At 38.0% G+C, this 124883-nt stretch overlaps 3 protein-coding genes and 1 pseudogene across 3 annotated transcripts; 1 reads left to right on the forward strand and 3 right to left on the reverse strand.

Moving 5' to 3' along the window:
- Positions 1-22399: 22399 nt before the first annotated feature.
- On the reverse strand, positions 22400-28210 carry LOC150081057 (xaa-Arg dipeptidase pseudogene; annotated as a pseudogene).
- A 2321-nt stretch (positions 28211-30531) lies between these two features.
- On the reverse strand, positions 30532-54223 carry LOC150081058 (U20-hexatoxin-Hi1a-like). Its single transcript, XM_090381114.1, has 6 exons — positions 54078-54223; positions 52846-52879; positions 51344-51574; positions 46247-46357; positions 35181-35312; positions 30532-30569 (listed from the first exon to the last, which is right to left on the reverse strand). The coding sequence occupies exons 1-6, from the start codon at positions 54099-54101 to the stop codon at positions 30547-30549; spliced, it is 555 nt and encodes a 184-aa protein (XP_090237240.1). The 5' UTR covers positions 54102-54223; the 3' UTR covers positions 30532-30546.
- A 15672-nt stretch (positions 54224-69895) lies between these two features.
- LOC150081059 (xaa-Arg dipeptidase-like) lies at positions 69896-87695 on the reverse strand. Its single transcript, XM_090381823.1, has 6 exons — positions 87472-87695; positions 85351-85499; positions 81072-81221; positions 78778-78919; positions 75985-76233; positions 69896-70325 (listed from the first exon to the last, which is right to left on the reverse strand). The coding sequence occupies exons 1-6, from the start codon at positions 87689-87691 to the stop codon at positions 70021-70023; spliced, it is 1215 nt and encodes a 404-aa protein (XP_090237949.1). The 5' UTR covers positions 87692-87695; the 3' UTR covers positions 69896-70020.
- Positions 87696-99341: 11646 nt separating this feature from the next.
- LOC150081060 (myosin regulatory light chain sqh-like) lies at positions 99342-121684 on the forward strand. Its single transcript, XM_090382002.1, has 4 exons — positions 99342-99473; positions 107855-108053; positions 118597-118826; positions 121483-121684. Exons 1-4 carry the CDS (start codon positions 99468-99470, stop codon positions 121588-121590), a joined length of 543 nt encoding a protein of 180 aa, XP_090238128.1. The 5' UTR covers positions 99342-99467; the 3' UTR covers positions 121591-121684.
- The last annotated feature ends 3199 nt before the right edge of the window (positions 121685-124883 follow it).

The following is a 124883-nucleotide window of genomic DNA, read 5'->3' on the forward strand; positions in this document are numbered from 1 at the left end:
AATGCATACGAAACCTATGGATCGAAACAGAGAGAAAAAAAAAAAGGACCTGATTCGAATCCTGTCAATGACACGAGAATTTTTATGGTCCTTTTTCATAACGTAGCTCAATTAGTCAGTCCCAGGCGAGGGTTTCCCGTTTTTTTCTCTAAAAAACTCGAGTTTTTCTTTCAGCAAATAGGCAAATCGACCACAGAACATATGCAGTTTACTGAAACCTCGTAGCCTTAGTTGCTTTGGTACTTAACACATAACAGACTTAACGCAATAGACTCATTGGCCAAAAAATTATCTAGTAGGCCCACTTTTCACCCGAATTACAGCCCGTAAAGGTCGTGGTATGAATTCCATTAGTCGTTTGAGGGAGTCTAGCTACAGATTTGACTATTCTTCCATCACGATATTTGTCAGCTGTTGTATTGTAGTCGGCAGAGAACTGTGAAGCCGAATTAACCTTTTCAGCATAACCCAGACATTCTTAATTTAACTGAAAGCTACAGAATTACACGGCAAGGACAGATGTTGGACATCTTGGGAATGTTCCTCGAACCATTCAGGTACATTTTTGCACGGTAGATTTTTCCGTTGTTGTTGCAGGATTTTATGCGTATCAGCAACTTAGGCCATATTGAGCCGTATATGATGTCTGTAAATTGCGTGTGTTGTGTGGTCGATTTCTCTGTCCATTCTATCCTTGCCTGAAAAGATCCATGAAAAGACCCTTGCTCGTGAAGAGACCCATAAAAATTCCTTTCGTCGTTGACGGAATTCTAATTCGTGTCTTTTCCACTCGATGTTGAGAAAACAGTGATTATTTTATTATACCAACAGTTTTTTGTACATACGAGGGTGTTGTCGTGAAAGAATCCCTCGAAATCCGAGTAAAAATGATGCATTTCAGGATGAAGTTAGTTCAATACAACAGAAAGAAATTTATTGTAAAACGACCCTCTAACAGACCAAGCCCATACCACATATACCATGATACTCGTACTGTCTTGCTGCTTGAGTGGTGGACACGAGACAGTCTGGATGTACGGCTTCATGAGATTCACGCCACGCTTTCATCCTAAGATTGATGCAAAAAAAGTGTAAATCGAGAACTCGTCAGATTGATGACGCCACTCCAGTAGAATCTTCCAATTTTTTCCCAAGAAGAAGTGGTTTTGTATAAGAACACGATTACAATTCCAGATTCTTCAACTCTCGCCGCATATTTCACATAAAAATTGGTCTTTCTTTGCCTAAAATGAAGTTTTCAGTCAGTTCCTTCACATTCGACATTCGAAATTTAGAGGGTATTGTGCGATGTGACGCACAATATCCTCTAAATTTTTGTGGTCACGTACTTGGTGTGAGTATTCTGCCGCATTTCTTCCCTCTAGAGCTGCAGTTTCCTTTCACTGCAGCTTCCAATGATTGTATACTTTTGAGATGGTTGCTTTCGACACACCAGTGATTTCCTTTGTTTTCTCAAGTATGATTCCTGCTAAACAATTCCTGCTCCAAAAATAACAGTAGCCGCATTCGGCCATGAGGAAGACAGATGACCTTTCTGAAAATCGGAAATATCAACTGTCTTTTCCATGAGTAGATCGATTACGAGCCCGAAGAAAGCGTACAGTATTTATCTTGACACCAAGGAACTTATGATCATGCCATGTGACAACCTACATTTGTATAATAGACGTTTAATTATCTGTTGACGCTAATTGCAAAATGTTTGGCTAATGATTGTAGTCAGCAATATACAAATCGATAACGTAACTACAAAAATTAAAGAAAATACGAAAGTATACAATTAAGATTAAATTAATATTACATTACAATCCTCTTCTTCATGTGCCATCTCCATCCTGAAGGTTGGAGGCCATCAAACACCTGTAATCTGTTTCTCTTTTCCTATGAATGATTCTTCTGTGGAAAGTCCCGTCCAATCTTTTATATCATCCAGCCAGTTTCTTCTTTTCTTTCCTTTTCGTCTTTTGCTGGGAATTTTCCCATATAAGTTCAATTTAGGTATTTCAAAATTTGAACCTCTTATGATGTGGCCACAGTAGCCTATTTTGAGTCTTCAGATATTGTTTAATAGTTTTATTTTGGTGCCATTCATTTGAAGAGCTCTTTTATTAGGTTTTTGTCTGTCCATTTGATTTTCATCATTCGTCTCAATTCCCACATTTCAAATGCTTTTATTTATTTCACTACATCTTTCTTGAGGGTCCACGTTTCACATCCATACACTAAAATGGACCAAATGCAATACTATACTTTAAAGTTCTTAGAATATTTTTAAAACAACTTTATATACTTTAAAGTTGTTTTAAGGCATAGTTTTCTTTCGCACAATAGGTTCATCATTTTGCTTAGCTTGCCTTGGCTAGTTCCATCCTAATTTTGATTTCTTTGTTCTGATCATTGTCCGAGACGATGTGTTTTCGAAGATAGCAGTAGTTATTTACTTGCTGTAAGCTGTTATTTTTATATTTTATTTGAATCGAAATTTCAGACATTACAATACAACATCGAAATTATCCATAAATGGTTTTGTCTCCATTCATATAGAGTCAGGAGGATTTTACAATTCAAAACTCCATAGATCAGTCCATGTAAATTTACGTGGCAGTGCAGAGGAGGTGTGCAAAAGCCCTTTACCACAACTACCCAATGAACTAATTACACGGTGTAATTAAAGTGTTTTGTGACGAGTGACGTCTGAGTTGGTAAAAGTAAGAGCGGAGTTTGAATTTCAGAAAAGGGGACTATGACAGTCTCTGATGCTACATGGCTGCTGTCAACGGGGAAGAGAGCGTGGGCAGGAATTGCACCATTCTCGTTGTGGTTGTTGGACCATTTATATAGTTTATTTACTACTACTTTTCTTACTTTATATAGTTTGTTACGAACACGCCATATTGTATCTGATGGAGCTCCAGTTAACAGTGGCTGAGCACGCTTTGTGGCTTTGCACTAAATGCGAAAAAGAAATCTTAAAAGACAAGTAAAACATAACGTTCTCTCCCAAGAAGACATTAAATACTTTACTGCAAGTTACGTATCCTTTGGAGCAGAGGTATCAAATTGAGAATTGATCGTGGGCCACAAACGTTTACTGGGGGCCCGCCTTCCACACCAGCACTATGTTGCTGCGCCCTTTAGAAAAGCAGGTTATATTTCCTTTGCTTGTTTAAGATTAAGGTTGTTAGTACGGAATTTTTGTTACAGAAAAAATGGGTTAAACATAAACTATTTTACTGTGATTCTCAAACTAGTTTTCAACTTAAGGTTTCTCTAACTTGCGAATCAAGGCTGCATCATCATTATTGACTCACAGCTGCAGTTCTGAGATAAGGATACGGTTTGTTCCTGTCTCACCCCCTCCTCCTCCCCCAATCGGCTGACTAATTCTAATTTTCGTGACACTGCAGTTTGAAGTGGAAATTAATCTGGACTGTAGCTTTAACTGATAAGTGGAGTACTCTGCTATCAAACTGTTATATAGACATCATGAAAACAGTTCGTGAATATATATTTGTTTATTATATGTGTCTCGGTTTTGTATATAAAAAGATAAATCATATATCATGAAAGTGTCGACAAGGAATAGAATATATGATATTAACTGGAATTAAATATTTAAATACGAAATTAAGTAATTGATACATTTGCGAACGTGACTAACTAATATTGTAAATCAGGATGTTATTAGATGGCGTATTTCAGCTGATGACCGATCCAGTTTCACTCCTGTCAGCAGAAAACAAAAAGAAACGGTTACAGTGGGCTCAGAAACATCAATATGTAAAGTAGGGCATTGTAAAAATGTTGCATCATCTAACGGGTCTCTGTTCCTGAATATTCTGTGAAGACCAGAATATGTCGAAATGTCGAAAATGAAACCACTCCCTACATCGCCACCACACTGGTGGTGGCGATGTAGGGAGTGGTTTCATTGGGCCCCTTGATACCAGTGAAGCAACATTTGGACTACATTTTTTTTATTGTATTAAGCGGTCCTGGTCGACTTTTAGCAACTTCCGTATATACAATATCGCACAGGCAAAAGCCAATAAAAAAGATGAGGTTAGTTACTGTGATGGCTATGTCCTCAGAGATAAAATATCGTATTCTACATTTTGAAAAAGGAACAGATGAGTGTTTGAGAAGCTTCTTATGACCACTATGTTCTCTTCATTTATATAATACTCAGAGATAAGATGCCAAATTCTAGAATTTGTTGTGCAGATAGAAGTGACATACCGTCTCCACCGGCAGTACAGCCAAAGGTTGTTGTGCAAGTGGACAAAAAGTTGTGTTGTGGAAGCCAGAAAAAGGAAACAGAGTACCTCATCCTGTCCAGTCGCCAGCAATCTAGAATTTTCTGATTAGCGATTTCTGGCTTTACAAGTCGAATATTTCACCCATGGTTTTGATTTGTGACATGTGCGATAGACATGTTCACGAATTGCGCAATGGTTTCTAGGCCTGACGTAGCCGAGTGGTCAGGAGCGAGAGTGTATAGCACGCGTTCAGTGATTGGACCGGGGTTCAATATTTGTATTGACGATTTATTGTAAACTCCACTGACTTGGTTGTCGTGCTGGAGTATAAACAGAAAATTTATTTACTACACGTTAGCTTTCCCATTCTGCACATTTTTGCAACATTACCAAAACATTCACAGTTATAGCATGTCGTCACTAGACAAAGTTCTTTGAATTTGTGCGACATCATACCAATAAATATCCTCTGTTTGGATTTTAAAAATTGTTCTTATCCGTCTTGTTATCTCCACTATTCAGTTTATCCTGTTCTTCCCTTACTTTCATTAGCAAATCGAATTAGCACCTCCGACACAACGTCATCCTTGCTTAACCCCATGAAAGCCAGGTTTTTGTCATATAAATAAAAAAGTTGTCCGTCTTTATCCACCTCCCTCTCCACATCATAGAGGATTATTTTAAGTCCTGGACACCTTGGCTTTGAGAACGTGACACCTAATCTCCCCATTTCGTCATTTTACATTGATTTCTTCCAATTGCTTTTCAGTCTGTCTCCAAAATGACAACGCCACTCTCAACTATCTTATTCTCACTGTGCCTTTCATTATCATCGTCACAGCAGCTTGAACTGCATCACTGGTTTTATGTATAGGTCCTATACATATCATACTATAGGATATTCATTTGCCTTTATGAGAAGGACATAAAGGTAAACCGCAGCCATTATCAACCCACTGCAGGATGGAAACCTCCTCAACAATTCATGCTGAGAGAAATGGACCATAATCTGCCACGCTGGTCCAGTGCGGGTTGGCAGATCGACCGTATTTAGCAGTCAGGGAGCTTGAAGCCCGGTCTACTCAACGCATTTTGGAGAAGGACATACTCGCCTTCATCTCTACCATTATTCCTCTTACTATCACCACTGCATCTATGACCTGCCTTGCCGATGGATATTTACTTCAAAGAAGATGATTTATCAACCAGTCCTTCTTTTAAAGATTCAGTATAAAGTTTCTTATTCAAGTTAGCCAATTGAAATTGCCCTCTATAGGTCAAAATCGTATCATCTTATCTTGCTATATAAGTCTACTCACGAATGTAGATACACCATAGTTTATCCATAAATTAAACTAGGTATGTTGTGTGAAAGGCATCGTTTTAATTGTATCTCATATTGTGGCTACCTTTCACACTGCGTACGTAGTTGATAATATCATAGGTTTCCAGAACTATCCAAATCAGATAGTTGACTTCTTCTATCGGATCTATATCTTTATCTCACTTAAACATATTTAATTCCTAATAAATTCATTCACATAACAGAGTATTACAAGTTTATCCGAAAATCGTTTCCACCCAGGCGCAGCCCTTAATTTCTGCAGTGCATCTTCAAAGTACATTTTCGCGTTGTTTCAGCAGAATAATGCGCCATGTCACAAGGCAAGGATTGAAGTACAAACTTGATTTGAATTGAATTGAGTACTGAGTATTGCGCATACAAAGATTTCAATACAGGACTGATTCAAAAACATGTTAGTGAATAAACAGTTAAGTCAACGTGGACCAGCTTTGGCACGCTTTGGACGTCTCGTGTTGTCAATGTTAGGATGAATCCATGCTATTTTGAGGGCTGGGAAGGAAAATCCTACTCACTATTAGGCAGCTAGGTATACCTAATAAAGTGGTCATTTAGTGTATAGGTGTAAGTTTAGTATTTTTTAAATACATATCAATATCTACTTTAATTATTACCTGACATAGGGTAAGATTTAAAGTGGATATGGACAAGTTGACTTTGACAGGTTACATCAACTTGTTTAAGTCTATTTCGTGGTCATCAAATCATATCCTTCTATTTTAATTTGTAACTGCATTCATAAATTACACTGTTCTCCCTCATTTGTCTTTCCCCCCCCCCCTCGTTTCTTATATGGGTTACATTCATCTCTTTGAGCGATTGCACTTGACATGTGGGCAACCCCTGGCTTGCAGCCATTACGGGTGCAATGCAGAATCATTTACGTATACATATTTTCTTATTGTTGAAATAAATATTGTCTCTCTCTAATTAATGTTGAATTCTGTGAGAGCCCTATGATGCCCTATTTCCTTCTATCTTGTTACAGTTTATTTAAGACCTTCGTGGACTGAAAAACCTTCGGAAAATAAAATACGATAAAGGTTTTTCCATGTACACTGAGTGGACAGAAATCACAGGATACCTATCTAGTAACGGGTAGTCCCACATTTCTCCCGGATAAGGGCAGTCACACGGCGTGGCATTGAGTCCACTAGTTCGCAAAAGCGTTCCACAGGTATTGCCATCCATGTTTGCTGCATCGCTATCCATAATTCCGTCACATTCCTGGGTGGAGGATCCAAAGCTTGAACGGACCTATCTACAGCATCCCAGAGATGCTCCACAGGGTTCATATATCCGTTGAAGAGGGAGGCCATTTCATGGTAGTAAAATCTGCGGAATGCTCTTCGAACTGTGTTCTAGTCACCACACGGCTCTGTGGGGAGGCGCGTTGTCCTGCTGGAAGAGTCCATTGCCTTGTGGGCGCACGATGACCATGAAGGGATACAGATGGTCTGCAAGGATCAACGCGTAACCTGGATCGTTCAGAGATGCGTCTAGACATACCTGAGGTCCCAACGTGTGCCAGTCGAACACGCCCCAGACCATTACCGACCGTCCACTTGCCTGAACAGTTCCTTGTTGACATGACGGGTGCATAGCTTTGTGTGGTTTCTGCCAGATACGCGCCCTCTCGTCCGCTCCAAATAAATGGAAAGGGACTGATCGGACCAGGCGACCGTCCTGTGTCGTGGTGTTAGCAATGGGACTCTGGTGGGTCTGCAGCTTCCATGACCTATTGCTGCTAATGATCGCCTGATGGTCTTGGTGGAGACGTTTCTGGCACCTCCCTCGTTGAAGTCGACGATGATTTATGCCACTGTCGCTCTTCGATTGGCTGAAAAAATGCGAGACAGTCGTCGACGGCCACGTTCATCCACCACCTTTCTCCGCCCACAGCGCTGTCCACGATGAGATGTTATTCCGGAAATGGCGTATTTCCGATGCACTAATGATACTGTCGAACGGGGATAGTGCAATTTCTGTACCACCTCCGCGGTAAAGTGACCCATGCGTCGGGCACCCACTATCATCCCTCTTTCAAAGTCAGTCAACTCACGACTTTTATCCATGCTGACATCGAATTATCGTCTACGTGAATGCAGTGTACCTATATAACTGCCAAGCGGTTGGTTTGTCCGCTAGCGAGAGAGGTGACAGCGCTGTGTTGCCCAGGAACCAGGTATCCAATGAATTCCGTCCTTTCAGTGTAATGATGCAAACAAAAATTCAGAAACGAGAAATTACCGTCCCCTATCAGATTTAAAAAGAAATCAGAAAGCGGCTGCACCAAAAGCCCACAGTGGAGAAAATAGGAACTTTTACAAAATTTCTTCCATTAAGATTCCTTTTTGTTATATTTGAAGCAGACTTTTACACTTATGCCCAAATTTCTTCCCTAATTAAACCTTTTCTGGACTTGATTTTTTATCTTTAGTGACGTATTCAAGTGGTGTTTGTCCTCTCAATTGCCTACGTTAATTTATCCTTACCCTTGGAATTTCGCCCTCGTGGGTGTAGCATAATTGGTGGGGAATACCACACCCAGTGTAAAAAACTTGCGTTCGAATCCCGTCAATGACGTAAGGGATTTGTTATGGGCCTTTTTCACAACGTGGCTGAGTTAGTTCGTCTCAGAGGAGAGTAGCATGGATTTTTGCCCTCAGAAAGTCGGGTTTTTTGTCCAACAAACAAAAAATTGACCACAGAAACGCAATTCACAGACATATTACAAAATTTGCAATATGGCGTAAGTTACTCATGCGCCTAAAACATACCCTTACTAAGAATTTCATTTAGGTTGTGGTGTAATATGTATAAGAACGTGGTATACAGTGCACGAAGTTTATTGCTAACATTCAGGGAATTCTCCTTTTCACTTTATAAGAACATGGGCGTTGTTGAGTGAAATCTGATGACACAGCTCAATAGAGGATGTGATAGTGGTGTTCCTGAGTCGTAAAATCTTAAAACAAAGTGCACCTTTTTATGACTTTTTCTTTTTAAATTAGGACAGTCACCACATTTCTTTGTTGCATTGCCCTGTGATCCGATTGGTGATCCCACCCATTAAGCAAATAGCTGAGAGGAAGCCACATGCCAACGTTAAAGTGTGTACGCAACATCAGTTCCAAGAGGTTATAAAGTTGACTTGTGTAGAGATTTAAAGGAACATTTCCAAGTCGTCAGCAATGTTCACTGATAAACGTTTTATTGATGTTTTTACAATGACTGTACTTCACTTGAGACTTGTGTTATCACTTTCAGTGGGTGTGAATTGTGTTAAAAGCAATTCTAATTATTATAACCACTCGCTACCCACGAGGACATATATGAAGTTAAATTATACAAACCAATTTTATTATTATCTGCAAGCCATTTTAAATAACGATAATTATGACTTTTGTTATGTTTAGTGTTATTGCACTTCCCAATTTTACCGGGATAACCCGGATTCGTACTCCTAACATTAAGATTGGGAGTACGAATTACCACTTACCATTACCATTTACTTTTTTGAAACTAAAAATTAGGCAATCTTGTCGCGAAGTAATTCTTATCAAACAAAGGTTTGAATTAGAAAAGAACAGTTTTGTTTTCTTAGTTTACAGCGATCTGCAAAGATACTTTAGTTTACATTTCCTATCCCTTAGCTGAAACAAAAGTAACAATTCTTGATAATTCACGATATTTATAACTTAAATATAAATAAAAATACTCTAGAACAAGTTTTAAGAATAGATTTGATGCGGTTATTACAAGAAGAGTTCAACACAGATTTGTATAACCCAGAAGTACACTGCTCGGCAAAATTAATAGAACACGTAGAAAACGAGTGTAACTTGTGCAGCTTGCGATGAAGCAGGACAAAGTTTAGTATGGTGGTGTACTATAGAATAATGACGAAATGAGGAGATAGCGAGAAACTTCGCACAGGTCACATTACAGAATTCGATACAGATGCTCGGAAATATGGTCACATGACATCAGTACGGCGCACGATCCCCTCCAACGGCTAAACAGTGTCGACAGCAGCGAACCATGCTCAATATAACGGTATATAAGATTCCGTGGTAAGAAATCCCATTCTTCCACCAACGCAGATCTTACCTCAAGCGACCAAAGCGAGCCACGAGTTGACTCTCGGCGTGCAAAGCGACGCCAAAGAGCATCACGCACTAGCATTAGCATTAGTTGAGGCATATAATGCAAGAAAGGAAGCATATACAGCATCAGCCAAAAAAATCCCCTTCCCATTTCACCCATCCGATCACTCCAAATGTTTCCCTAGTTCAGCCTTAAATTTAGCTAAGCTATCAATTTCCACAACAACACATGGAAGCAATCAACTACCCATTGGCTAAAGGCAAACTTCCGCATATCTATTCTACAACTGTCTTTCCTCAATTTGAATCTATGCCCCTCAAGTTCTTAATCTGAACAAACGGAAGTATCCTGCAACATTGTGTTTGCTCAAACCATTCAAAGCCTTATACATCTCGATCACATCACCTCGCAAGAGCCTAATCTCCAGATGCTGCAACTTACAGAACTAAACAGCCTTTCTTCGTAAGTGCACCCCTTTGTTCCTCTCACCAATCTTGTTGCCCTTCTCTATACTCGTTCTAGCAACTCTACATCCTTCATAAAGTGAGGCCTCCAGACCTGTTCTCAGTACTCAACGTGTGGCCTGATCATTGCCTTATAAAAAGGGATAATGACTTCCTTGTCTCTGCTAGCAAAATTCCTAGCAGTCCTAGCATTGAAAAAACTCCATGACCTGCTCTGGCAGCCCGTCTCTACTGCTCAGAGAACTTCATATCTGACTGCACAATTACCCCCAGGTCTTTTTCATTCTCCACCTCCTTGAGTGTAGTACCACACAGTTGGTACGTTTCTCTTGGGTTACTGCTACCCACATGCAGTACTTTGCATTTGTCAATGTTAAACTTCAGTTGCCACTTCTGAGCCCATCTGCATAACTTTTCTAGATCTTGTTGCAGTAGCACACTGCCATTACTGTCATTAACAACCCTGCCAATCTTTCTATAATCTGCAAGCTTGGACATTAAGCCTGATATACCTTCATTGCTAAATACACAAAACAACAATGGGCCCAGCACACCAAACCCTGGGGGACTCCGCTAATAGAATTAGTCCACATAGAGCAGTGTCCATTTATTACTACTCTCTGCTGTCTCCCGCTCAACCATCCATTTATTCATTGCAGTAACTTGCCCTTAATACCATACCGCTGCAATTTATACAGCAGTCTTCCATGTGCAACAGTATCAAAAGCTTTCCTGAAATCCAAGTATATGATATCAAAATTATTTTTTGCATCCAATTCATTTTTTTTTTTTTTCATTTGCGACCACATCCTAGTGTCCAATCAAATTGGTCAGACAAGACCTCCCCTTAACAAACCCATGCTGTGTCTGAATTACACTGGTGTGCAAAACTTAAGGACCAACACTATTTATAAAGGTTACAACCACGAAATATTTACTTAAGGTACTTTTTACTAATGAGTGTAGATTCAGTAAGCAGCGATTCCGGTCGTCAGCTATCTGGCGAGAGGTTGGCACACGGTATCACCCCGTAACATCACTGAAAGGGATCAATATGGCGGTCGAGGTATTCTCGTCTGGGGAGGCGTTATCTTGGATGGATCTACACAACTCCAGATACTGGAAGGTGGTTCTGTAACCGGTGCACGCTACTATACTGAGGTAATCCTTCCCCATGTGCGTCTGTTCCGAGATTCCATTGGCCCCGAATTCGTGTTTATGGATGATAACGCCACACCCCATTGCACTTCAGCTGTTGATATGCTTTTGGAAAGTGAGGACATTGTTCGTATGGATTGACCTGCTCGTTCCACGATCTAAATCCCATCGAACACATATGGGACGCTCTGGGCAGACGCTTAGCGGCACGCCCACACCTACCAGAAAATGTTCACCAGCTAAAGATGATGCTGACAGGAGAATGGACGATGCTACCGCAAGAACTTATCAACAACTTTGTTCTAAATATGGACAGGCGGTGCAAAGTGTGCATCGACATTAGGGGTGGCCATATCTCCTACTGAGGACCACCTCTTCCCTTTGTTCCATCTTTGGCAGGGATGCATCTGTATCATGGCAGCCAGTGCTATGTTGCCATTTTTGGATAAAGTCCCTCTGTACCGTTTTGTTTCCGTTGTTGTGTCGGTGTTGTTTCCTTCACCATTTCTCTACCTCACGAGGTTCCTTTGGTATGCTTTTCCCATATCCAGTCCAATCCTATGAGAAGCTACAGGTGAAAACTTGACTGGTCCTTAAATTTTGTACACCAGTATATTTACTTCTGGCTTGTCTGTGTGATCCGGGAAAAATAATGGAGTCAGTGGTTATCACCTACCGTAACCAGTGACTCCATTATTTTCCCCGGAATAGAAGTTAAACTAACAGGTCTATAATTATTTGTGTCACCCTTTGAACCCCCTTTGTGAATTAGGGATACACTTGTACATCTCCAGTCTATGAGGGATCTCCCCTGACTCTAAGGATGCTCTCATAATTATGGCTAAGGCTTTGCTTACATGTTCGATCAAATTTAAGTCTGTGATAATGCTGGCCACGGCAGTCGTTGGATATCTTCAGCTTCAAGAAATTCCTCCACTAATTTAGCTGTATGTGCAGTGGTGTTCTTGTGCATGAAAAGAAAATCTTTGCCAACTGTACCTCTAAAAATTCGCGCATTGGGCTCGAGGATCTATTCAAGGTATCTTTGCGCAGTTACAGAAGTAACGGAAGTTATCAAAAACATGAAGAGAGATGTGACCGTTGATCATTATTCTGCCCCACTGGAGAATACCACTTCCACCGTAAGTGTTCCTTTCTCTTATGTTGGAGGGATGGTACCACATTTCTCGTTGTCTACAGAAGAAATAACGTCGAGAATCCGATTGTAGGCTAAAACGGAGTTCATCAGAGAACAGAACTGTACCTCATTCGTCAGGGCTCCAAGTCATATGTCCATGGCACCAGTTTCGTAGAGCTCTGCAGTGGTTTCTGGTTAATGAGATACAAACCACTGGCTTCCTTGCTTAGAGTCCATTTCAATTGAGCCCTCTGACACAGTCCGGTAGGAAATGTTTTCATCTGTGGCCGCAGCAACCTTAAGAGAGAGTTCCGTCTTGCTGTTAGAGCCATATAGTGGTCTGTTCTGGTTGACGCAGCCATCGGGCGACCGTGGCCAGCTCCTCTTGTAATGGTTCCCACCTTCTGAAACTGCTTTCATAGTGCCTAGCGACACTGCTTAACACATTAAGCCAACGTGCCACCTCCGCCTGAGACTGCCCACCTTCAAGTCGTCCAACGGTTCCCAATATTAAAGAATCATCTAAACGACGATGACTTACCATTCTGATTACTGGAGATGTGGCTCTTCCACTGAGCAATCCAAAAAACGGAAATGAAGTGGTATGGTCGCAACCTCTCTTTCTATAGGCATGAGTAATTTGCTTATTGTGTGGCTCTGTAACGTGGTCAATCGATTTCTATTGGATACTCGAAATTTTCATGCCAGGATGCTTATTATATAAAATATTCGCCTTGGGCGACACTGTTCACCGTAAAATGTTTATGAAAAATATTTTGTTCTATTAATTTTGTCGAGCAGTGTAGTTGTGATAGAATGTTTAAACAAACAGCGTGTATTACACTTTTAAATTAATCACCAGACAAAATGACACGTTTCTACCTCCTCTCATACTTCCTCAAGTCAGTTTTATAGAAATCCTCTAATTGTACTTCAAGCACGACTCGGCAGCAGAAATTCCCTCATCATCTGCAGCAAAGTGTTTTCCACGAAGAAAGCACTTCAGGGCAGGAAAGAGGAAGAAATTGTGTGTGGGGGGGGGTTTAATAGTAGGTGTATTTATTATATTTTATTTATCTATTTTTTTATTTATGCTATATCTTTTGTTTAAACAACTCCCCTTTATAATACTCCCCACTTGCGCATCTGACTTTACTTCTCAGAAAACGGCCGACCGGGCTAGCCGAGTGGGTAAAGTACCTACCCGGCAACCCAAAGGTCGCGGGTTCGATTCCCGCCTCGGGCTTGGATCAAAGTACTGCAAAAACCTTGGGAGGTGCAATATGGCCACAGACGCCGATGCGCCAACAACTACCAAATCAATCAAATCAATCAAACTTCTCAGAAAATTCTAAGTTCATAGGGGAGAAACTCTTATATATGTTTAATTCCCATTGGTTAGGCTTGTGTCCAGTACAACAAATAATTACACAAATGTTATACAAAAAAATAAGTTTATTATGCATATTTACAGTTAAATCAAAACAAATCTCATTAAGAATAAAATTTCACTGTTTCAACACCAAGGTACTTACAACATATCCAGTCTCTTCCTATCTGACAGGCTCCTTTACAGACTTGACTTTTTTTTATCTCACCTTTCTCATTACGCATACACAGGTTAAATAGTTACACTCTTTATATGCTCACCTTATTTCTGCTCCTATTACAACACAATCAAATCATACCTCATAGGTGTCAATAACATTTTTTATCATTAAAGTTAAACATATCATTGATCATATTACTTTTATGTATCATCATAACTACCAATTTATTCTTTAATTCCCTATTCCTCTTTCTTATATATTTCTTTAACCATTATCAGTTACAGAACTTGATCACCAAAATACAATATTACATTCAAACACACCTTTAAGGGTTGGCAATTATACATAAATTTTATCTCCACACATTTAATATTTCTATTTTTTTCTACAATTCCTTCCGTTCACTTTCTCATCTACATTACTATCCTCCTTATTCCAAATTACTGCCTAAACCAACCATAATTGCCTTAGAGTAGAATTTACTCCTATTTGGTTCACCCATCTAATCTTATCTTTATCATTAAATTCCCCAATTATCGCACTACAGTCCTTTCTCTAGCTTTTAACTTACAGTATTCTCAAATTAACTTTCACTTACTAAATTTCTGTGATCGGGTGTCTTCACAAGGGCCTTCTATCCTATCCTTATCCAGAGCTGTTATCTTCTGCTATCCAGGGCAACATCTTACAGCTTCCAGGGCAACAGCTTCCAGGGCAACATCTTACAGCTTCCAGGGCATTATCATACGGCATTCGCAACTGCTACTCCGCTTTCAGGATCTGCTACCTTTCCTGTCAGGACGGCTACCTTCTGTTCCAGTTCATCTCCTAATTTCTCACTCACTACATTACTGATAACCCCACTTCGACTTTTTTCGTCGGCTATTTCTTCATCATCTTTCAAGCAACTCTACCCGACTCACCCTTCCACTAGCACCGCTCAAAAAAAAATTCTCTTCTCCCCTCTTCTTCTCCTCCTTTTTTCCACTCTCTCCTTGTGTCCATAGCCATCCACAATTTTCTCCAGGAGTTTTCCACGCCTTCCCACAGTGTTTTCTTCCAATCACTCTTTCTTTTTCATTTTTTTCTTTCTTTTCATTTGTTGGAAGGCCTAATTCAGCCTGCCCCATAGCACTAGCACATGATTCCCAATATCCCTCTCTTTTATTATTTTCAACTTGTTAACATGTGTTCTTTGATGTCGGCCGAATATTCCAAAACAACTCTTCCTGTCTCATAACAGCTTGTCTCTATTGCACTCAAAAAAAACCACAAATCGTGACACTGGCTACTATAGCGTCTATTTTTAGAAACTAGTGTGTGTTGTACAGAATACGTTTCCGGTGTGTGACCTCTCATAAACCTTAAGTTGTTTTTGTAGCGCCGGATCCCCTGCTGGGTTTGTCATAGTATCCTCCATCTGTTCCCTGGTTTAACGGAAGTAAAGCTAATGGCTCTGTTTTCGTTCCCGCCACTCTTTTAATTTTTATACCTCTTACCAGAATAATTCTTATTTCTGAAACTGCATATATTACCCATTTATCCTATTAATGGCAAGAATCAAAGGAAAACTAACTTTCAAAGTCTTAATAAAAAATATTTTATTTTTGTAAGATTTTCAAATCTTACAAAATCCGTGGGTATAAGCAGGATGTGGCAATATTTCACATGCTGCAGTAGGGATTGGGCAGGGGCATTTTCGTGAAGTCAGACCCACCCTTTGACATCATTCCCCGTCTTTTTCATTTATAGCGCGCGGAGCTTTATGAGGAGGTTGGTCAATACTTCGTCGTCACAGTACAGCCCTAAACCTTAACAACAGTCGGTTGCACTTTTCCTTTTTTTTGGGGGGGGAGGGGGGAGGGTTATAATTCTTCATGCTTCAATTGGTTGGACATTTGTTTAATTTCGGGATCATAGTGATGGATCCAAGCTTCATCTTGGCGACTAGCCGATAAAAACTCCTCCTGCTTTTCCTGGCATATCGACAACATTTCTTTCCACATAGTGTCCTTTCCTTCTGGTAAGGAATCAGAAGTCTGGGAACCCATCTAGCAAACACTTTATTCATATGCAACTATTGATGGATGATGTTCTCCACAAACCTTCACTAATTTGGAGCACTGAAGCTAGTCCTTTGACGCTACCAACAGTTACATGCGGCGATTTTCCAGGATAAATGCCTCAATTTTTGCAACATTCTCTTCTGTTACAGAAGTTGCTGGATATCCTAGGATTTCTTCATCATGCACTGAGGTTCTTCCACATTTGAATTCTTTATGTGTAACAACACTGTTACCTTGGCAGTCTTCTCCATAAACCGCCACCATTTCTTCGTGGATTGTTTAGGCTGTTTTCCTTGCAGAATGAGGAACCGAATCACTGAAAAAAAAAAAAAAAAAACTCATCTTTTTGTCACATCTACTTCTGGGTGAATACAAATCTTTTTTGAATCCTCCTCATAAAATTGAGGTTAGTGTCAAGTACGACACCTAGAAATGTGATATGATCACTGGGGCATTGTTGAGAGAGATATTTAAACATCACTGAAAGGGATCGATATGGCGGTCGAGGCATTCTCGCCTGGGGAGGCGTTATCTTGGATGGACGTACACAACTCCAGATACTGGAAGGCGGTACTGTAACCGGTGCCCGCTACTGTACTGAGGTAATCCTTCTCCATTTGCGTCTGTTCCGAGGTGCAATTTGCCCCGAGTTCGTGTTTATGGATGATAACGCCACACCCCATCTCAGTGCAGCTGTTGATATGCTTTTGGAAAGTGAGAACATTGTTCGTTTCGTATGGATTGACCTGCTCGTTCTACGATCCAAATCCCATCGAATACATATGGGACGCTCTGGGGAGACGTCTAGTTGCACGTCCACACCCAACATAAAATGTTCACTAGCTGAAGATGGCGCTGACAGAGGAATGGACGATGTTACCGCAAGAACTGATCAACAATATTGTTCAAAATATGGACAGGCAGTGCAAAGCCTTCATCGACATTAGGGGTGGCCATATGTCCTACTCAGGACCACCTCTTCCCTTTGTTCCATCTTTGGCAGTGATGCATCTGTATCATGGCGGCCAGTGCTATGTTGCCATTTTTGAATTAAGTCCCTCTGTACCGTTTTGTTTCCCTTGTTGTTTCCTTCTCATTTCTGTACCTCACGAGGTTCCTTTGGTATCCTTTTCCCATATCCAGGCCACTCCTATGAGATGCTACAGGTGAAAACCTGGCTGGTCCTTAAATTTTGCACACCAGTGTAGTTAGATTTGGCGTTTAAACAGTCTTGTTTTTCTAGCTACTCTTTGAGGACAATTAAAATTTATAGATTGTAATAAAACACTGTTATCGTAATATAAGTTTATAGCTTTATATAGAAAGCAAAAATCTAAAAGTTTTCTTCGGTCTTGTATGTTCATCAGGCATACAAGACCGAAGGCATACAAGACATCAAATTTATGGCAACTGATTTCAGTCAAATTTAATTTTTGTCTGTGGTACAAAGTTTGTTAGCAATGTAATCAGGAACTGTACTGCAATAGACATATCTATTAATTTTCCAAAACCACCTCAAATGAATTTTTTTTAAATTAATTTTTAAATCGCTTCTTATAGGAAGCCATCCTCCAAGGAAGGCTTCATTACCGACCATTTGGGAAATTATAGAGTGCATACAACCGAAGAGAATGCAGATGTGCACATGACTCTCGCAGATGGAAACTTCGATATTCTTCCAGCTTCGTTTGAATCCTGTAAGGATGGAATGAATTTTATAGACTTTTGTCATGCAGTGGTCAAGTTACTCTGCATTGAGGTTGCAGGCTTTCACCACCGGAAACTCAGGTTTTTTCGCGTGAAATTAGCTTTATTGTGAAAAAAAATGATCAGTAAATTTTAATAACTATATGGTAGATTTATTTGTTTTATCATGTGTTTTGGGAGTGCAGTAGCACACGCTCTTTGAGTAGACCGGGGTTCAAGCCCCTGACTGCTAAATACGGTCGATCTGCCAACCCGCACTGGACCAGCGTGGCAGATTATGGTCCATTTCCCTCAGCATGAATTGTTGAGGAGGCTTCCACCCTGCAGTGGGTTGATAATGGCTGCACTTTACTTTTTTTATGGAATATTAATTTTTTTAGAAAAAAATATAATGGGGTCTACAGGGTTTGGTTTGGATTGGTTGTTAAAGAACACAGTACTCCTTTCATGAATCTTGCTGGTGGAGCCACAATTTGTAGTTTCGCTTCTGCCAACGAGTATCGATCATTGTCATCTACATGCAAATGGCACTTGTGTGAGGCGTTTCGGCTCATCGGGCAATGACTACAGTTTTCTCTTTAAGAATAGGTAACCGAAAGCCATGTTACTGGTGATGTCTACACCAAACAGTGTTTAAAGTCCCTAATGGATCCGTTGTTCAAGTATATCTATTGAATCTGTGAAAGGACACCATGGAGCATGGCAATCCATGGACACCAAATCTATTTGCATATTTTTAGTTGGGACTCTGAGATCAGTCGCCAAGTGTATGCATGACTCAATCAGCACTTTCGAAGGATAAATAGGAGTCGGTGAATTGAAAATGATTAAACCTGTCTTAATCTGTGGAGGTCTACTTGTGGGAGAAATGTAAGGGGATTGCTGGTCAATTAAAAAAAAAAAAAGAAACTTCGTGTGCACAGTCTGCAAATATAATAGCGAATTGCTAGGGGCTCAATTTTTATTCTAGTGGAGTTTACAGAATAAATAATTGCCCCAAATGAGGTCTTCGTTTATATATTTATAAATTTACTTCCTATTATTCATACAGGACAGTTAGCATTAGCATTAGCATTAGCATTAGTAGAGGCATACGATGCAAGAAAGCAAGCTTATTCAGCATCAGCCCAAAAAAAAAAAAAAAAAAAAAAACCCTCTCCCATTTCACCCCTCCGTTCGTTCGAAATACCTGTCCAGTTGAGCTTTAAATTTGTTTAGGCTATCAACTTCAACAACAAGTGATGGAAGTCGGTTCCACCAACCAACCACCCGCTGGCCAAAGGCAAATTTCCGCACATCTATCCGACATCCGTCCTTCCTCAATTTGAATTTATGCCCTCTGAGGTGATTATTCTGAGAAAGATGAAGAATCCCATTGGCATTGAGCATGCTCAAACCATTCAAGGCCTTATACACCTCTATCAGATCACCTCGCCGGTGCCTAGTCTCCAGACTCTGTAATTTGCAAAACTTAAGCCTTTCTTCGTAAGAGCAACCCTTTGTTCCATTTACTAATCTTGTTGCCCTTCTCTGTACCCGTTCCAGCAGCTCTACATCCTTCTTGAAATGAGGCCTCCAGACCTGTATACAGTACTCAAGATGTGGCCTAACCATTGCCTTATACAAGGGAATAATCACCTCCTTATCCCTGCTAGAAAAATTCCTGTATATCATTGACAAGACACCATGAGCTACTCTTGCAGCTCGTCTGCACTGCTCAGAGAACTTCATATCTCCCTGCACAATTACCCCCAGGTCCTTTTCATTCTCCACCACTGTCAGTGTGGTACCGCAGAGTTGATACGTTGCTCTGGGGTTACTGTTTCCCATATGCAGTACTTTACATTTGTCAATGTTAAACTTCATTTGCCACCTCTCAGCCCATCTGTTCAACCTTTCCAGATCTTGTTGCAGCAGCATAGCGTCAGTAGTGTCCTTGACTACCCTGCCAACCTTTGTATCATCTGCAAACTTGGACATTAAACTTGATATCCCATCATCAATATCATTCATAAACACCGAAAACAACAACGGACCCAACACTGAACCTTGAGGAACTCCACTAATAACATTAGTCCACGTTGAGCAGTGTCCATTGATTACCACTCTCTGTCTTCTGCCACTCAACCATCCCCTTATCCATAGCAGCAATTTGCCTCCAATGCCACACTGCTCCAATTTGTGCAGCAGTCTTCCATGTGCAACAGTATCAAAAGCCTTTCTAAGATCCAAATATATAATATCAAAGTTATTCCCTGCATCCAGTTCTTTTGTGACTACATCATAGTATCCAATCAAATTGGTCAGGCAAGACCTGCCCTTAACAAAACCATGCTGCGTCTGAGCTATAACTGAATTCTTGTCTAGATGATCCTGCAGTGCTTCTTTAACCAGTGCCTCCATTAATTTACCTGGAACAGAAGTTAAACTAACAGGTCTATAATTACTTGTGTCAGCCTTTGATCCTCCTTTGTGAATTGGGGTTACATTTACACATCTCCAGTCTATGGGTACCTCCCCTGAGTCCAAAGAAGCTCTCATAATTATGGCTAGGGTTTGCATACTTCCTTTGCTGCCTCCTTTAATATAACTGGATAGATCCCATCCACCCCAGGTGCCTTTTTTATGTTTATCCTCAACAATCTCTCCTCCACTTTCCTCTCAGTTATTACAAAATCATCCAGCTCACTGCCAATGTTTACTTTACCTACATCATTCTCCTTCCTGAATAACTCCTCATGCGTGAATGTAGATGCAAAATACTCGTTTAGATTGTTAGCCACCTGAGCAGGATCCTCAACTGTTGAACCATCAATATCCAGTGGACCAATCTGATTCATCCCTTTCCTTCTCGAGTTCAAGTATGTAAAGAACTCTTTTCTGTTTTTCTTTGCATCCTTTGCCAAGGATTTTTCGTAGTCTGCCTTTGCCTGCCTAATCTCCTTTGTGACTTGGTTACAGACCAACTTATATCTATCATAGGCTTCCATGTCACCCATTAATTTATATGTATCCCATGCATTTTTCTTCTCTGCCACATGTCTCATTAGTTCATCTGACAACCATTTAGGCCTAAACCTTGAACAATATTTCTTAGTTGGTATGTAAAGCCTGGTAGCCTCCAAGATTAGTTCCTTGAATGCTTCCCATTTTGAGTTTGCTGTTGGTAACATCATCAGATGGTCCCACTGTATAGAATTTAAATACTGTCTCAGACCATCATAGTCGCCTTTACGAAAACAAAAACCCTTCCCTTTACCTCTGATGGTAGTTACCTCCTTGAGTAAGTCCCACTTCAACACACTGTGATCACTGCCACCTAGTGGTTCATTTATCTGCAGGTTCTTAATGCATGAAGAGTCACTACTGATAATCAGATCAAGAGTATTGCTCCCTCTTGTTGCCTCACGAACATGCTGGTGTAGAAAACAATCATCCAATAAATCCACAAAAGCCTTGCTAGTGTGCGAGTGACCAACCCACAAATTCCAGTCAATATCTGGGAAATTAAAATCCCCCATTATAAGACTCTCTGATTTACTGGCCCACTCTATTTCCCTGTACAATATCTTATTATACTCATCAGAGTCATTAGGCCTATAGCACACTCCTACTCTCAATTTTGATTTCCCTATGCTTATGTCACACCAAACTGATTCGGCACTGCCCTGTCCATCAATGTCGACTGGCTTCACTTCCTTGGACTTTATGTGTTTCTTAATTAATAGCATAACCCCTCCTCCCCTCCTGTCCTGTCTATCCTTTCTATACACATTGTATTCCCCAAATTCCAGTTCCGCATTACTTATATCTGTGTGACACCACGTCTCTGATATCCCAACAATATCTGCCTTTGATGTTTTGAGCAATACCTCAAATTCATCAAATTTATTTACCAAACTCCTAGCATTGGTGTACACGCAGGTATACATGCACCTGTTTCTATTCTTAGCTACCCTAACACAACCCATGTGTTTACTTGTAACGCAATGACTACCAGCAGTCTCTGAAATATCCTGCATCTTGTTTTTCAGACTTCTGCTCATTTCAATAGAAGCAGTGCAAGAATCACTTCCACCTCTGCCAGTGGCTACTGTTAATCTATTAGTCCTTGTATCCCCCCCAACTAGCAGTTTTCCGACCCACCTAACACTGCCTCGACAGCATCAGCAAAAATTCTTGCACCCTTTCTATTTAAGTGTATCCCATCCCTGTAGAAGCAATCTCTCCTGTTAACAAGTACAGTCCAGGCTGAAAAAAATTCTACCCCTTGAGCCTTGCACAATCCCTCCAGGGCCGAATTGATCGACAAGGCTCTCATCATATAAGTTTCCACCAAATGATAGATCACTATCATTTGGTGGAAACCAAATGATCCAAATGATAGATCACTATCAGTTTCCACCAAATGATAGATCACTGATTCCAATGTAATAAATCTGCCTGGAAACAAGTGGCCACATAAACTACAAACAATAACGCGCTCTTTAACCAATGTCGGGATGAAAATCAATTGTTACTCGTACATTGACGCAAGGAACATCGTTATAATTTCTTTCCACCTTACACCTTAACTTTTTCCATATTCTCGGCAGCCAGCTCTTTCTGAAATTCATCTTTAATGTCTTTAATGAGGGCTGGAGACCTTAGAATGTCCAGTAATGTTAAGGCCATAGCTTTCGCAGCAGTTAGAGTTGGTTCCTGGGCTATTTCCGAGCCTGCAGCCTCGGCAAATTTCTTTGTGTGAACACCTTCTTCGCATTTTATACGAAATATTGGCTGTATCGTTGGAACCACGTGAGAAACGTTTCCGGCATCTGTTGAAACAGTTGGCTCCTGACTGCTTAACTGATCCTCGAAGATACCTAAAAAAAAATAATAAATAAAAAAATAGCCCATATATAAATTGTTATGTTTGCAATTAAAAAAGGACCATCAACGTGTCTTCATGAACTCTGGATTCAGAAAGATGAGAAGTACATTGGAAAATAAGTTTCTTCACGACTTAACTGTACTTAGTAAAACAGTATTGATAAAATTTACATGTGAATTACTTCCTTACAGAGAGTAAAATGGTGTCCTTTCACAGATTCAATAGATATAACAGATCATACTTTTAAACTAAGGTGAGGTTTAAAGTCCAGATGAAAAGACAAAAAGTCTCTCAGCAGCAAAAGCACAATTCAGTTAGTTTTTTTTAAGATTCAAGGGGGAAAAATTATCTGGCCTGTGTCACTGTTTTTGGCTATAAGCCAAATGCCTGTGCTCCCTCCCCCACACTATTCATGGAGCAGGTGGGCGGTCCCTGCTACCTCTTATTTTCAAAGATGAAATGGAAGCTCAGAGGAGTTCATGACTTCTTGGAGAATCTGCAAAAGTCTCAAGAAATGCTCAATATTATTAAGACAAAAGAATTTCAAGCATGCCTTCATCTGTGGCAAAATCACTGGACTGGATGATTATGTCCTAAGGGACACAGCAAGTGGTTGTCTTCAAGGCAATACAACGTAAAATATTTATGACTGAAACGAATCTTTGTTTGCAGCACATTATAGTAAATTCAGGTTTGCAGCACCTACTTCTTTTTCCCAATGTTGTTGAGGTTTTGGTCTCAGGCGAGGGTAGAATGGTTTTTTCGCCCGGAAACTCGGGTTTTTAGTCCAGCAAACAGAAAATCGAACACAGAACACATGCAATTTACAGACAATATACACCAAGCAACATGGCTTTAGTCGCTAATGCTTCTAAAACCCTTCTACAACAACACTCGATGAAAACTGCTTAACAGTGAGTTTGTTCCTTTTACAACTGTTGATTAGATTGGCGCCGAAGGGAATTAAATCACACTGGTATCAACTGGTGATTACATTAGAAAAAAGAAAGGCACAGTTCTTTATGAAATAGAAACGTTTTAGAGGTGTCCAGCGTTCTGAATAAAGCAGGGATTGGTACTTCACTTTCTCTGTAATGGTTTCGGGATGTGAAGACAACTTTATATGCACAGCCGCAGTACTGGCTAATAATTCTTCAGTGTTTTCCAGACAAGTTATAACGAAAACCTTAAGGATGTTCAACTTGTTCCCAATTCTTCTAGAATCTTGGTGTAAATCCCAAGGAAGTCGCTATAATGAATACTTTTTTTTCCCCTATCAAACTATGGCACCATCCTTAGGAAGGTAAGGGAATTGTCGGATGAAGACTAACTAGGATGCTGGAGAGACTGACTTCTTGCTAGACAGTCAGTTGTCATGCACTTCTGTTTTTTTTTTTTTTTTTTTTTTTGTATGTTTGGAGCGAGTAGGATGATCAACGCAATTTGAATTCTTTGAGAAGTGTGGTCGCAATAAAGATCCTTTCGGCATGAGAGTACGTGTCTATACTTTTTCGCATGCAATCTTAAAGCAGAATAGTTTTCTTGTGACTAAAATTGAAAAGTCAAAATGGTTTTACACTTTCCATGGTTTCCTTGTGAGTACTGTTTTAATACGGAAAAATGCGCGCTTACACTTACAGAAAAGCAACCGCAAACTTACTTTATACTGGTCTTTGGGGGGAATGAATTAAAATCAGTAAAAGCAGAAAGGATCTGGGAGTTATAATATGAACGGACATGAAGTTCTCTGAGCAGTGTAAACAGGCGGCCAGGAAAGACCATGGTGCGCTATCGATAATTATCGAACAATAGCCTGTAGAGATAGAGAGGTATAATCCCACTGTAAAAGGCAATTGTAAGAACCCACTTGGAACGCTGTTTGTAAGTATGGAGACTCATCTAAAAAAAAAGACAGTGAGCGTCTTGAAAGAGTCCAAAGATGGGCAACTCGCTTGATGAGATCGGCAAAAAGGCGACCGCACGAGAAAAGACTTCGATTACGTGTATACAGAGCTTGGGAAGCACACACTTTAGAGAGGATCTGATTGAGGTCTATAAGACTCTGAGAAGGGTTATTAAAAATTACTGAAAGGGAAATTTTCACTGTTATAAAGAATTCCAGAACTACGGGCCATAAATTCAAATTACAGGGGGAGAGGTTTAAACTAGACTATAGGAAGCGTTCTTCTAACCAGCTAGTTGTTGATTACAGAAACAAGTTGGCTCCATTGGTGTTTGAGGCTGATAGATTGAAGAAATTCAAAGGTCTACTGGACAGTTATCTACATTAGGAGGGAAGTTTTTCGGGCATCCTTTGTTTATTTCCTTATCTACTTTTGCTATTTATTGACTTGTGCAGCAAAAGCCTGCGTCTTCCTTGAACTATATGGCTAAGACCTTGAACTAGAATGTCCAAATGGTTTTTAATGTTTTGTGAAATCTGCTCAGAGGTATTGCTTGGGACCAAGATACAAAGAAACGTTTTTTAGCTGATTACTTTAGGATCTGTCTGGAAACCACACGATATACTTATTTTTTGGCGATGTTGGAGACACGAACTGGATTTCTACGGAATGGAATTCCTGTACACCAAATTCCTACGTGCGTTGTGCCTCTTTGCTTTCATTCTGATCTATATTTTCTCCATTCCGTCTTAACACAAATCATATGTGATTGATTTGGTTTTTGTGTTTAAGTTAAGGCATCATTATACAACTCGTAGTGTCGTTTTGGAATGCCTCGTCTCTCCTTACAGATCTTACATGATCTGCAAGGAAGGGAATTGTTTTCTCTAGTACCTTGACACTGTGAGTGTCAGGTTGCTGTTTCGTTCTGCAAGGTTAGCTTTTGTGATAGTGATTTGGTTTCAGATGTTAGTTCAGAAGAAGAAACTGCAGGTGATGTCCTGTGTTTCTTTAAAAAAATTCTAAATAATCAATCAATTTGTTTTGATTAGTGGCGTTTTGTTTTCTAAGGAAAATCTCGGGGGCTGTTAAAAATAACTGAGAGAAGCTGTCAGTGGTGTAGCAAACTCTTGTGAGACCCAACTGCAAAACTCGATTTCGGTGCCTCTATCGTTTATTTTATCGATATCGTTGATTTTATCGAATGGTGCAATGCACCGGAACCCTTACCAGGGTTCCGGTGCATTGCACCATTGCACCATTTCGCTTACATCTTTCTCCACTGCGAACTGTCCCGATTCAAACAAATTTGATCGTCTTATGGGTAGGAAGAAGTAGTGCTTTTCTTATCAATGTTCTGGAGAAGGAACAATAGTGAGACACAGGTCCAAGTATTTGTAGTGAAATTTTTCTGTAATTATCTGTCTGAGCATCCTTTGTGCGTATTTTAAACGGCATCTTGTCTCTTGGGATTAAAAGGATTAGATAATGAAACTAGGGCGACCTATGGGTAACATATGGACTGTGTTTCAGCGTTTCTAAATTTTTGTGAAATATTTTTTCTTTTATTCTAGCTTCATTACTGTTAACGCGGCTGGTGCTCCACGTATTTTAGTTAAATATAATTCATTTAATGTCTTCGAATGATTTTGCTGGCTGGCATCGTTAAAATATTCCTAAGTTTAGGTTCTGTTGTTGAGGTAGGAACAGGTCCAGACTGTTGTTGTGATCGGATGAAATTACTGCATTTCAACAGGCAAAGAGTCTAAACTGTTTCTCATTCACAACAACAGCGGTTTTTCAACCTTCAAAAAACTGTTTTTTTATTGTGCAATTGTAAAATAAAATTGGTGCGTCTACGTTTTATTTGATCAGTTGGATATACGAGGCCTGTCAGAAAAGTAATGAGATTAATTTTGTAACAAGTGTAATGGCAACACTGGACTTGAATATGTGTCTTGAATTGCTAGAAAGATTAGAAATCGATCCAGATATGTTGAAACGAGTCGTTACTGGTGACGAAAGCTGGTTTTTTCCCAGTACGATCCGGAAACCAAAGCCAAAGTGAGGAGTGGCACACGAAAATAACTCCATTTCAGAAGAAATCTCAAATGACTAAATCAAAAGTGAAAACGATGATTGTGTGTTTTTTGATTATTGAGGCATCATTCACAAAGAGTTTCTGTCACAGGAACAAAAATGAACCAAATTACTACAGAGAAATTCTCGAGAGGATACGGAAAAGAATCCTTCGTGTGCGACCAGACATCAGTCAAAATTGGGTCCTCCGCTACGACAGTGCACCATCCCATTCTGCCTTCTCCATTACACAATTTTTGGTGCAGAAGAGCGTTCTAGTCTTCTCGCAACCGCCGTATTTACGGACCTCGCTCCATGTGATTACTTTTTGTTCCCGAAACTGAAAGGAAATCATTATGAATCGATAGAAACTGTTCAAAAGGCTGTAACCGCTATAAGGGAGCCGACAGATGAAGTCTACCAGTCTTGTTTTAACAACTAGAAATTTCGTTGGAGACATTGTGTGGCTGCAGGCAGAGGGAAGTTATTTCGAGGGTGACCATGGTTATTCTGCATAAAATTCAAAAATAACAATTTTAATCCATTTAATCTCATTACTTTTCTGACAAGCTTCGTATGACGAACACATCCTGGCTATTATCAAATTTTTCTCTGAGAATTTAAATGGGAGTTTGCGTATTTATTTTAGAAATATTTTGGCTAGGTTGTGCATTCCTTTGAAAAAACAACAACATTAGCTCAATAGTGACGAGGAATAGAACTTGTAGAAAAACAACGATCTTAGTTGCTAGCTTCGATCTTATTTCTTATAAAAAAACTCATTTCCGTAGAGTACTACGAGCTGTCGATTCCATCTAGATTTAACAGGCGAAGATCGTATTGGTACTAAACTACCGATTCTCTAATATTTTGATAGTCCAATACATTTTCAGCAACATCAGAAACCGAAAAAAGGTATGCTCGCACTAATGTCTGCTGGAATTATTGATTTGAAGGGAAAAAATTAAGCTACGTCAGATAACAATTCTACTTATTTAAACACCATTAAGAGTATAAGATTCTTACCCATCGATTCCCCATGAGTCTTGTATAGATTTTCCATGTGAGAATTCGCTATAAAGTTTTCATATCTGTTTTCGTTCTCTAATTCGATGCGTACATCACATCCAGTAGCTCTGGATGCTGCTTTAAAACATCCCTCAACTCTATGGAAAATATGTTCCAATTCAGGAATGGTACTTGCCCTGATGATGTACCAAAGTTCGGTAGAAGCTGGAATTATATTAGGTACAACACCTCCGTTTACGATGATCCCTGGAGTCGAAGAAAAATAAATTTAACCACTCATATCATGGATAAAGTTCTATTCAACCAGTTTCGTGCTGTTGATGTCCTTTGGATATTTTAATTTAACTGCAGATAACTTTAATATCTATAAGTATGCTAATTTGGATTCTCCAAATGTTTTTTCACAATTAAACAGTCTAAATAATGTATGGATTGCGTTACATTTCGATCATCAAATAACGTACCTGTGCAATTATAACTTTTTTCCATACCCGGTGAAAAAGATCTGAGTTCGAAACCTGTCAGTGACGTGAGGAACTTTGGTTTTTTTCACCTCGTGGCTGAGTTAATTTAGCCTCTAACGAGTGTTTCCCCCTACCAGCACACAAGCAAACCAACCACAAAACGCATTCAATATGCAGACCGAATATACTGTGGGTGTATGAACTGCTGCTCAACTAACCGTATTAAAAAAATGTTTGTTTATGCATAGTACTATGTAAATTAAGGTTTTGGTGTTCTGATATCTGCTGGCATATAATTAGACTTTCGTTATGAACAATTTATTAGATATTAAGTAAATAATACGAAGAAAATAAACATTTATTAGGTATCAATAAGAAGAATATAAGAAAGTAATAAGAAACTTTTATTCGTTCATTTACATGAATATTAATCCACACTCATCAGGGGCTTTGCATTTATCAATATTCAAAAGAACTTAATTAAAAAAATATGCATATATTCTGTTCTCCTTATCCTTATCAGTCATTATTAGAATTACTACTATTAATTATTATGAATTTAGATGTTTATTTTTGCAGTTACATATGGCCAATTTTTATAATCTATATAATTAAGTATGGAGTAAGGAAACAAAGCGCTACGTATTGCATATTACTCTAAATTATGACAGACTTACATTTAATGAACAGATATCTAATACAACTAGAACCACCAACCCAAGTTTTAACTCCAAAGTACAGGTGATACGAAGAACAATCTACAGTCCAAAATATCTGGATGTTTCCAGATGCGTTACAGCAGCATCTCTCATCCCATCTATGTCCTTGAATCCTACGACATCCTACTAGCAGTCGACCTGTTAGCTCAATGGATTATTACGGTAGCTCAATACGCTGCCTCAATGTGCAATATAGATTTATATTTACCCCATTTATCCAAAACCTCAGAAATTCTGAAATCTAATAGAAAACATGAAGTTCAAAATAACTGAGGCGTTTTTAATGGAAAAGCTAGAATTAAAATTAATGCTATTATTCTGACCGGACACTGGTATTACCTTTCTACAGCATAACAGCCCAAATGGTCAGGAATAATAGCTAATATGCGTTTTTACAACTGTTCAACCCAAGTGAATCAGCGGATATACAATTTAAATGTAAAAAGCATCTAAATAAGCTGTGTCATTCGGATGTTGATCCGTCGGAATCACGAACCCTAACCGGAGCTGAGTGCAAGTACAATTACATCGTGTGATAACACCAAATCCGGTAATGTTCTTGTCTCCATTTCGTAAATTCCCCCATGAGATCGTCTCAGAGTATAAACAGAAAGTTTAATTATTATTTATTTAATGTGCGCCACGATAATACTCCTGCACTAGCCTGCAGTGTTGGAATTCATGCTACTGTTGCCATACCTTAGTCCTACCGTCAACATGGAATTGGACCAGGCAACCTTTTTACATTCCTCAAATGTGTGGTGTCGGTGTTGCTGTGTCCATTGTACTCGTAGCGACTTGCTTTTAGCTGAGAAGGATGGAACCTGGTTAGGTCATCTGGTGCTATAACCAATCTGTAACAGGGTGCAACAAATTGTATGTTTTGAAGTTTCCCTTTGCACACCGCCGCTAATTCAAATTAAGGGATGGGCGTTGCAGGCGACTTGCTAAATGTGCCTTGAACCTGAAAGAAGTCGTAAAACATTTTGTTAGAGGAAAGACTGAAAAAAATTATATATAAATAAATATCTTTAAATATATTTTTAAGCATCATTTCTGTACGTAGCCAACTACTTAAGTAGCTATATATTGGCATCCTTAAGTGCACCTCATATTGTGAACAACTTCACAACCAGTTGCCATGATATTGCTCCACCTGGAATAAGTGACGCTTCACCATAGGAGAAGACTATCGTTACTTATTCTCAGTGGATACCATCACCCATACGGCACCGTTTCGGAGCTTATTGGCTCCACAGTGGGTGGGCAGGTATCCTGGTGTTGCAATGAGAAAACCCAGTTGCGAAGTATAACTGCACAATATGAGAGATGCCTGATGGTGTGGGGTAATTTAGATTACAGCGTAGTTTAAAGCTAATGCCTCAGGTTACGAAAGCGGGGGGGATTTACTGTTAGATTACAAATTGTTTACCACTCACGTGATACCGATTCGAAATTTAAAATGGTGCAGACTCTCAAATCAATCACCTACTTGTGTACTGGTCAAAATGTTGAGGCCTTACCAAGAATCCTGCAGGCTGATTTGATCTGTTGGCTTAAGAGAGAAATGTTGTTGTAGTCTGCTACAGCCACATCTAAGGCATTGAGTCCTGCCCAGGGTCTTGCCGATGCATGCGCTTCTTTACCTTGATAATATAATCGGACCTGCGTAAGAAAGAAAAACATAATTATGACAGCGCTGATTACGTTCTAACAAAATTTTTGACATTTGATTGTTTAATGGATCTGTTTATGTAGCTTGAGCCCCTTATCAAGCTCTAGATGTTTATAAATAGTATTCTTATGTGGTAACATCGATAGTGACAACACTTGATCTTTTCTTGCCTACTCTACCAAGACTTTCGGCAACAAATTAGTAATTTTCCGAATACGATTTAATTGCAAACAAGGAAACGTTTGAAATCTAGTAAGAATTTGCCAAAAGAAATGTTTAAGAGATGGCGCCACCCAACTGTCTTCTGTTAACTGTCAGAATATCTGCCTTAACTCAATGCAATATCTTATGATATAGTTACCTGCTTCGAACTGAACTTATAATTGATTAACGTTCATGGTTTTACTCTACTTCGTACAGAATCAATTATAATTGACTATACTCGTGTGTTTCCATTCTTTATGCGATTCTGCATCAACGCGACTAAGTCTTCTGTTTCGCCATGTGTCTCTCAATTTCTTCCTGGCTACGCCTCCTGATTTTATTTATTTATTGCTGGTACCACTGGTTTGAGCTCCCATTGGTACGGGATCTGCTGTTATCCACTGGAACTGATTTTTCCTTTACTATATGCAGGATTCTTGCTTGTCACTTCCTTTTGACAGTACGCGTATGGTTGTGGCCCTCCTCTTAGAGGCCAGACGGGCAGTAGTCTTCGTGGTGATCGCCGCTTTCTAGTAGCTGAATAGCCGGAAACAACAAAACACATGACATACTTCGCAGACTTAACACCATACACATTTCTGGATGTTTAGCAGAGGTCTGTATGTACGCATCACAGTGTACTATGGCGGAATTGAACTAAAGTTTAGGTGCCACCCTGAATAAGACAGAGCACATGGTCAGTTTATTCATTCGTTGCTGCTCCCACCATATCGATTTCATTGCTGTTTTTATGCATCAAAATGCTGACAGGATCGAAATTTTGGCAATTTATAATTGGTTAGGACGCCAGTCAATCACCATGTCATTACTTATAATGGGTACATTTATTATAACACTTCACACGGACACAAAAATATTTTTTTTGACCCTTCTGTAGCTGGAAAATCATGACGAAAACGTGGCAGTATTTCCAGTTTGGCATTACTGTCTCTTATTACTGTTAAATTAACATCGAAACCATGAAGAACAATCTCCAAGCTGTTTAAGTCACGAATTTTGTGATTCGGGTCCAGTGCCTGTACATTCGTGGCTCGTGCATTTATACCAGCAGGGAATTATTGGCTTAAAGTTAACGGACCAGCAGGACGCCGCAACCGAAGGTCAGAAATGATGGCAGGGTGCAAAAAATCTAAGGACTTGATGGTGATCGGGTCACGTGCATAAAGCAGACATTGCTTTGACTGTCACGGTGTATAGATCCTATATTAGGGTAACACCAAGCTGCACAGTTATTACCAGCATTATCAGTGAACCCTAGAATAACATTTTTGATTCATCCCCCAGTCCAAGGTCACGATCATTTCAAACCATTACGTAATTTGATTCAACATCTTTATCGTTTACCTAAACATGACTTTAAAAAAGTCGTTTCCTTTGCGGGCTATTTCCAGGAAGAGATAACCACAAATTAATACTGCATTTTTGTTAACAGCGTCACGTTCTGGAACTTTGCCAGTCTTTTCTTCACGTGCATAGTTCTTGTCTTAATTTTGATGCTTTAACAAAAGTAATAATTGCGGCGTAACAATATATTCATTTGTAGTTATATCGTAATCGTTGACCTTTTACTACAATTTTCCAAAGAGCTGCAATATCACATAAGCAACTACTGTGTACATTTACATTTACTACGTTTGCCCCTTCCCCACTACCGCTGCAATTTGTAGCCCAACTTGTTGCCAAAGAAATCTCAGAGATGATGAAAAAAAAAGGACACCGAAAAATTCTTAAAAATAGGGCGATGTATCATACATTGAAACTATTCAAATCATTGGAAAGTGAAGCATAGACGTTCACTTTTGCAACTTTTAATTAGTAAATCTTACATTATTGCAATTTTTATGCATTACTTTATTCTCCACTGTTAAGTTCTGCTTAAGTTTTAAGTTTCCAAATCGTACATCATCATCTAAAATGGCTAATACATTGTGCCTTTAACAACTTGACACCAATTTTGTAGCTTACTGACTTTTCGTACTGGAAACAACTGTTCTGGTCGTGATTCAGTTTATTAAATGCATAGCAGATTCGTATTTTTAACTGATTCTCTACAATTTAAAAGTGTTACCAGCTGATAAACAACTACAACAGTTTTTCCATGGTTATGCCTAATCCAAGGGTGTCAAATTCATTAGTATTATTTACTGTTAGTGCTGTTATTTTCATATAGGTTTAATATTTTGTATCCTGTGAAAGTTGATAAAACTTTATGGAGGGGACGCCCTACAAACGTCAGAGGATGATCAGTGTGACAAGCCTACTCTAATTTGGACATTAGGCCAACTAACTTATTGGAACACTATCACAACCTTAACGCCGATATCCCAGTCTACTGTACGATTAGAACGATCCTCAAGATCAAAAATTAAGCGCAGTAAAGTTTACGAATTTTATTTGATTTCGAATAAGAGTTGAAATAACCCGCCATTCCCCACTGCAATTGTATAATGTTCACTATAGATAATACTGAAGCTAAACTGATTGGGTTCTATATCAGCTCATTTGCTAGATTTCCTATGGTATACGAGATCAAAAACATTTCGTTATATTTTAAATTAGGAGTTAACAGCTAGTATGTTCCAGCAGCGAAGTTCCACGTCCTCTGGGATGATGGCATTAAATTCTCTAGTTCGCTACCGACTTTATCCAGTTACAATTAAGAAAATTAGAAACCTTTATTTAATATCTAACAGAGCAACCATTTTTCTGAATGCTCGTGATATGGATTGCAGTAAGTGTCTGGAGTCCAGCTCAAGATTCGACCATTGTTCTGTCACGATATTTGTCAGCTGTTGTATTGTGGTCGATAGAGAATTGCGAAACTGAATTGCCATTTCCAACGTATCCCACACTTTAAAATTCGATTCATATCTAGAGATAGACATAGAAAATCTTGCTTCCACCATTTAGATAGTTTTTGCATGATGGATAGTTGCGTTGTCATCTTGAAAGAATCCAACATAATCCGGGTAAAAACGAAGGATATCAGAGCGAAGTTGGTCCGATGCAACAAAGATATTGCAAGTAACATGCCCTAACGGTAGGAGCGTGCCCATCGTACCAACAGATTGTATCGTATATTATATCACCACCATGTGATTAAGTGGCAGACACGAGACAGCCTGGATGCATAGGTTCACGCCATACTCTCGCCCTACCATTGGTTCAAAAAAAAAAAAAAAGTGTAAATAGAGACTCGCCAGACCACCCTTTTTCCCCCCATAGTTCTACAGCTCAATCTAGGCGCTGGCAGCACCACTACATTCGAATCTTTCGATTTTTTTACAGAAAAAAACAAAGCGGCTTTCTGATAGGCACACGACTATTAAATTCAAATCCAGGAGTACGATTGGAAATGGGCCTTAATTTGCTAAATTAAATTTTACAGTTATTTTCTGCGACTGACGCATAAATTCACTCACAATTCGTGATTTCTAGTCCTTGGAGTACCAACTTTTTGCCGCATTCCATGCCTTCCTTCTCTTTTTCGTCTTCTACTGAATTGTATACTTTTCAGATGGTAACTTTACCTATCAAATATTTGTTTCTTTTTCTTAATTGTGGCTGCTGCCAATCGTGCTCCAACAATAACACACCTTTTTGAAAATTTGAAAGATCACATCCTTTTGCCATGATTTTACTAAGAAGCTCCCGGGAAATACAGCATTTCTCTGATATCAAAGAATTTGTGATCATATCATGTGATAACTTATATGTGCATATCGTACGATTACTATCTGCTAACGCAAATATCAAAAATGTTTAATTTTTTGGCTGGTGAGTGCAGTTCTGCTTAATGCGTGTATCAAGTGATCTTTCATCAGCCCACTAATATTCAGTACTCTTTATAAAGGTTTGATTTTTTGTTCTTAATCGCTTTTAATATAATAATTTTATTTCATGGTTAATTCTATAACGATATTAGAATTGCTGTTTATACCTTCACATGACAGTTGATTATTTTTACTTGAGTTAAAAATTGACTTTAGAGAAGTAGAAAAAATATAATAGAGGGGATTTAAATGTACATAATGGATGTACATCCCAGTAACTTTTAATTGGAGTTAATGTTAAAATTTAAACATTCATCTACACAAACTTTCTTTTTGTGTTTTAGTGTATATTGTCTTTATTCACGCTAGTCTTCCTGTTACCAGTGGAATGTCATTGTATATCAAAGCTCGTTGTGTGTAGTCTAGTAGGTGCTGTATAAACACAGCTTGTCAGTTTTAGAACAAAAAAACTAATTTTATACTTTTATTAACAGAGAATAAAAAGTTTCGTTATAAAAATCATAACGAAACATCGAGACGTACATAGGAGAAAATAAACTAACAATACCACAAATGTGGGTATTTAAGGACAGGACACATCACCTCGAGCAGGAGCAGTGGTATTCTGGCCTGTTACTTCGTCCACACACCAGCAATGTCCTGTGGAACCCCAGCACTGCTTACGCGAATATTTTCCGTCCTCTTCACAGGATGGAAGGAAAGCACCAACTCGGGCTATTAGTAAATAAAACAAAGAGTGAAAACACATTCGAAAGTGTAGTACCCCTGACATAATACAAACATAATGAAAATAGCATTAGTACCAAACAAAGCAACACTTCACGTCCAATCGTGCTAATGAGAGATCATTAGCACGATTGGACATAGTGTTCAATCTGTCCAATCATACTAATCATTGGACAGAATGAATGTTTATTAACTTCCGAAGTATGTGATACCGTTCCATGGTATCAGACTTCGGTAATCTGAACAGTGAAGTGCTCATAAAATTCTCACTGTGAGCGCTAATTTAGTTTACTAAAGTGGTCTGGGCAGGGATGATGAGATGTGTGCCAGCATTTCAACCTTGGGGGAGGGGATGGGAAAGCACGGTTCACCTAATCTTAGAGCAATTTCATGACCGGCTGTATGAATCATATATCCTTGTACTTTTATTATTGCCCCATGGAGTGGGTAAGATGTACTATATCTTACCCACTCCACAGTAAGATGTACTATATCTTAGGTAAGATGTAGTACATCTTACCTAAGTATAGGGAATAAGTATAAAACTCTGGTGTTCAAAGAAAGTGCATCATCCCTTAAAATTGTAATCGTGTTTCGAATAACGTAAGTAAATGGCAGTATTTGTTACAGATTGCATCAGATAAGATTCACACGCATATGTGATGACGTAATATTGCATTAACTGTTACTTTCAGCTATATAAGCACGGTCTGCAAGGGTTGTAGTCATTTCTTGACTGTCAGGATGGTGAGTTACGTGCAGTTGACGCCACGAAGCAAGAGCGCTATTGTTGCTTTACCTGAGGAAGGATGTTCTTCCCGTCATATTGCTTATAGAGTGTCTTGTAATCAATCGACAGGGAGTATATTTCTTTCTGAACTCAAGAATACTCGTTCTGCTGATAGGAAAAATGGAACCGGATGCTAACGAGTCTCTACGCCAAAACAGGACTGCGTTTTACAGCGCTTATGCCTTAAAAACGGCAAAGATTCTTCGTCTGAGCTGAAAAGAGAATGGGAAGAACATACAGGAGTCGTAGCAAGTGCAGTAACAGTCAGAAGACGCCTCTTCAAAAATGGACTTGAAGCCCGTCGTCTTAAGAAGCCCCTCCTCACACAGAAAATGAAAAAGGCTCGAGTAATTTGGTGTAAGGAGCATGTCAAATGGACCCCCGAGCAGTGGAAGTCAGTTATTTTCTCGGATGAGAAGAAATTCAACCTGTGTGGCTCTGATGGGAAACAAACGATTCGCCGTAAACTTGAAGAATACCATCCAGACTGTATGGTGCCTTACAGTGAAATTCCCTACCAGCCAAATGATATGGGGGTGCATTTCGTATCACCTGCAGTTTATAAAAAGGTCCCGTAAATGCCAATGGATACCTGGCTATGTTGGAAGGCAAACTGCTGCCAACTATTAGAGATCATTTCAACCTACCAAGTAATTGCATCTTTCAGGACGACTCTGCTCCTTGTCATCGAGCGAAAAGTGTAAGTAGGCACTTCTGTAGTTACTTTAGCTTCATTTCTGCATTAGAGGTAGAAATCATCATTTGACAGTAATGTGCTTACTTTTGTTACTGGTGAAAAAAATGGTTGCAAGAACGGTCCATTACAACTCTTAGCTGGCCAGGAAACAGCCCGGACCTGAATGCTATAGAGAACTGTTGGCATCGTGCGGGGCGCCTCCGTAGCGAGGTGGGCAGGAGCAGCAGTGCGTAGCATACGCTTCTTGATTATACCGGGGTTCGAGCCCGTGACCACCAAATACGGAGGATGCGGAAAGGTCAGGGAATGACCACCGCATATCCCCGGAGCAATATGGCCTTAGTTGCTAATGCTCCTAAAAACCAAAACAGCATCGTGTGGAATCTGCTGTTGCCAGAAAGAAACCAAAGACCCTTCGTGAACTTCATAATTCGTGTTTGAAAGCAAGAACTATCAGTTGATTATCTTCAGAAATGGATCTTGTCAATGCCTTTACGGTGTGCTACTGTCATCAGGGCCAGAGGCGGTTCAACTAAATCTTAGTTTGCACCTGGTGAAAAGTTCACCAGGTGCAAACTAAGATTTAGTTTAAAGTGATAAACTGAGGGCTTCTGATAATATTTCAGCCATAATTGTCGTGTTGTATAAAGGTTACAAATGCTCATTTTGGAATATTTAGAGAGCACCTGTCAAATTTTACATATATCTTTGCCTTAACTATTAATAAATATCTTTTGTTTATATTTCTACTTGTGATGCTATTCTTTAATGTAACATAGCCATCGCGAAAAAGGGTTAGAAATGTGAAATTCCTAGGTGATGCACTTTCATCGAACACCAGTGTATATATAGGCTGGGGAAGTAAAAGTTGTAGGATACATAAATCGCGGAGTGTTTTACTAAGTATGGGGTGAGAATGTTAATTGAAGTAGTGATTATAATGGAATCGCAAATAAGAATGTCCTAAGGGGTAGGGATAGAATTCTGGGTGACCCCATCGAAGGCAGATTAGCGGGACGCATTGATATAAGGGAGAATTCATCCTTGAAAGAGTGGCGATAGACGCTAAACTGTACGGGGGCTGAACGACATGCACGGAGAGATCGGTCACTGTTCTTTGGGGGAGCGTACTGAATGAAAAAAAGTAGAAAGAGTGTCCATGGAGAATGAGACCATTGCGAAGGGGACGAACAGTTATGGATATTAAGGAAACAGCCAAAAAAGGGTACTATAAATGAATAGAATGAAAACCATGGGTTGAGTGTCCTGTTCGAATTACAAGGATGACCGGTGCTATAGGCGTGATCAATGGAAGTAAGAATTAGTGGGGGCGATGGCAAGGAAGTTTCTGGAAACTAGAGAAAAAAATATACTGTCCTCGTCCATGAACATATGAGACGTCCAATGAGGACGGGGAGCCTTAAAAAGTAGAAAGCCAGCAACCGAATGAGGGGAAGGACGATGTAGGAAGGAGAGGAGTGATTGGTCAGAAAGTGAAGTTAGAGAAACAAAGGAAAATGCGAGAAAAGAGGGAGAACGAGGAGAGAGGGCGAAGAGAAAGAAAAAAAAGGTGCGCGTCCGAAGTAAGGAGAGTGGATGAGGTGTGCAGTGGGTAAGGTTAGGAAAGGAGCCATGAGAGAGTGGGGTTAGTTCAGGAAAAGGATGCGAATAGAAATGTTGCAGCGAAAGCAGAGTAAGGAAGAAAGCAGAGAAAGGGATCGAAATAAGAATAGAAGGCAATGAAGAGACCGATCAGTTCTACTCAAGCAAAGAAGAGTGATTCGGAATGGAAGGGAGACAGTCCGGTAATTCTAAACAACTACTTGAAAGACTGCAGGACATAAGCACCCCGAAGGAGGAAGCCCATCGAGGTAAAGGAAGGAAGTATAACAAGGACAGAGAATTTAAGTTTTTTTGTTGATTATAAAAGGAAAGAATTATAGCGTGTGAAAACTTGATGGGTCGTCCATACCTGAAATTTATATTGGACAAGTAATATGTAAATGTAACCAGCAGATTTTAAAAACAAAAGAACGTTCTTGCTAAGTAATAATAGTGAGAAGTTGAAGGCTCAGTAAGCCATCGATGAACTAAAAGCATTGGTAATTATTAGAGTCCGTAATGCTTTATCATAACTAGAGAATATTAACAACAGTGAGAACGCCATGTCTCCTATTAACAACAGTGAGAACGCTACATAAGTAATATGTATAAGCACTTTAGGCACCTAACATACACTGGTGTGCAAAACTTAAGGATCAACAATATTTCTAAAGGTTACAACTACGAAATCTTTACTTAAGGTACTCTTTACTGATGAGAGTAGATTCAGTCTCAGCAGTGATTCTGGACGTTAGCACCCCGCAAACATCGCTGAAAGGGATCGATATGGCGGTCGAGGTGTTCTCGTCTGGGGAGGCGTTATCTTGGATGGACGTAAACAACTCCAGATACTGGAAGACGGCACTGTAACCGGTGCACGATACTGTACTGAAGCAATCCGTCCCCATGTGCGTTTATTCCAAGGTGCCCTTGGCTCCGAGTTCGTGTTCATGGATAATAACAACACGCCCCATCGTACTGCAGCTGTTGATATGCTTCTGAAAAGTGAGCACATTGTTCGTATGGATTGGTCTGCCCGTTTATACCGATATAAATCGCATCGAACACATATGGGACGCTCTGGGGAGACGCCTAGCGGCACGTCCACATCAACCAGAAAATGTTCACCAGCTGAAGATGGCGCTGACAGAGGAATGGACGATGTTACCATAACTTATCAACAACATTGTTCAAAATATGGACAGGCGGTGCAAAGCCTTCATCGACATTAGGGGTGGCCATGTCTCCTACTGAGGACCACCTCTTCCCTTTGTCCCATCTTTGGCAGTGATGCATCTGTAGCATGGCAGCCAGTGCTATGTTGTCATTTTTGAATAAATGACCTCTGTACCGTTTTGTTTCCGTTGTTGTCAGTGTTGTTTCCTTCATCATTTCTGTATTCACGAGGTTCCTTTGGTATGCTTTTCCCATATCCAGGCCACTCCTAGGAGAAGCTACATGTGAAAACCTGATTGGTCCTTAAGTTTTGCACACCAGTGCAAATTTAAGAGATTGGAAGGATTGTAATTCCAGGCTATATTTGTAGATATCGAAGTTTATAAATTTACATATGAATGTGTAGGTATCTTATTTATTAATTACCTGTGTAAAGAGGTGAAAGGAAAAGTATAAGAAATTGAAGCCTTATCTTTTATCCTAGAGCAGCCATGTGCACATATAGAAGAAGCAATATAAGAAGTAATTATACTTTAATGTGTACATGAAAGTCAATTAGATGTTGTATTATATGAAATTCCTTAAAAGTGAAAATTAAATCTGTATTTTTGTTTACTTTACCCAATTATTTCTATTATTCTAGAGAAAACAGCCTAAACAATGATACTATCTTGGATGGGAAAGTAAGCAAGAAAACCTCAGAACTGAGATCTCCTGATCTAAGTAGGCAGTCAGGTGCTAGTGGGCTTTGGGAGGTTGAGGCGCCAGCTGGATATACAATACAAATATATGTATGTCACAACTACCTATAGAGTCCCAAAGAAGACTTGGTATATTAAGTAGGCCCAAAATTATGTTTATAAAAGCTCCTCATAAATAATAAACCAAGGTCCCAGAAGTGAAGATCATTCTGCAAATAAATGTTATACACAAATGTATAACACCCTTAAACAACCAAGGTGATTGCTTTTTAATAAAAAAGCAAAAATAAACAGCAAATGTAAAGCAGAATGCAAATGCCACGAAAGGAAAAGTGGCCTCCTTCGATTCATTTATATTCTGACGGTGTTCTCGCGTGCATTCAATTACTTTAGGACAGGGGTTGCCAACTTAATTGGTGAGGCGATCTACTTTTTTCTTCAAAATGTGCCGCGATCTACCAACTCGAGAATTTCATTGCACATGGTTAAAAAAACTTAATCAACACATATTGGAAAATGTTTATAAATTTTAAAATTAAATACAATTCAGAATTCTTATTTTAAATTAATACGTATAAATTTTTAATTTATGTGAAGTTTGCCTTCATGTCATCTGCCAAGCTTTCAAAATCTGGGATGTACTATGATAATGCCAACCGTAAAGAATCTTCTGTATGCAAGTCCGTAAGAGTAGAGCTTGTTTCAAATACGAAAAGGCGGATTGACATAAATGTGAAATCAAAACAGGAATTTAAAAGTTCACTGTATGTTTTTACTTTTGGATACTTTTCTCGGCAAACATTTCCAAAAGCTTCTGATGACCTGGCTTTTAGGAAGATATCGTTTAGCAATGTAATAATTTCATTTTCAAGTGATATTTTCTCCATGTTTTTTTCTGCAATTTGTTTCGTATCTAAGTCGACATTAAATGGATAAGAAATATATTGAACCATGTCTTCCATTGTTTTAAAATCGCTGAATCAGATTTTAAAATTTTTGAATCTGGTTTCAAAATCATCCACAACTTTCTCAATTTCAAAAACATATTTCTCGCTATTTAATTCAAAAACAGGATATTTTTGCAAATGGTCTTGCATATCTGCAAAATGATCGAATATTTTTCTTTGAGATCCTTAGCCATTGCCAAAAATTGATATTTATATGCAGAAATACTACTAATCTTACCCACATTTTTATTATCTGGTAAAATCTGCCAAAAAAAAAAAAAAAGCCAGATCACACAACCACTCCGTATCTTGTAGCTGCTGATAGTCACCTCCCCTTTGATCAACAAATGTTTTAATTTCATTCAGCAAATTTCGAAATCTCTGTAGAAACAGACTCCGACTCAGCCACCTCACATCTGTGTGTAATATCAGATCTGGTTCATTTTCATCGAGTTACATTTTGAAAAGTCTCCTTTGATGAGATTGTCCTCTGATGGAATTCACGATTTTGAAAGCTATGTCCATAACACTTTTTAGTATTCTAATCTTTGGCTGGCTAACGCTTGTTGGTGGATGATACAGTGGTAATTCAAAAATTCTGGGAATTCTTCATCCTTTTGGCACAATGCGATGAACCTGTCATTGCCTTGGCTCTATCTGTTGTTATTGATACGAGCTTAAATAGTGGTAATTTAATTTTTTCAATAAAATTTGAGTGCGTTAAATATATCAAGGCCTCTATAGTTCTTTCATTTAACGAAACCATACACAGCAGTTGTTCTCGAGTGGCAGAATCAAAATCCATACGAACAAAAATGAGCAATTCAGCTGTATCACTGACGCCTATAGATTCATTCAGTTGTAAAGAAAAGACCAAACAAACAATTAGCAATATGAGCACGCAATTGTTCGCTCACATTTTTACTCATTTTTAGGATGCATGGCATCACAGTATTTCGAGATAATTGCCGATCTTTAAGGGCACTTTTAATTTCATTTTTGTTCTTAAAATTTTCAAAAAGAGAATCTGTTATTTCTAAAAATGCCTCTTTGGTGAATTAAACATCAGAAAATGGTTTGCATTCTTTTGCAAGAAGTTGACTCACTTAAAATGATGCTACAGTTACTACTGTAGAATGTAAGTTAGTTGTCACGCAGAAATTGTTATGCGAGTAATCTGGATTTAAATTATTTTAATTTATTTTTTCTAAGGTCACTATTAGGCGGAAAATCCGATTAGTATTTACGATGGAGTGCGTTGAAGTGCCTTTCTAAATTTCCTTTTTTGGGTATAGCCACGGAAGCATTGCATATCAACTCCACAACGTAATTGCGTGAATTTTCACTAGACATGCCTGGCGGCTGCGTGCGCGGTGACAAGAGTAGTCACGTGGTTCAACGGATAATCGTATGCAGTGGGGCACATAATAATAATAACAACAACATTTAGATTGACTAATCTATTTTTTATATATATTTAAATATTCGTGATCGACCGAAATTAAAGCCTCGATCGACTTGTTGGCCACCCCTGCCCTATTCAATGTAGGCAAGCTACCTCTTGATTTACTTCTAAATTCTTCACAAATTGGGCAATCATACATGATCCCAAGTCTCGAAGAGCACAAGGGATATGTTTCCAGACCTAGATCACATAGCTTAGATTTTAATGAGCCATGTCCCGTTAGCAAATAAGACACTTCCATAGTTGAGTAAAACTACTCAGTCTTCTTACCTGTATTAAAACTTGCTCTTTGAATAAATAGTCCAGTAACATATCCAGTATTACTTGTGCTCCAACGATTCTGCCATATTTCGTTTATCTTTAACCGTATATTCTTTTCCTCAATTTTCCTATCTATCAAAATTGTCATTCGTAATACCCAAAAATGATATCTGCATTCCCTTTCTCAAAAAATAGCTGAATGCTCTAAACGCTATATACAAATCTAACGGAAGGGTGCCAGCAATTACCTGCATTGCATGCGTGGAGACGGTTCTACATACTCTTAATATTGTTAGCAACATGGATCTCTGAATTGAGTTAATCTTATTCCTAAATTTAATTACATTAATTCTCTTTAACCAGAGAAGCAGCATATGATACTATAGGTAAGAATATAACTTTATAATATAACCCAATGACCCTTTTACCGAGTCCCCAGTCCTTTCTAGTAATCCTTACAATAGAAGTAGTAAATTTTTAACCTTGCCACTCGGATATTCAAGATATGCCACAAACGACATTATCATCTATAATAATACCAAGGCGCTTGACCTTAGAGACCAAAAGGTATCTGCTTGTTATCAAGTTTCCCTTTAGTCAACATCATGACCGTCTTAGTAGAAGGTATACTAAGTTTATTATCTGTAGCCCAACTGGCCAAACTATCCACAACCATCTTAATTTTACCCTCGATGTCTCTCCTGGATTTTCCTTACACACAACACCATATCATCCGCATACGCGGTTTTATGACAATCAAGTGTATCATCATGCAGCCACATTAAGTACCAGATTCCAGAAGACTGGTCCTAACACTGTTAGGACCAGTCTTCTGGAATCTGGTCGATCCCTGTTAATCTCAATAAATGAAGAGGGCCAAGACATTTGTAATTAGTTTATATTATAACTAACAAGATCATGTATTGTATCGTTTGTCGAGCTTTTCCTTTTAAAACCAAATTGATGTGGAAAATTTAAATTCTTGGCCCAAAAAAAAATGCATGGTGGATTATCCACCATCGCAAACACACGCGCACTTGCATACTACCACGTCAGTAGTTTCCGGACACAGCAAGGAAATACCGAACTGTCTCAGCATGTACGCACTCATAACCACAACCTCTCAGTTGATGCCGCAATAACCATTATCAAATTAAATTCAAATTATAAACTCCTACACGAAACCCTCGTAATAGAACGGTACCGTCCCAACACCGATCTTGACGTATTAAACACAACTTCCGGTTTCCTTGTCTTCCATTTGGAATCTCACGCGAATTAAATTACCACGTGTCCAGCAAAACATTTCGGGATTTTTAAGATCCACAGCAACCTTCTGTTCTTTATTTTAACGCCAACTGAAGATAAATCTATCGAAAGTCCGTCGTTCACGACTATTGGCCTTATTCCTTTTTTAATTTTAAGATATTTTATTTATACAGTATTGTAATTGACAACTAGAGGATGATGTGGTGCACCTTCCCCTCCTCTGGGTTAGGTTTTTTAAATTACGCTTTCTTAATCACGATTCTTAACTTCCGATTTTAGTTTCAAAGATTTCCCACACCACTGTTTCATAATTCATTTCATAAAAATAACGGATTATTGAGGTTGAATAGTCTTTTATTTAAGCGTTTTAAACAATCCTATTCCTTGGAATGAATAACATTTTTTTAACCAAATTACGTATACACGGCTCATTGATTAAGTTTAAGTGTAAATATAATTTGTTTTATGATTGTTTATTTTATCGTAAAATAGTTACTTTTTGAACATTAAAATTGCAGATATTAGAGATATATTTAATGGAAGAAATTATTTAATCAAATATACAGAGCTAAAAATAGAACAATTTATTCTCCCGTGTAAATAAATTTGACATGAATATACGATAATGAGTAATACGAAACTATTTAGAACAAAATTGATAGTCTAATTACTCTTGGATTTTAGAGAACAGAATAGGTCAATAATTGAATTCAAAAATATCGACCATGTTTAGGTTGTATTTCACATCATAAAATACTGGACTCAGAAGAAAAGTTTCTTCTAAGAGAGGCAAAGACAACTTGTATTGAAGATTGAATCTGAAATAGGAACGCGTCAAAAAACAGGTTGTAGGGTTTCACGCGCATCAGCAACATAGGCCATATATTTCTGTAAATTGCGGTCTGTCGTCGATTTGTTGGACGAAAAAGCAGAGTTTCCGGGAGAAAAAACCATGCTACCCTCGCCTGAGACCGACTAATTCAGCTACCTTGTGAAAAAGGCCCATAAATTCCTCCCGTCATCGACGAGATTCGAACTCGGGCCTTTTCCACACGGTGTGGAGGACGGCTATGCTGCCAACTGCTATCCTCTACTTCAAGACATAAGTTAGAGCAGCGGGAGAATCAAAACTGGACTAAATTAAAAGTATGGGTATCGCAGAGATTACAAAAGCATTGTAATATTTGTGATTGAATTTTATTTGCTTCCTTTGTTTCAAGAAATAGATTTGATTATGTTTGACTGTCTGACAGATCTTGATAGGAGACCAAGCGTTAACACCAATAATCAACAGGCAAAATGAGTGGCTTCAAAAGGAGATTAAGAAGCTGAAAAGCTTTACGATCGATGTCATTGATGTGAACATGGATGACGATCGCGATGCATTATAACACCAAGATCTTTTGAATTGATGAACAGTTCTGGTGTATTCCTAAACCACGTAATAATTCTTTAATAGAAGATATTTGCCTTTGTGGGCAGCTCAGAGTTCCAGTAAAGATCGCAATGCTAAAAAAGAACCCCACTGACAGCTCTTCAGCGATGAGATCTTGATTCAATCGGCAGCCGGATGAAAATTCTAAGACGTGCTTCGTAGATGTGTTATCTTTATATTTTTGCTTTCCGTTTACAAGAATTTGTTAAAAGTAGCAATGGTAATTACACTGCTTAGTAATTAGCTTCAATTACTAAAATTTTCCCTTTACTTCATTCCTTTTATTATAGAAAATTACAAAGTATTTGAATAAACGATGAAATTTTACAAGGGGGGAACCCAAGTGTTTTCCTTTCTCAGAGTTGGTGGTAAATGCATACGTGCTTCAGGGGGAAAAAAAAACGGTAACTTACAGTATTCGAATAAATGCTTTATTAAGAGAGTTGCAGTTTTCAGGCCTGTTTACGTAATCAGTGCTACTTTGATCACCTTATATTTAGCTAAACTATACAAAAAAAAAAAAAAAAAACACAACTTTGGTTAAACAATCTAAATTTCATTATTATTCTCTGTACTTACGACAAACCCTTTCGTCGGAACCATCTCCGCAGTCATCATCGTCATCACAGACCCACGTCATTGGGATGCATCGTGTGTTATCACATTTGTAATGACTACTTTCGCACTTACCTAAAATCAAAGGAAACTGAAGTTAAATATTAAATTGTGCATAATATGTACACAGGCACACATACAAGCAGACCAATTACAATCGGTCTGCTTGTGAAGTGGCAATCAACAGTTGGGCAAGATTCCCAAAACGGAGAATTATGGTTTAAGAAAGTAAAATTGCTTATTTAAGCATTTCGAATAGATCATCCTTTGCGATCCACCATGTGTAGCAAAAGAGAAAAAATAACTATGAATACAAATATTTATTTGCAATGTGTTACATAAGCTAGAGGGATTTATTGAGCTGTTATCAGATCCAGACAATTTGGTTTTGGCTTTCTTTGCTATTTAACCATGATTGATTGTGACACCAGTAATTTGCAGGACTTCAGATGCCACCGTCGCACTTAACAAAGATTATTACTTATTCTCAGATGGACACCACCAACCAGACGTCACCGTTCGAAGCTGGTTGGCTTCATCATCGATGGGTGGGCAGGTACCCACCGATAATAAAACGATGCATGCATACTATCTGGGTAGTAGAAATGCATTACCCATGCTTAACAGCCTTTTCCTACTCTGACATTTGGTCAAGAAATATTTAGATTCTTTCGCTAGAAAACTGCGAAATTGAATTGCCCTTTCCAACATATCCCAGAAATTCTCCGTTGGATTCAGACTGGAAGGATGAGGCGACCAAGGCAGACGATAGAAATCGTAGATGTTCCAAATTCACTCAAATACGTTTTTTCACGCTTCATAGTTGCGTTGTTTTGAAAGAATCAATCGCAATCCGAGTAAAAACGAAGCATTGTATGGTGAAGATAGACATACGACAATGATCCTCATTGAAGGTAACAACAAAGCATATCCAATACCTTGATATCACTTCCCGCCACTTGAACGTTGAGTGGTGGACACGAGGCAGTCTGGAGTATGAGATGAAGTTCACGCCACATTTTCACTCTACCATTGGTGTAAAAAATTGAAAATTGGGTCAGACCAAATGATCCTTTTCCACTGTGCTTCTCCCACAATATAGTTCGATTGGAAATGGCCTTTGTCTGAAGTGATCATTTTCTGCACACTGGACGTTCTATTCTGATGTGCATTTGGAATACAAACTTTGACTCGTTTCTTCCTCTCACAGCCTCATTCTCCTTTGGTCTTCCACTGATTGTATACGTTTTGAGATGTAGTTTCGACACACGAGTGATTTCCTATGTTTTCTCAATTAGGACTTCTGCTGAACATGCTCCAATAATACCTTTCTGAAAATCGTAAAGTTCGCCTGTCTTTCCCCAATATCGGATTACTAAGAAGCCGCAGGAAAGTGTACTGCATTTATTTGATATAAATAAAAAACTTATGATCGTATTATGTGATAACTTATTTGCATAACATGCTCTAATCTGTTGACTCTGATTACAAGAAGCTTCTAATATTTTGGCCGGTGAATATACAATATGTATTGGCACCAGTTTATTTACCATTTAGATAGTATATGACGTAGCAGGATTTTGCCCATCAAAAACAAGTCACCAATCATAATTTGAGCGCGAACATTTGAAAATCGGACAAATAACGAAAAATAAGATTCTTTCATAAGTTAGTCTCCTTTGTTCAAGTCATTCTGAAGGAGTATCTCTGAACTTTAACAAGCATTCTTCGGACAGAAATTATCGATGAACGCTACCATACGTCAATAGAAAGGTGCCCGCAAGGAGGGGCGTCGTTTGTGCTACTCTTTGCAGCTGGTTGTTGGGTTTTTTGGCCAAATTGCGCCTATTCCTATGGAGAGCCACTGTACCACTCTTTGCAGAACATAGCAATCTTCCCCTCCGTTTTAGAAGGAAAACCGCAAATTCGTCACTTATACAGATAATATGAACTTTTCATTATTTCATCAAAAAGGTAATGCAATGAAGCAAGAACTCCTTTCGATAAATAAGTTATCAGAAATTTTTACAAATGAAGGGATAAAAAACAAATTTCGGAAATACCTTTGACTACATATTGGATTAATCCTGAATGAAAAGACCGCACAATTAGCCTTTGATTAACAGCAAATTCCAAAATAATATTAGTACCATATTTGTGAATGGCGTCTTAGTCCAAAAAGTAAAACTTCAGGTGGAGCAGGTCTCAAATGGCATTAAAGACCATTTTTCCTTATTTCGAGTAGATAAGAGAAAAAAAGAAATAAAATACGCCGCGCTTTGGATCATAAGACGAACTCACTGGCATAAGAAATTCCGATCTCATGAAGCGATATTTATTTTAAAAAAAGTGTTGAACCTAACACGTTGTGCATCAGAAATCTTGTCATAGGCCCCTGCAAGCATTACACTTGCGGCCTGCAACACTGGCTCAATAGAATCGAAGCTAAGCCTTTCACCATTTCAAGGGCTACAGCAATGTGGAGGTCATCATATCGAAAAACATCTTGCAGTTGCCCAAGTTCTAACTGGATACACTGAAAATAAAATACTGGATGGCAAAGCTTAAGACCGAACCACAGATGTGTTATAGGAGAAGTATTCAAAAGTGCTTTTACTCAAACTGTCTGCAGATTTTTTTTTTTTTTTTTGTCCATTCGGCGAACACAACGTTTAATAAACTCAACGGTTATCCCGAAAATCCTGCAGAAGTAAGGCAGGTAAGGCAGAAGCAAGTAAGTAATAGGAAAGAAGTTATCGAAAATCTTGACAAAGGGATGAAATAGAAGATCATGCCCAAGGCCAGAATGAATACTTCTCTTTCAACTCATTGCTAATTGTTAGAGGAGAAATTATTGTATAAATTTTACAATATATCTTGTAAATAATTAAGATGTTTATCTTCGACATAATCAATGTTTTCATATTAAATAATTTCCATCTGTTGAGTGTTGAACTTCTAACTGTAGTTCTAATGGAAAGGCTGTAAATTGAGTGTTTCATAAGTTAAATCACGGCACAATTTTTAATGGTGCCGTGATTTTAATGTGTTCAGTATAAAGCATGTGCACATTTCATCCCAGGGGCTCACATCTGGTGAGTATGAGCTTGGCACACCCAGGGTCCTGAGCTGAATGAAACACACACAATTCACGAGGGGCTTAAACCTCCTACATGCTATCTTCTTTAACAACTGGAGCGCCGATCATTGCAACAGGCTATTGCCTGCGCGAGACGTCTTTTGAGCAGAGATACCACATTGGGAGATAGAACGACACTCTCTACAGATGATATTTGTACCTCTCTCAATCTGTGTTTAACGGGGGGGGGGTGATCATGTTCAATAACTCTGTTGCTCCAAATACAGGGCACAGCTATAGGCCTGTTAGTCCTATTGTGGCGAATATCGCCATGGAGGAACTTTAGTCAGATTTTCTTGAACTTACCTATTCCTATCACTCTGGTGTCGTTATGTTAATGATATTTTTGCATTTGTACCGCGGGGATCAGAATCTGGGCTGCTGCAATATCTCAATTCCTTGTCGCCCGTCATTCAGTTTACAATTGAACAAGAAATTGATAATACTCTTCCTTTTTTTGGATGTGTTAGTCCAACACGTGGATTCCCGTTTAGTAACGTTTGTTTTTAGGAAGACAATTTACCAACTATGGCTCTGCGCACGCGCACGCCTCTGGTCATTTACGTAGCACTGCTCGTACTTTATTCTTCCACGCTTGAGCGCGCTCTAGTTCGACTGGTGACAGGCAATTGGAGATTTCTAAAATTAGGGCGGAACTTTCCAATTGTGGCTATCCACCTCATGTTCTAGATAGATGCGAGCTTCAGGCTCACGAATTGGTTATGAAATTTAACCCGTCTCGCGTCAATCAATTTATCTCTACCGCCTATATCCCCTATTATTCGGGCATATCGGGACGTCTTGTTAGGATTTTTCGTCTCCATCATATATGATGCGTGCAACTTCCGGGGGGGGGGGGAATTACAATCTATTTCTAAGATGAAAACCTGTTCCTTCTTTCCTACGGAGTTGTTCCGTATACTGTAGTAGGTGTCCGGATTGTGGGGAGTGTTATGTAGGCGAGTCTGGCAGAAGATTGAAAGATCGGGTTTCTGAACATGAGGTGCTCTGCGAACCGCTAATTTTGAAAGCTCTGCAGTCGCCGAACATTATTGGGTTAGCAGCACAATCTTGAACCCCAACGGGATATTGAAATCGTCAGCGCTCATGGCTTGAAGCACTAGACATAGCCACCAATAATAGTACTATGAATCGCACGAAGGGAGTACACTTACACCCTATTATAGAATGTACTGTATTGCAGTGCGATGAGCGCTGCCGATCAACACGTGTACGTAATTCTGCTTTACCGACACCAGACTGTGATACATGATCATGTTCAGCTGACTTGTACTATTGTAACCATCAATATATACTGAAGTACACCATTCAACAACTAGCTGATGAAGAGGCACTTCGCTTCGAAAGCTTCTATTATATTATATTTTATCTTATTGTATAATAACGCTTTTATCTTATTTCTGTTTTATCTTATTTATATTTAATGTAATAAATATATTTTAACCAGTTAGTCGGTCGTCGCAAGAAACTTGGATGATATAATGCAACCCCGACGCACAAGGCCTTGTTTCCTAAAAAAAAAAACCTGCCCACTGACTATGAGACTATTTTAATAACTGATAACAAACTAAATTGGTGTCCAGGCCAAATCAAGGTCGATGGAAGAGAATAATGTAATGCTAAACTTGGTTGTTTTTTATATATATTCATGACTGATTCTTGTATACAGGCCCATTGTAATTATAAAAACTTTATTTTTAATCTAAATATTATTTCGTTTATGTTAGCCCAAATTAAAATAACCTGCTAACCCCACAGTTTCTCGAGCTGTGGGGAAAACTTTGCTCAACTTTGGCATCCTGCAACAAAGAAGTACACAGTACAAAATTCCACACAAACAGTACACTGTGTGGAATTGTAATGAATTTAATAAAGAGCAAGATCAAAAATTAAACTTTTACCTGGGTTAGTAGCTCTGTGCAAATGTAGGAAGCACTCGCAAGCTTTGATTTCAATGGATGGGCTTTTGATTATATCGCCATCTTTTTCCCAACACTGACAAAAGCGTCGTCCATTTTGTGATGGAGGGTGACACTGAAGACCCTTATAATCGCCATTTTCGTCACACTCAGGTACTAGATTAATACCTGCAGCGTTATTTTCCAGTTCCCTCTCACGATGTGCAGGGCATCCTATAATAAAAGAAAGAAAGTAGTAACGATGTTGTTAATCCAAGTGAATTCCTTATTAATTATGAACCTAACTTATTCCAACAGTCGATTTATGTATGGGTTCCTAAGAAGTGTCCCGTTATGCTAATACCGAAATTCTTTCGAAAACCATCTAGTTAGATGGTTTTCGACCACCTAACCTAAAAGAAGACACCCCCCACACCTCTAGACGTAACTGAGCAGGATAATTTATCAGGATTCAGGATAATAATCTTGGAAAATCTGTTTATATCTCCCAACATTTTTATCATCCCTCATTAATTCGATATTATCCGAACACAAGAGGCAGCAATGCGAATTAAATGACGCACGTGTAGTTTTGGAACGTAGATCTGTATGCCAAATAGAAGACATTTTACACAATACACCTTTACTTTTTTACCGATGTGTATTCAGTGAGACGTCCCTACGTACAATTTCTTTATGCTAAAATGCACCAGTAAAAAACATGTTCAATAAAATTTATTTACTGAAGATATTTCAACACGATCTGAATTTTGAAATTGAAAAAATAAATGAACTTTAAGAAAAAGTGTTTACATTAAAAGTATTTAAAAATGAAAATCTAAAAACCTTCATTTCTTATTATTCGGTCATCTAAAGAAGGAATGGAATATTTGCTGCATTAGTGTGTCGTGGGGGGAGGGGTTCTGTGCGTGCACAACGAATGCTATAATTGAGAAATTATAGCATTTTTGGTAGGGTAAAATGATGCTCAATTAACATACTTCAATACTGCTTCCAATATAACTATGCTGCTCGACAAAATTAACAGAACAAAAAAATGTTTTCATAAATATTTTGATACGAACAGTGTCATCGAAGTCGAATATTTGATATTATAGGCAACCTGGAATGCAAATTAAGGGTATTCAATAGCAATCGATCCTACCCTACAGAGCCGCATATTATGGAAATTATTCATACCTATAAAATACAGAGGTTGCGACCACATTGCTTCATTCCTTTATTTATTTTTTGAATTGCTGAGTGTGATAGCCTCATCTCCAGTACCCAGGATGGTAAGTCATCGTTGTTTAGATGATTCTTTCAGATGGCGGTCACTTTAAGCTGGGCAACCTCAGGCGGAGATTGCACGTTGGCTTAATGTGCAACCTCCGCCCGAAGAGGTTGCACATCAGATTTCCTCCCACTAATAGATAATTATGGCAAGTGATTTTCATATCTTAAAGATATAAAATAATACTCAAAAGTATATCCAGAATGCTTACCTGAATCTGCATATATCTGCACAATCAGTAAGACCTAGAAACAAAAAGTAAAAATAATTAAATCTTTCAGTGCTTTATAAATTTTAATAAACTGAGGTAAGAAAAGGCATTATGATTGTTTGTCTTCCTATCTGTGGATATTTATATCTAAAACTGTTCGTAGGATACCGGGATTGGGGGAGAAATCAACGACATAAGCGCTACCTTTAGTATACTTATTCGCGGAACATGCGATTTTTTTTTTCTCCCCTTTTCAGTAATTTATTTCTTCGCTTGGAAGTGATCATTATAGGTGGGAGGATGCCATTTTCTTAGAATTGGGAAGTTTAAATGTAATGCGGGAAAAACCAGGAATCTTACTCTATTGGCTGCCTAGAATCCCCATTAAAGAGGCGTTAAAGAATTCGTTCTGACTAGGTTCGAACTCAGACTTAGGATAAACAGACGTCCCTTTTTTCACAAATTTGGGCCTATTGTCCCAGCCTTCCGGGAAAACTTGCGGGGACTATCTTTGCGTGGTTTTTAAGTAGTTCTAGTTTTCTCATCTAATTGTTCTAAGTTAAAAATATAATTTTCTTAATTTAGCAGGGTAGTTGACATTATTGTCATAATTAAAGCAACAAGTACTTTTACACACAACATCATTGCCCTCGTGGGTAGCACAGTTGGTAGGATCACAGTCTTCTCCAAACCGGGTGGAAAAGACGATGGTTCGAGTCCCGTCGATGACACGAGTAATTTATGGAACTTTTTCACAACGTGGCTGAGTTAGTCGGCCTCAAGAGAGGGCAGCATGGTTTCTCCCGGAAATTCGGGTTTTTCATCCAGCAAACAGCAAACTAACCACAGAACACACACAATTTACGGAGAAATATGGCCTTAGTCGTGATGCTCCAAAACCCAACAACAACAACATACTATCATTCTTAATGCATTGGAAGAGATGTCAGGCGTAACTTACAGTAATCTCTGATACGGCCTGCAATGCAGGGATGAATAAACAAATTGTTTGTACTCTAGGATGGCAACGTAGAGAATTTACAAGAGAAAGTTGCTCTACTCTGCATACGATCACTTAGCTACAGTAGTACCCGTAAAAAATAAACCGTATTCATTAACCGTAGGTCGTGTAAACAGATTACGTCGTATTGTACTATAACAAGGACAGCCGTTCTGAAATGCATGTCCTTCATCAGCAATAAGATTATTTGAAATAAATGAGAAATACTTACCAGGATGCTACATACAACCCTCATATTTGCTAAGCCTCTTAGTGACCTCCGTCTGTGAATCAATACAAAACTGTATTCTATCGACTGTTGTCCCTTTGAACTGAAAGACGCCAAGTGTAAAAGCTCTCTAACGATGTCCTTTTTATATTCTTTTCATATCTCGAAGGTGACTTTTCAAAACAAAAACTTGTTTAATCAATTTCTCGAAACCACTTCCTCTGTTCGTGAGAATTGCAATGACTTATTGGAATAGCACATTTTGCTTATTATCGCGTTTCCATGTAAGAACTTTCAATAAGTTCCATGTAAGAACTTCCAGACTTTATAAACAATAATACCTTTTCAAGGTGTTATTGATTATAAAGTCTGGGTACCGAAACATAATCTACTAATTCAAGATAGTTTAATGATTATGTAATAGGCGAAACCCACAGTTCGTTTTCATCGCCTCTTACTATCGCTTGTTTAATCTCGTTAGAAATGCCAACGTAAATTCTATTTATCAAGGCTGTGTTTTGAATAGGCAGAAAAAAACCAGACTGAGTTCATCAAACAAAATATCCAGTGCTTCAGTTACAACACGATATGTGGATAGCCTATTTGATATGTATGAAAAAAAATATATTAATAATAACTGCGGATTTCTATTGGCCCAATTTTAATAAAATTTGGGAAGAATACACCTGAAAGAGCTAAATATAAAATTTTATGAAATTCGATCCACCAGGCGACGAGTTTCATGCAGATGGACGGACGGATAGACACACAGATATGTGGATGAAGATTATTATCATTAGGTATATGGTGCAAGGAAGCCTGAGGCTTATGCTGCACCAGCAAAAAAAAAAAAAAAAAAAAATCTGTATCATCCCGAGAGAGAGAGAGAGAGTCAAAAGTAGAAGGGAATCACCAAAAAAGAGAAGAATGATGATGATATCCAGCTCTGAACCCTGGGTGTGCCAAGCCCATACTCGCCAGATATGAGCCCCTGGTGAATACAATAACTATTTCGATAACTACTGTTGCAGAAAATCGACCTCAGAACACACGCAATTTACAGACAGTGCACACAGAGAAGCGTGGCCTTAGTCACTGATGCTACTAAAACCCAATAACTACTGTCGCATCCATTTAAGCAAGTAGGTTAAAGATTACCCAAAAACATAGTCTTTTGCAGATCAAGATTCAGGATGGGGAATGGAAGTATAATCTTCTGATGTTTTTTCAGACAAAGGCTAGCGAAGTTCTGCTTTATGGGGATAGCCATGTCTTAAACTTGACCACAAACAATGGAAGATCAATTTACAGCCCCACAAGCCTTTAATTACATTACGAAAAGAAATGCGCGCGGTTGATAAGCACGATGCAAGGCACCATGTTTATTTTTTGCTGGATGAAAACCCGAGTTTTCTAGGAAAGAACCTTGCTCTCCATCCCTGAAACCGACTAACTCAGTCACGGAATGAAAAAAAGCTCATAAAAGTTCCTCGCTTCATTGACGGGTTTCGAAACCAGAACTTTTCTACCCAATGATAAGGTTAATGGTTAGGATAATTAACTCGGATGCACGCCTGAGTTAATTATCCTAACTTTGAAGTACAGAAAAGGAACTTTCAAGGTTTGGGAGTAGGGAGTATTTTTCTTTGATTGTCGAATATTTCTGTTTGCCACCTAATATGAAGAGTCCAAGCCAAAGCCACAAGAAACAATCCCAGATAGAGACAGCACCTGTGCCACAGTTTACAATTGGGACCACGCACTCACAAACCCTGGCATTACCCTGCTGGCCTGCATCATTCATGACGCGAGATGGGTCCACAGACTCATGCTTTATTTTTTTTTTCCCGTATTTTTGTCCTTCCTTCAGCGTGAAATAACAGGATCTAGGACTCGTCAGACCGGCCAGCGTTTTGTTTATTGTCGGTGTTCTTGTAACCGAACCTTCTTTCGTTTTGCTGAGAGTTATTTGATGGACTGTAGCATTTATGTTAACTTGCAGAAGCATTAGAAACCGCAAGATAAGGACCGCTTATGAGTAATTTGACTCATTACTCTGTACATAATGTAAACAACACCACCTCTCTAAACGGTTCTACGCCAGTTTCGTCTGTGAGGGAGAAAGACCGTCTGAGGATTATGCAGATAAATGGGCAGCGATCTCGGGCAGTAGCTGACGAGATTAGGCTTTCTGCCGAGACAAATTGTATCGACATTGTCGCTATACAAGAGCCTTATTTTGCACGCGTCCAGTCTGGACCACAGTCTAAAATCCTGGGTTACTCGTTAAAAATGAGAATAATACAACCCGTTGACCAGAATCCCAAATCTTGTATATTAATTCTTAATGACTCTTTAGACATCACGGTTCTTCATGGATTTTGCACTCAGTTCTCTACCTGCGTTCTTGTCACACACACTCCGTAATGAATTTTTACTTAATTTCTCTCTACTGCCCTCCATCGGAGGACTTTAGTCACTCTCTCGCTTACCTAGAGACTGTCATAAATACTTTGGGACCGAACAGCAATATATTGATCTCATCGGACGTCAACGCAAAATCAAACTTTTGGCACAGCTCTTCTACAGATGCACGTGGCCTTCTCTTCGAGGAGTTCATAATTAATCATTGTGTTTCAATTCACAACAAGCCTAATCACCCTCATACTTTCTCAAGTTATGCAGGAGAATCTAATATAGATATAACGATGACAAACTCTCACTTCGATTTGCGGCTTACTGACTGGACCGTGTATACGGACTGGTGCACCAGTGACCATAGAGTCATCTATTATATGCTTTCCCCTGATTCTACTGTTCCATCTTCACACACTTTCTCACAGCCAGAATTAATAAGATTTTCCATCAGAAACATTGACTGGAATGCTTTTGACTCTTCCATTCTTCTGGACCTTGACGAACAGAAACTTGCTTCTTTTGAAACCTCACCTATTTCTCATCAAGTGAACTATATTCAAAATGCTATAATAAAAGCGTCATATAAGTCTTCTAGGAAAAAGAGGGTTAACCAGAAGACGTGCTCATGGTGGACGCAGGAGTTATCGCAGTTAAGAAGGGAAGTTCATCGAGCCCGTAGGTACTACCAAAGGCATAGAGACTGGCCCCAAGCCGACGTTAATCGTTTTTACCAGCAGTATTCTTCTTTGAGGAAAAGCTACGTGAAGGCCATTGCCTCTCGAAAGCGTGAAACGTGGATGAATTTCGTTCACACCTCTGGAAATGCTAACCCTTGGGGTCTTCTATACAAGATTGTAAGAGGAAAAACCTCTAGTTCTAATATATTTGGCTCAATTGTGGCAGACTCCGTGGAAACACTGAACTGGCATGATTCTACAAATGCAATCTTAGATGCTCTTTTTCCGTTGGATGATCCTACCTCAGACTTACCTATTCACTCTAAAATCCGATCAGACAATGAATTGTATGTGTCCTCAACAACCACCGAACCTTTTACGTTGGATGAACTGCAGGCTGTCTCCCATAAAGTTAATGTTCAGAAGTGCCCAGGACTAGATCTTATAGAAAACATTTTTATCATCAGAGTCTTGAAATTAAAACCTTACATTCTTCTAAACTTATTCAACAGATGCCTTCAGGAAGAAACTTTTCCGGAAATTTGGAAGGTCGCTCTAGTTAAGTTGATCAGAAAGCCGGATAAGCCTCCTGGAGCGGCTAGATCGTACAGGCCGATCGCTCTGCTGGCTAACTTGGGTAAATTGCTAGAGCGACTAATGGCCATTAGATTGAATACCCTACTGGTAGAACAGGATCTGCTATCAAGAAGTCAATATGGGTTCTGTCCCGGACGTTCCTGCGAGGATGCTCTTGTGGACTTTGTCTCTTCAGTTCAAAACTCGGTACATAAATATACCCTGGCCGTTTTCATCGACTTCGAGGGTGCCTTCGACTCCCTTTGGTGGGAGAGCGTCCTGGAGCGTCTGCGATCGGCTAGGTGCTCCAACCACCTTTACCTTTTAATCCGCAATTATTTTGCCAATAGAACCATAATAGTCAAGGCTAAACATAGCCAAGTATCAAGATCAGTATCTAGAGGGTGCCCACAAGGCTCTATATTGGGTCCTTTTACATGGAACATGGTGCTGCAGCAGTGGCTCTCCCGATCTTTCGGTAACGTCAAAATAATAGCGTATGCAGACGATCTCACCATCTTGGTAAATGGTAACTCTAGGGCCGATCTGGAAAATACCGCAAATTTTGTTCTCCGGGATCTCTACGATTGGACTGTGGCCAATAAGCTTAAAATCAGCTTGTCAAAAACATAGATGATGATTCTTGGATCAAAGTTGGATATCACTCGTCCTCCGTTGGTCAAGATCAACAACATTCGTCTCCCCATAGTTAAAGAGTACAAGGTTCTAGGAGTGGTAATTGATTCCAGTCTCAATTTTATTCCTCATTTGACAAACTTATCATCTAAAATACGTAGATTTACTGGTGCAATTGTTAGGGTGTCCCGTGTTGAATGGGGGCTCTCCAGAAAAACTTTAAGGATTTATTACAATGCAGTTTTCCTCCCTCTAATCACGTATGCTGCCGGTGCATGGTTTCACAGGGCACGGCTCAAACACTTCATTACAAAACTCGCCTCATTGCAGAGAACCATTTTGCGGTGTTTAGTTAAGGCATGCAGGACAGTCTCGACGCAAGCTCTGCAAGTACTAGCCGGAACATTACCTTTAGACTTGCAAGTTACTTATAGAGGCTTTTTATACAGACTTAAAAGGCAGATTGAGACCAAATTTCTTGGAATAACCATCAACCTTCAAGAAGATGGTAAAAGAGAAAGAAGGAGACTGTGGAACGAGTTAGTAAACATTTGGCAGTCTCGATGGGATACAGCTCCTGTTGGTGCAACAACGAGAAAATTTATACCACAAGTTTCATTTCTCCTTGATAAACGTGTTCGATTGTGGTTCTGCATGGACATATTCACGTCGTACCTGTTGACAGGACATGGATCGATGAACCAGAGTCTTCTTAGGTTCAATTTATCACAAACAGACCTCTGTCCGTGTGGATCACCAGAGAGTTGGGATCACATCTTGTTTCATTGCTCCCTGTATGACGATCTCAGACTTCCTCTTCAAGCACTTACTAATTTTCAATCAGGACAGGAGTCGTCTCTGCTTCAAAGCTCGGAGTCATTTCAGATTCTTCAGGCTTTCGCTCAAGGCGTATTTCTTCGAAGGCGTTCAGTGTCGACAGATCTCAACAGAATGCAGCACAACGGTCCTGCTGATGAATAGCTGGTTAGATCTCCTTATAATACATAAACTCAAATTCTCAAGAAATGAAACTTTCCTCGGCCTGCAGAAAAAACTTAAGTGCTTTCTTCCTTTTTTTTTTTTTTTTTTTTTTTAAATTTTATTTATTTTATTATTTAGTTACATAAATGTTTTATTTAATAATTTTGGTTCCAAATCCAGCACCACGGGTGATCCTTTTTTTTTTTTTTTTTCTCCCTCTGGAATGGGCCCCCAGAGGATCCTGGCCTACCTTCTGACAACATTAGGTGGGTCAGAGTCTCTCTTGAGACAGTACGTGCTTTACATGGACTGGCCCACCTTCCCGTGGTGTGGACGAGTACCCAGAATCATCTGTCCAGGTGACTGATGCTTCTGGGTAGCCAAGCGGCCAGAACAGAACAACAAAACACACACATAATACACACAAACCGACGTCACACACATATCTGGCCCATTTGTAGTGATACTCTTCTTCACAGAGATACGAGGCGGAGTTGAACAAACGTTCTAGGAGCCGCCCTTTACATATACACATGTCCACATGTCCACATTAACTTGCAGAAGTCTTGTCAGTCACAGTTGGTCTCTCGCATCAATAAACTTTTTCCAGTAATAGGTTTGCCGTTGGGTGGATGTTATTTTGGTATTGGACCAACGTTGATAGACAATGATTGGCGAAAAATCCAACAAGGATGCACTTTCCGAGATGCTTGCTATCCTTACGTATTCACACCTGCTGTACGTTGCATAGTACATGTTTGTACTATGCGATGTACAGCAGGTTACTGAAGGGAGTGTTCAATTCATAAACAATCAAGGCACTAAATCTTTACTTTTATAATTTTTTTTAAGAAGGCTGGCATGCATTTTGCCATTTTGCGAGTCTCCATCATTTGGACCGTTTTGGATGATTATTTTATTTTCTCCCATAAAAATGAGTCGTAAATTTTACACGATACTTTTTAATTGTATTTGTCAGCAGTATGATTTACCACTTGAACGTAGTATGTGCAATTTTTTCTGTTTCAATTTTTTACATCAGTACTTATGTGTAAAACTGGTTTTGCAAAGAGTCAGGGAGGTGTACTTCTTGTGTATGGACAGATACGGATCTTTGTGAACAACGCTTACCAAATTAAAGTCTTTCCTTCTTTCTTTTTATTTTTGCATACCTTCAGTTTAACTATGACTGTCTGCTTTCATGTACTGCTGTGGTCCATGTGAAATGTGTATTAACAGGGAGCATAGTTACTGAGGATCCGAAATCTGGGCATGGTCCATTTAGTTTTTATATGGGGGAAGTTTAAGAATGATGATATGCGATTGATAGTAATAGAAAATGTAGCTAGAATTTTTAAGCTGTCCTTATTATAGTATATACAAAAGGCAGAGAATACACCAAGCAGTTTAATATTATAGATCACGCTACTTTCTCTGGTAGATCAACCACCTCTGGATCCGTGGGGATCGTAAATAAATAAAGGAGGGTGAGATGTCGGCCACTGACAAAAAAGATAAATAAGACAGCTGTTCCACTGCAAGCAACTAGGGCTAGGCCGGCTATTAGGATTGAAATTGAAAGAGAGACTTTAACTAATTTTATTGAAGATAATATCCAATGCAGAATTCAGTTAAGTTAAATATCTGCTTCAATAGATTTAAAATCCAGGGAGAAGCCGCAAATGCAGATCAAGGAGCCGAAACTTTCAAAAAGAACTTGTTAAAATTATTGAAGAAGAGTATTATTGGACAACATACTGTGTATGCTTCTGGCTGTTGCCAAGGATTTTACTTGTGATTTCAGCTAAAAATATTTTTTATTAAGTTTTAGAAAGATCCAATGACTTGGTCCTTTGCTGGTGATCTTTTTTGGCCCAAGGAATGACTGGACTGCACAAGCTTTCAAAATATGTGTGATTTGTCCATTTGTGAAGATTTTTTAATTATCAATAAGTTAATAACGTAAAAACTGCAAATTTTAGGCAGCAATTTGGTGATCAAAGTTTACTACCGAACTATTACAGGAGTTGATTATTTTGATTATCTTGGATTTAGTAATATCAACGTTGCTGAAAAACGTAGAATTCAAATCATCAATAAATGTTCTTGTTTATACTCCGGCACGACCACCAGGTCAGTGGAGTTTACAATAAATCTTCGATACAAACATTAATCGTATTCAGCAGTCACGTGCTTAAACCCTGGTCCATTCAAAGAGCGTATGCTATTGCAGTCTCGCCCTTGACCACTGAGTTACGTCAGGCCTGATAAGGTTAACAAAAGAATTTACAATATTGTTTGGATATGTTAGCAAACAAAGTCCAGCTTTCTACGACTAAGTTCTTAGAAATTGTTTCCTTTTCGCGACTAGACCTTAGAAAATTTACCAAAGCCCTCCTGATTTTCGCTTTTTGTTTGAATTTAGTTCTAGCACCTGCAAACGTGATGTACAGGTTCACTTAAGTTATTCTTTTATAGTTATTGTGGGCCAACTGTCTTGTCAAAAATGCATTTTTGGAGCATTGCGACCACAATGACTTTGAGACTACAAATCGTCACATTTTCAACTTGTGAGGCCTCACTAAGTGCAACTACCCATAGTAAAGCATCTTCAGCATCTAGACTGGCTAGCGTGTGCCTAAATAGGCAGATGCATAAAATTTTTGAATTACAGGATGTGTTTCGATCTTTCGATTCACTTATATTTCTTTAGACAGGTGTTTTTATTGAAGAAGGTTTTCTTCTTGCAGGTGATAAATGAGAAATAAGCGTATATTGATTAGAATTACAATAGTAATTGTTAAGACCAAATGATGAAAGTTAGTGTTTTAAAAATAATAGCAAAGTAAAGATACAATCAAGGAATTGATTTTCTAGTGTAGATGCACAGATCATTAGTTGTACGTTTAGCTGTAGGTTACTGCATTGTAGGTTGCTCAAAAAATTAACAAACCGAAATGTTTTTCATGAATATTTTATTTTGAACAGTGTCGCCGAAGGCAAATGTTTGATATAATAGCCATCCTGGCATGAAAATTCCTAGTATCCAATAGAAATCGATCTACAACCTTACAGAACTGCACAGTATGCAAATTATTCATGTATGTGGTCGCAAACACGGTTTGCGACCATATCACTTCATTTCCCTTTTTGGCTTGCTCGGTGGGGACAGCTAAATCTCCACTACGATGGCAAGTCATCGTCGTTAGCTGAATCTTTGAGATTGCGGTCCATCGGATGACTTGAAGCTTGGCAGTCGCAGGCGAAGGTGGCAGGTTGGCTTAATGTGTCACGCACTGTTGTCTCGGCACTATAGAAGCGGTTTCAGGACAGAGGAACCATTACAAGAATAGTTGGCCAAGGTCACCCGAGGACTACATCAACCAGAACTGACCGCTGTCTGGCTCTAATAGCAAAACGGAACCTATGTCCTGTTATCAACTATCTCTTTGGGTTGCTGGGGCCACAGTTGGGAACATTTCCAACCGGACTGTGTTGAGAAGGCTCCATTCAAGTGGACTCTATGCAAGGAAGCCAGTGGTTTGTATCTCATTAATCTGAAACCACCGCAGAGTTCGTCGAAACGGGTGCCAGGAACATTTCACTTGGAGCCCTGAAGAATAGAGTACAGTTCTGTTCTTTGATGAGTCCCGTTTTATCCCACATACAAATTCTAGACGTTATTTCATGTGGAGGCAACGAGGAACGGGGTATCATTCCTTCTACATCACAGAAAGGCACACTTACGTTGGAGGCGGTGTTCTCGTGTCGGGAAGACTAATGATCAGTGGCCACACGCCTCTTCATGTTTATGACAGCGGGTAACTGCGAAAAGATACCGAGAAGAGATCCTTTTAGGACTGCGGTTGGCCAGATTTTTTTTTTCATGCATGACAACGCATAGAGTGGTGGAGGAATATCTTGAAACTAAAGAATATATCCAACGACTGCCGTGTGCAGCACGATCACCAGACTTACATAAATAAGATATTAATTGTACTGTATTACAGACATAATATATACGGCACAAATGGCCCAAGTTGCTGATGCGCCAAAAATCCTACACCAACCAACAGACCTGAGATTCCTCACTTCTAATCCTATTTCACTATGAAGAGCATCCATTAATTACAACTGTTTATCTCTTGTTATGAAGTCATGTAGACCTCTGCCTCTTGGTCCCCTACCACTATTTGCCACCTTTTCAATCCTTTATCAATTTGGACGCTGTATTGCTGTTCGTGGAGGTCATACTTTGTATTGATGTGCACCGCATTTTCCTAAGTAAATATTGCTGAACTGGAACATTTTATAATTTTTTGTGTCAATTAATATTCGTCAGTCCACTTATGTTGAGTTTAAAGTGCACTCCTTTTTTTGGTAATTTCAATGACCACCAGTTTTATTGGCACAATTCTAAGGGCGAGTTGTGCAGATAACAATCCCTAATGCCCAGTTAACCTTCCAATTCCACCAATCCATAAGTGGTAGATAGAAATCTTCCATAAAAAAAGTATTAGCACTTTCTAACCTTTATAATTAAATTATTAAACAAGATACTAATTATTAAATTATTATGGAAAAGCATGTAATATTTAGTAATTGTTTTATTCTGAAGCGTTTCTTATCCGTTTGGCGCTCGTGGTGAATCTGCGCCTATGGCCAAGACCACATTCATCAAACCTAGTCATGCCTCTAACTTGGAGACGAAAAACATGCAAGCTATATTAGGGTTAGCTGATGAAGGCATGCGGTCGCATTACAAATATTTCACAATACGAAGTAGTACCAAATGATGATCCCTAATCATTTTTTTCAGTTAATACCATAGTAAATATAGGGAAAGCAAAATTGAGAGTAGGAGTGTGTTATAGGCCTAATGACTCTGAGTATAATGAACAACTGTACTGAGAAAGAGAGTGGGACAGTAAATCAGTGTCTTATAATGGGGGACTTTAACTTCCAAAATATTGACTGGAACTTGTGGTTTGGTCACTCGCACACTAGCAAGGTTTTTGTGGTTTTATTGGATGATTATTTTTTACAGCAGCATGTTCGGGAGGCAACTAGAGGGAGGAATACTCTTGATCTGATTCTCAGTAGTGATTATTCATGCATCAAGAATCTGGAGATAAAGGAACCACTAGGTAGCAGTGATCACAGTGTGCTGAAGTGGGAGTTACTCAAAGATGTAACTACCATCAAGGGGAAGGGATTTTGCTTTCAGAAAGGTGACTACTGTGGTATGAGACAGTTTTTGAATTCTATACAGTGGGACCAGCTTATGATGTTATCAACAGCAAATTCTAAATGGGAAGCATTCAAAGAAGTAATCTTGGCAGCTACTAGGCTTTTCATACCAATTAAGAAATATTGTTCAAAATTTAGGCCTAAATGGATGTCAGATGAACTGATGAGATTCGTGACAGAGAAGAAAAATGCATGGGATGCATATAAATTATTATTTGTCCAGAAACCTATGATAGATATAACCTGGTCTGTAATAAAGTCACAAAGGAGGTTAAGGAAGCAAAGTCAGATCACGAGAAATCTTTGGCAAAGGATGTAAAGAAAAACAGCAAAGAGTTCTTTACTTATGTAAACTCTAGAAGGAAAGGGATGAATCAGATTAGTCCACTTGATATCGATAGTTCGACTATTGATGATCCTGTTGAGGTAGCTGATAAACTGAATGAGTATTTTGCATCTGCATTCACACATGAGGAGTTATTCAGGGAGGGAAATGCCAGAGGTGAATTAAACTCTGGCAGTGATCTAGATGATTTTGTAATAACTGAGAACAAAGTGGAGGAGAAATTGTTGAAGCAAAACATAAGAAAGGCAACTGGGGTGGATGGGACTATCCAGTTTTATTAAAGGAGGCAGCAAAGGAAGTAAGCAAACCCGTAGCCTTAATTATGGGAGCGTCCTTGGACTCAGGATAGGTATCCATGGACTGGACATGTGCAAATATTATCCCAATTCACAAAGGAGGAGGATCAAAGGGTGATACAAGCAATTACAGACCTGTTAGTTTAACTTTTGTTCTGGGGATATTAATGGAAGCACTGATTAAAGAAATACTGCAGGATCACCTAGACAAGACTGCAGTTATAGTTCAGACACAGCATGGGTTCGTTTAGTCTTGTCTGATCAATTTGATTGGATACTACGATGTGATCATAAAGAAACTGGATGCAAAAAAATTATTTTGATATCATATACTTGGATTTTAGGAAAGATTTTGATACTGTTGCACGTGGAAGACTACTTGTTTGTTTGTTGTTTTGTTTTTAGGAGCATTAGCAACTAAGGCCATATTGCTCCGGGATATGCGCTGGTCATTCCCTGACCTTTCCACATCCTTCGTATTTGGTGGTCACGGGCTCGAACCCCGGTCTAATCAAGAAGCGTGTGCTACGCACTACTGCTCCTGCCCACCGGAAAGCTACTGTACAATATAGAGCAGTATGGTATTATGAGCAAATTGTTGATATGGATAAAGGGACGGTTGAGTGGGAGAAGACAGAGATTGGTAATCAATGGACGCCGCTCTTCGTGAACTAATTTTATTAGTGTAGTCCCCCAGGGTTCGGTGCTGGGTCCATTGTTGTTTTCTGTATTTATTAATGATATTGATGAAGGTATATCAGGATTTATGTCTAAGTTTGCAGACGATACGAAGATTGGCAGGGTTGTTAATGACACTAATGATAGTACGTTACTGCAACAGGATCAAGAAAAGTTGAGCAGATGGGTTGAGAGGTGGCAACTGAAGTTTAAAATTGACAAATGCAAAGTACTGTATATGGGTAGTAGTAACCCCAGAGTAACGTATCAAGTCTGTGGTACTATACTCAGGGTGGTAGAGAAAAGTCAGATATGAAGTTTTCTGAGTAGTGCAGAATTCTGCAGAGTAGCTCATGGTATCTTGTCAATGCTATACAGGAAGTTTTTTAGCAGAGATAGGGGGATGATTATCCCCTTGTATAAGGCAATGGTCAGCCCATACCTTGAGTACTATATACAAGTGTGGAGGCCTCATTTTAGGAAAGATGTAGAGCTCCTGGAATGAGTACGGGGAAGGGCAACAAGATTGGTGACTGCATAAAGGGTTTTTCTTTTGAAGAAAGGCTTAAATTCTGCAAATTTCAGTGTCTGGAGACTAGACATATGCTATGTGATCTGATTGAGGTATAGAAGGCCTTGAATAGTTTGTGCAAGCTCAGTGCTGATGGGATTCATCCTCTTGTTCAGATTAATTGCCTGAGGGCACATAAATTCAAATTGAGGAAAGACAGTTGTAGAATAGACGTGCGGAGATTTGCCTTTAGCCAGCGGGTGGTTGATTGTTGGAACTAACTTCGGTCTGTCGTTGTCGAGGTTTACAACTTGGATAAATTCAAGGCAGAACTAGTGAATGGATGGGTGAAAAGGGAAAGTTTTTTTTTTTTTTCTCCTTTGGCTGATGCTGTATAAGCTTGCTTTCTTGCATCATATGCCACTTCTAATGATAATTCTGAAAGTAAGCGCAGTAAGTGGAGGTACAAAAAGCAGCCATTGGAGAGTAGTGCTACCTTGTACCAGGTGTTGGGAAGGTGTCTACAGGTATTGTAATCTATGCCGATCACACACTGCTACTCACAGTTTCAGATTATTCGATGCACTAGATTCAGGCACCATATGGCTCATTCGAAGACGTCTCTCAAATATTCCATTAGGCTGAGATTGGACAAGCTCTCCTTGTGGGTGCATACAAGCATATTTCAGTGCATATAACCACCGTCATTCTTGCACCAAGTGGAAAAGACTTGGTTCAAATACCGTCAATGAAGGGAATTTTTATGGGAATTTTTTCACAACGAGGCTGGGTCAATCGGTTGAGGGTTGCATGGTTCTTTCTCCTGGAAATTCGGGTTTTTCATCTAGAAAACAGGCAACTATACCAGAGCACACACGCAGATTATTGACATAATACATACTGTACAATATCTTCTAAGTCACTATTGCGCCAAAATCTCTACGAAATCGGTGCGAGCTGGGAGAAATTTATGGCCGAAAACTTATCAAACCAGTCTAACTGTTACAGCTCTGTGATATACAGTAGAGCATAGTTTTGTTGAAAGAAACGATTGTCCCAGAAAACAATGGCCAAAAAGTTGCATATCTTGATATAATATAAAATGTAGTCAGATATGGTGGAGTAATTTATTGAATTTACTGTGAGATTTACTTGATCTACAGATGGAAAGGGGAACCCTCTGAGCTCACATCCATACATCAATCAACATAATAATCTAATAAACATAATAATCAACATATTCAGATAAATTATATTTGAGTATCTCGGACATTACCATCTTCGTCCAGCTTTCCCATACAGCTGTGTCCTATGCGCATAAAGTGCGTACGAATAATGGAAAAAACACTAGTCAGAGGACTCATACAGACCTACCTTTCGTTGGTGACCAATGGGGCGAGAGGGAACCCAACATGTGTTGTCCAGCTGCATGCCAGTGCAATCAGATCATGCCAATCTCTCATCACATGAGATTGGCATGATCTACCCACTTCAATGTGGATCGTGTGTGAGACAGTAGCACGGTTGGGCTACCGCAGTCCACGGTTCACCTGTCAACAATTCTACTGGGGTTTTTATTTAACTTCAACCTTACAGAGTCTACGTTTTCCGAAAACAAATTGCTATTTGCACAGTACACTATTCAAGAATATAATATAAAACAACAAAAGTAAAAATAAATTACTAAAAGATTTAAAATGATGAAATGGATCCAGGTCCAACTGGTTAGAAAATCTCATAACCTTATTAAAATTTGACAGTATAAGCAATTAGATTTAGCGCTATTTAATTTAAACAGTCTTGTTTTTCTAGCTACTCTTTGAGGGCAATTAAAATTTATAGATTGCAATAAAACACTGGTATCGTAATATAGCTTTATATAGAATGACGTCTAAAATTTTTCTTCGGTGTTGTATGCTCATCAGACCAAATTTATGGCAACTGATTTGAGTCAAATTTAATTTTTGTCTGAAGTACAACGTGTGTTAGCAATGCAATCGGGAATTGTACTGCAATAGATATATTAATTTTCCAAAACCTGCCTCGAATGAATTTTTAAAACGCTTCTCACAGAAAGCCATCCTCCAAGGAATTCTTCATTACCTACCATTTGGGAAGTTATAGAGTACATACAACCGAAGAGAATGCAGATGTGCACGTGACTCTCGCAGATAGCAACTTCGATATTCTTCCAGCTTCGTTTGAATCCTGTAAGGATGGAATGAATTTTATAGACTTTTGTCATGCAGTGGTCAAGTTACTCTGCATTGAGGTTGCAGGCTTTCACCACCGGAAACTCAGGTTTTTACGTGAAATTAGCTTTATTATGAAAAATGATCTGTAAATTTTAATAACTACATGGTAGATTTATTTGTTTTATCATGTTTGGGGTAAAGTGTCAGTCGTCATCATTAATTGTAAGTTAGCTCGAATGTGTACTTAAGGAATATTAATTTTATAGAAAAAAATATATAATGGGGGGCTACAGGGTTTGGTTTGGATTGGTTGTTAAAGAACACGGTACTCTTTTCATGAACGTATGGCACTTGCGTGAGGCATTTCGGCTCATCGGGCAATAACACATTCTAGAGTTTTCACTTTAAGAATAGGTAATCGAAAGAAATTTTTGGCTCACCACTCTCTCTGACCGGCCTGTCTGCGTAGACATTGTGTCAATTGCTCATCCTCCATTTCTTCTGCTAGTTTGTTGCATGGCAGTTGTGCATACAATCGTAGGTTACTCACTCTGCGCGAACGAAGCACACTTCTCAAAAGATGAAATAATAAACTTCCACATCCGGTCAAAGACCTCTGCATATGTAAACCAGAAGACAAGCAACAGTTCTATTATAACGTGGGTGGTCCCCCGATCTCCCGAACGATTATCTGATTGGCCCATAAATGCTGCCTGCCCGTGTGACTGGCGATGTCTACACCAAACAGCGTTTGAACTACCTAATGGTTCCGTGGTTCAAGTATGACGAAGCATGCCGATCCATGGACACCAAATCTATTTGCGTATTTTTAGTGGGGACTCTGAATTCAGTCGCCAAGTGTATGCATGAGTCATGCATACACCAGCACTTTCAAAGGATAAATAGGAATCGGTGAATTGAAAATGATTAAACCTGCCTGAATCCTGTGGCGGTCTACTTCTGGGAGAAATGTAAGGGCATTTCTGGTCAGTTAAAAAAAAAAAAAAACTTCGTGTGCACAGTCTGCAATATAATAGTGAACTGCTAGGTGCTCTATTTTGGATTTGTGCCTTAGCTGCCAATGCGCCATTAAAAACCAAACCAAACCAAACCAAATTGGATTTGTTCTAGTGCAGTTTAGCAGAATAAATAATTGCCCCAAATGAGGTCTTCATTTATATATTTATAAATTTACTTCATATTATTCATACAGGACAGTTTCCACCAAATGATAGATCATTGATTCCAATGTAATAAATCTGCCTGGAAACAAGTGGCCACATAAACTACAAACAATAACGCGCTCTTTAACCAATGTCGGATGAAGATCACTTGCTACTCGTACATTGACGCAAGGAACCTCAATATAATTTCTTTCCACGTTACACCTTAAGTTTTTCTATATTCTCGGCAGCCAGCTCTTTCTGAAATTCATCTTTAATGTCTTTTAGGAGGGTTGGAGACCTTAGAATGTCCAGTAAGGTTAAGGCCATAGCTTTCGCAGCAGTTAGAGTTGGTTCCTGGGCTATTTCCGAGCCTGCAGCCTCGGCAAATTTCTTTGTGTGAACACCTTCTTCGCATTTTATACGAAATATTGGCTGTATCGTTGGAACCACGTGAGAAACGTTTCCGGCATCTGTTGAAGCAGTTGGCTCCTGACTGCTTAACTGATCCGCAAAGACAATACCTGAAAAAAAAATAGTCCATATATAAATTGTTATGTTTGCAATTAAAAAAGAAGCGTCAACGTATCTTCATGAACTCTGTATTCAGAAAGATTAGAAGTACATTGGAAAATAAGTTTCTTCACGACTTAACCATACTTAGTAAAACAGTATTGACAAAATTTACATGTTAATTACTTCTTTACAGAGAGTAAAATGGTGTCCTTTCACAGATTCAATAGATATGCCAGATCATACTTTTAAACTAAAGTGAAGTTTGAAGTCCAGATGAAAAGACAAAAGTCTCTCAGTAGCAAAACCACAATTCAGTTAGTTTTTTTAAGATTCAAGGGGGACAAATTATCTGGCCTGTGTCACTGTTTTTGGCTATAAGCCAAATGCCTGTGCTCCCTCCCCCACACTATTCATGGAGCAGGTGGGTGGCTCCCAGCCACTTCTTATTTTCAAAGATGAAATGGAAGCTCAGAGGAGTTCACGATCTCTTGGGGGAATCTGCAAAAGTCTCAAGAAATGCTCAATATTATTACGACCAAAGAATTTCAAGCATGCCTCCATCGGTGGCAAAATCACTGGACTGGATGATTATATCCTAAGGGACACAGCAAGTGGGTATCTTCAAGGCCATCACGCAAAATATTTATGACTGAAACGAATCTTTGTTTGCAGCACATTTATAATAACTTCAGGGTGGCAGCTCCTATTTCTACAAATGGGATTTTGTTTATGAAACTTTCCATTTTAGTGATATTTTTGAAAGTTTTGAATTTGCAATTAAACCAGAAATATTTATAACTTCGGTGAAAGTACAATTTCTATCTAAAGTACTTAAAATAGTTTTTTTTTTTTTTAATAAGTACCGATTTCTGTTGAAAAGGCCTGATTCGAATTCCGTCATTGACGCGAGGATTTTTATGGGCATTTTCTTGGCTGATTTAGTCGGTCTCAGTAGAGGAACACATGGTTTTTATCCCTGGAAAGTGAGATTTTTCGTCCAGAAAACAGCAACCCGACCGAAGAATACACACGGTTACAGGCACAATACACAGACCGCTCATAGCCATATTTGCTTTGACCCAAAATGCAAATGACTTTAGTCCTGGGATTGCGAAGGACATTGAAGTTATTCTTGGGGAACAAAGAGTCAAAATGCAATAAGGTAGTCAGAGTTGAAGGCAGTAGCTGGCAAAGGCAAGTTGAAAGCTGCACTGATGCAAATGCCAAGTCTAGCTGATTAGATTCCTTAGTAGGTTCTTTATGATATGGAAGTCTAGTTCAGATAGCGTTTGGACCAGATGATTTGTGAGTGGTGGGACGTTGAAATATACAAATTCCGCCCTCGTGGGTAGCACAGCTAGTAGAATCGCCGTTCTCCCACACTGGGTGAAAAAGACCTGAGTTCGGGTCTAATCGATGACATGATGAATTTTTATCAGACTTTTCCACAGCGTGGCTGAGTTAACAGCAATAAGGTAGTCAGAGTTGAAGGCAGTAGCTGGCAAAGGCAAGTTGAAAGCTGCACTGATGCAAATGCCAAGTCTAGCTGATTAGATTCCTTAGTAGGTTCTTTATGATATGGAAGTCTAGTTCAGATAGCGTTTGGACCAGATGATTTGTGAGTGGTGGGACGTTGAAATATACAAATTCCGCCCTCGTGGGTAGCACAGCTAGTAGAATCGCCGTTCTCCCACACTGGGTGAAAAAGACCTGAGTTCGGGTCTAATCGATGACATGATGAATTTTTATCAGACTTTTCCACAGCGTGGCTGAGTTAACAGGTCTCAGGCGAGGGTAGCATGGTTTTTTCTCCCGAAAACGCAGATTTTTCATCCAGCAAACAGAAAATTGACCACAGAACACACGCAATTTACAGACAATATACACGAAGCAATATGGGCCTTAGTCGCCGATGCTCCTAAAACCTTTCTGTAACAACATCGACACATGTGACTTCAATTGAATTTCAGTGAAAATTATTTAACAGTGAGTTTCTTCTTTCTACAACTGTTGATTAGATTGGCGCCGAAGAAAAGTAAATTGCACTGATATCAACTGGTGTTTATGTAAGGAAAAAGAAAGGCACAGTTCTTTATGAAAGAGCAATGTTTCAGAGGTGTCAGCGTTCTGAATAAAGCAGGGATTTGTACCTCACTTTCTCTGTAATGGTTCCGGGATGTAAAAATAACTTTATATGCACAGCCATAGTATTGGCTAATGATTATTCAGTGTTTTCCAGACAAGTTAAAGGAAAATCTTAAGGATGTTCAACTTGTTAACTCAAGCTTCTAGAGTTTTGGTGCAAATCCTAAAGAAGTGGCTATGATAAATACTTTTTTGCTGTCATATTATGGCCCCATCCCTAGTAAGGTAGGAGAATTGTCGGATGAAGATTAACTGAGATACTGGAGAGATTTCTCTCTAGACCAGCGTTTCTCAAGTTGTGTTCCGTGGGATGTGAACAAGTGTTCCCCGAAAAATCGTAATTAATAATTAAAATAAAATAAACAAATTTTGCATATTTGTAGCGTACACCACTCTTGTATCATTATAATATTTAACATAATTTTTTTTCGGTTATTAATATGCGTGTACTCCAGGCTAAAACGTATGCGATTTAGCCTGGAGTACATGGATTGAAGGAGAGGATGAAGCGAACCGATATCATAACTAAACTCACTTCCTTGTATAAATTGTTTTTGATAAAGCCAGCAGATTCCTTAAACTATATGGCTAGTACTAATACCTTTAACTGGAAAGTTTAAATTGCTTTTAATGTTTTGTGAAATCTTCAGAGGTATTGCTTGGGAAAACACCAAGGTACAAAAGTTTTTAGCTGATTATTTAGGAACTGTCTGGACACCACACGATATACTTATTTTTGGGCGATGTTGGAGACATATGAATTGGATTTCTGTGGAATGGGATTCCCGTAGACCAAATTTCCACGTGCATTGTGCCTCTTTGCTTCCATTCTGCTCTATATTTTCTCCATCCTTAACACAAATGATGTGATTGATTTGGTTTTTGTGTTTAAAGTTAAGGCATCATTATTCACCTCACAGTGGCTCTTTTGGAACGCCTCTTCTCTCCTTACAGATCTTCTGGCTCACAACATGATCTGCAAGGAAGGGAATTGTTTGCCCTAGTAACTTAACATTGTGGGTTTCAGGTTGCTGTTTCGTCATGCAAGGTTAGATTTTGTGACAGAGATTTGGTTTCAGATTTTAGTTCAGAAGAAGCTGCAAGCGATGTCCTGTGTTTCTTTAAAAAATTCTACATAATCAATTTGTTTCTTTAAAAAATTCTGCATAATCAATCAATTTGTTTTGATTAGTGGCGTGTTGTTCTCGAAGGAGAATCTCGAGGGCTGTTAAAAATAGCTGAGAGAAGCTGTGTCAAACTCTTGTGAGACCCAAGTGCAAAACTCGATTTTTATCGACATCTTCCCTTTTCTTGGGGTTTTCGGTGCATTGCACTAGTTTGCTTACACCTTTCGCCACTGCGAGCTATCTCGATTCAAATAAATTTGATCGTCTACCTCTTATCGGTAGAAGAAATAGTGCTTTCATTATCAATGTTCTGGAGAAGGAACAGCAGTGATTCACAGGTCTAAGTTTTTCCTGGGAAATTTTTTGTAATTATCTGTCTGAGCATCCTTTGTGCGTATTTTAACCGGCATCTTGTCTCTTAGGATTAAGAGGATTAGATAATGAAACTGGGGCGACCTGTGGCTAACACATGGATTGTGTTTCAGCGTTTCTAAATTTTCGTGAAATATTTTTTCTTTTATTCTAGTTTCATTACTGTTACCACGGCTGATGCTGCAAGTATTTTAGCTAAATATAATTAATTTAATGTCTTCGAATGATTTTGTTGGCTGGAATTGTTAAAATATTTCAAAGTTTAGGTTCTTCTGTTGTTGATGTGGGAAAAGGTCCACACTGTTGTTTCGGTCGGATGAAATTCCTGCATTTATTATTATTATTAGTCATATGGTGCAAGGAAGCCTGAGGCTTATGCTGCAGCAGCCAAAAAAAAAAAAAAAAAAAATTCCTGAACTACCTCGAGAGAAAGAGAGAGAGACAGAGAAATAAAAGGGAATCACCAAGGAAGAGAAGAATGATGATATCCAGCTCAGAACCATGGGTGTGCCAAGCCCATACTCACCAGATGTGAGCCACTGGGGTTATTTCAACAGGCAAAAGAGTCTAAACTGTTTCTCACTCACAACTACAGCGGTTTCTCAACTTTCAAAAAACTGTGTTTTTTTTTTATTGTGCAGTTCTAAAATAAAATTGGTGCATCTACGTTTTCTTTGATGAGTTGGATATACGAGGCCTGTCAGAAAAGTAATCAGATTAATTTTGTAACAAGTGTAGCGGCAACACTGGACTTGAACGTGTGTATTGAATTGCTAGAAAGGTTGGAAATCGATCCAGACATGTTGTAACGAGTTTTTACTGGTCACGAAAGCTGGTTTTTCCCAGTACGATCCGGAAGCAAAGTGAGGAGTGGCACACGAAAGGAACTCCACTTCAGAAGAAATCTCAAATGACCACATCAAAAGTGAAAACGATGATTGTGTGTGTTTTTTTTTTATTATGGAGGCATCATTCACAAAGAGTTTCTGCCACAGGGACAAATAATGAACCAAAGTTACTACAGAGAAATTTTCGAGCGGTTACGGAAAAGAATCCTTCGTGTGCGACCAGAGATCAGTCAAAATTGGGTCCTCCACCATTATGCCTTCTCCATTTCAGAATTTTTGGCGCAGAAGAGCATTCTAGACCTCTTGCAACCGCCGTATTCACGGACCTCGCTCCATGTGATTACTTTTTGTTCCCGAAACTGAAAGGAAATCATTATGAATCGATAGAGACAGTTCAAAAGGCTGTAATCGCCATAAGGAAGCCGACAGATGAAGTCTACCAGTCTTGCATTAACAACTAGAAACGTCGTTGGAGACATTGTGTGGCTGCAGAGGGAAGTTATTATAATAACTTCTTATTATAATAACAATGGTCACCCTCTGGAGGTGACCATTGTTATTGTGCATAAAGTTCAAAATAACAATTTTTATTCATTTAATCTCATTACTTTTCTGAAAAGCTTCGTACGACGAACACATCCTGGCTATCATCAAATTTTTCTTTCAGGAATTAAATGGGAGTTAATGTGTATTTATGTGAGAAATATTTCAGCTAGGTTGTGCATTCCTTTGCAAAGTCGGAAGCTGTGCATTTCCTGTTTTGCAAGATGAAAAAACAACATTAAAGTTCTACCCGTAAGGACACGTAGTACTGTACTTCTCAACTTCGCAGATGACGAGGAATCGAACTTGTTGATAAATAACGAAATTTATAACAAGGTTGTAAGAAATAAGAGTGAAGATCTTATTTCGTACAGAGAAAGCTCATTTTTATACAGTACTATGACCTGTCCATTCCATCTAGATTTAACAGGCGGAAAGCGTACTGGCAGTACTGATTCTATAATATTTTGATAGGGCAATACATTTTCAACAACATGAGAAACTGACAAAGGTATAGTCGCACTAATGTCCGTGGGAATTTGCTGAAAGTATTGATTTGAAGGGGAAAAACTAAGCTAAGTCAGATAACAGTTCTACTTATTTAAAAACCATTAAGAGTATAAGATTCTTACCCAGCGATTCCCCATGAGCCTTGTATAGATTTTCCATGTGAGAATTTGCTATAAAGTTTTCATATCTGTTTTCATTCTGAAATTCGATACGCACATCACACCCAGTAGCTTTGGATGCTGCTTTGAAACATCCCTCAACTCTGTGGCAAAGATCTTCCAATTCCGGGACGGTACTTGCCCTGATTAAGTACCAAAGTTCGGTAGAAGCTGGAATTATATTAGGTACAACGCCTCCGTTTACGATGATCCCTGGAATTGAAGAAAAATAAATTTAACCACTGATATCAAGGATAAAATTCTACTCAACCAGTTTCGTACTGTTGATGTCTTTTGGATATTTTCATTTAACTGTGGATAACTTTAATATCTGTGACGTCCAAGTTCCTTATTTCCTTTTGAAAACGCAGTTTTCAAAAGGAAATGCAATTCTGAAATCTAATAGAAAACATGAAGTGCAAAATAATTGAGGCGTTTTTAATGGAAAAACTAGAACTAAAATTAATGCTATTATTCCGACTGGACTGGTTTAACCTTTCTACAGCATAACAGCCCAGGTGGTCAGGAACAACAGCTAATATACGTTTTTACAACTATTCAACCCATGGGAATCAGGGGATATAGACTTTGGAAGTTATCTGCTATCGGCGCTGTAGCTTTTGTATTTATTTATAATTGTATTTTTGTATTTATTTATTTTCTTTTTCAATCCCTCCACATCAATCGGCCAGCTGTTCTGAAATACTTGCTTTTTTCGAAAATACTCAATGTAACTTATTCATATTCGCAAAATATTGAACCTTCCTTCAAGGTGCAATGTTTTTGTCTCCATTTCGTAAATTACCCCATGAGATCGTCCCAGAGTATCTTATTTATTATTTATTTAATGTGCTCCACGAAAATACTCCTGCACTAACCTGCAGTGTTGGAATTCATGCTACTGTTGCCATACCCTAGTCCTGCCATCAACATGGAACTGGACCAGGCGACCTTTTTACATTCCTCAGATGTCTGATGTCGGTGTTGCTGTGTCCACTGCTCGTATCGGCTTGCTTTTAGCTGAAAGTCCATTTGCGTATTCTCAATACGCAGTGAAGGTGCTCATCTGCTATTCTCTTTCTATTTCAATATTTATTTGATTTCATGCGTGAAACAATTTGCTCGCAAACATACGTTGATCCTAACAAAGTAGCCATTTTCATGGCATTTTCTTTTATTAGAGGAAAATCTTCAGATGGAAGGGCCTTGTAGAATTCAAGTAGTTTATTTTCGAGTCCATCTACTTATTTTTGAACCACATTTTGTCTTGAAGATCAATAAGTTCAAATTGCAAGCTGGGATTGTAGTTTTCAGCCATAGAAGTAAACAAATTCTCAAACAAGCTTATATCATGGGATCTCATATCAGCAAATCGACTTTCAAACTCGTCAAAAACTAATTGTAATAACGAGAGGCAACGATTCTTTAAAAAATTTCTGTTAGCTCTGTACAACATTCAAAGTGAACTAAATTGCCTTGCTCAATCAGATTTAAATAATAACAACGTATTCTGAAACGATTTGATGTCACCATACAAATCAGAGACTAATTTCCTTTCACTTATAGTTTAAATTAAGAGCATTTAAAAGACTATAAATGTCTGTAAGAATTGCAAGATCAAACAGCCACCCCATATTTGATAGTTGTTTTATTTGTTTCCCTTTTTCTGTCATAAAAATATTAATTTCATGACGCAGTTTAAAGAAATAATATGGCACTTTGCCACTACTAAGCCATCTCACTGCACTGTGTAAAATTACATCTTCGTATTTAGCTTAATTTTCTAGCAGTTGAAACATTCGGTGATTAAGGCCATGTGATCTTATAAAATTTATAAGTTGAAATAACCACATTCATAACGTGTTGGAGATCCAATATATTCCCACACAGAACTTCTTGATGCACAATGAAGCGAATTTCAATGTGAGGTTCAGCTGCGATATCTATCATTTTCTTGGTTATTCTACCCATAAGCCCAATGTTTTTACCAATCATTTTTTTTTACCATTAGTCGTGACATCTGCCAGGTTTTTAATATTTAATCCTAACTTTTCAATAGATTGGAAAAATTTTTCAAAACGATTTTCACATGTAGTTGTTCGGTGCATACTCTGTAGATCAACTAAATCTTCAATTTGTACAAAATTATCATTAATTCTACGTACGAAGATAAGGAGTTGGACTGTGTCCTTTACATCAGTATTGTCATCCAGTAATACACTAAAATATTTCATTTGTTTTATGCTTTCCAAAAGTTGTTGGAACAAATTCTTTCCAATATCTTCTACTCTGCGCATAAACGTTTGATACAGTCGAGCTCGACGCTTGCATGCTTGTACACGTAGTGGCTCGATTCTCTAAAATGCTGTTTTAGTTCACTTCCCGGGCAGGCCGTAGGTTGGACACCACTGCCATTGGAGAAGACTATTGCTACCTATTCTCAGTGAATACCATCACCCATACGGCACCGTTTCGGAGCTTATTGGCTCCTCATCAGTGGGTGGGCAGGTATCCTGGTGTTGCAATGATCACAACCCAGTTTCGAACTCCACAGTATGAGAGATGCCTGATGGTGTGGGGTAATTTAGATTACAGCGTAGTTTAGAGCTAATTCCTCAGGTTACGAAAGCGGGGGGGATGTACTGTTAGATTACAAATTGTTTACCACTCACGTGATGCCGATTCGAAATTTAAAATGTGTGCAGACTCTCAAATCAGTCACCTACTTGTGTAATGGTTAAAATGTTGAAGCCTTACCATGAATCCTGCAGGTTGATTTGATCTGCTGGCGTAAGAGAGAAATGTTGTTGTAGGCTGCTACAGCCGCATCTAAGGCATTGAGTCCTGCCCAGGGTCTTGCCGATGCATGCGCTTCTTTACCTTGATAATACACTCGGACCTGCGTAAGAAAGAAAAACATAATTATGACAGCGCTGATTACATTCTAACAAATTTTTTTAGATTTGATTGTTTAATGGTCTGTTTGTGTGGCTTCAGCCTCATTTCAAGCTCTAGATGTTTATTAATAGTATTCTCAAAGATTAGTTTTAATTTCTTGTTGTACTACGGTAACTCTCACGAATAGTAATGCAGCTTTCCAACACCTCTCAGAAGTGGCCTGAATTCGAATTCTGCTTGAGATTTAAAAATATTAATAAAAATGAACATCTTTCTGTTGAGATGAGTTGCTAAGTTTGTGATTCAACGGTGGCACCATCTATTGCCAAAATAATTTTAAAATTATTTTAGAAATAACCTCAATGATTACTCTGATTTTACAACTTTATTCTTATTTTTTAGATAACGTTCCATTTTCCTTTTGAACACAAACAAAAAAAGTAATCAGTTTTCTGACAAATTATAGAACAATAATCAATAAATTACAGCAGCTGCTTTAACAGTTGGTTCTTTAGCCAGTTTTTTTTTTTTTTTTGTTTGTTTGTTATGTAGTGTTTTAGGAGTACAGAATTGACAACTTTCTAAAGATGTAGAATATTCTTATTACGTTTCATGCAACTTAGTTATTATGCACAATGTAGAGTTTTTTTAAGGATTTTTCAGATCTGCATTTTTGAAGGAAAAAAAAACTACTTATACAGCAATTTTTAACTGTAATGCGGTGCTAACAGTAAATTATAGTTTCATCAGATGCAAATTATTACCAGTTTGAATTACTGACTACGAAATCAATTTATTCATTTTAATTTGACCAGTTTTCTGTATGTCTTTTGAAGAAATAAATACCACTTCCGAAGAGGGTTTTTCAGCGGGGCCCAGTAGCCGTGTTAGCAAGAGTGCTAGGCTGTATTGAGTGGAGTACGGGGGTTCGAGCCTGTCAGTTTGGACAGTGGAATAATTTCCCACTCAGTATCTGAGTTAGTCGGTCTCAGGCTGTGGTCGTGAGGTTTTCTCCGGGAGCTCCGGTTTCCCCTCACCAACCCAAAACCGACCTTAGTACACACAGGGGGACAGACACCTACACATTTTTCTTCAATATTCGCCACACGGGGTTTTTTCCCCGTGTGAGGGATATTGAAGGAAAGAGAGGGTTATCCTGGGTGGCACCCACCTAATGGAGAACATTGTGTGGATACCACCCGGTTTTGCCAATTTATTATCTGGTGTGTAACCCACATCTGATTTGTTCAGTATAGCTAATTCTAATACGCAAGGATAGATGGCGCCAGAAGATTTTTCGAAACGATAGATGGCGCCGTCTGGTCAAATTCTTCTGGCGCCATCTATCGTTTCTATCACGCTTCCTCTCTTCAGACGCAACTATTCAATTGTTTTTTTAGTTATTTCAGTGGTGAATATACAGTAACTGAAGCTATTTTGACGCCTCAAAGCGGTAAATAATTTTTTAAATGTTGATTATTCTTTAATGACTTTTCGTCTTATTAAATCTCACTATCAGTCGTTTTGTTCAATTTGCTGAAAAGTTAAGCATTCAGTAGTGAAATAACCTAACTAAATGAAACTGGCATTAATTTATGCATAAACAACTCGCACAGTATTCTAAAAGTGGTTAATGGTTGTATTCCTCTCGTCGTGTTGCTATATATAAACAAAAACGTTTAACTTAGGGTCTGTAGTCATTAAGATAATTAATCCATTATATCTATGAATACGAAATGCTTTAACAAATACCAAAGTTCAGTTAGTTAACATATTTAACAAATACTAAAGTTCAGTTAGTTTCTATACCTAAGCTTTTGTCTTGGTGCATTGTAAACTAAAAGGGAGGAGAACGTGTGATAACTTTCCTATCACCAATGACAGGTTGAAAATAGTCGTGTGTAAATTAACGGCTTAGTAAGGGACTACACTGCTTGTTATTCAATCAATTTCTAAGGGGTTGAGAAAGTTAAGTGAAATTCATGAGTTTTCATTTCATTCCATAATCACAGTTGCAAGAAGTTTCTCTTCATGTTATTTTTGGTTTTATTTAAGCAAACGCTACAGCATGAAAACCCAATCGAACTGGCTTAACAAGATATTCAATATTTGCATGACAAGTAACAAATGTTATGAACTGCCAAATATCTTACCTGCGTATTTGCGAATATGGCTTTCTTGTGATAGTTGTCATTTGAAGGATGAACCAACATCGCAACATCGATATCTGAAAATGCTCCTGCGTTGATCATTTTTATTTTTCCCCCACCACCTTCCTCTGCTGGGGTACCCAACACGACAATCTGAAACAGGCAAATTGGTTAGTGCAAATTTAGTGATAACACTGATGAGGAAAATATTTTTCTTTATTATATGGTTCGTATCATGTGACAGAATTGGAAATGCTTGGTTAAAATCATTTTATTCACTAGACAGATGGTGAAAGGAGCGAAGAGGATCATACTGTGTGTTAAACAAAAATTTATTATTATAACAGCTTTGTGCTACTTAATGCAATACTATAATTGGAGTTGCATTATTTTTTTTTGAGGTGCAACTGCCCTTCCCCCTCATGTTTTATCTTTGCTTTAAGTAATTTGTCAGTGGCCCCTTAAGTAGAGATACCATATCTGTAGACAGCGAAAAGACATCAAGAAATGATTCATGGTATTTTTTAATTGGAAAGATTTAGAAGTTGGTACAGGAAACGGCCCTGAACCGCAAACTTTCATATTTTCATTTACATAAATGAAAATATGAAATGTGTATTGTGTGTTTATTATTCCCCTTCCCCATCAAGGTGACACAAAATCCGCTACTGATTATAAAATTTTCTTTTTGCAATTTCAAGATAAGAGAGAACAGCTGAAAAGTTCAGGGTACAAAAGAAGCAATGCGAAGATCGTTTTAAATGATTTTATTTTATATAATAACAGTCAGAGAATATATTGAGTAGTGAAGCTAGTCTTTTTTTATCTTAAAGGAAATAGTAGCCAGACAATTGCTATTCAAGTTCTCCGGACAAGTGGATGATGTTGGCATCAGTGCCTGTCCACTTCTGAGAAGCTTAGACTAGTGTCACTCAGAGCATAGCTTTTCGGATAATTCGCCAGCTAACAGCAACTGCTGAAGTTAGCTTTGGCCGTTGCATTGTACAGACCTCTCCCCACACAGTGCGTAGTCAAGGTTCTCTGTGTGTGTGTGTTTGTGATGAGGGGAGGAATGGTAGATGGATCCGTGTGACCGATATTCTTGCCTGTATTCACAGATCATATACATGCACGCAAACAATCATGATATGGGTTGCTGTGACGTTTACCATCAAGAGAACATCTCATTTTTTTAATGTATGGATGCGGTAATTAAAATTCGTAAGTCTTTGCTCTATACGAAGCTGTATTCTAAGATCTTGAAACTTCTGTAAGAGTCGATTAACGAACCTTTTCACCTAACGGAAAACTTTCCCGTGACTTTCGTATGATTATTTGGTACTTGACAGTCACTGTATGATGGTCATCTCTCATTGGTTCTTCCTAATCATCACCGACAAACTTTCAAGTTTGATTTGAGGTAGATGTCATTAATAAGTTTGATTGACAAGTTGTCAATTATTTCGTTACTAAACGAAACTAGTGGACCAATGAGAGCAGACAATCAAGTTAGAGATTCGTCATATGGAAGTTGCCAGGAAGTTCGCCATAGCTTGAAAAGGCTCTTATACTTGACTCTTGCCGGAATTGCTTTAGTTAATAGTAATCACGATGGTGGGGCAATTCACCAATATCTTACAGTTTGACGTTCCATTGAAACTACTGTCACCTATCGTTTTGCAATTTCTCCAGCAAGACAAAGCTCACCCCATATTGCTCATGTCTGTATGCTTGCTACGTTTCCTGCTAAATACAACTGCTGGATGGCTCGAATACTAACTCTTTATTTGTGCACTTTTTCAATGAAAAATTGACTGAAGTGATGTAATGCAGTATCTTTTGGATGTGTCCGTGTTATTTGTCTCTGTGGGGTTATTAAGCTGTCAATGATATAACGTTTATTAACGGCGCCTCCTCATTTTTTTAATTGTATGAATGATAATTAATACTCATAAATCTTCTTTGCTCTTTGTAAAGTAGATATTAAATTAAACTTCATCGTTAGAAGTTTACATTTCTTAAAATCATTTTATTCCACCTAAATCCTCTTTCAGAAGAGATGATTCAGAGATATAAGATTTTTGTGATTACGAAACATTGTTAAACTCCCCTCCCCCTTTTTTTAAGTACTGTCACAGATAGTGTAGCTGTTCTTTTTAGACCATATGGGTAGGAGGACGCTCTTCCGCCGAAGGGTTTTTTAAATCTTGGTTGAACTAGTTGGTCTGCTGGGAGGGTTGTGTTTTTAACTACTTCGGCTTATTCTAAATTCCTCAAGCGTACCTCCAGTGATATTCAGATTTGTACTTAGAAAAAGTTAACCTGTAATTCAAATTCAACGACTAATCTTTCTTGGTAGGCATATATCATGCTGACCCACTCAGTCAGCACGAATTATTATTTTTCTCCTGAACATTTTAACTGCTGTTCTTCAACCATTTCTCATTGTGCATTCCTGCATTGTATCTTATGGACATTTCAATTAGGTGCCCTGGTAACCTGAATTTGATTTTATTCTGCAGTTTCGTGAAACTGTATAATAGATCAGAGCTTTCCAAGTAAATGTCAGTGTTGCAATCATGTCAGGATTGTTTTCACTGCATATATTTGTAATTCACTGGGTAAAATACAATCTTCAATAATACATTAAAAATACGAAATTTATTTCATTAAGGGATTAAGGGATTGATTTACTAGATTAAGTTGCTCTTGCTGTCCGACGGCTTATGTGGTTCATGCGTAATGGCTCTCCGTTTCATTTTATTTCAGTAGCATTTCCCAAGGATAAGCCACGACAGCTCCATTGCGCGGCCTGCTCGTTTCCTGGACCGAATCCCTTCCATTTTTACCTGTGGAATCATCTCACAGTACTGAACAATATGCCGACCGGGCTAGCCGAGTGGGTAAAGTACCTGCCCGGCAACCCAAAGGTCGCGGGTTCGATTCTCGCCTCGGGCTTGGATCAAAGTACTACAAAAACCTTGGGAGGTGCAATATGGCCACAGATGCCGATGCGCCAACAACTACCAAATCAAAAAAAAAAAAAAAAAAAACTGAACAATATTTAGTTTTTCAAGCATCGAGCAGTCCATGACGAGGCGTATTCAGGTGTGTTCATGTCCAAGGTCATTGTGAACACTTTCTTTAAGATGTGTTTAAGTTGGAACACAAAATAGGCTGAAAATAAGAAAAGCGATTTTTTTTTTTTTTTTTTTTTTTTTTTTTGGTTCCTGAATTCATCCTGAGAGTACCACCCACATTTATGAAACAACTATAAAATCTCAATACGCCTCGCAGTAGAGTCAGATTATTAACAATGGTGGTGCTGTAACCACAAATTTGCTCCTCCCTTTCACGTCAAAATATGTGAAACGGAGTTGACCTCAGCAATTTAATCACCAAAACAGGTCATCGTAACGAATATATCCATACTGCGAACTCTTCTTAATTGAGGGGGTGGCCGCAACGATCGCGTTGCGGCCATCCCTCAAACTAAAGATTCGCTGCCATGGCCATTGTCTCGGCTTGGTATGGTTAAAATTGTTCAGGAGGCATCCGTGAACAATTTTAAATTATCATTTCTCACTTAAAAATATGAAATACCGATTTTTGTTTTGTATCAATAAAATATGCAGCTACTTTTGGGCTCCACCCTTATTTCAGGCCTCATTTTGTTCGCTTTAATGGCACCCGTTAAAGCGAACAACAAAAAAATTCTGCCGATTATTGCTGTAGACATTCGGTTTTTGTTTGCATGCATTTGCTGCTAATACTGTAATTTAAAAGGACATTGATTTTTCTGAGCAGTGCGGTTAGAACTAACGTCCTTTTACATTAGTTACTTTTTGGCCGGATTGATGGAATCTCGAAGTGAATCCAGAAATATGGCTAATTAATTATTTGTGCTAAGTAGTGGGGTTTTAATATTTATTCATAGTTTTTTTATTCTATATGAAACTTGCTCCTTAAGTTAAAGCAATCAACCTATCCACTGTAAAGTATCATAAATTTCAACAACCTTTCGCATTTGGGATTACTGTAAATCTTGTTTGTTTGGCAATGACGCAAGCATAAAGATTTACAAGAACTTGCAAAGATTAATCTCAGGGTTAAACAAATATATAATATGGCATTTAAAGTTTCTGCTGCAGTTAGCTGACGCATTGCGGTGGAAGCCCAGAAAGTAATTAAAATTTACTTCATTGTTTCTGCTGGAGTGGATTTTCATTACACAAACGATTACTCCCTTTGTTCACCTTAGTTTATATCTGATAATTATTACCTTCCCTGAGATATTATGATCGCTGTTTATGGCAGATTTTAATCCAATGGCAGCAGCAACACCAGCCTCAGCAATTAAGTTGTGACCACAGGCATGTCCTATATTTGGCAGAGCATCATATTCGCAGAGAAGAGCCACAGCTGGTCCACCTGTTCAAAAGAATAAACGTGTATATAATTAGAAATGAAAATAAAGCTTTTTTTTTAGTCCTTTATTTTTACATTCCCTGTACGGATTATTACTTAACTACACTACTACTTGCCCCTCCCATGCCAATGGATTTAGACCTATCATACTTTTAACGGGGCTGCATGTAATTGTACTTTGCATACAATTTGCATAAATAGTTCCTGTGATGGATTTCGGTCTTCGGAAAATATTAAAAACTTGTAGCTGCAAATTAGAAAACAATGTTAGCAAGTATTAACATACAGAATGACGAGTAAAAGTCCAGTTGAGGATCTTTTTGAAACAACAGAATTAATAGGAACGAAGAGAACGATGTCCCTTTAATTACGACAGAAGCATTTCTGCTCAAAAGTATGATCCAAGAAAGTAGCCGTTTCTGATGTGTAGTAAACTCGTATTCCTTCAATTTTAACAAAAAGTTTGATCCTGTTCAAAACTCTCATCAGGTATCCAAAGATGATTGCATATCTTTATCCATATTTTCGGAATAAAATCGAATTGAGAATTCCTTAAAAGAAAAGACAGGGACTCAGTTTATCAAACGAAGATTTTTTTTTTTTTTTTTGCAATGTTAATTGATATTCCAGAGAGATAACGCCAGAAGAATTTCAGTTAGTCATCCTCGGTTAAAACACTGTTAAAGTTTGTGAAACCAATTTTTTGACAAGACGTTTACATAATCCCCAATACTTTAAAAAGGGGATTTTGCAAACCAGTTCCCTACAACACATTCCTGGGTAGTACTGAAAAACAGTTTTAAGCTTTTTTTTTCTCTACCCGAAATTTGGTACTTCTCATGGAACCGGCCTCCGTAGCTGAGTGGGCAGAAGCAGGAGTGCAGTAGCACACGCTCTTTGAGTAGACCGGGGTTCAAGCCCCTGACTACTGAATACGGTCGATCTGCCAACCCGCTGGACCAGCGTGGCAGATTATGGTCCATTTCCAGCATGAATTGTTGAGGAGGCTTCCATCCTGCAGTGGGTTGATAATGGCTGCTTTTTACTTTTTTACATGGATTTTGATGTGCTGAATACATATTTGGATATTGCCAAGCGCGCGCACACACTCACAGATTTAAAGAGGAATGAAGGTCACGCTTATTGAAAATTTTAATGAGCATTACTTTATTTTTTTTTTCCCATTTGCTTTTTCTTTTATAGTGATAAAATGTCCAGCAATAGTCTGCCAGCACACTGAACCTCCCTTTCGTTTTTCCACGCCAGCCCTGTCTTGATGAAAACGTTTGCAAAGTTCATTACTAAGTGTCCAGAGAAAGAATCTCATTACGACTTTCTCATGTCCCGTATGAGAAAAAGCCGAAATGAGAACGGAGGAAAAGTGTTTTCTAGATAGATTTTTGTGAGCTTGTAATAAATTCTCAATCTTGTGTGCTCTACTCCTTGAAAGACTTCCAAACTTCTGGTAACGAAGGATTTAGCACTGTTTTAGTAACTCTGATCTTCAGACCAAAGAATGCATTTCAATATGCTTTATTTAATAGGAGCTTCATAGAACGTCTGTAAATTGTAATTACAGCACACAAAAAACATAACAAAAGGTGTGATATTTTAAAAGCATGTTCAATTATCATGTAGCAATAAAACATTTTAAAAAACCCTATATTATTTTGATCATAGGGACAGTAGCCTTACTTCAAAAAATGTCAAGAACAGAGGCACCACGCACAATTTTTATGAAACAATATTTGCGATTTGTTAACTATGTAAAGAAGCATTTGGATACATTAATTGACAGAAGCATAAATATCTGCATCAGCAGTAATTTTGCTTCCTGGCCCTCGACTGATTAATACAGATTTAAGTTTACCGTGACCGATTTTTAGTTTCAGATACTACAAGGAACAACTTTCAGATTCCACTATAATAAGATCACAAGCCAAATAAAAATAGCATCCAAATTTCATCTATTTACCTTCTCCAGAGCAATATTCTGCTCTAAATGCTGTTGGAAGTAAGTATTGCCTCTGAACTGTGAATCCTTGCCGCTCTAAAACAGATGTTAACAATTTGTGAGCTCGATACTCCTCAAACATTAATTCTGGTTGATCCCATATTTCATGTGCAATTGACTTTAAAAGTATTCTTTCCTCGTCTATCTTTTCAATGAGATGTGAAGCTGCTACATCCACCATGGCAAAAATAGACAGTAACTAGTCCCACTTATGAAGATTACTAGTTCCACTTATGAAATTATGGTACTCCAGATTTCTTACTTGGTTTCTTCTCGCCAACCTGGCGCCTTATTTCGTCAGCACCAATTGCCCATAATTGTACTATGTTCCTTGACGTGTAGTTTAGTGATAACAAGGTTTTTTTGTACCCTTTTTTTGCTAGTATCGTCTGCGGACGTTTCGTGTTTGAATTCTATAAACCTATAGAATTCCTTATCACATGTCAGATAAATTTATTACTGCAGATAAATATGCTCTACTACAATTAATCGACAATAATTTCTGATTATCTCTTGTAAACAAACTTTTTAGAACGATGCTCCAGATTTATGATTCCAACTTATGAATTTGGAATCATAAATTCAGTTCCAATTTATGAAGGACCCAAAAACAGCGTGCTACTCTATCACTACTTGACCTTCTTGTCAAGTTGCTTTTTAATGCGTGAAGGATTTTTTTCATTTTCATAAAAAAATATGAAAGGCTTTTATAAATTGTTTTAATTACTTGACCAGTTAATCATAGTAATTTGCTTATTTACGATAATTTTATTTCTAGATTTTAATTTATTAATTTAATTACAGTTTGAGTCCGAGTAATTATCTACCAATCCAACACATTCAGAGAGTACTTCATGAAATGGAGTACTCTCCTTCAGTTATGTATTAGGGTGGTTTGATAACTTTCTAGCCTGGCTAGAAAATTATTAAATTATCTTCATGTTGACTTTACCCAATTTTTTGATATAGTTTCTTATAACTTAATACACTTTTTAGAGCGATGCACCAGATTTATGATTTCAACTTTGTAGATGCTTTCTTTGAAGATCCTAGGGAATTACCTGACCCATTTCTTCCTGACAACTTGCTTTTTAGTTTTGAGAATAGGCATAAATCAGATGGGGCTACATCTGTTGAATATGCTAGTTGTGGTAATAATTAATAGCCAGCCTGATGACAAAAGCCAATGTGTGAACAGGTGCATCGTTCTGGTGGAGAACTACCTTTACTCTCTTTAGCTCTCTTTGAGTTGATTGCGTTTCCTAGTTTACTTACAAAGTTAAAATGATTTTGTTATTAATTTAGGAAAGAACTTCTCCAGTAACAATAATAAAAGGAAAAGTTAAAAGAATTCGTGAAAGAACTGTGGTATTTTGAAGAGTAAGTACTGTACTAATCAGCGTTGGTCTTTGAGTTAAATAATGTGTATTTTTTCATGTAGCTCGTTTTCTCTCCTCTTTTTTTTTTTTAAGCCTGACAACTTTCTTTAAATTGGTTGACATGTAAAAGTTGTCTAAAACATTGTCAACGAGTCTCATGGGAAGCGGCCGTGTCAAGATTTTCTAAAGGGAGCAACTAAAGCAGGTGTTCAGAGAATTATTAGACTTTAATCATTATCCAGCAGTAAAGAAAATCTACGTTATTTTGATCATAAGAGGGGGGGGGATATAATCCCTTTACCTACTACATGGGACCGTCATTGCTCATGGTGGATGTCAGAAAATGGATAATGTCCGTTTTAAAATGTTAATTCAAAAGTACTGTTAAAAGATGAACTTTTGGATTTTCTTGAAGAAAACATGAATATAGAGGAAACTTCAGTCCAGTAAGAGTTCGCTTTAACGTGTTATATATGGATTAAGGTTTGTCCTTTAACTCGAAATAAATGGATATGATTGCCAAAGTTAATTGAATGTTATGAAAAGGTGCTATAGTATAAAGGAGTATGAATACAGTATTGTAATACTGTATTTTACTGCACTGAACAGTTAAGTAGTATTGAAGAAACTGAAATTTTGAAGTGTTACATAGCGGAAAAGCTGAAGAGCCCTCCAGTACACTTTCTGGAGTTTCAGATAACGATCTATTGATGTGAATCTTGTAAAAGTCTGTCTTGAAGAAGTTGCCAAGCCTTATCTAAGTGAATTTCTGAAACTACATCTGAATAACTACACTGGTGTTCAAAGAAAGTGCATCACCTAGGAATTGCACATTTCTAACCCTTTCTCGCGATGGTATGTTACATTAATGACTAGCATCACAAATAGAAATATAAACAATATATATTTATTAATAGTTAAGGCAATGCTAAGTAATATTTGACAGGTGCTCTCAAAACATTAGCCGACCGGGCTAGCCGAGTGGGTAAAGTACCTGCCCGGCAACCCAAAGGTCGCGGGTTCGATTCTCGCCTCGGGCTTGGATCAAAGTACTGCAAAAACCTTGGGAGGTGCAATATGGCCACAGAAGCCGATGCGCCAACAACTACCAAATCAAAAAAAAAAAAAAAAATCTCAAAACATTCCAAAATGAGCATTTGCAATCTTTATACAACAGTTTTGGTAAACATGACAATTATGGCTGAAATGTTATCAGAAGCCCTCAATTTGCTTCAGTTTATCATTTTAAATGGAAAACAAAATGAAAAGTTCACTAGATGCAAACTAATATTTAGTTGACTCGCCTGAGGCCCTGATGACAGCAACACACCGTCGAGGCAAGATCAATTTCTGAAGATAATCGACTGATAGTTCGTGGTTCGAAACACGAATTATGAAGTTCACGAAGGGTTTTTGGTTTCTTTCTGGCAACTGCAGATTCCACATGATGCCAACAGTTCTCTATAGGATTCAGGTATCGCCAGCTAACGGTTGTAATGGACAGTTCTTTCAACCATTTTTTTCAAATGTAAACACTACAGAAGTGCCTACTTACACTTTTGGCCCGATGACAAGGAGCAGAGTCGTCCTGGCAGGTTGTAATGGTTGGCAGAAATTTGCCTTCCAATATAGCCGGGTATCCATTGTCATTTACGGAACCTTTTATAAACTGCAGGTGATCTACTCCGCTATATGAAATGTACCCCCATATCATTTGACTAGTAGGGAATTTCACTGTAGACACCATACAGTCTGGATGGTATTCTTCTCCCATCAGAGCCATGCAGGGTGAATTTCTTCTCATCCGAGAAAATAACTGACTTCCACTGCTCGGGGATCCATTTGACATGCTCCTTACACCAAATTAATCGGGCCTTTTTCATTTTTTGTGAGGAGGGATTTTTCCTTAGGACGACGGGCTACAAGAATGGCTATAAGTCCATTGTTGAAAAGGCGTCTTCTGACTGTTACTGCACTTGCTACCACTCCTGTATGTTCTTGCCATTCTCTTTTCAGCTTAGACGAAGAAACTTTACGGTTTTTATGGCATAAGCGCTTCAAAACGCTTATGCGTTTTGAAGTAGACTGGTTTGCGTCCGGTTCCTTTTTCTCCCATCAGCAGAACCAGTGTTCTTGAGTTTGGAAAGAAATCTACTCATTGTAGACTGATTACAAGACTCTAGCAATATTATGGGAACAACATCCGTCCTTCCTTACGTAAAGCAACAGTAGCAGTCTTCGTGACGTCAACTGCACGTAACTCGCCATCCTGACACAAGCAAAGAATATACTTATGTTATTCGGACGACAATTACAATTTTAAGGGGTGATGCACTTTCTTCTGAACACCATTGTATATTCCTCGCTGTCCTTAGGTTGTATAGTATTAATTGTAATGCGGCTCGGGGGGGGGGGGGTTCTCCCAACTTCACGTTAGGCCATGTGATAAATATAAAACTCTGTAAAGGCCAGATTTATTAAGTTAGTGTGTGGTTGTTCATCCGGCCACTTAGCCTAGGGGCCTGTGTTTTTACACAAAAACCTCTGGTTTATCGTCCATACGATGAAGCGGGCCGGGCAGTGGGGAGTATGAAAGCTCTGGCGGGGCGAACCCTGTGGTAGCCAAGGCTAAAGACAGGTAGAGCCCAATTAAAAAAAAAATGAAAGGTTTTTAGATGATAGAAGACAGGAAGTGGTAGAGGGGAAATGGGGGGGAGTAGTAAAGGCTCGTTGAAAGGAGGGTCCCCGGTACAAAATGCCCATCTACCCTTGGGGGGGGTTAGCAGATGACAGTGAGGTTACCCCTCAGGCGAAAGGAGGATGGAGAGAGTGAGAGAACAACCAACCCAGATGGTAAGAAGGAAGGATCAGAGGGAAAGGGGCCCTATGTTAGAGCACCTGCATTGGTGCTCTATGCCACACTGACCAAGGGACAAGTCCTGTTGGTCAGTGTCAGCATCGCACACCATGCTGGCTAGCAATGGTATGGTGTTTGCTTGGATAGGTAGGGTCCACTATAGCCATTTGTCCCTCATCCATTTGGGGGAAATGAAGAAGGCAGGCAATTTTATCCACTCATAATCCTCACTCACTCTCTGCTCTCATGGTTTTATAATTTTTTTTTCTACATTTTATACAGGTTTTGTGCTTTTTTCCTACATATCCATACTTACTATACTAAACATCTAATAATTAAAATTTAGTGGCAAGAGACTAAGGGTTAGTAAATATTTAAATTAGTCAATATGTGGTTTGTGTCCTTTCACACTCGCAGGCATACGCTCGTTTATTCTGGTGGCATTTGTCTAATTTACTTAGTTCTTTCTTTACTCCCCGTTCCTTGCTAGCAAGGAAGGGCGTGCAGTATGTGGGTGTTATTGTTGTTAGTCTATAGTTGAGATTGTGTTAGTATTTGTAATAATATATTATTGTTAACTATGTATTCTTGCAGCCAATTTCGTTCATTCCCTCACTCGCTCCCATTTACCATAACGCTCCCCCCTTGCCTACTAGCTTATTAATATTTTACAGCTAAGCAGCTTCCCTGGCTGCCTGCATATCTCCCTCCTATACATGATCACTTAGTAGGTGTTGGGGCCGGCTACCCTGTCAGTTTTAAATGTTGTAGTGAGAGACATGGGTATTTTGGTTATTGCGTGACTGGGGGGGGGGCTGAATTGCCCTTTGGATATTTCTTCACATTTCGGATACTTTTTTTTGCGTGAAAGCCTTCTAATTATCTTCTATTATAAACAAATGTTCTATGTTCTTGTCCTCTGGAGAGGGACCAATTTCTGCTATTAACTGGGCTCGTTGTATGTCATAAATTATACATTCTTCACTCTTGCCACAGGTATAGTTTGATTCATCAGTTAGCCCTAAGGATGTTAATTTCGCCTTTAGGGAGCCATGTCCTGTCAATAAATTGGTAGTAAAGAGTTTAGGGACGTACTACTTGCGTGGCTTTGGGATAACCATTGCCACCTGTGGCAGAAAACGTTTGGTAACCAGTCCTCTGGGTTCCTTGTTCCCAATCTGTTTGCCATAGCTCATGGAGCTTTGTAGCTATTCTTTTTCTTTCAACCTTGATGGTATTGGCTGTATCAAGGGCTATTTTCAGAAATTCTGTGGGTATGCCATTTTTAAGTCTATAATACAAATCTCTTTTGACTACTTCCAGCTAAAGTGGGAGAGCTCCGGTCAGTTAGTGAGAAGTATTGTCCTACAGGTGCTCATGGGAACTCTTCCACTTTAGCTGGAAGTAGCTAAAAGAGACTTGTTGACTTAAAAAGAGCATACCTACAGAATTTCTGGGAATAGCTCTTGATACAGCCAATACCATCAAGGCTAAAAGAAAGAGAATAGCCACAAAACTCCACGAGCTATGGCAACCAACATTGGGAGCAAGGAAACCAGAGGTCTAGTTTCCTTGCTACCAATGTTGGTTGCACATATTCTGGTAATAGTGAGAAGTATTGTCCTTTGTATTGATTCTAATTTATTCCTGTTTCTTACTATGGCCGAGTGGGTCAACCAGGCACCGGCTCCATAGGTGAAATCAATAGAAGCTCTTCTGACTCAACTCGCTTCTGGGATTCAGAACTGAAGCTGTTATGTTACTGTCTCATACAAATGAAAATCATGGTTCAGCTGAAGTTATTTTTCCAGGTCCGTTAAAGCGGTAGCGTTAGCAAAAGTAGTGACAAATGATGCATGAAAGCAAGCTTATACAGTATCAGCAAAAAAAAAAAAAAAAAAATCCCATTTCACCTATCTATTCCCTCTAATAGTTTGTCTAGTTCTTTCTTGAATTTATTTAAGCTTATCAACTTCCACAACGACAGATACCAACCACCCGCTGGCTAGAGGCAATTTCCGTATATATATTCTGCAACTATTCTTCCTCAATTTGAATTTGCACCCCTTCATGTGCATAATTTGAGCAAGGGTAAGAATCCTATCATCATTGAGCTTGTTCAAACCCTTAAACACGTCAACCAGATCATCTCGTAGTTGGGTTGTCGCTAGACGCTGCAATTTGCAGAACTGAAGACTTTCCTAGTAAGAGTACCCTTTGTTCCCCTTATCAGTCTCGCTGCCCTTCTCTGTACCCATTGCATGAGCTCTATATCCGTCTTAAAATGAGGCCTCCAGACCTATATGCAGTACTCAAGATGTGGCCTGACTATTGACCAATACAATGGGATAATCACCTCATCCCTGTTAGCAAAATTCCTGTATATCATTGACAAAATCCCATGGGCTGTCCTCTCAGCCTGACTGCACAATTACCTCCCCCCAATAGGTCTTTTTCAGTGTCCATTGATAATTACTCCCTCTCTTCTCTTACTCAACCATACTTTTATCCATAGCAGTAACTTGCGTTTAATACTATACTGCTCCAATTTGTACAGCAGTCTTTTATGTGCAACAGTATCAAAAGCTTTCCTGAAATCCAAGTACTGTATATGATATCAAGAATTTTTTTTTTTTTTTTTTTTTTGCATTCAGTTCCTTTGTGACCACATCATAGTAGCCAATAAAATTTGTGAGAGAAGATTTCCTTTCATCAAACCCATGTCTGACGTATAATTGAAGTCCTGTCTAGATAGTGCTGCATTACTTCTTTAACCAGTGACTCTATTATTTTCCCTGGAACAGAGGTTAAATTAACAGGTCTGTAATTACTTGTCACCTAAAATAATTTAGCTCCCTGTTAGAGTCTGATAAACGTCTGGCATCCACATCCCTAAGGAATTCCTTATGTGTGAATGGAGATGCAAAATACTCATTCAGTTTGTTAGCAATCTGAGCAGGATCATCAACAGTGGAACTGTCGATATCAAGTTTACCAATTTGATTCTTTTCGTTCCTTCTAGTGTTTACAGAAGTTTTTTTTTTTTTGCATTCTTCGCCAAAGATTTGTCGTTATCTCCTTTGTGACTTTGTTACAGACTAGTTTATATCTTCTGTAGGCTTCTGTTTTGCCTGATAATTTGTATATAGAGAGTTCGATTTATTAAGAACTGCAGATGGAGCTTTTGCTTTTCTGCTTTAATTGTATTCAAAAGATGATGCTTATTACAAAATGTGCGTAAAGATGTTAACGCAGAATTTTGACTAGGTTTGTAATTGCAGTGGTATGAGTCTATATAAAGGTTACTCTTAAATCTTTTTAGCAAAAGTATGAATTGCACTTTTAACGTGGGGGGGGGGGGACAAACAAGTGTCATTGTACAGATGATGGTGGTGATCATTTTTGTGAATTTCTCTAGTTTTTGCATTTCATTTTGCAGTATATTCAGGGGTATTCTCTCAGTTTGATAACAAGGAGCTCGCCCGAGAAGAATTTCAACTATGGGCGATCCCTCGTTAAAATGATCGGTTAAGTCTAATCAAAGTAATTTATTTACCAAGGGACTCGCTCTAGCCCTCGTTAGTTTATCTATATTTTTGCAACTATGTTTGGGAGAAAGTGAATTTTATGTGTCAAGTACTAGACAAAATATCGAGCTTCGCACAACATAAATTAGCTGCAGGACTTTAAATGTTTTTTCCCCTTTCATAAATATTCATAATTTGAAATTCTCATTGTTTAATAAGAAATAATCACATTATCTCTTATGAAGCAAAACAGTATGACGTTAAACAGGCCCCTTTCTTGCTTTACCAGCGAAATCTTCGAAAATCCTCAATGTAGCCATTAGACATAAGATTCAGTACATTACTGATGTTCCACCAGCAGCGAATAGGGAAGACCATTTTAAATTGCTTATAAAGAAATTGAGATGATCTTTGGATGAGCTCAGAAGGACGGTTTGTGTATGGTGGAATTAATGTATACGTAATCCATAGATTTCCATCATGCTTTGTAGCTTGTCAGAGATGATTGTGTATGCTTATGACGAACAGGAACGACGTTGCTCTGTCAATTACGAGACTCGGTTAGGATGGATTTTATCTCATGGATACGCTGCCTGCAAATGGCTGTATTTCATTTGGTTAATGTGTGACGATGGATTCGATATGACAAATATTCAGCTTTAATTGTCGTTGAATATGGAATTAAAAAAGCATGATGCTATGTTTCTGAGCTGATTTTATGCGTACGCTATCCGCTCCCATCAACAAAAGAAGATATTGTGGTTGACATTTAAGCAGTGTTAATATATTAGTCCTCCAAAGGGTAGATGTTGTTGAGGGCTCACTTAGCCATTTCATTTTAATGTTTTCAATGATTATAGCAATAAATTATGTTTACAAAATAAAATGTTATAAAAGATGGTGTGCCTCTGAATGAAATCAGATTTTTTATGGACACTTTGGATACACATATAACTCTTGTAGAAGGTTTTTGCATTTATTATCGTTATTAGAAATAACCTTAAAATATAAATTAAAAAAAAAAAACATACTCGTTAACAAAGCAGAGAGCTCTTTTTTCTGATGTGATTTTTAAGTCTCGCTCCATATGATTACGACATAGCTCTTATGGTATTGTGAGGAATGACTTCAACTGGAAGTCTACCGAAGGTTGTCAGAAATTACTTGCTTTGTTCATAGGTGGCTCTGTTGCATAATAATTTCATCACTTATTTCTTAACTTTTGCTCACCAGTGGCTTCGAGAGGAAAGGTAAGAGGGTTAACTGCCTTCGCGTTGAATGCGATGTAGAGGATGGGCCTGGTTTTTACGATTTTTTAAGAATTATAACGAAGTGTACACTGAGACCACACAGTATCTTGTCGTAGGCTTCCTTTTTCTAATCATCTCTCAAGCCATCCACCAAGTTCTAAACAATCAGGCCAGGTTTAAGCTGAAATCCTGGAGGGTTGTTGTTTTGTTATTTGGTTTTTAGGAGCATTAGTAACTAAGGCCATATTGCTCCGGGATATGCGGTGGTCATTCCCTGACCTTTCCGCATCCTCCGTATTTGGTGGTGATGGGCTCGAACCCCAGTCTTATCAAGAAGCGTGTGCTACGCTTCTTGATAAGACTGGCTCGAACCCCAGTCTTATCAAGAAGTGTGTGCTACGCACTGATGCTCCTTCCCACCTGGCTACGGAGGCGCCTCCGGGAGGGACCATCACTCACATACAGCAAATGAATAAGTATGAGAGACACCTTTGTATGTTATAGGAGGAGGATTTTTTCATGTTTGTATCTGGACGTTTAAAAGTCTTGGCAGCTTTGCAGATTGATTTATGCATTGTTATATTTTTGAGCGGTGTAGACGGTCTGCAAGAGTAGCCCATGGCGTCTTGTCAATGATATACAGCAGGGTTGGTTGGCCAACGAGTCGATCGCGGATTTAATTTCGGTCGATCACGACGAATTTTAAATATACAGTCATGCCTTGATTTGTGCACCTTGTGCAATGAAATTTTGAAGGAAAAAAGTAGATCGCATCACAAATTAAGTTGGCTACTTCTGATATACAGGAATTTTTCTAGCAGGGATAAGGTGGTGATTATCTCGTTGTACAAGGCAATGGTCAGGCCACACCTTGAGTAATATATACAGGTCTGGAGGCTTCATTTTAAGGATGTAGAGCTGTTGGAACGAGTACAGAGAAGGGCAACAAGATTAGGGAATGGAACAAAGGGTTGTTCTTACGAAGAAAGGCTTAAGTTTTGCAAATTACAGTGTCTGGAGACTAGGCACCTGCGAGGTGATATGATTGAGGTGTATAAAGCCTTGAATGGTTTGAGCATGCTCAACGCTGATGGGATACTTCCTCTTGCTGAGAATAATCGCCTGAGAGGGCATAAATTCAAATTGAGGAAAGAGAGTTGTAGGATATATGTGCGGAAGTTTGCCTTTAGCCAGCGGCTGATTGATTGCTGGAACAAACTTCCATTTGTCGTTGTAGAAGTTAATAGCTTAAAGAGATTCAAGGCAGAACTAGACAAACATTTGGAGCAAGTGGATGGGTGAAACGAGCAGGGGGTGTGTGTATGTTTTTTTTTTTTTTTGGTTGATGCTATATAAGATTGCTTTCTTGCATCATGTGCCCATGCTAATGCAATAATGAGAAATATTGCATTCCATGAACAAGAAATGAAATCATAAGTTTTTTTTTTTTGAGAGGGCGATTGAATTACTGAGAAACTTCGCCTCTTTGCAAGGATTGTTGCAGTTATTTTTTCATATATTATAGCACAGACTGTAATATAGTGTGTATTTTTGTTATATTTTCTATATATACAAAAAGATAACACAACTCTGCATTTTGAAAAAAAAGAAAAATCACTGATATTTTCTCAGAAAAGGGTGTTTCTGAATCATTTTCTAATGATGATTTCGAAAATGACCCGTTTGTTTTCATCAGGTCAGGTTTCTTCAAAAATTACGAAAGAAAATTTGATTTTTTACTAATTTTGGCAGAATTTGTGCACTGAAATTATAACAAAATGCTGCTTTTATCAGACTTGAAATACATGCTGAAAATTATTAAGAAGGGCAATGTGGTAAAAAGTCCACTAAACACCCGCCTCTCATTTTAAAAACTAATCTGCGATGGGTCGATTTTTCTTTGATTTTGAAGATCCTTCTACTTTATAGTCCTCCTTTAGCATCCAGCAATAGTCAGCCATCATGTTGACATTACATCTCCATGTCTTAAATGTCATGGTGAAACCTCTCACTCTTCATTAACACTTCCTAGATTTTCTGAGAAGTATTCGATGTGGGAGTATAAAAATGTACCTTAACAATCATGTTGCAACAATCCAGACTACAATAATATAGTTTGACAACTATATTATTGTAGTCTGGATTGTTGTCGTTCCCCAAGAAGTTCTGAACAACAGATCTGAAGCTAATTCATGGTCCAACAAAAATACCTTGTTTTAGCAAAGCTTTCACAAACTGTTTCATCAGTTTGTAATAAAAATAAATACAATACTTTTTTTTTCACTAATTCTATAATGTCTTGTATTTGCTTGAGGACCACAACTTTCACAAATATAACAAAAGTTCGGATTGTCGAAAAACTTGTGTGAAGACATTTAACACGCTAACTTCAAAAATAAACTGAGCTCTGAAGGTAGTGTTGTAAACATGAAGTTTACGAATTCCCAGCGTTTGCTCCTAACTTAATACATTCAATAATACAAGTCATATAACAACATCAATTTAAGTGCTTTGTGAAAAAAAAATAATACGTGTTAGAAAGAAAGAATTATATTTCTGAAATCGGCGTAAAAAACTGTCATAAACAGCCATTAGTTTACAGGCATCGAAAAACCATGCCTAGTGGTGTAATTATACTTAGAGAGTGGTAGCCCCAGATAGAAGCTAAGCTCACCCCCTGTGATCAAACAATCTGACTGTTTTTTGCTGCTACATGATGATTTTCCGAACACTGATTAAAATCTTGGGCTTGCCGCTATACTTGGACAACAGATGTCGTTAAAGCTAACTTTAAAAAAAGTATAGAAAACAATTTTTAAAAATTCCAAATGAAATTCTAGCTTAAAGGTTGTAAACTAGTTTGCGCATCTGACGGTACTTTGAATACATTTATAAACACATCTGAACTTTTAAGAAAAGGTGGGAAGTAGAGAATTTACCCGAAATGCAGGTAGTCTATTACTTAATGTTTGAATACGTAATGCATGCCACCAAATGACCTGATTTGGAAACTGGTTTGGGAAATTTGTGTGGTATTTTCTAATAGATTGTGAGGTTTTCTTTTTTATTACTTTTTTGTTTTGTACATATTTTGTGAACGTAACACATCGGCGGTTATTTGGTGAAGTTGCTGTTTTGGAGTATAAAAAAGAAAAAAAAATCTCGAGTTATAACATAGAAATGGTCAACTTTATGTTTTTGAGGACATGCATACATATACGATCGTGGGTTAATGGGTTGAATTGTTGGACTCCTATTTAATTCGTACATTTTTAGGACGGCAGGGAGCGTTAGGAGAGCCTTTTTTGGGCAGGAGAAAGTAGCCGGTGAATAGCGTGACTGGACACTTGCACTTTATTTATTATCTCTTGTTGAAGTTGCATTTTTATTTGCAGCTGTGGACTCCAAGGTGAGTACATCAGTGGCGTATCTGGAAATAGTAAAAGGGGAAGAATATAAAAATCAGTCGTCAGTTGAAAGAAATAAAAATAGTGATTGTAATGCAATATGATAAGTGTCAAAATTACAGTAATTTAATGAGCATGCTTAAAACCTCTCATATGGAAACTTACACTAGGTTTCAGTGTGAGGTGTTTAACTTCCCCCGCCTTCAGAATGTCACTGATTATATTTCTATTTCGAGTTAACTTTTTTCTCATTTCATTTCACTATTCAATAAATCCTAATTATTGTCAATCATGTTATATTGGGTTGGGAGCAATGGTACTCCCAACCCAATACTAAAGTACAGAATGGTGTTATTATTAATTAAAAATAATCAAATTACAATCTAGTCATAGTATACCGGAGGTACTAAGTATGCAGTCAGTTAATTAGAATTTTATTAAAAATATATGTATTTCAATTAACTGGTGCAACAGTTAGTACTTCAGGGGACCCTGGTATAGAATTAATGTTGGGAAAAAGGAGAGAGAGAGAGAGAGCAAGGAGATTTAATTGCCTTAATGTGCACTAATTTCCCCTCTAAAGGTGAATATTCTTACAATTAAGTTGCCCAGAATAAGTGGAGTCATTTTTCAGGTATATCAAGTGGCATCTGTGCACTAGGTTTACAATATGCTATATCTTCATAAAATTATGAGTGCTGTAGTTCATTATTTTTACTGCTTTGGATAGGATTCACCAATCCTATGTGAATAATTTACGTAGACCTAGACACCCAAATGTTATGGAACAAAAACAAAGTTTTGTGAGGTATTCATTTTAATATGTCTTAGACATTTGTCCAGTCTGTACAATTACTATCTTAATTTGAGTTTGTGAATGGTTAAAACTGATTTGTTAATAATCCATGGAAACAGATCTAAATGAGACAATTGTTCTCCACAGGTAGCAGTATAGACATGACATCAGTTTCCATTCTTGTAGCATCCTAGTTATACTCTGTCGGTTGAGGTCTGGGAATCTGGCTGGCCAATCCATATGAACTACTCTATATATGAATGTACAGTATTGATTCATTAGGAGAGCTCTGTGAAGACCTGCATTATTGTCCATTAAAAGAGAAGTCCACTAATTTCTCCTGTAAAGGTGAATATTCTTGATATCTTACAGCATGCAAGTCCCTACAAAAAATCATGGAGATCTATATGGTCAGTGATTCTGGCTTATAGCATTAAATCTGGTTTTCTTTATTACACCATGAAGATCCTTTTCATTCTGTTGGCACTAATTCAAATTGGGTCTTTTTGTATATAGGGATCATTGACAACTGGCCATCATGCAGAGAATACAGTGCATGCCTACAAGATCTCCTGTGGCTCCAGCAAGTTATGAAGTCATCATGATTCAAGGAAGGAAAACTTAGTAGATATTGCGTCTTCCATTGAAAAAAAGGAATAGATAAATAGTCTCTGAAGTTTCATTTTTATCTCTTTCTAAATATTTATCCAATTCCTCATGAACTCCTTCCAATAGTTGGTTACTCTTTGAGGCAGATTTCCTTGCATCCTTTCTACAATTATTTTCCCCTCATTGGAATTGGTATTATCATAGAAAGAGAGATTATTCTACCATCATTAAGACTCTTTTATGGTCTTAAATTCCTATTCAGGTGCCTGGTTTACAAACTTTGTGGCTTATAGAACTGGTGTTGCTAGCCTCATTGCATTTCTTTGTTTCAGTAAAGAGATACCATTTCAATCTGGTATCTCTTTACTGAAACAAGGCCAACAGACAGACTTGTATGCAGTATTTAAGATGTAGTCTGATCATTTCTTGTAAAAAAAAAAATTGTATTTGGTTGATAAATCCTACGTGCTGCTCTTTAAGCATTGACTGTATTGTAACTTCAATTTTAACAGTATTGAGTGTGCTACCATTTCAATTGATAATTTAATATATACTTAAAAGATGCCAAATTTTAACTACTTTATTAGGTTGATGCATTTGCACTAACTTTTTCACAGTATGAAGCTTAAGCCCTAAAATTCTTTCAGTCTGATAGCTGGTTGCACACCGCTAGGCATCTTTCATATTGTGGATTTAGACTTCATAATTGCAACACCAGGGTACCTGCCCACCCACTGATGAGAAGCCAATAAGCTTCGAAACTGTGCCGTCTAGATGGTAGTATCCAGTGAGAATAAGTAACAATAGTCTTCTCCACTGGTGAAGTGTTACTTATTCAAGGTATTGCAATATCGTGGCAACTCGTTGTGAAGGTATTCACAATATGAGATATACTTAAGATGCCAATTTTTAACTACTTTAGTAGGTTGCTGTGTATTAAAATGGTGCATTTGCACTACACTAACCTGTATGTTGATAATTTAAATAAGGATTGCTTTAACTTAAATGCAGAATACTGTATTTACCAGATAAAGCTTATTAGAACAGTTGTCTATCTTGTTGCAGCAATGTTTGCTGGTTCTCATTGTAAGTACTCTCCAGACTTAATGTTATTAACATATTTTGACCAAGAATTATTAAACCAAGAGTCCTGAGGAGGCTTTACTTATAACACTGGATTATTCAGAGAATTGTCCATATGTAATCAGTTTGTTTATTACTTGTTAAATTTCTGCACATTACCTTCTTGGTAACCCTAAACAAAAAGGTATTTGCGAATTACAGTACTCAAGTACTGGCTGTGGGGTCAAAGGTTGTAAAAGTGGAAGATACTTGTTGACATTAGGATTGAATATTTGTAGATTATAACTTTCGGAGAATAGAAGTAGAGGGGACAAATGAGAAAAAGTAAAGTGAGTTTGGAGTGGAACTGTAAATGGATGCTGATTAATTGTGGAATGTGAAGCAAGTGACAGAACTCATGCTCATGAAAATAACTATAGAAAAGGCACGCAGCAGAAACTGAATATATGTGTACTGTGAAGTAAGTTTTTGGGTGAGGAATTATAAATTAATCCATCTTCTTTAGGATAGAATCCAGACATTTAAGAGAAGTTTTTAGAGGGATTCTTTCCCCCCCCCTCCAGATAGAGGAACAATATTGCATGGTAGGGCAGATTTGTGATTTGTTTAGGGTCAGTAGCTGTTTGGAAGTGAAGTAATGAATGCTGAAAGGAAAGAGAAAACCTGTGTTTTTTCCAACGCAGAAGCAATATTTGTGATTTGCTTATGGAATGAACATTCAGTAAGGACAGGGTGGGTAGGTGTGTGATTGAATAGTGAGCAGTTATTAGGGATGATGATCACGGCATATAGAAACTGAATGATTTTCTGGTACCTTCCTCTCCCCATAGAAAATTTTAAGTTCGTATTGCAGTAATGGAATCTGTCTAGTATACTGACAGGCCTTTGTTACACTTTGGATTGCTGTCAACCATTTTGGTTGCCCTGTTGTATTTATTGAGTGTTTTACCGAAGGTTGATCCCCATTGTCCCTTGAGGATTAGAAACTTGACCCCTAAATTATGTCAGTTCCCTTCATTCAATTTACTATTGAACTGGAAACAAATAATACTCTTCCTTTCTTAAACATCTTAGTTCAATGTGTGGTACACACCTTACAACCTCTGTTTTCAGGTAACCTATGTGTGCAGGCCAATTTACTAATTATGGGTCTGGACATCTATGTAGCACTGCTGGTGTTAGTGTTAGTTACCCCCCCCCCCGTGGTGTTCTGGATAGATGTGAATTTGTCGCTTGATCAAATCCTCCTTACAGGAACGAGTTTATTTCTACTGCTTGCATCCGAGTATTGGAACATTTTGCTAGAATTTTACACTCTTACTGTATACTGTGTGCAATTCCCTGGTAGGAAATTGCATTTCATTATCTCCAGAGTGAAAACGCCTATTCCTCCTCTTTTACAGAGCGGTTCCGTATTATGTTAGTGAGACTGTCAGGAGGTTAAAAGATCGTGTTTCAGAGCATGAGGTGGCTCTCTGCTCTGCTGAACGTTATTGGGTAGTGCAGCATAAACTTGACTCCATAATGGGAGTGCATAAAAAAAAAAAAAAGTAAAGTGCAGCCATTATCAACCCACTGCAGGATGGAAGCCTCCTCAACAATTCATGCTGAGGGAAATGGACCATAATCTACCACGCTGGTCCAGTGCGGGTTGGCAGATCGACCGTATTCAGCAGTCAGGGGCTTGAACCCTGGTCTACTCAAAGAGCGTGTGCTACTGCATTCCTGCTCCTGCCCACTCGGCTACGGATTATGCACCCCCATTATGGAGTCTGCCATATTACAGTGCGATGAGTGCTGACATTCCTTACACATGCATACTGTTACTGGCACCAGAGTAGTGTGTTATTTTAGTATTGCAGTAATGGATTTACTGCACTGGTACACCGAGCAGGTGATGAAGAGACACCTCATCCCGAAAGCTTCTATTTTATTGCTTTTTATTTATATATATTTTAACACTTTTATTTTAATAAAGTTTAACTTAAACCAGTTTGTCAGTCATTACTAGAAATTATATAGTAACCACTAACAGTGGTAAAAAATTTCTTCAAATATTTGCTAGTTAATGATTTTAATGGTGAACATTACTGATTCTAATTAGAATTCACGATCAAGGAATGACCAAAGTTTTATCATTCCTTGATCTGAAAATGAACAGTATTGCAAGCTATTATTATAAATAATGTAGTATCATCTAAGGTTTCTTGCATAACTACAATTATATTAATATTGCTTAAGAGAAACTGTTCTTTAAAATAGCCAGAAATGTTGGTTATGCCAACCTGTTATAATTATTGACATTATGGATGAATATTCCTCACTTAGTGAGGAACTTAGTGTTTTTACAATCCAATTAGGAGTGCTAAGTGGGGGATGTCTAGACTAATTCATTTGGTTGTGAATTAGCTACTGATATCCATTTGGCAGCAAGTTTGCACAAATTATTGAGGAGCTTGGATAGAAACCTAAACAGGTCCTCAGTGTTGATGGAATTGGACTGTTGTGGAAGATGATGCCCTACATAGTCTTCATCACAATGGAAGAGAAGAGCTAGCTTGTCAAGTCATAAGTCATCTAAGAATGAATGGACTTCTTTTAGAAGGTAGTACTATTTGATTTAAATTTAATACTCTTTTATGAGAACCAAAGAGCTCTGAAAGACTGTTTCCTGTATTTCAAAATAAACAAAGTTTGGGTAGCATTGGTCCAAGATTGGTTATGTCCTATAGTAAAGAGATACCCTCAGCAAGACTGACTTGGCAGCTTATCCAGAAAACCTTGCTGAAAGGAATTAGTGATGAAATTGATCTTACGGCTCATGGACCAGAATGTAATTACTAATTTCAAGTGATGCTACCATGCAGTCGCATTTAATAAATATTTGGAGGCCATTGATCAAATAAAGATCACATTTTAAGGGGATTTTGGAAATTTTTCAATGTCTAGAATGCAATGGACAAAATTGAATATAGCTTGAATGTGTAGCCACTTGAAAAAATGCAGGAAAGGATTATGGAAGTTTGGAATTGAACAACTGTTGGTGTCGAAGGCCTAGTTCAAATGAATGAATTCAGTGTCTCATAAGTTACCTGATGAAGAGTAGAGAAGAAGAAACCGAGAACCTCAAGCATTCATAGGCACTGAAGGAACTTTTAGATGAGTACATGAATGCAGTGATCCTCAAATGACTTTGGAGGATATTCAGAGTATAGAGAGATTTTTTTTTTTTGTGACAAAGGAGGCTAGCATGCACTTGAGTTCTAGTTTCTGATATGTAGATTGAGAATGATTCATCCCTCAAGCAATTTTTGGATATGTAAACATATCCGAAAATGAGTTTAGTGCTCAGTTTGACTTTCCTGGAACAAGTTATTATTTGGAAATGTTTTGATAATTAACCATTGCAATATAAAAGTTTGTTGCTCCATTATCTGTTAGTTTTAAGAGCTGACCGGCCTAGCCAGGTGGGTAAAGTGCCTGCCTGGCAACACAAAGGTCGTGGGCAGGAGTGGCAGTGTGTAGCACACGCTTCTTGATTATACCGGGGTTTGAGCCCATGACCACCGCATATCCCCAGAGCAATATGGCCTTAGTTGCTAATGCTCCTAAAAACCAAATAACAAACAAACAACAAGCGGGTTCGAATCCCACCACGGGCTTGAATCAGAGTAAAATGCAAAAACTTTGGGAGGTGCATTATGACCACAGAAGCCGATGCGCCAACAACTACCAAAAAAAAAAAAAAAAAAACAGTTTTAAGGAAATAATTAACAATGGATGTAGACGGCCCACTGTCCTCTAATTATTGTTTGGAATCCCCTTCATCCTTGGGAAGTAATGGTTAATTTTAGGTTGTGGCAATGTCACTTAAAAATCTCTAATAATTTGCTTATGTTCAGAATGCTCTTTGATCTGGAATGACTAAAAGACTAAATAAACTTTATTTAGCAGTAAAATCGATAAAAAAAAAAATTCCAACCAATTTTCATATCTTGAGAGTTGATTTAGCTCCCAATTAAACTAATTTGTCATTTACTTTAAAGAGAAGACAGTTTCTGAGGTTTTGTCTACACAATGAACAAATGTCAGGATCAGACCTTTCAACAAAGTTGTAATTTTTGTTCGTGGACATAGCAGTTTTGAGGCCTACATAATTTTTTTTAAAGGATGATGCAGTCCATACAAAAAAAAAAATCAAATTACATTTTTACCTGAGTCTCTAGCAGTGAAGGGAGCCGAGGGAGAGGTTTTTGTAATTACTTCAATATTAATCTTTACTTCTCTGAAATTAAATTTCATGGGTATTCTAGTCAGAATATTAAAGGCCTAAACACTTGGTGACAAGTATATGGAATAGAATGAGATGAGAAAATGACTTGGATTACTTCGTTTTCACGTGGTGAGCATGTATATTTGCTGAATAACAGAAATAGTGGAACATCGAAAATTCATTACTGAAGGCTGGTGCAACCATTAATGACTCCTAGAGCATATCAAAAGTTGAAACAGATAGGTAGAGGATATAGTACAAAAGTATCTTGAGCCACATGCATCTATGAGATCCCAGACAATATTTCAGCAATTTGTGTTCATTTACTCTATCTACAAAGCTGTAGTTCTTAATAGTTCTTGAAAATTCTAGAAATCTGTTTAATTATCACACTGGAAAAATTTAAACCTAATTATATGCCCATGTTGAGGGGTATCTGTTATGTACAGTTATTGATGCATGTACTTCATATTTCATGCTGTGGATGCTCCTGTTATTGACAGGCTGGCATGCATTGAAGCACATGTTTTTTAATTTGCATTTTGCTTACTAAAGGGAGAGTAATTTAAAAAATAGAAAAATAGATTTTTATAGTTGTGTTCAGAAAAGTGAACAAATTTGAATTCCTTTTTGCTAATTTTTCTAATGTATGCATGTTTGTAGGAAGAACAATCCTTTTTGTGACTGCTGACAGCTAATAGGAATGATAATCATCAGAAAATTACAGCATAGATGGGGCACCTAAACTCTCTGGGTAAAAGTTTTTTGCATAAGGCAAAATTGTTTTCTAGCAACATCTATCACTGCCATTCCTAGTATAGAGAATGGAAGCATTGAAAATTACAGGAATGATAAATTGCATAGATGGATGTGATGTGTCTCCAAAGAATGTTGCTACACTTCCCAGAAAAGTTTTCTACAAGATTAAGTTGGTTGTTGTCAACTAAAGGGCAAAGCAGATTCATAATCTTAGTATCTGAACATAAGAGTTCATTAGCTACACACTCTTGTATAAACAATTTTATATTCTACCACACTTTTCTTATTCATCTTTTTTTGCTTCAGCAAACTGTCTTGGATAATGATATTTTTACTGACTATGTAAAAATATCATTTTTACATAGTTGTGATTAATGTTTTTTTTTTTTTATTACACTTTTCAGGATTTTCCGAAAATGTCGCATCGTAAGACTAAAGGACGTGGCACAACTAGAAAGCGTGCTCAGCGGGCAACTTCAAATGTCTTTGCTATGTTTGATCAGGCACAAATTCAGGAATTTAAGGAAGCTTTCAATATGATTGATCAGAACAGAGATGGATTTATTGATAAGGAAGATTTACATGACATGCTTGCATCTCTTGGTGAGAACATTATCATGTAATAATTGTTATTTCTTGAATGCTTGTGTGTTTATGCATAATTTATTAGTTTTTATAAATATTATTTATTGTGTTGAAGAAAGGGCAAGTGTAGAGTGAGTGGGATTTACTGCCAGAGCAGAATTTAAATTGATGATAAAGTCCAATAAAGATTATATGTCCACAATTATTTAATACTTTCTTCTATTTCTCAGTTGCTGAGTGAACTAAAATTTGTTATGAAATTTGTCAGTCTCACATTATGGAGGAAGTTCACCACAGGTTGCCTTATACTACAGTGCCTTTAACAAACTTTAGTTCATACATAGCTGTGAAGAAACTGAGGCTGTTGCTGTATTGTCTTTTTAAATGAAAATTTTGATATCATATATTTGGATCTTTGAAAGGCTTCTGATACTGTTGCACATGGAAGATTGCTACTATGGATAAAGGAATGGTTGAGTGGGAGAAGACAAGAGTGATTACCACTCTGTCCTCTGTTTACTGCTATTCGTGGATTAATGTTATTAGTGGAGTCCCCCAGGGTCCATTGTTGTTTTCTTTATTCATCGATAATGGTACGAAGGTCGGCAGGGTTGTTAATGGCACTAATGACAGCCATTTTCGATCCACTGCAGGATGAAGGCCTCTCCAGCAACTTTCCAGTTCCTTCTGTTTTGAGCACTGGCCATCCATTTACTACCCACAAACTCATGAATTTCATCTATCCATCTCCGCCTTTGTCTTACAGGTTTTCTTCTAGTTCCTCTTGGGTACCATTCTGTTATTTTCTTAGCCCATCTGTCATCATGTCTTCGAGCTATGTGTCCTGCCCAAGACCATTTTAGTTCTTTAGTTTTGATAAGAATGTCCTTTACTTGAGTTTGCTGCCTAATCCATGTGTTTCTCTTCTTATCTAGCAGTCTGATTCCCAATATAATTCATTCCATTCTTCGCTGTGTAGTTCTCAGCTTCTCTTCCATTCTTTTGGTGAGTGCCCAAGTTTCACTTCCATAAGTCATGGTGGGGAGTATACATTGGTTCATTATTTTACGTTTCAGACAAACTGGACTATTGCTTTTCAGTACATGACTATATTTCCTGAATGCTATCCATCTAAAATTTATTCTTCTCTTGACTTCCAGCCATTTATCATCATTACAGCTAATAACTTGTCCCAGATAAGTATATGACTCCACCTTTTCAACTCCTTCAATCATTATGTCCCTTCCTGTGGCATACTTGTTCATCATTACTTTTGTTTTAGCCATATTCATCTTTAGTCCAAAATCCTTACTAACTGTGCATAAATGATTAAGATTTTCCTCTAATTCTTTGGGATCGTGGCTTATGACCACAATGTCATCTGCAAATCGTAAACGGTTTAAGTTCTCTCCGTTCACATTGACTCCTTTCTGCGACCAGTCTAATCTTCTGAAAGCTTCCTCAAGGGCAGGAGTAAACGGTTTCGGAGATATTGTCTCCTTGTCGAACTCCTTTCTCGATTTTAAATTTCCTACTGTCTTTGTCTAGTCTAATAAAGGAGGTAGCATTCTCATATATTTTCTTCAAAATCATAATATGTGAGGTATCTATGCCTTGTCTTTCCAGTGCCCGAAACATTACCTTATGCTGTACGGAGTCAAATGCCAGACATAATGGTGTTTTATATTCATTTGCTTTCTCCATTAGCTGTGATATTATGTGAAGGTGATCCATAGTTGAGAATCCTGTCCTAAAGCCAGCTTGCTCTTTCAGCTGATTCTCATCAAGTATTCTTTCTAGTAGATGTGGGATAACAAGCTAATGGTCTATAATTTCCAATTTCTGATTTATCTCCTTTCTTATGCAGCAAAACTATGATTGCATTATTCCACTCCTTAGGCATCACACCTTGTCTGTTTTTGTGTCATGTCTCTTCCTCCCAATTTTAACAACTCTACAGTAACTTCATCTTTCCCCGGGGCTTTCATTTTCTTCAACACATGTTCTACCTCATCAGGAAGGACATCAGGTATGTTGTATGTGTTACTAATTTGCAATTCATCTTCCCCACTGCTGGCATCATTCCCTTGCTCCTTGTATAACTCTTTATACTATTCTTCAGTGTCATTTTAAATCAGCAGCCATGAGCAGTATTGCTGCTGATTTAAATCCTTTGTTTTCCCTTAATGCTTGTTCTACTTTTCTTGTGTTAAATTTTCTTATGTCCTCTCTGAGTCTCTTTCTAATGGATTTGCATAACTCAGTGTTTATCATGACAAGTGTTTCTTGACTAATTTTTTTTTTTCTTTGGATTTCTTTTTACGTATAGGTTTCTTGGGCTTTATCACTTTCAGAAAGTTGTAATATTCCTCGTCAATATCTTGGTCCTGAACAGTCTGCAGAAGCTCAAACTTGTTCTTAAGTTCCAGCACATACTGCTTTATCTCAATGACCTTCATATTATTTACTTGAGTCAGTTTTTTTCCTTTCATCTATATCAAAAACAGACCATGTATATTCACAAATATACGTGGTCTATGTACTTTTTCTGACGGAATCTCAGTTGCCCGAATTATTCGTTGTGTGGTACTTGTGCATGTGTCCATTCCGATATTCCCTGTCAGAGTTTTGGTAATTCGGAATCTTCTCTGGCTTAAAATCTCTCTACTGTTCTCCCAACTTCACTAATCACTTGGAGTTCTTTGACTTTCTCCAGACCAATTTTCCTTGGTGATTTTAATGTTCACAACTCCAGCTGACTTCTGTTTTCTAGTCACACTGACCCAGCTGGTTGAGATGCTGAGGCTTTTGCAATTACTAATGACCTTGCACAGATTTGTTCATTTACCTACAAGAATACTGGACAATCCTAACCATACAGCCAACATGCTTGATCTTTTTCAGACCATGTATATTCACACAAACAACCCGTCGAAGTGAGTAGTCCTTTAGGCACCTCAGATCAGAACTTGGTGATTGTCTCTTCTCCAATGGAGCCTTTATCTCATGTCTATTCCGAATCGTGTATTGTTTGAGATGACCTGAGAGATTTCTTTTCTTCGGTCGGATTACTATTTCAAAACTTCTGATGTCAACGTTTGCTCAGATCGTGTCAGTGAAATTATTATTGTAGGAATGGAATCATTTGTTCCACAGTCCACTTTAAAATATCGTCGTTTATCTAAACCATGGTTTTCCAATAAATGTGCTAAGGCTGTTCAAGAGAAGAACATTGCATATCATAATTGGCTTGTTTCATTTTCTACTTACACCAAAGCTCGCAACAATTGTAAAGCAGTTATTAATCAGTCCAAACTAGATTTTGAACAGGCTAAGAGTAGAAAACTTGCTTCTTGCCCATCTCTGCTCCCACCTCTGTCAAAACCAGTTGGTTCTGTTGTCATTTCAGTCAAGGATAAAGCTGACCTGCTAGCATCCCATTTTTCTTCCAACTCCTGTATTAATGATCTTGGTAAAACACGTTCCAATGCCTCCTGTGGTCTTCCATCAAAAGGATGTCAGAAGGATTTTGACAAATCTTGATGGTATTTCTCCACTTGTGCTCCTGAACTTTGCCAACTTTTTTCACTTTCTAATTTCAAAGGTGTTTTTCCTACTGCTTGGAAATTTGCTCATATCCAGCCAGTTACTAAAAAGGGTGACAAATTCCTCCCATTGCAATTACTTCCATTCTTTCTAAAGTAATTAACCACCAACTCTTAAACTACCTACTGGGGTTCGAGCCCATCACCACCAAATACGGAGGATGCGGAAAGGTCGGGGAATGACCACCGCATATGGCCTTAGTTGCTAATGCTCCTAAAAACCAAACAACATCATCTTAAACTACCTAGAAACCTTCCGCCTGATCAGTGATTGCCAGTATGAATTCCGGCAGTGTCGATCCACTGGTGATATTCTGACTTATTTTACCCATTTATGGATAAATTTAACGGAAAAGTTTGGGGAAACATAAGTAGTTGACATCTCAAAGGCTTTCGATCATGTTTGGCATAAAGGTCTCCTAAACAAGCTTCCATCTTATGGTTTGCCAACTTTTTTTTTTTTTTTTTTTTTGTAATTGGTTATCCAGTTTTTGAACATGGCATGGTAGTCACTGCTGGGATTGTCAGATACAACTGTGTTTTGACTGCATGAAGAATTTCAAGGTGAGCCAATGGATGCTGGCAAGACTTGTGCAGGGAGTAACAGAAAGGCTACAGCTAGTCAAATAACTCTGTACAACAGTGATAACTGAAAGATATTGCAGCTGTTAGAAAAAATATTTCAAAGGCTGACTTTTGGTTGAGAAGTGTGAAACTGTGCTGTGGGCACTTTTGTATAGCTATGTATCTCCAGTGAAGAAATAATACCACTCTGTTTGTAAACTAATATCTGATTTCAGAATTTTTTTTTTTTTTTTTTCACAAATCACTTAAGTTAGGAGTAAATGCTGGGAATTTGTAAATTAAATCTTTACATGTCAACTGCCCCCAGTCTTTTGTTTTTTGAGATTATCATGTCAAACTTGTGCTGAAAAGTGAGTAAAATGTCTTCAAACAAAGACCAGATATTACGTATAATGGGCTCCACATAAAATTGCCAAACCTGTGGTAAAAAGAAAGCTATGCAAGCTTATATAGTATCAGCCAGGGGGGGAAAAACACTTCCCCCATCCATTCACTACAACAGATGGAAGTTAGCTCCAACTATCAACCACCCACTGGCTAAAGCCAAATTTCTGTACATCTATTCTACAATTATTTTAGTTTGTGAATTGTCCCCCCACAGCTAGCAGTTTTCTGACTCAGTAAATATTCTTGCACCCTTCTATTCCATCCTTTTAAAAGCACACCACACGCAGAAAAATTCTGCAGCAGTGTTTCTCAACCTTCTTCTTGTTCGCGCACCCCCAAAGAACCACGTTCTTCTTTTTTTTACTCCCATATATGTATATTTACTACAACCTCTACACTTGAATAATAAGTGGTTACAGTGAGCTAACTTTTTTGTACGTATATAGTAAAACAGATAATAAGACCTCTTTTGTGGGAGGATGCGGAAAAGTCAGGGAATGACCACCGCATATTCCCGGAGCAATATGGCCTCATTTGCTAAAAAAAAAAACCAAAACCTCTTTTATGTACATGTTAGCATTAGTATACGAGGCAAGAAAGCAAGCTTATGCAGCATCAGCCAAAAAAGAACCTCCCATTTCACCCCTCCATTCGTTCCAAATGCCTGTCCTGCTCAACCTTAAATTTATTTAGGCAATCAACTACCCGCTGGCATATACTAGCATCAATCACTTCTTTAAATAAAATCGCATTCATTCGGAATCATATTATATTGATTTACTTTGAGCTGGTATTACTTGGTCAAAAGTCTTTCTGAAACGAGAACCTCATCAAAAGTGGCATAACTTACCCCTTCAATCCTTTTGTGTTTAGCTTTTTAAAGTCTAACATGGACGTTCAATTCATCACGGAAGAATATTCTTGTGCTGCTTATGTCAGTCGTCGAATACATAAATAAGACCAATCGCAGGATTGGGAATGAACATCCTGAATTTGGAATTATTGAAATTAAAAGAAAATTAAGCACTGACATGCTCATCTTTGTTGAAATTACTAGTCTGCTTGATATTTTGCTTTGTCAACTGACGTTATTGTAACTTATATACCTACCATGTCACTAATCGAGCAACAGCATAATAGAATGAAGAAATGAAATGGGAAAACATGGGTGATGATTCTATTGACATTTGGAAAGAGAAGAGAATGGTGAGATACAAGTTCAAACGGGTCAGAATTGGTAATAATATCTTTGATCTTCCACCGGCTAATGCCGTCTACTTATTCTATTGAATCAATGTTAGTGACATAAAACATCTTTCATGAGTACAGGGTACACACGAGCTTTTTTCAATATCAAAGAAGACCATGGCAAGGTGTTCTGTCGTAATCAAAAAGTCGAGAGTGGATCTTCCTTCAAGGAAGCTGCATTTTACTGGAATTAGGTCATTTCGAGCTAGAAACCAGGATAGCCGGGTGTTGATAATTTTTTCTATGGCTGTGACCTACTTCGGCTATAATGTGCCTTAGGATCTTTGTCTGGTTTTGGAAATGCCAAACCACATCAGCCATTTTCAATCCACTGCAGGATGAAGGCCTCTCCAGCAACTTTCCAGTTTCTTCTGTTTTGAGCACTGGCCATCCATTTACTACCCACAAACTCATGAATTTCATCTATCCATCTCCGCCTTTGTCTTCCAGGTTTTCTTCTAGCTCCTCTTGGTCCATCTGTCATCATGTCTTCGAGCTATGTGTCCTGCCCAAGACCATTTTAGTTTTGAAACCATATGCATGATGCCATTTCTTTAGAAGTGTTTTCTTTGAATATTCTGTTATAGAGAAGTAAGTGTCTTGAGGGTTGGCTCAGTATGTTCTGCTATCATGGTAAAATGTATTCCATCCTGTCACACTGAGTTTGGTGGAGGCTAGAGCATGGTGCAATTCTGACATTTTGAAGGGGACATTGTATATTGCACTGGATGCTGTTTCAAAATTGAGTAAGTGTTCATCGGCTTATCCCTTGTATGCCTGAAAATGTGCAGTATATGATGAAATAGCTGAGATTTCCAGGAACAATCTACCACGGACAGTGATTCATGGGTGTTTTGTTTGTTTGCTGGTCTGCATAACACATTGTAACTTTCCAAAGATGTTACATGGTCAGCACTACATTCACCACACCTTTGAGAGGGCTGATATTATTGTGCGGATTCACTTCATCCGCTGCCTGCAGTAAAAAAAAAAAAATTAATGAAAAGATATTTAGTACCGTACTCATTAGCTAGTATATGATGATGCGTAAAGTGAGTGTGGCCAATTCGTAGTTTGGAAAACATTACTTCTCTGCGACTTTTTCTGATGCTTGAGTTCCATATCTGGGCCCATTCATCTTCACTTGCTCTAATAATAATTGGCCTAAAATCAGTATGGTACTGTCATTGTTTTGTTTGGCAATTCTGATGCCGACTTGCCTTCTATTTCAGAGGGGTTTTTTACATCGGTTGATAAGGCAGCCAATTTCTTGTAGAAGAGGATGGTGAGAATGTTGTTTACTTTGTATGGCAGAAATAGGACAGAGAGAGAGAGATGACTGTTGACATATTTCACTTGATGCAAGCTGTATAGCAGAAAGTATGCTGCACTCAACTGGAACGGATTTTGAGATTACATGTGAGCGGGACTTAGAGCCATCTGTATATTTTGAGTGTCCCAGTGTGTTCCGCAATATAGTTGGCATGGAATGGTGCTTTTTGACCACTGAGCGAAGTATAGATCAATGTCTATCTATTCCATGGAGGTAAAGGCAGATTTGTACTTTCCGCAATTTTATTGAGATCGATTTTCCACTTCTGTATTACTTCTTGAAGACATGTTCCAGCAGGGTTGGAGGAGGTGGAGAGCTTCTTATTTTGGCAGAGTAGGCATTGTCTTCTAAGATAAAGTAGAGGGTCATGATTTAATGTGCAGATCGAAGGGCACTGGGTTGAATGGTGTTTTTTAGCTGAAACATATACTATAGCTACATAATCTAATCTGCCACGATTGGAGCACAATATAAATTCAGCAATGACTACCTGTCAGCACCCAAAAATACTGAGGATACTGCAAGAAGGATGTTCGATTTCTGGAGTGTATTTCTGCTGTTTTCCTCGGTTAATTGATAGCCGTAGCATTTTGTCGAAGTTTCAATTTTTTTATTGCTATCTAGTTGTCTTTCGATGATTGACAGAAAATAGCAAGATCGTCTGCATACATATAAATTTCCACCATAGTTGGGATGTCTTGAATAATGCCATTGGTATGTGGCACTTAAAATCGATCCTAGAGGTACTCCTTGAAAGGTCCTAAGATGGAGAAATTCTGAATGAATCATAGCAGGTTACCTCACCATAGTTGGGATGTCTTGAATAATGCCATTGGTATGTGGCACTTAAAATCGATCCTAGAGGTACTCCTTGAAAGGTCCTAAGATGGAGAAATTCTGAATGAATCATAGCAGGTTACCTCTAAGTCCAAGTTTGTATAAGTCTTGGAGGATTCCATATCTCCAGGTTGTGTTGAATGCTTTGGTAATATCAAAGGTTATCATTACTATGTGCTGTTTTAAAATAAAGCATTTTGAATGTGGACATCAGTTGTAGACTTGTTATGGCAGAAACCAAACTGATGGCATGTTACAGCATCTTTCCCAGGTTTTGCTATGGCTACCACAACTGACTGATGCCATGTATCAGGGTAAATAATCTGTTGTTGAATTTGAGTTGAGGTGCCAAAGCATTATGTAGAAAATGCTATCTGGTCCAGAAAAACTATTTCGAGAATAACAGTTCATTCATAGTGAATGGAAGGTTATAAGATTGTTTGTAACAAAGTTAATTTTATATTTTTGAGTCTTCATAAGAGTGAGATGATGAAGTGACCGCAAATCTTTCTGATAATGCCTCTACAATATCATTTGGGGGCCTTGGTTTGGAAGCGAAAGAAATTCCCGTGATTTAATGTGGTGGGAAATGATGCAAGAAAGCAAGCTTATATAGCATAAGCCAAAAAAAAAATACTAAAAATATCAACAAAATTAAATGTTCAGACAGATGAGAGCGTCTCGCTGACATTACAGAGTGGTTGTGTTGCTCTTCATTTTTGCTGTCTTGTCTTATTAATAGTGTATAGTATGCCAAAACGAAGTAATATTAGGGAGAGTGATGTGAATAAAATTGGAAACAAAACATGAGATCATAAGCAAACATGATCTGATAATAATGAAAAATTAACATTTGACCTTTACTTGGTTAAGAACGTAACCCCTGTTTTTAACATTACAGCTATGGGAAATAAGTTATCACTTTACGAGCATGTGCTAGGAACAAATTAACTAAAGTCGAGAACTACCTGTTCAATTTATGTGTAGTCTCAGTAAGAATGCTATTCAAGGCTTTAAACACCTCAATCAGATCTCTGCAAAAGCTGATGGGGTTGGATGGAAGTGCTTATTAGCTGTTGAAGAACTGGTCTGGTTTTAATAGTATTCATATGCACCCGCCATATTTGGGTGTGTTTTTTTTTTTTTTTTTCCAATTACAGACCTACTGAATTTAATATAAAAGTGTCATAGTTGGTTCTGCTAATGTTTATCATACAGGGATTTGACTGTGCTGTAGTAGTTGATTCATGTAAGTTAGCATGCTGCACTACAATCAACTTTAACCTCGCTAGGAAAAAAAAATCTTTGCTTTAAGAAGTTTATTGCATGTCATCACAAAATGCAGTAAATTAGAAAAAAAGTGTGAGAAAGATCTTGCTTTAGCTGGACCTCTTTCTGAAAAGTGCCAGGTATGTGTATACAATGGTGGAAACAAAACTCCTTTTCTTTTAGACATGATAGCATCTCACAATTGATGGAACTGTTTTTTTTGTGGACAGTGAATTCTGCAGATAGGGATGGATCCATGTTTACAAATCTTGCCAACAATGTTTTTTATTAGGTATTAGAAGCTGTACAACCCATCCATATGAAATGCTTCAAAAATTGACTATTTTCTAGATTCATTTGCCATATGGTAGAGCAGAAGTATCTTATGATGTTCATTATCTGAAAAAAAAAAAAGTTACAAGGCTATGAACTTTCAATGTCCCCTGGTATGGCTTTTCTGGAAGTTCTGTCAAATTTTCTTGGGCTAACGTGGAACTCAAACCTGGACCTTTACAAGCAGATACTAAGCCATGCTTTAGTTACTGCCCATGTCCCCTGGTATGGCTTTTCTGGAAGTTCTGTCAAATTTTCTTGGGCTAACGTGGAACTCAAACCTGGACCTTTACAAGCAGATACTAAGCCATGCTTTAGTTACTGCCCAATGTTTATGTTAATAAATGATTTCCATTGAAATTTGTAGGTATTTATTTATGAAACCATATCCTCCTCATAGCTTTCTATAGTGTTTTCCAATTCTTTTGTTGTTGCCATATATAAAATAGTAGGCTGTCATTTAATTTATAATAAAAGTCACTGTGATGTCATTATCTTGCCCAGTAATTTCTCTTAAATATTTTATTAAAGGTAAGAATCCAGAAGATGCTTATCTTGAAGGAATGATGAATGAAGCACCTGGGCCAATTAATTTTACAATGTTTTTAACATTATTTGTAAAAAAAGTTACAAGGCTATGAACTTTCAATGTCCCCTGGTATGGCTTTTCTGGAAGTTCTGTCAAATTTTCTTGGGCTAACGTGGAACTCAAACCTGGACCTTTACAAGCAGATACTAAGCCATGCTTTAGTTACTGCCCAATGTTTATGTTAATAAATGATTTCCATTGAAATTTGTAGGTATTTATTTATGAAACCATATCCTCCTCATAGCTTTCTATAGTGTTTTCCAATTCTTTTGTTGTTGCCATATATAAAATAGTAGGCTGTCATTTAATTTATAATAAAAGTCACTGTGATGTCATTATCTTGCCCAGTAATTTCTCTTAAATATTTTATTAAAGGTAAGAATCCAGAAGATGCTTATCTTGAAGGAATGATGAATGAAGCACCTGGGCCAATTAATTTTACAATGTTTTTAACATTATTTGGAGAGAGACTTCAAGGAACTGATCCAGAAGATGTTATAAAAAATGCCTTTGCTTGTTTTGATGAAGAAAACAATGGCTCTTTACATGAAGAACGCTTAAGAGACCTGTTAACATCAATGGGAGATCGTTTCACTGATGAGGATGTAAGTTATATTAAACACTTTATTACTACAAGAATTGTTTGATATAAGGGCAATAGCTACAGCAGAATCCTGCCAATTCAGGAATTACATTTCTAAAATATCTATAATTGGTAAGGTTAGGCCCTTGCATATTAATGTTATTATTATTAGTACAAAGCTTCCTTCTCTTTCTGATGATTTTAAAATAGACCTTACAATATTTGCAACACCAAAAATTATTTATAGCTTCCCCAATTTGAATTTAATAGTAATAGTTAGTATAATCAAGCCAAACAATGCAAGGAAGTGAACTTCTTGAGATCTAGTCTTCAGTAGCTGCAGCTCTTCTTTGGAGCCACCATTGTATGAGATATTCCAATACGAAAAAAGACTATGAAAGACAGCAAAATCTTAATGTAAGTAAAGATTTCAAGAATATTGTTAATATAATATAATGGCCACACATTCGGTTAAGATGACAATGATGTGTGTTGCGGAAAATGCAAATAAAAAATTTGTTTATTTACGTTGCACAGATTCCTAGTACTATTCAACAATTCTTATCACTTGAGGGTCTCTACCAGGCACCGTGCAATTTGTAAGCAGATAGTAAGAAATTTCCTTTGTGTTTTTATATCTCTAAAACATTCATATATAATAGGTATTTTGAAGAAAAATTATTTTCGTATGCTGGTACCCAAGATTGTTCTCAACCTTTGTGTGGCATAAAACTGTTGAATGAATCAATGGTGCCAAGTAAATTGTAGTGCCATTTTACTATGGAATATTTTAAAAGACTGCAGGTCTCTACTAGAAAACAAGGTACAGAATTTTATAGCATGGCTAAAATATCTGAAGATGCAAGAAGCCAGCTAATTAGTAGCTGACCTGGTAGCAAAAAAAAAAAAATCTCGTCTGATTTTACCAGCATGTCACATAATTTGTGAAAAGTATTTTGGGAGGGGAAGCTGAATGTATGTACCACTTTCGAACAGCACAATTAGCAGGCGTATTTAAGAACAACTTGTTCAGTGTATTAATAATTTTTGGCAACTGTTTGCATTGCAAGTAGACATTGTCTGGTTTATCAAAAGCAACATAATTATTATGTTGTTGTGACTAACTCATGAAAAGGATTTGTAAAATTACAACACTGTTTTATACACAGAGAAGGTCTAGTAGTGAAGACAGTCGTACTTGGTCAATTATGGAAGAAACTGGAGTCAGCATAGTGAGGTTCGATGGAATGGACGCGAGTTGCATGAGGAAATTTTTTTTTTTTTTTTCTTCCACTGGAGTGATGAAATTTGGTGCTGTAAATTGGCAGCATAATGAATTTAATATCAGCATGCAAGGCCGGTAGTGACCAGTTGCTGGAAAGGCAATTTGAATTTTATTGCCATTTTCTTTTAAATTTCATGTATGTTCAGAAAAGAACATTGAAAGTGAAATATTAAATATACCAGTATTGTAGTGGCTGCATTAATAAATACAGAATTTTATATAATCACACTACTGGATACATAATCAATTTTTTTTTTTTTGTATACTATACAAAAAATTCAGAAGACGGTTATCTGTTGCTAAGTAATTTAGCATTATATGCAATTTGATAAACCATGTGAGTTTCTTTAAATATTTCCCAGTTGTATAATTATGATAAATTACCTTAAATGTTCCTTTGGGAATTGCACTTCTTTCTGTCCATGATGTCAGTAGACAACTACACAAAAAAAAAAGCATTGTAATGAAAAAGGTACCACTCTAGGATTTTTCTCTCTTTCCCCTCCACATGTGTAATGGCATTTCAAAGGGTTGTGTGCCCTCTGGAGGATGATTAATTTAGCCATGCCTGCCCAAACTATGAACTTAAGTTTGAGAGTTAAACACCACCTGTAATTCATTTAAGCCTTTGTTGCCCTTCTCATTCTAGCAACTCTATATTCTTCCTAAAATGAGGCCTCCTGACCATTGCCTTATACAAAGGGATAATTACCTCCAGGGAGTACTTTAACATTGACAAATGCAAACTTCAGTTGCCACTTTTCTAGATCCTGATAGAACAATAATGGGCTCCAATCAAATTGGTCAGATAAGACTTTTCCTTTCCCTCCTTCCCCCCCATTAACAAATGCTGTGTCTGAGCTATTACCTCTTTACCAGTGACTCCATTATTTTCCTCAGGAACAGAAGTTAAACTAACAGGTCTATAATAATATGGGGACCTCCCCTTACTCTAATAATGCTCTCATAATTTATGGCTAAGGGTTTGCTTACTTCCCTTGCTGCCTCTTTGTTTATCTTCAACAATTTCTCCTCCACTTATCTCCTTGTTAGAGTTTGAATAACTTCTCATGTGTGAATGTAGATGCAAAATACTCATTCAGTTTATTAGCTACTTGAGTAGGATCATCAATAGTCAGACCAATCTGATTCATCCCCTTCCTTCTAGAGTTTACATAAGTAAAGAACTCTTTGTGACTTGATTACAGACTAGCCTATGGCAGATATAAAATCTGTATTGCCTCATTAATACATCCGTTCCTTTATCTGCGAAGCCTTGGAGATTGAGTCAACATTTTGTTTTTTTTTAAACTGATATGTGCAACCATGGTAATGGATTCACTAAGTCTACATTGGAATACTGTTCCCTAAAAACATATATTTTATTTTACAGGTTGATGACATGTACCGTGAAGCACCTATCGATAAAAATGGGATGTTTGACTACCTGGAATTCACAAGAATATTGAAACATGGTGCCAAGGATAAAGATGATCAATAACTATTGTTTAAATCAATGTGTGTACACAGTGAAACTAGTAATCTACAGTCTGGAGACATTGAAGTTTGCAGCTGATATAGTGGTAATGAAAGAACAGCAGCATTGATAACATTAAGGGTGGTGGGACTAATTCCTGAGAAACAAAATTGGTTGCATTAACTTTTTAGGGCCTTAAACCAGGAATGTTTGATGAAGAATAATTTATTCAACTTCCAGTCATAATGCCTATTAGCCCTTTGTTGTACAGCTTAAAAATGCTCCACACACACAATCAGAGGAGTTTTCATTCTGAAATAATTTTCTGCTGCTGTTCTGCTTTATAGATAGTTTGTGCCATACAATTTTTTTATTTATTTTTACTGAATTATGTAGATTGCAACTAAAATAAAAACTATTTTTAGATAAATACCTCCATTTAAGAAATTAATCAGTTGTCTCTCTTTAAAAACTGAATTTTGCTATTGTAGAATCTACTTAGAGATGCTGCAGTAACAACTTTTACTCCTGAATTTTTAATAAAATTTCATGTAATTTATACCACAATTAAAAACTTTTTAATGAAATGAAGTGTTGTTCTTTTTATAACAGTCAATCATTAATTAAAAACAACTGACATTGCAGTGGGATTAAAACTAATTGTTATAGCTCATTTAAAGATTTTTGGAAAACAAAAAGAATCACTTATCAAGTGGAGTTGGCTTTCTAGTCCATAAAGATCCAACATCACAACTACTTCTCAGGATTTCATCAGCATTGAGCTTGCTCGACACTGAAATTTGCAATACTTAAGCAAGCCAATCTTGGTGACCTTTACTGCTGTCCATTTGCAGTAGCATACTGACATACCCTTAATGCTCTACAGTATCAAAATTTTTTTGTGACTTGATTACATCTGCCACAAGTCTCATCAGTTGAGACCACTGTAGTCCCCTTTACTCTTGATGGCAGTTACATCTTTAAGTGTGATTGCTGTGCAAATGGCCAACCCACAAGAGTTCCAGTCAATATCTGGGAAGATAAAATCTCCCATATAAGACTATGATTCAGCAATGCATTGGTATACATGTGCTTGTTTTTAACACATACCCAATATCTTTCCTGATTAAGTTAAATTGGGAGGAAGAGACAGAAACTAGCAACAAAATAATTTTGCTGCATAAGAAAGAAGATTAGCTTGTTGTCCCACATATACAAGGGTCATAACTAACAGATTATGAGCAAACTGGCTTTAGGACAGGATTCTCAACTATGGAGAAAACATAAACTCCATAAGATTAGACTGGTTGCAGATGACATTATGAACCCAAAGGATTAGAGGAAAATCTTAATCAGTTCTGCCAAGTTGGAGTAGTAGTAATTAAAAAGATAAGTATCTGGGACAGTATTCAGAAAATATAGTCACATACTGAGGAGCAATGAACCATTATATACTCCCCACCATGACTTTGACTTATGGTGAAAAAGTCCCTAAAGTATTAATAATTGTTGACACTGATATTGCAAAAATACAAGATGTTTGAAGTATGCTGTACCTCAGCTAATCTACCCAAAAATATTACTCTTTGACACTCACACAGTTATAATTGTATTGATACCATACAAGGAAAGACTGGAATTATCACTGTTCAAAATTGGTTAGTAACTGAAGATAACAGTGGTTAATTCAATGCACTGGCATAATTTTGACTAGACCTTGTATGAAAAAGATGACACAGTTACATAGGGAGATTATTAGGGCTGAAGTAAAGGTAGATAAGAGATCTTAGTCAATGCAACATGTTTAATATCTTGTCCCCCTCAAGAAAGGTACATCAACATAGGATACTATATGTAGAATTAGGTAATATGAATGTTTGTCATTCTTGCCTTAGAAATTGCACTGCAGGGAATATCAATCCGTTATGTTAAGTCTAGAAAGCACCTATTTCACAGAACATAAGAGTCAATTGGGATATAAACAAATGAGCTTTGAATTTATTCCATAAGCCTCCAGAGATTGGACATAGATCAAATGTTGGGGCTTACAGGGGAACAGACACTCAGTCTAAAACACTGATGGATCCAATATCTTTCTATTTCAGAAGATTTAGGAAAAGACAAAACAAATGGCAGAGGATGCAATGCATGAAAACTGAAGTTGGCCTGTTACAACGTAAGATTGCTCATCAGTGAAGACATGATATTAGGGTAGAAACAATGAAAGGAGCAAAGGCAGAGTTGGCTTTCTGGTCCATAAAGATAAACAACATTTTGGAATTCAAAAGTACATCACCAAGGGTGTCAAGACACTCAGGATTGTTAAAGGTTATAATGTTAAAAGAAATGAACACAGAAAACTCACTACACTATCATTATGGGGGGAATGTCAGTGGTGGACTAACAACTAATGAAATAGACTTCATTCAAAGTGATCAGAGAATGGTAAGATGCACACTTGATATAGAGGTAAGAAAGGAAAAAACTGACTAGAGTAAATAATACAAAGGTCTTAAAGATAAGAGGAGAAAAAGCAGTATGTTCTGCACCAAGATATCGACAAGGAATATTACAACTTTCTGAAATTGATTATACTGAGTTATGAAAAGGATTTAAATCAACTGCCATGAGCAGAAAGACAAATGAAACTGAATAATAGTGTACTTATAAAGAGTTGGGGAAGATGGATTGCAAATTAGTAACACATACAATATACCTGATGAGGAAGAGACCAATTAGTTTGTTATCCCACATTTACAAGGGTAATTACTAACAGATCCAAAAGAGCAAGCTGGCTTTAGGACAATTCTCAATTATGGATCACCTTCATGTAATGTAGAAAGCAAATGAATATAAAATACCATTATGCCTGGCATAGATGCCCCATATATTATGATAATGCTACACCCTTTATTAGACTAGACAAGAAGACACAATATCTCCTAAATTGTTTATTGCTGCCCTTGAAGCTTTCACTGGTCACAGAAAGGAGTCAATGTAAATGGAGAGTACCTAAACCATTTACAGATGGCAATGTAGTCATAAGCCACGATCCCAAAGAATTAGAGGAAAATCTTAATCAGTTATGCAGAGTGAGTAAGTAATAGAAAAGGTGGAGTCATTAGCTGTGAGAATAATAAATTTTGGATGGGGAGCAATGAACCAACATATACTCCCCTCGATGACAGAGGAACTGGAGATCTTTCATCCTGCAATTGATTGAAAATGGCTTTTTTTTTTTTTGTGAACCCCAAACACAAGAGGTGTTTGGGTTGGAGGTTGAGAAGATGATATTTGTTGACATTGTAATTTTCAGC

Source organism: Mastigoproctus giganteus, chromosome 9, assembly GCF_048544385.1.
Source record: "Mastigoproctus giganteus isolate SK-2022 chromosome 9, ASM4854438v1, whole genome shotgun sequence".
NCBI lineage: Eukaryota > Metazoa > Arthropoda > Arachnida > Uropygi > Thelyphonidae > Mastigoproctus > Mastigoproctus giganteus.

What these genes read in the sequence shown, in the direction of transcription:
- LOC150081058 (XM_090381114.1), bottom strand. Translation starts at nt 54,101, where the DNA reads ATGAGGGTTGTATGTAGCATCCTG. An exon ending in GCACAGAGCTACTAACCCAG is followed by an intron (nt 46,358 to 51,343) that starts GTAAAAGTTTAA and finishes CTTTGATTTTAG; the next exon opens with GTAAGTGCGAAAGTAGTCAT. An exon ending in TTCCGACGAAAGGGTTTGTC is followed by an intron (nt 35,313 to 46,246) that starts GTAAGTACAGAG and finishes ATTTACTAATAG; the next exon opens with CCCGAGTTGGTGCTTTCCTT.
- LOC150081059 (XM_090381823.1), bottom strand. Translation starts at nt 87,691, where the DNA reads ATGGTGGATGTAGCAGCTTCACATCTCATTGAAAAGATAGACGAGGAA. An exon ending in ATCATAATATCTCAGGGAAG is followed by an intron (nt 81,222 to 85,350) that starts GTAATAATTATC and finishes TGCCTGTTTCAG; the next exon opens with ATTGTCGTGTTGGGTACCCC. An exon ending in CCATATTCGCAAATACGCAG is followed by an intron (nt 78,920 to 81,071) that starts GTAAGATATTTG and finishes TTTCTTACGCAG; the next exon opens with GTCCGAGTGTATTATCAAGG.
- LOC150081060 (XM_090382002.1), top strand. An exon ending in TGACATGCTTGCATCTCTTG is followed by an intron (nt 108,054 to 118,596) that starts GTGAGAACATTA and finishes ATTTTATTAAAG; the next exon opens with GTAAGAATCCAGAAGATGCT. An exon ending in ATCGTTTCACTGATGAGGAT is followed by an intron (nt 118,827 to 121,482) that starts GTAAGTTATATT and finishes TTTATTTTACAG; the next exon opens with GTTGATGACATGTACCGTGA.